The sequence below is a fragment of the Bos javanicus genome, chromosome 7 (genome assembly GCF_032452875.1).
Source record: "Bos javanicus breed banteng chromosome 7, ARS-OSU_banteng_1.0, whole genome shotgun sequence".
Classification (NCBI taxonomy): domain Eukaryota; kingdom Metazoa; phylum Chordata; class Mammalia; order Artiodactyla; family Bovidae; genus Bos; species Bos javanicus.
The window spans coordinates 10730288-10849472 of NC_083874.1; the positions used below are offsets into that span (position 1 = coordinate 10730288).

General features: G+C 43.9%; 2 protein-coding genes, 1 long non-coding RNA gene, 1 other non-coding gene and 1 pseudogene across 10 annotated transcripts; 4 read left to right on the plus strand and 1 right to left on the minus strand.

The window, feature by feature from the left end:
- The first annotated feature begins 5565 nt into the window (after window positions 1-5565).
- Window positions 5566-5638, plus strand: TRNAG-CCC (transfer RNA glycine (anticodon CCC)). The gene has a single exon. It is a non-coding gene; the product is annotated as a tRNA-Gly (tRNA).
- Window positions 5639-12646: 7008 nt separating this feature from the next.
- Window positions 12647-76833, plus strand: ADGRE3 (adhesion G protein-coupled receptor E3). Of its 4 annotated transcripts, XM_061421845.1 has the most exons (17): window positions 12647-12702; window positions 14830-14918; window positions 23839-23889; window positions 25918-26040; window positions 29284-29439; window positions 33494-33531; window positions 41902-42079; window positions 46979-47095; window positions 58308-58492; window positions 63230-63397; window positions 64809-65006; window positions 65276-65511; window positions 66223-66289; window positions 66705-66796; window positions 69411-69579; window positions 71614-71709; window positions 76632-76833. In XM_061421845.1, exons 1-17 carry the CDS (start codon window positions 12662-12664, stop codon window positions 76638-76640), a joined length of 2013 nt encoding a protein of 670 aa, XP_061277829.1. In that variant the 5' UTR covers window positions 12647-12661; the 3' UTR covers window positions 76641-76833. The 4 variants fall into 4 exon arrangements, with proteins under 4 accessions (XP_061277829.1, XP_061277828.1, XP_061277831.1 ...); XM_061421844.1 differs by lacking the exon at window positions 76632-76833 and having other exon boundaries at window positions 71614-74410; XM_061421847.1 differs by lacking the exons at window positions 29284-29439; window positions 76632-76833 and having other exon boundaries at window positions 71614-74417.
- On the plus strand, window positions 33538-41654 carry LOC133250522 (uncharacterized). The gene is made up of 2 exons (XR_009737339.1): window positions 33538-38731; window positions 38819-41654. It is a non-coding gene; the product is annotated as an uncharacterized LOC133250522 (long non-coding RNA).
- Window positions 76834-76929: 96 nt separating the features above from the next.
- Window positions 76930-84086, plus strand: LOC133250520 (thyroid receptor-interacting protein 6-like; annotated as a pseudogene).
- A 5102-nt stretch (window positions 84087-89188) lies between these two features.
- On the minus strand, window positions 89189-111510 carry CLEC17A (C-type lectin domain containing 17A). Of its 4 annotated transcripts, none has more exons than XM_061421850.1 (12): window positions 111247-111506; window positions 111030-111104; window positions 108096-108128; window positions 107963-108013; window positions 107838-107879; window positions 107170-107211; window positions 105819-105956; window positions 105578-105640; window positions 103252-103347; window positions 102875-103026; window positions 96775-96884; window positions 89189-91524 (listed from the first exon to the last, which is right to left on the minus strand). In XM_061421850.1, exons 1-12 carry the CDS (start codon window positions 111287-111289, stop codon window positions 91389-91391), a joined length of 981 nt encoding a protein of 326 aa, XP_061277834.1. In that variant the 5' UTR covers window positions 111290-111506; the 3' UTR covers window positions 89189-91388. The 4 variants fall into 4 exon arrangements, 3 of the variants coding, with proteins under 3 accessions (XP_061277834.1, XP_061277835.1, XP_061277833.1); XM_061421851.1 differs by having other exon boundaries at window positions 89190-91524; window positions 107984-108013; window positions 111030-111107; window positions 111247-111504; XM_061421849.1 differs by having other exon boundaries at window positions 89192-91524; window positions 111030-111107; window positions 111247-111503.
- Between the last annotated feature and the right edge of the window lie 7675 nt (window positions 111511-119185).

The window sequence follows — 119185 nt, forward strand, 5'->3', positions numbered from 1 at the left end:
CCCTGGTGTTTATCTATTCCCAAATTTAATCTGCACCATCTGATTTTATTGCCTAGAATTATTTGCATGAAAAAAATATTTTTTAACAAAATCAAATTTTGTTAGTGCCATAAACATATTTCTTTCCCCTAAAGAGTAAATGATTTGGCAAGATTAACCTCACTTGAAATGTGAAAAAATTGAGAGTGAATAAAATCAACCACCTTGACATAAAATCACTGAGCACAGAGAAGGTATTTCTTAACCATTTGTTGGATGGATAAGAAGAAGATGGGTGAATGGATGGGCGGGTGGGTAAATGATGCATGGACAGATAGGTGGGTGGGTTATGGATGAGTGGATGATGCATGGATAGATGGATGGATGGATGGATGATGAGTGGATAGGTGGAGGGATAAATTAATGTGATGACCAGGTTCGTAAATCCCATTTTAATGCACTTGTTACAAAAATTAGCTTATTAATGAGTATCCTTAGACCTGGATTTTCAAGGGCAATAAGAATATATTCGCAGATTTTAAATGATGTGAAAGTCGCTCAGTCGTATCTGACTCTTTACAGCCCCAAGGACTGTAGCCCACCAGGCTCCTCTGTCCTTGGGATTCTCCAGGCCAAAATACTGGAGTTGGTAGCCATTTCCTTCGCCAAGGGATCTTCCCAATCCAAGGATTGAACCCAGGTCTCCCGCATTGCAGGAGCATTCTTTGCCATCTGAGCTACCAGGGAAACCCAAAGGAACCAGTTAATATATCTGTAGGATTTTCTTCAGTTCCTTATACCCCAAGATTTAGATCTTTCATACCTCAATCCTGCTTCATAAACCCAGCTGCTTTGAATTTCTTATTCCTTAGTTTCCCCAGAAGATGGCAGTAGGGTGTAAAGACTAAGTGGGCTTCTCTAGTGGCTCAGACTAAAGAATCTTAAGTATTAATGTCCAAATAGGATTCAACCATCATTCTTATCAATAAAATAATATTAATAACAAGGGAGGGTTTTCCCAGGTGGCTCAGTGGTAAATAATCTGTCTGCCAATGCAAGAGACATGGGTTCAACCCCTGGGTTGGGAAGATCCCTTAGAGGAGGAAATGGCAACCCACTCCAGTATTCTTGCCTGGAAAATCCCACAGACAGAGGAGCCTGGCAGACTCCATGGTGGTGGCAAAGAGTCTGATATGACTTAGCGACTGAGCACATACACAGATAACAAGGGATCTTATTTGCACCCTGCCGTAATCCAAGTACAGTATTTCTTTTTTCCAGGCATAACTGTATATTAAAATTTTTACAGTAAATAAACTGACTTCCTTTTTTGGAAGGCAGTCAAATTCTATTTTTGGAGTTCCCTGATAGCTCATTTGGTAAAGAATCCACCTGCAATGCAGGAGACTCCAGTTCGATTCCTGGGTCGGGAAGATCCCCTGGAGAAGCGATAGGCTACCCACTCCAGTATTCTTGGGCTTCCCTTGTGGCTCAGCTGATAAAGAATCCACCTGCGATGTGGGAGACCTGGGTTCAATCCCAGGGTTGGGAAGATTTCCTGGAGAAGGGAAAGACTACCCTCTCCAGTATTCTGGCCTGGAGAATTCCATGGATTGTATAGTCCATGGAAAGTTATGACCAACCTAGATAGCATTTTCAAAAGCAGAGACATTACTTTGCCAACAAAGGTCCGTCTAGTCAAGGCTATGGTTTTTCCTGTGGTCATGTATGAATGTGAGAGTTGGACTGTGAAGAAAGCTGAGAGCCAAAGAATTGATGCTTTTGAACAGTGGTGTTCCAACCAGTCCATTCTAAAGGAGATCAGTCCTGGGATTTCTTTGGAAGGAATGATGCTAAAGCTGAAACTCCAGTACTTTGGCCACCTCAAGCGAAGAGTTGACTCATTGGGAAAGACTCTGATGCTGGGAGGGATTGGGGGCAGGAGGAGAAGGGGACAACAGAGGATGAGATGGCTGGATGGCATCACCGACTCAATGGACATGAGTTTGGGTGAACTCCGGGAGTTGGTGATGGACAGGGAGGCCTGGTGTGCTGCGATTCATGGGGTCGCAAACAGTCAGACACTACTGAGCGACTGAACTGAACTGAACTGATAGTCCATGAGGTCACAAAGAGTGGGACACAACTGAGTGACTTTCACTAAATTCTATTTTATTTGATCTTTTTTTCTTTTTCTTTTTTTTTTTTTGGCCTTGCTACATGGCATGTGGGATCTCAGTTCCCCAACCAAGGATCAAACTCGCACCCCCTGCATTGGAAGCATGGAGTCTCCACTGGTCCACCAGGGAAGTCCCCTGTTGGGACTTCTAAGTGAAGTCACATACTTCTAAGTGAAGGTTCCCCCATACTTCCAAAATAAGATAATGTTGAAGATACCTTATAATGAATTTCACATTTGACCTTATTTTTTTTTGTAACAACAGTTGTGAAAATTGAGTTACAGTCTTAAAAAAAAAAAAAAATTCCTGCCTTAACATGCACCTTTTCTGAAGCTTGTCAAGACAATTAGACACATTACGACAGCAATATTCAGAAAGATAACCTTTTTTTTTCTTGAGTTTGAAATTTTAATGTCAAAATAAAGTCTTAAAATAACCCTTTCACAAAAAATAAGGTAGGTTTATGCTGTAAAAACATTAGTTCTTTGTCAAAGATTATGTTCATCTGTTTTCATGTATGTTCTGCTGTCACCACCTGTCAGCATCATCTTTAATTTTTATGTATTTATTTATTTATTTGACCACCCTGGTCTTAATTGCAGCACATAGGGTTTTGGGTTTTTTGGGGTTTTTTTTCCCCCACATGTGAACTCTTAGTTGCAGCATGTGGGATTGAGTTCCCCTACCAGGGATTAAAGCCAGGCCCCCAGCACCACTGAACCACCAGGGAAGTCCCTAGCATCTTCTTTAAAGATCTTTTTTTCTTTTGTATGGAGAGCTACATGGAGGCTCCTTGGCTATCCAGGTATGCTTTGCAGCCTAAATGTGTAACATTGACAGTGAAGAGGTCAACTGTGGTTTCATGCACATGCTGAGTTGGTCCCAGTGTTGTCTGCACATCTCAACAGATCTTGAAGGAACAATACTGGTACTCCTCATCACAGTCCTTTTTAATTTTGCCACAAATCCCATAGCACCTGCCACATTGGCTGCAGCACTTTGTTCGGGAAGGAAAGCTAATATTCAGATGGACACCAAACAGTGAAGAGCCATACCCATTTGGCGGGGAGGATTTATCATCAAAACATGGGAAAGGCTTAGATCCATCCCCTCATTTATACTTGGAAAGCTGGTGCTCACCTCCCAGGAAGTTCAAGATGGCGTTCAGGCGTTTGTCTGTCTTGTGAATTCCCTTCTAGTTAGTCTGCAAGGTAGCCCTCCAGTCAGTAGCCTGGGCCTGCTTCTGGCACCTGAAAGCTGTGGTCAGGAGAGGGATGAGGAGGGTGGGAGGCAAAGGCCATCGGTGGAGCATGGAATCCCACGGGTCCCCAGAGCCTGCAAGGTGGGTGCCCCTCCCCGGAGCCCCCAGGCCGCCCTCAGTAGCAGCCCCAAACCGCGTTCGATGACCTTGTGCATGCGTGCCAAGTCACTTCAGTCGTTTCTGACTGTTTGCAACCCTATGGATCATAGCCTGCCAGTTTCCTTTGTCCAGGAGATTCTCCAGGCATGAATGCTAGAGTGGGTTGCCATGCCCTTCTCCAGGAGATCTTCAGAACCAGGGATCGAACCCAGGTCTCTTATGTCTCCTGCAGTGGCATGCAGGATCTTTGATCCACATCCATGTGTCCTTCCTGGCTGGAGGCTGGTCCTCACCGCCTCCACTGGGCTTCCACCAGGGAGGCGATCTCACTGTACAGTATTTCTAAATCTTGTTTCAGAATAAAACCAGAAAGAGCTGGAAACTTTGAATTCTGTTTTCCTGCTTTGATGACATAACCAAATAAGGAAGAGATTGTATTAGGTCAGGTTCCTGTAGTGGGGGGCTGAGTGGTTGGGATTTGTTGGGAATGCTACCAGGAGACGGAGAGAAGGAAAACAGGATGAAGGAATGGAGCAAAGATGTAGGTTCAGCCAGAGTCAAAATCACCCTGTGGCTTCCCTGGTGGCTCGGTGATAAAGAATCCACCTGTCAACGCAGGAGACACAAATTTGATCCCTCTTCTTGGAAGATACCACATGCTGTGGAGCAACTAAGCCGGAGCACCCACAACTACTGAGCCTGTGCTCTGCACAAGAGAAGTCACTGCAGTGAGAAGCCTGCACACCACAATTAGAGAAAGCCCGTGCGCAGCAATGGAGACTGAGCACAGCTAAAAATAAATAAATGAATACACAGACCAATTTTTTCAAAAAAATTTTTTTAATTTAAATGTAATGAAAGGGGAAATGACATTCATATTCTGTGTAGCAACTTTTGAGGCAGTGGGCAAACATAACCAGACAAAGGTTTGATCAGAGTAGTGGACACCCTTGATGCTCTGCCCAGATCCCATCCATCACTTTCCCTGTCAGGTTATGTCCCCACCCCACCCCAGGGGCAGTCCACGGTCAATGACTGACACAGGGGGATAAAAAGTCCCCACCTCAAGACAGATCATCTCCATGGTATTCAGTACATACCCAGAGCTCCCCCACAGAATTAGCTGCGGTGACCTCTAGCCTCCCTAAAAAAAAAATGTACATCCCAACCCCTCCTCCCCCGAACAAACCATATATATCCCAAAATACCCTCAACAAATTATTTGCATGCTAACCATTACTCCCCTCAACACAGCATACGCATTCTAATCCTTACTCAAAAACAAAAAAAAAAGATCATTTGTATGCCAACACTTAACCGTCCAACAAATTATGTCGTCCTAACCCTTACTACCCCAACAAGTCATGTGATCACAACCCTAGCACCTCTGACAAATTATGTACATCCGAGCTCTTAACCTCCCTCCCCCAACAAAGCATGGGCCTCTTAATTCCTGTATCAAGATCTGCTGAAAGGCAACTGGCCTAAGATGACCACCTTATGAAAGGATTTCTACCAATTAGCAGAGGCTACTTTGGGAGCTATTACGAAGGCTTCCTGAGAGGAAATATCTTTCCTGGGTCTGAGAGTTGGAAGGGGAGTTGGAAGAGAGAGAAACGGAATTTCAGATAGTGGGAATATCATGTGCAAAAATACTCCATGAGAATGGGGGACTTTGTCTGTTCAGTTTTATCCCTTGGACCTGAGAATGGAGAGTGTCCTCTAGGGTGAGGCTGGAGGTTGAGCCTGGACTCTACGATATGTAGATGCCCAGAGATCCGCATTGTTGGGAGTTACTGGCCCCTACCACCAGGAGACCTCTCAGGAGCTAGACTTCTCTGAAGCAGCTGATAACTACTTTCTGCAAATCTTTATGTTCATGTATTCATTTAAATAAATATTTATTGAACACCTACTGTGTGCTAGACCCCATGGGAAGTGCAAAGATTATAGCAATGCATAAGCTAAACAAAAACCCTTGCACTGTGGAATTGGCATTCCAGTAGTGGAGAGAGACAATAAACAAAATAAATCAAGTAAGAAACTTCCCTGGTGGTCCAGTGGCTAAGATTCTTCATTCCCAATGAAGGGAGCCCAGGTTTGATTCCTGGTCAGGGAACTATATCCCACTTGCAGCAATTAAGAGTTTGCATGCTGCACCTGAATATCCCACATGCCACAACTTAAGACCTGGCACAGCCAAATAAATAAATATTTACTTATTCATTCATAAATAAATAAAGTAAATAAGCAGATTGCTCTGTATATTAGGCTTTCCTGATAGCTCAGTAGGTAAAGAATCCACTTGCAATGCAGGAGACCCCAGTTCAATTCCTGGGTCAGGAAGATCTGCTGGAGAAGGGATAGGCTACTCACTCCAGTATTGTTGGGCTTCCCTTGTGGCTCAGCTGGTAAAGAATCCACCTGTAAAGCGGGAGACTTGGGTTCCTTTTCATATATGCAAAAATGATATATTATAAAACCTTATTTCTGAATAAATCTATAATAGCTTGTTCAATAAGAATAAAATGAAAACTATAAAGAATGAGAAAGGCATCATGTCATAGTTTAAATATTACGTTTGGTGGTATGTAAAATAATGGTGGCTTCCCTGGTGGTTCAGATGGTAAAGAATACACCTGCAATGCTAGAAACCTGGGTTCAATCCCTGGGTCAGGAAGATCCCCTGGAGAAGGGAATGGCAACCCACTCCAGTATTCTTGCCTGGAGAATTCTATGAACAGAGGAGCCTGGTGGGCTACAGTCCATGGGGTCACAAAGAGTCTGACATGACTTAGTGACCGAATGACAAAATAATGGTGCCCCTTAAAGTTGATAATGCTTTGAGTTTGCTTACATATAGAATGCATAGAGAGGGGAAATGTTAACTCCACCTTAGCGTAGGGAAGAGGGCAGAGTAGAGCTCTGGGGGATCTACTTTGGGAGTCAAGGAAGGATGTATTAAAAAAAAATGCACACATGGAAGTTGTGTCCAAGGGCAGAGCAGTGGAGGAAAAAGGGAAATTCCAGATGGGGGTGACCACACGGAGGCTGGACCACGAACGTGTGTGCAGAGGGTGCCTAAGCAAAGTTGCTCAGGAAAGGTGGGCAGCCTGAGGGAGAAGACTGGGAAATGAGGCTGGAGAGGTGAACTGGGGCCAGACTGAGTGGGACTTATATGCCTATGATGCACATTTAGCCTGCAAAGTATCTGTGGGGCTGTGAGGCAGGGTTGTGATGGGCTCAGATTCATGTTTCTGAAAGCTCTCTCAGCTGCAGGACAAAGAATGGGATGAAAGAACAACCATTCTGAAGACTGTTAAAGTTATTCCAGATCAGAGATGTCTGAGGGACAGAAAAATGGAGTAATTTTTCCGAAGTCACATAGCTAGTAACTGGCCAAGCCAAGATTTGAAACTAGACAGTCTGACTCTAGAACTACCACTCTGCAACAACATTGGTCTGACCATTAGGTGGCGCTGTCTGTCCTTCTTGATCAACTCTTGCCTCCGACTCTCTCTCCACCTCCAGAGGGCCACGAGGAGAAAGATCAAAAAGGCCCACCTCATGGCTGCTGGGCCAGTGAGACATTGAGAACCCAACAGTCTTACTGTGCAAGATTCACGGCCTTGTCGACCCCAAGTGAAAAAGTGAAAGTGTTAGTCACTCAGTCATGTCCAACTCTTTATCACTCCAGGGACTGCCACCAGCCAGGCTCCTCCATCCATGGGATTCTTCAGGCAAGAATACTGGAGTCAGTAGCCCTTCCCTTCTCCAGGGGATCTTCCTGACCCAGGGATCGAACCCAGGTCTCCTGCATTGCAGGCAGATTCTTTATTATCCGAGCCACCAGGGAAGTCAACCCCAAGAGCTGGCTAATTCCACCAAGTTCCAACCACCCAAGGAAGTCCCTCTTCATCTTCTCTCATTCACACACTAGTCTCCAACTCTCTCTAGAGTTAATGTTGACTGTACTTGGTGTCTCCACTTCTTCACCTTCCATTTTTTCCTCAATCTACTCCATTCTGGCCTCCATCATCACCTCCATCACCATGATGTCTGCCACCAACCTCCACTGTTATCAGTACCATCACCATCACAACCACCACCTTTACTGAAATGAAGCAGGACCCCATGGTCCTTACCCTCCCCCCAACATGTCCTCTCCCTGCCTTTTGTCTGTGATAAACTTTAGTCAAAGAATATGTTTAATTAGAGAAGTGAGAAATGTGGAAACAAAGGAAAACAGTCAAAGGAGGCTAAATAATAATAATGTAGTCATTAAGTACAGTCAATGACCTTTTGTTCTTTCTCAAGGGCTGTAGATAATATTCTGAGCAATATCCTGTGAGCGATATCAGTGTCTTATAGATACTGAAACACGAGGTGGAGAAGTTAACTACATGATGACCAGACTGTACCCAGGACTTCAGCTGCCACAATTCTGAGAACTGACTGCAAAGTACCCTGGAACTGAAGATAACTATATCTAAAACAACCAAGATGATGCTGGTCAGACCAATTGATGACCAATTTAAAGATAACTGTTAGAGATTACTATGCTGTTTCTGCATGAAGCCCCCGCCACCACCCCCCACCACCCCTGGACACTATAATGCTCTCACTCCCTGCTTCTCAGCATGGGTGGGACAGGCCTTTGGAGAGATGTCGGCCATCCTCCCCCCAGCCCAAGTGGCCAGCATCTGAAATAAAGCAAACTTCCCTTTCCACCAACCTGGCCTGTTTATTGGCTTTTGAGCAGCGAGCAGCCGGACCCACACACTCCTTTCAGTAACATTATCACCACCAGCACCAACAATACAACTGTCCCCGCTGCCACCATCACCTCCGCCACCACCTGTACTATCTTTCTCCACCAGTATCCTCGTCACCACTATCATCCTCACCATCGGAGCTGCTCTTCCCAAGAATAGAACAGCCTCCTTACTGTTCTGTGCTGTGAATGCTTTCAGACAATTCACTTTGGTCTCTTTCTTTGGTCCTCCATGAAACTGTACTCTACTCATCTCTCCCCATCTATCTGGCCATTCTTGCCCTGTTTTCTCTATTAACAGCTCCTTCACTCCCTGATTTTTGGGGAGAGGGGGCTGTGGCTGAGCTGGATCTTCATCACTGCTTGCAGACTTTCTCTAGTTGCAGAGAGCAGTGGCTATTCTTCATTTCAGCACCCAGGGTTCTCACTGTGGTGGCTTTTCTTGTTATGGAGCACAGCCTCCAGAGCACAAGGGCTTCAGTACTTAAAACACATTGCCTTAGTTGCTCTACAGCATGTGGGATCCTCCCCGGCCAGAGATTGAACCTGGGTCCCCCGCTTTGGCAGGCAGATTCTTAACCACTGAACCACCTGAGAAGTCCCTTCACTCCTTGATTTTTAAAATGCTCAGGACTCTATTCTCAGTCTACAGTCACTCTCTCAATGATTTAATCTATTATCATGGCTATAATTGGGCTTCCCTGGTGGCTCAGTCAATAAAGAATCTACCTGCAATGTGGGAGACCTGGGTTCAATCCCTGGGTTGGGAAGATCCCCTGGAGGAGAGCCTGGCAAACCACTTCAATATTCTTGCCTGGAGAATCCATGGACAGAGGAGCCTGGAGGGCTACAGTCCATGAGGTGGCAAAGAGTCCGACACAACTGAGTGACTAACACTTTCACTTTCATGGTTATAATTACTATCTATTGGCCAGGAGTGGAAGGGGAAAACTCTCCATTTTGTGATCTAGATTACATATACAATGTATATTGAAATCACAACACCTCAAAATCAACTTATCCAAAGCTCAATTCTACCTTTCCCCCCAAACCTGCTTTTCCTCAAATGTATCCTTTCTCTATAGTTCTATATAGAAATTATTGTGCTAATTTTGTTCACTGCTATATCCCTAGAAAGTAGCACAGATCCTGACATTCAATAATATTCATCTTAGGCATTTCCTTGGTGGTCCAGTGGCTAAGACTCCACTCTCTCCCTGCAGGGAGCCAGGGTTCAATGCCTAATCAGGGAACTAGATTCTCCAGGCCCCAACTAAAGATCCAAGACCCGGCGCAGACAAACAAATAAAAAATAATAAAAATATTCATCTTAATAAACATTTGCTGAGAGAGGGAATGATTCCCAAATCCTACATTGGTCTAGACAGCCCCAAAAGACCAAATAATTCATCACCTTCTACTATACTTTGAGACTCCAGCCAGATCTGATGAGTGCTGTCATCTGAGGGAGAAGGGGAATCCTCAGATTTGTAAAGAAAAAAAAAAAAAGACTCTTCCACCAGATTTCCCTCTGGCACAATTTCACGTCTGTCTAAGAAACTTCCTTCTTTAATTTTTTTTCATGGATCTCTGTGATCAACTAATTTTAGTTTTTCTTTATAAGGATACATCTTTGTTTAACCTTCATTCCTCAATGATATTTTCACCAGATATAAAATTCTGAGTTGACAGTCTCTTATTTCATCATTTAAAAATACTGTTCTACTCTGTTGTGTGTTATGTTGCAGCCTGGATGGAAGGGGAGGCTGAGAGGAAATGGATACATGTATATGTATTGCTGAGTCCATTTGCTGTCCACATGAAAGTATCACAACACTGTTAATCAGCTATACTCCAATATAAAGTTTTTTTAAATAATTAAAAAATTTAAAAATGACTCTTCCAAATCAGTATTATGAAAATGACTATACTACCCAATCTACAGATTCAATCCGTTTCTATAAAATTACCGAAGACATTTTTCACAAAACTAGAACAAAAAATTTTACAATTTGTATTGAAACCCAAAAGATGCCAAATAGCTAAAGTAATCTTGAGAAAGAAGAATGTAGCTGGAAGAATCAACCTTCCTGACTTAAGACTATACTGCAAAGCTACAGTAATCAAGACAGTACAATACTGGCACAAAAATAGAAATATAGATCAGTGGAACAAGACAGAAAGCACAAAGATAAACCCACACACCTTTGGGCACCTTATCTTTGACAAAGGAGAAAAGAATATACAATGGAGAAAAGACAGCCTCTTCAGTAAGTGGTGCTGGGAAATCTGGACAGCTACATGTAAAAAAATGAAATTAGAACACTTCCTAACATCATGTTTATAGATAAGTTCAAATGGATTAAAGACCTAAATATAAGACCAGAAACTATAAAAATTCTTAGAGGAAAACAGGTAGAACATTTTGGACATAAATCACAGTAAGATCCTCTTTGACCTACTTCCTGGGTCATTTGTTTTAATGGAAGTAAAAACAAAAATAGACAAATGAGACCTAATTAAGCTTAAAAGCTTTCACGGTGCAAAAGGAAACTAAAACAAGACGAAAAGACAACCCTCAGAATGGAAGAAAACAACTGCAAACTAAGTAACTGACAAAGGATTCATCTCCAAAATATACAAGCAGTTCATGCAGCTCAGTATCAGAAAAACAAAGACCCAATCAAAAAATGGGCAGAACACCTAAACAGACATTTCTCCAAAGAAAACATACAGATGGCTAGTGAATATAAGAAGAGATGCTAAACATCAGTGATTGTTAGAGAAATGCAAATTAAAACTACAATGAAGTAACGTGACACAGCAGTCAGAACAGCCACCATCTGCAAACGGAACGGACAATGACTAGTGGTGTGTCTAGGCCTCCTGGGGCCAGGTTGACCACAGCAAGGAAAGCACCACAAGGCCCACCAGAAATCTACAGGGATACAGCGTTCCCATCCCTGCAGTCCACTGCCAGGCATGTAGAAAGCAGAAAATACCGAGACTTCGTAAGGGCTGACTACCTCAGATTTGCTGCACTCATGGGTTTCATGTGGATCACAACTTCTGGATAAAAAGATTGCAGATATTAAGTGTCAATGTGAAACTAGAAATCAGCTCTATTGAATTCCTATCAGAAATCTTGCAGAAAGTATGCCATTTGGGTTCTGATCTGCTATAAAAGATGAAGATTTAAGTGACCATAATTAACCTGTCCTGTGCCCCATCCATAAGAAATTCTCTGTAGTAGGTTGTGGCTGGATTAGGCTTCCTGGAACATTCCACTCTCAAAAGAACTGATGTGCTTGGATAATCTGTGGAGGGTTCCGACTTATAATTTAAACTTTGAGTTGTATCCTGAGGTAACCACAAATTGAATTCAACCAAACTGGGGTCATCAAGTGGCGAAAGGCATAGGAGGGAATAATCTTATTTCTTTTAGTAATATTTTATTTGGGTAGTGCTTCTTCTGTGTTCCATATTAAAGTGTTTTGTTTTTGTGTGGTTTTTTTTGTTTGTTTGTTTGTTTTGGCTGTCACTTGGAATAGTTCTTTGACAGAGCATATCGCTTAGCTAAATAACCTGAAGTATGCATTGGAATTATGAAATGTCTCATGAATTTGCAGATCCCTAGAGAGGAAGTGGCAGCCCACTCCAGTGTTCTCGCCTGGAGAACCCCAGGGACAGCAGAGCCTGGTGGGCTGCTGTCTATGGGGTTGCACAGAGTCGGACACGACTGAAACGACATAGCAGCAGCAGCAGCAGCAGAGAGGAACCAAATGGCTTTAACATAAAGGGCAGTAAATGAAGGGGGCTCTAGTTCAGGTGCTGCTAAAGCTCCCCTAATCAGGTCTAAACTGCATAGTAAACTGGTGCAAAGAGTTTGTATAGCTTCTGCTCAGGCCAAAGGAACACACTGACCTGTGTTCAAATTCAAAACAGTGAGAGCAGAACCTCAACTTAAAACACACTTAAGTTTCACAGATCTTGAATGATCTTTGACAAGAATTCCGGATGCATTTATACCCAAACATTTACGGTATTAGGTATTCTGTAGATGCAGTGGTTGTCCCAGACTAGCTTTGTTATCAACTTTCTGGGGTGTCTTTACATAGTTCATTTGGAGAATCAGGGGTGAAAGGCAGGTGATGTAGCACTTCTGTCTTTAATAATTACAGCTTCCACTATCCAGTAATTTTTAGTCCTGAAAAGGGACACCAGGACACCGCCCAGGATTACTGAAAAGTCTTTCTATCTGGTAATTTCCTGGTTTCGTATCTTCAGTTCAGTAGAAACATTTCAAACTGGCATGTGACCACTTGATGCAGAGTCTGGGTTTCTCTAAAGAAACCCTTTGCTAAATGTATGAGTTGCCAACTGGCTACTAGCAAGCATGAAGCAGAGGGGTGAGTAAAACTATCCTGATGTGGGAGTATCTCCCTCTAGGAGTTGAGTCTTGATAAAAGTGTCAATGCAGGAATCCTACTCCTGGGAGGCTTACGGAATCACCTGATGGGACCTGCCAACTGTATCTGAGCAACAATGTTGGGGTTATTTGAGGTGGCGGGCAGATGTCTACGTTCTGATGTGCTTGGGTGAGTAGAGCGTGTCAAGCCAAGGAGAAGTCAGATGATTGAGAAACAAAGGATTCTTGGTTAATCTAAAGACTTAATTTGGAAACCAGAACTCTTTTAACAAATAATCTCTTGGATCTTGAGCCACATATTTCCCCTGAAAAGTGCATTTCTTTTCCAGCAAAATTTTGTCAGGGGTTATTTCATTAAAGAACTGAGATGAATATGTTATTTAATGGCATAAAAATCTGAAGACCTGCAGGAGACTTAAAAATTCCAACCCTTGTTATAACTTTTTTAAAGAGTGTAGAATTATCAAAATGCATAAGAATCAAGTTTCAAGGTGCTGTATGATGGGTGGATGAGGCTGTCCATTGTACTATTTCTTTGAATTCTTAGGCATGGTTTGGCAGTGCAAATTCTGTTATTAACAAATTCAATAAAATAAATAAATGGAAACATCTGCAAACAATTAGTGCTGGAGAGGGTGTAGAAAAAAAAGAAAACCCTCTTGCACTATTGGTGGGATTGCATATTGATACAACCACTATCAAGAACATGGTGATGTTCTTGGAGATTCCTTAAAAATCTAGGAATAAAAATACCATATGACCCAGCAATCCCACTATTGGGTATATACCCTGAGTTAACCATAATTCAAAAAGACACATGTACCCCAATGCTCATCGCAGCACTACTTACAATGCAACCTAGTTGTCCATCAACAGATGAATGGACAAAGAATTTGTGATACATATATACAATGAAATATTACTCGACCATAAAAGGAACAAATCTGAGTCAGTTAAACTGAAGTAGATGAACCTACAGCCTATTATACAGAATGAAGTAAGTCAGAAATAGAACAACAAATATGGTATATTAATGTGCATACATATATATATATGAAATCTAGAAAAATGGTCCTGATGAACCTATTTGCAGGGCAGGAGTAAAGATACAGAGAGAGAACAGAGTTGTGGACACAACGGGGGAAGAAGAGGTGGGACAAACTGAGAGAGTAGCGTGCAAACATACACACTACCATATGTAAAATAGATAGCCAGTAGGGAGTTACTATATAACACAGGGACCTCAACCTGGCGCTTTGTGATGACCTAGAGGTGTGGGACCACTCCAGTACTCTTGCCTGGAAAATCCCATGGACGGAGGAGCCTGGTAGGCTGCAGTCCATGGGGTGACTAAGAGTAGGACACAACTGAGCAGCTTCACTTTCACTTTTCACCTTCATGCATTGGAGAAGGAAATGGCAACCCACTCCAGTGTTCTTGTCTGGAGAATCCCAGGGACGGGGAGCCTGGTGGGCTGCTGTCTATGAGGTCGCACAGAGTAGGACACAACTGAAGCAACTTAGCAGCAGCAGCAACAGAAGGGTGGGATCGGGGGATGGGAGGGAAGTTTAACAGGGAGGAGATATATGTATACTTATGGCTGATTTCACAGTGTTATACAGCAGAAACCAAGACAACACTGTAAAGCAATTCCTCCAACTTAAATTAAAAAAAAAAAAAAGAAATACACTTTAGCTGCATTAAGCTAGGAAAAAATGACTCAGAAACTTCAGATAACAATAGAGACACTCTAAATTCTGGTTTATCCAGCTCAAAACCACAGGGTTATTTAAAGTTTATTTTGACACCAAAGTCACTTCCTGCTCCTCAGATGATGCTCTGTAACTAAAGGGCATTCCTTTCCTAGGGTCAGTTGATTCTGTAATCCCAAAGATGATTAACAATAGCTAGGAAAATCTACTACACAGAGAGCATATGAAAATGTATATAAAGGTGAAGAAAAGGTATATAAAATAAACAGATGAAAAGCAGAACCATGAGTCTGATGGTGAAAGACAGAAGAAGTTCACTTTTCTGATAGTGGTTTGTTTCCTAAGTCAGCTGACATGAGATATGTGTCAAGACTCATGAAATTTCCTTGAAATAGGAAAAGTATCGAGAGCCCAGTAGGGAACTTCGAGAGCCGTGGTGAGGGTTACCTGCACACAGGAATGCGAGGGTCATCGCTTCTTCCAGGTATGTGTAACCTTGACAATGACCATACCTTAACCTGCCCCATATCAGGGGCTCTTTAGTAGAATAATTAGTTGTCTTTTCCTTCTTTATCTTCTGTTCTCTTTGAACACTCTTCTTTCCCCCTTAGATTATGGTTTTCTTCTTCACCACCCTATTCAAACTATACTCTCAAATATCCCTAAAATTTTCCTTATGGTCCAGTCCAGTGAATTGCTCATCTTCCTCTTCATGGGTCTTACTTTCTAACTGATATCCTCTCCTCCTTCATAAGTTAAATAAACAGGTGACAATATACAGCCTTGACATGCTGCTTTCCTAATTTGGAACCAGTCCCTTGTTCCATGTCCAGTTCTAACTGTTGCTTCCTGACCTGCATAGAGGTTTCTCAGGAGGCAGGTAAGGTGGTCTAGTATTTCCATCTCTTTAAGAATTTTCCACAGTTTTTTGTGATCCACACAGTCAAAGGCTTTAGTATAGTCAATGAAGCAGAAGTAGATGCTTTTCTGGAATTCTCTTGCTTTCTCTATGATCCAGTGAATTCTGACAATTTGATCCTTGGTTCCTCTGCTTTTTCTAAATCCAGCTTGTACATCTGGAAGTTCTCTGTTCCCATACTATTGAAATCTAGTTTGAAGGATTCAACGTGACCTTACTAGCATGTGAAATGAGTGCAATTGTGCAGTAGTTTGAACATTCTTTGGCATTGCCTTTCTTTGGGATTGAAAGAAAACTGACCTCTTCCAGTCCTGTGGCCACTGCTGAGTTTTCCAAATTTGCTGGCATATTGAGTGCAGCATTTTCACAGCATCATCTTTCAGGATTTGAAATAGCTCAACTGGAATTCCATCACCTCCACTAGCTTTGTTCGTAGTGATGCATTCTAAGGTCCACTTGACTTCACACTCTAGGATGTCTGGCTCTAGGTGAGTGATCACACCATTGTGGCTATCCTGGTCATTTAAAATCTTTTTGTGTGTAGTTCTTTTGTGTATTCTTGCCACCTCTTCTTAATATCTTCTGCTTCTGTTAGGTCCATACCATTTTTGTCCTTTATTGTGCCCATCTTTGTATGAAATGTTCCCTTGGTATCTCTAATTTTCTTGAAGAGATCTCTAGTCTTTCCCATTCTATTGTTTTCCTCTATTTCTTTGCACTGACCACTGAGGAAGGCTTTCTTATCTCTCCCTGCTATTCTTTGGAACTCTGCATTCAAATGGGTATATCTTTCCTTTTCTCCTTTGCCTTTTGCTTCTCTTCTTTTCTCAGCTATTTGTAATGCCTCTCCAGACAGCCATTTTGTCTTTTTGCATCTTTTTCTTGGAGATGGTTTTGATCACCACCCCCTGTACAATGTCACGAACCTCCATCCATAGTTCTTCAGGCACTCTATCAGATCTAATCCCGTGAATCTATTTGTCACTTGCACTGTATAATTGTAAGGGATTTGATTTAGGTCATATCTGAAAGGCCTAGTAGTTTTCCTTACTTTCTTCAATTTAAGTCTGAATTTGGCAACAAGAAGTTCATGATCTGAGCCACAGTCAGCTCCTGGTCTTGTTTTTGCTGACTGTATAGAGCTTCTCCACCTTTGGCTGCAAAGAAAATAATCAATTTGATTTCGGTATTGACCATCTGGTGATGTTCATGTATAGAGTTGTCTCTTGTATTGCTGGAAAATGGTGTTTCCTATGACCAGTGCGTTCTCTTGGCAAAACTCTGTTAGCCTTTGCCCTGCTTCATTTTGTACTCCAAGGTCAAACTTGCCTGTTACTCCAGGTATCTCTTGACTTCCTACTTTTGGAGAACTCTGGAGGATGGTGAAGGACAAGAAAGCCTGGCATGCTGCAGTCCATGGGGTCACAAAGAGTCGGACACAACTGAGCAACTGAACAACAATAGCCTCCTTGATAGGGCATTCCAGGTGGTTCATTGGAAAGAATCCTCCTGCCAATGCAGGAGACCCAAGTTCAATCCCTGGGTCGGGAAGATTCCCTGGAGCAGGAAATGACAACCCACTCCAGTATTCTTGTCTGGGAAATCCCATGGACAGAGGAGCCTGGCAGGCTATAGTCCATGAGGTTGCAAAAGAGTTGGACGTGACTTAGCAACTAAACAACAACAACCACCACCTCCGTGATAATTTCTGTGACCCAGCACTGCCCTGACATTTCCTCTGCCTCTCCTGGTATTCTTTTTCCCTCCTCCTTTTCCCTTTTCCTGAATATTAACAATAATAACCAACATTTTCAAGTACTCACTATGTACCCATTAACCCCCCTAATGGGCTTATTAGGTGAATACTAATATTATTTCCATCTTGTGGATAAGAAAACTGGAGCACAGAGAGGTTATGGTAATTGTCCAATGTCACACAGCTTGTAAATGACAGAACTAGGTTTTGAACCCAAGCCACCTCACTCCAGATTTTTGTTAATATGCCTTTGGTTGTTTTTTTTCTCTCTCTCTCGTTTTCTACTCTTTCTCTCTAGAGGTATCTCAATACTCCTTGACTTCACCTCTGCAGATGGTTCTCCAACTTCAAATAAAAATATCAATAGCTGCAATATCAGCCCAAACTAACATATATTTGAGCACCTACTTTAGGCTGGTATCAGGCTACCATTGTTCTATATTCATTATCAGACAGGACCTCCATATTATACATACAAAGTGGCACCACGGGGAGGTTGCTCAAAATCTCACAGTTATTTAGTTGCGGAGGCAGGTAACAGACCATAGAGTCTATCAAAATAGTATAATATTAATATAAGCCACTTGAAGGGAAATGTCAGGCCTCCTTACCTTTGCAGCCCCTTCTGCACCATCTTCCATGTAAGAGGTATCTGGTATATATCTGTGGAGTCAAATTTAAGTGAAAGAGTGTGCAGTTTTTTATATACCAATTATGCCTGCATGCATGCTTCCTAAGTTGTTTCAGTCACGTCCGACTCTTGGCGGCCCCATGGACTGTAGCCAGCGAACCTCCTCTGTTCATGGCATTCTCCAGACAAGAATACTAGAGTGGGTTGCCATTTCCTCCTCCAGGTGCTCATCCCAATCCACATATCAAACTCGAGTCTCCTAAGGCTCTTGTATTTCAGAAGGATCCTTTACCACTAGCACCACCTGGGAAGCCCATCAATTATGCCTAGAAAAGTTTAAAAGTTATTTTAATGAGAGAAGTTCAAACAAGGTGTTTCCTGCTTTGCAGCAACTGCAGGCAGAGTTCTGGAAACTCCTGAGATGGATCATTTGTGAATGTCAGTTATCCATGAACTCTCTGCCCTCATCCTTTGATGAAACAGGCAGGGTAATAGAATGAGCAGCAAGTGAAGAATTAAAATAGAATTCTGCATTTACAGTTACCAGGGGGAAGGATGGGGGGAATTGGGTAGTTGGGGAGTTTGGAATGGACATGTACACACTGTTATAACAGGGTCCTACTGTACAGCACAGGAAACTGGGCTCAGTGTTATGTGGCAGCCTGGATGGGAGCGGAGTTTGGGGGAGAATGGACACATGTATATGTTTGGCTGAGTCCCTTTGCTGTCCACCTGAAACTGTCACAATGTTGTTAATCAACTCTGCTCCTATATAAAATAAAAAGGTCAGAAATAGAAATATATTGCAAATAAAATGGCAATGGAGGCAGCTAGCCTTTATGGAGTGATTTCAGCCAAACATTGAGCTTTACACATTCCCTCATTTATGTCCTCACCCCAAGCCCAGGAGACAGGCAACACTGTCACCCTGTTCCATATATGGAATCTTAGAGAAGTTAAACAACTTGCTCAAATTTGCACAACTGGTGTCAGAAGTACTTGACCCCTAGGGGACCTGTTTCTTCATGAACAGAAAGAGTCAGCTGAAGATTTCTAAAGTCTCCTAGAATTCTGGGATTCTGACATGCTAACAGCTCTTTGAGAACTCTAAGTCTCATGGGCATATTATTGAGCATAGGATTGCGGGCGGGGCTGAAAGGAGACCCTTGAAGACTAGTCTTGAGGAAACTTGATGGTGCCCAGACTGCCTGCGTTTGCGGAACCAGGAAATACTGTCCAGCCACATGTTTGACTAGCTGCCTCTGCAAGCTATAGTCACCACCGGGGCAGATGTGACGTTAGTGTTGTTGTTGTGAATGGGAGCTACTCTCTAGTTACAGCGCACAGGCTTCTCACTGCTGGTGGCTTCTCTTGTGGCAGAGCACAGGCTCTAGGCACGCGAGCTTCAGTAGCTGCGGCTCACGGGCTCCAGAGCATGAGTTCCTAGTTGTGGTGCATGGGCTTCGTTGCTCTGCGGCATGTGGGATCTTCCCAGACCAGGGATCGAACCTGTGTCCCCAGCATTGGCAGGCAGATTCTTAACCACTGAACCACCAAGGAAGTCCTAAAACGTTCATTATGTTCTTTGGTGGAAATGTTTTTCTTTTCTTCTTTCTTTTTTTTAAGAATGATTAACATGAGATCTATCCTTTTAGCATATTTTAAATATGTTATTCTGTGTACCACACTGAATTTTAAAATGTACAAAACTGGGAATGTTATGTTTTACAGCATATCTCTAGAACGTGTTCATCTTGTATAGCAAAAGCAGTGTACCTATAGAAAAACAATTCCCTGATAACCACCTTTATATCATCTGCTTCTGTGAATTTGACTACTTCAGATACTTCATATAAGTGAAATCACACAGTATGTATTATGCTTAATTTCACTTAGCATGATATCCTCTAGGTTCATCTATGTTGTGGCAAATGGCAGGACTGCCTTATTTTTAAGGTTGAATAACATTCCAGTGTGTGCATATCATGTATGTGTATATATATGCGTGTTTGTGTGTGTGTTTACCATCTTTTATCCATTAATCTGCAGGACCCACTTTCTTAGGGGATAACTAAAGTTGCCAATAAAGTTACTAGTCACTGGACCTGAATTTTTTTATTATTATTATTTAAAAAATTTTTAAGTGAACCATTTTTAAAGTCTTTATTGAATTTGTTGCAATATTGCTGCTGCTTTATTTTTTTGTTTTCTTGGTCATGAGGCGTATGGGATCCTAGCTCCACAACCAAGGATCAAACCTACACCTCCTGCATCGGAAAGTGAAGTCTTAACTTTTAGACCACCAGGGAAGTCCTGGGACTTGAATTTTAGCAAGTGCACACTAGAAGAGCCACACTGGTTGTTCATATTGAAATGTCTCCACATCATTTATAAATAATCATGTCCCCAGACCAACTCCCAGGACACTCTTATCAGCCCAGAACATACCCTGCTGCTGCTGCTGCTAAGTCGCTTCAGTCGTGTTCGACTCTGTGCGACCCCATAGACGGTAGCCCACCAGGCTCCCCAGTCCCTGGGATTCTCCAGGCAAGAACACTGGAGTGGGTTGCCATTTCCTTCTCCAGTGCATGAAAGTGAAAGTGAAGTCGCTCAGTCGTGCCCGACTCCCAGCGACCCCATGGACTGCAGCCTACCAGGCTCCTCCATCCATGGGATTTTCCAGGCAAGAGTACTGGAGTGGGGTGCCATTGTCCTCTCCGAACATGCCCTGGGAACCCATCAAATGCCTCATAGTTCAGCAGCTGAAAGATTGACACCTGCTGTCTCAGAGAGAGTCTCCAATGTCCATTCTACTTGGTTGGTTTCTGAACCGTTGTTATTTTTGTTTAGTCACTAAGTCTTTGCAATCCCATGGACTGCAGCACATCAGGCTTCCCTGTCCATCACTATCTCCCAGAGTTTGCTCAAACTCATGTCCATTGTGTAGGTAATACCATCCAGCCATCTCATCCTCTGTCATCCCCTTCTCCTCCTGCCCTCAATCTTTTTCAACATGAGGGTCTTTTCCAATGAGTCACCTCTTCCCACCAGATAGCCAGACTATGGGAGCTTCAGCTTCAGCATCAGTCCTTCCAATTCAGGGTTGATTTCTTTTAGGATTGACTGGTTTGATCTCCTTGAAATTCAAGGGACTCTCAAGAGTTTTCTCCAACACCACAATTCAAAAGCATCAATTCTTCGGTGCTCAGCCTTCTTTATGATCCAATTCTCACATCCATACATGACTATGGGGAAAATCATAGCTTTGACTATATGGACCTTTGTCAGCAAAGTGATGTCTCTGCTTTTTAATATTCTGTCTAGGTTTGCCACAGCTTTTCTTCCAAGGAGCAAGCATTTTTTAATTTCATGGCTACAGTCACTGTCCACAGTGATTTTGGAGACTAAGAAAATAAAATCTGTCACTGTTTCTACTTTTCCCCCTTCTATTTGCCATGAAGTGATGGGACTGGATCCCATGATCTTAGTTTTTTGAATGTTGAGTTTTAAGCCAGTTTTTTCACTCTCCTCTTTTACCTTTATCAAAGGGGTTTTTAGTTCTTCTTTAATTTCTGCCATTAGAGTGGTATCATCTGCATATCTGAGGTTGATATTTCTCCTGGCAATCTTTATTCCAACTTGTGATTCATCCAGCCTGGCATTTTGCATGATGTACTCTGCATGTAAGTTAAATAAGCAGGTGACAATATAAAGCCTTGATGTATTCCCAGTTAAAAAAAAAAAAAACAGTAAGTTTTTTTTTTTCCATGTCCATTTCTAACTGCTGTTTCTTGACCTGCACACAGGTTTCTTAGGAGACAGGTAAGGTGGTCTGGTATTCCCATCCCTTTAAGAATTTTCCACAGTTCTTTGTGATCCACACAGTCCAGGGTTTTTGCATAGTCAATGAACCAGAAGTAGATGCTTTTCTAGAATTCCCTTGCTTTTTCTATGATCTAACAAATGTTGACAATTTGATCTCTGGTATCTCTACCTTTTCTATATCCAGCTTGTACATCTTGAAGTTCTTGGTTCACATACTACTGAAGCCCAGCTTGAAGGATTTTGAGTATTGCTTTGCTAGCATATGAAATGAGAGCAATTGAATGGTAGTTTGAACATTCTTTGGCATTGCCTTTGTTTGGTATTGAAATGAAAACTTACCTTTTCCAGTCATACCAGTTGTTAAATATATTGTACTTGCAAATGGAAAATTATTCTAGACATTAGTATATGATAAGAGAATGAAAAGGAGGTAACGGGAGAACTAATGACGAGAATGGTGTAAGATTTATTAAGAAAGGAAGAAAAAACCCGCCTAGCCATCCAGTTCCTTCAGGTCTTTGCAGAAGCAGGAACATGACTGATGACACCACCAGATGCTGGGAAGGTTTGGGGAAGAAAAAACTGCACTTTAGCAGCCACAGTAGAAGCAGACTTCACATAGAAGCAGCCTTTATTTTCCAAACAGGCAGAAACAACACTTCCCTTTCAAGACACAGTTCTGGAATCTTGCCAATCCTCCATCAAAAGGAAGACTCTGGTTCTGGTCCACAGGAATCTGGGTGGTCATATGGCTTGCTTGTAACCAAGAGAATATGGTGGAATGGAGCTGCATGACTTTCTGGACTGAATCTTGAGAGGATATGAGCTCTCATGCTTAGAGCGCTGAAGCACCATGGGAGCTGCCCGACCAACGCTGCCACAATGGGAGGAAGCCCAACTATCCCAGGCCCTGAGATTACAAGAAGGGACAGCAATCCTCTGCCAGTTCCCAGCTGCTTCAACCCATTCACAGTCTAGCAGCAACTGCCTAAAAAACCTCAAGCTACAAACGCTCAGCTGAGTCTTTCCCAGATTCCCAAATCACAGAAATCATGAGAGATAATAGAATAAATGTTGCCTTTTATATACATTCTTTGCTTAATATTCTTTGCCATTATGGTTTATCATAGGATATTTTTTTTAATTGGAGGACAGTTGCTTTACTGTCCTATTGTGTTAGTTTCTGCCATACAATAATGTGACTCAACTATGCAAGCATGCTAAGTTGCTTCAGTTATGTCCGACTCTTTGCAACCCTTGGACTATAGCCCTCCAGGTTCCTATGTCCATGAGATTCTCCAGGCAAGAATAATGGAGGGAATTTCAATGCCCTCATCCAGGGGATCTTCCTGACCCAAAGATGGAACGCATGGCCCCTGCATTGCAGGCAGATTCTTTACCACTAAGCCATTGGGGAAGACCTGAATCAGCTATATGTATACATATATCCCTTCCCTCTTGAGCCTCCCTCTCAGTCCTTGCATTTGACCCTTCTAGGTCATCACGGAGCACCAGCTGAGCTCTCTGCGTACACAGCATCTTCCCACACGCTATCTATTTTACACATGGTAGTGTATATATATCAATGCTACTTTCTCAGTTTATCCTCCCTTTTCTTTCCCCTGCTGTGTCCACAAGTCCATTCTGTCAGTCAGCACCTCTATTCCTGCCCTGCAAACAGGTTCATCAGTACCATTTTTTAAGATTCCATATATATGTGTTAATATACAATATTTTTCTCTTTTTGTCTTACTTCACTCTGTATAACAGACTCTAGGTTCATCCACATCACTACAAAAGACCCAATTTCATTCCTTTTTATGGATGAGTAATATTCCATTGAATATATGTACCACAACTTCTTTATCCATTCATTTGTTGATGGACTTCTAGGTTACTTCCATGCCCTGGCTTTTGTAAACACTACTGCAATGAACATTGATGTACATGTGACTTTTTGAATTATGGTTTTTCTCAGGGTGGGGTTTCTGGGTCATACAGAAAATTTATTCCTAGTTTTCTAAGGAATCTCCCTACTGTTCTCCATACTGACTATATCCATTTACATTCCCACCAACAGTGCAAAAGTGTTCCCTTTCTCCACATCCTCTCCATCATTTAATGTTCATAGTTTTTTGATGATGAGAATGTTGTTTTTTAAAGAAATAATTATCATTATTCAGCAATCGATAACTGATACCCAGCCCTTGGGGAATATCCTGGAATCTTTCCTCAACCATTTCACGTGTCTCCCTTCTGTTTCACTGTTCCAGGACTCTGCTTTCTGCTAAGCCTTTCAGGAGTCGTGGCTCAGAAAACCAAAGGTGAGTGCTCGAAGCCTTACTTTTCCATAGCCAGAGACCACTGAGTGTGCATACCAATGATGCACCCGAGGCCACTCACATCTTCCATCAGGATAAAGAAAGGGGGCTGCTTCTGGGAACAGAACTGGGAGGCTCACTCCTGTAACTCTTTTTAATTCAACATTTCATCAAACTTAGGTATCTTATTTGGCTGCACTGGGTCTTCATTGCTGCCCAAGAGCTTTCTCAAGTCGTGGTGAGCAGGAGCTGCTCTCTAGTTGTGATGCGTGGGCTTCTCATTGTAGTGCCTTCTCTTGTTGCAGAGCACGAGCTTCAGCAGATGTGGCTCCTGAGCTCTAGAGTAGTTGTAGTACGTGGGCTTCGTTGCTCTGTAGCATGTGGAAGCTTCCCAGACCAGGGATCAAACCCGGGTCCCCTGCGTTGACAAGTGGATTCTTAACCACTAAACCACCAAGGAAGTCCTCAGTTACCGTTTTTATTTTACTACTATGTGCCCAAGGTAGAAGTAGAACAGTGAATCAAACACACAAGTCTCATGAAGTGAACATTCTGGTGGGGAGAGACAGAGCATGATAATAATCATTTCATCCCATTCATAAGCAAGTCAACAAAAAATGAGCAAGGTCGTTTCGGGTTAACTTTAATCCCTAGGCCGACTCCCTAGATTCTGAGTCACCAAGTCTAGGGTGGGTCCTGAGATTCTGCATTTCTAGCCAAAAGACAGAGGATGCATTCTGAGCAAAGACTCTGCATGTTGTCCTCTGTCATATTCCCAGCCTCCACTCCCCATGAACCCTGGCAAGCTCCCAGATTTCTCCACTAGACCTACAGCTTCCTCAGCTCCATTATTCCCATTCATTTTCTTTTTTTAAGATCTTTTTCTTTTTTAAAAATAATTATTGTATTCATTTTTGGCTGTGCTGGGTCTTTGTTGCTGCACACACTTTTCTCTAGTTACGGCCAGTGGGGATTACTGTCAAGTTGTAGGTACGTGGGCTTCTCGTTGCAGTGGCTTCTCTTGTTGCAGAGCACGGGCTCTAAGTCCTTCAGTAGTTGTGGCTCACAGGCTCTAGGGCCCAGGCTCAGTAGTTGTGTCACAGGACTTAGTCGCTCCTCAGCATATGGGATCTTCCCAGACCAGGGATTGAACCCGTATCTCCTGCATTGACAGGTGGATTCTTTACCACTGAGCCACTAGGAAAGCCCCCTCCACTCATTTTCAATGGGCCACAAATAAGATCCTTAGCCATCTCCATCTAAATGAAGTTATACATAGCATTACAAATATAACTTTTCAGAATATACCTTCTGTGGTACCCTACAAATTCAAATTTTTGTAATCACAGCTGACACCGGTCATGTGCCAGGCACTGCCCAAAACATTTTATATGGATTAATCCCCACAATAACCCATTTTACAGATGAGGAAATTGAGGCACAGAGAGGTTAGGACACTTGTGCAAAGACACACAGGTAGGAAGAGGTGGAGCCAGAATCAAATCCATTGTCCAAGCTCTTAACCAGCTCATCTCCCTTTTCTATATTCTGCAATGATCTTGAGAATAGCATAGTCATATTGCACTGAAACGTTTGTGTCAAAAATTAACTGGTTTAATGCCAACCCCAGTCCTTTATCATGCACAAGAATCGCATGTGCATAGTTTGCGTTTGGTGTCTTTCATTCTTTAATGTACTAGCATTTCACAAAAGGAAAAGGGTGCAGCTTCCTCGCCCTTGAGAGGCCCTGGCTCAAATAAAAAACCAAATAATAACAGGAGGGGTTTTGACTCAAAACGTAGTTCAGTTGCTCAGTCATGTCTAACTCTTTTGCGACCCCATGGATTGTAGCACTCCAGGCCTCCCTGTCCATCACCAACTTCCAGAGCTTGCTCAAACTCATGTCCATCAAGTTGGTGATGCCATCCAACCATCTCATCCTCTGTTGTCTCCTTCTCCTCCTGCCTTCAATCTTTCCCAGCATCAGGTTTGACTCAAATGACATCTGACCTAACTCTCTTTTCCTTGCAGGGACCTGTACCCATTGCCCCCAGAATGCTTTCTGTGTCAATGCTACTCACTGTACCTGCAACCATGGATACCGTTCTGAATCCAAGGAGAAATACTTCAGCTACCGCTTTGAGAGATGTGAAGGTAAAGGAGTAATTTTCTTTTCTTTGTTGTTTTTTGTTTGTTTGTTTTTTGGCTGTGCTGGGCCTTAATTGCAACAGTCAGAACTTTTTAGTTGCAGAATGCAAACTCTTAGTTCCCTGACCAGGGGTCAAACCCAGACCTCCTGCACTGGGAGCTCAGAGTCTTAGTCACTGGACTACCAGGGAACCCCAAGGGTAATTTTCAAATCATCCAGAGGTGGATGTGGAAGCATAAAGGCTGTGAGAAAGTAACTATAATACGCAATGCTGAAAACTCTGCCAACTCAACCTTCACCAAGAAAAATGCTTTCATGGTGTCAAAAGTGGGCTTTTCCAGAACTTGCATGTGTCTGACTCTTTGTGACCTCAAGGACTATAGCCTGCCAGGCTCCTCTGTCCACGGGATTTTCCAGCAAGAATACTGGAGTGAGTTGCCATTTCTTCCTCCAGGGAATATTCTTGACCCAGGGATCAAACCTGCGTCTCCTGTAGCTCCTGCATTGCAGGCGGATTCTTTACTGCTGAGCCACCAGAGAAGCCCCCTTCCACAGTTTAACTAGGTCTCACTTTTTTCCTCCATATTGTGTGGATAATAATGCTGACCTCATGAGGGTGGAAGGGGAATTGAATAAGGTACTTAATGTGACCGTACTTCATGAATTACAAAGCACAGTTCAATTTTTTGTGCAATTTTTAAAATATTTTCTTGGCTGCCCAGCACAGCATGTGGGATATTAGTTCCCCAACCAGAGATCAAACCTGCACCCAGCTTTTTTACCACTGAGCCATCAGGAAAGCCCTTGTTTTCTATTTTATTGATTTCAGCTCTAGTATCTCCCTAATTTCTTTTTTCCAAGCTCTTAAAATAAATACCTAGGCACTTTATTTTTCATCTTTCTTCAAAATAAAGACATTTAAGACCATAACTTTTCCTGTGGTACAGGTTCAGATATATTCTACAGGAAGAAATATTATTTTTATTAATCTGTGAACAGTTTGTAATTTCCTTTTGATGTTTTGTCACTCCAAGAATTATATGGGAGGTGCTTCCTAATTTCCAAACAGTTAAGACTTTTCGTACATGTTTTAATTATGTATTCTTAATTTTAAAATTTTTATTTTTATTGACTTACAATGTTGTATCACAAAAAGATACAATGTTGTGTTACTTTCTGTTGTACAGCAAAGTGAATCAGTCTCACATATACATATAGCCACTCTTTTTTATATTCTTTTCCCATATAGGTCATTACAGAGTACTGAGTAGAGGTCCCTGTGCTACACAGCAGGTTTTTATTAGTTATCTACTTTATATCTAGTAATTAGATAACTAATAAAAACCTGCTGTGTATTAAAAGACGCTTACTCCTTGGAAGAAAAATTATGACCAACCTAGATAGCATATTGAAAAGCAGAGACATTACTTTGCCAACAAAGGTCCATCTGGTCAAGGCTATGGTTTTTCCAGTGGTTATGTATGGATGTGAGAGTTGGACTGTGAAGAAAGCTGAGCACCAAAGAATTGATGCTTTTGAACTGTGGTGTTGGAGAAGACTCTTGAGAGTCCCTTGGACTGCAAGAAGATCCAACCAGTCCATTCTGAAGGAGATCAGTCCTGGGATTTCTTGGGAAGGACTGATGCTAAAGCTGAAACTCCAATATTTTGGCCACCTCAGGCGAAGAGTTGACTCATTGGAAAAGACTCTAATGCTGGGAGGGATTGCGGGCAGGAGGAGAAGGGGATGACAGAGGATGAGATGGCTGGATGGCATCACTGACTCAATGGACGTGAGTCTGAGTGAACTCCGGGAGTTGGTGATGTACAGGGAGGCCTGGCGTGCTGCGATTCATGGGGTCGCAAAGAGTCGGACACGACTGAGTGACTGAACTGAACTGAACTGAATGCGTACATATCAATCCCAGTCTCCCAATTTACCCCTCCCCTCCCTATCCTCTGGTAACCATAAGCTTGTTTTCTACATTCATGACTCTACTTCTGTTTTCTAGATAAGAATACATTTTTTTTAGATTTTAAATACCATTTTTTAGATTCCACATATAAACAATATCATATGGTACTTGTCTTTCTGTGTCTGATTTACTTCAACTCAGTATGACAATCTCTAGGTCCATCCATGTTTCTGCAAGTGGCATTATTTTGTTCTTTTTTATGACTAATATTCCATTATATGTATGTACCACATTTTTTATCCATTCCTCTGTGTTTCCATGTCCTCCCAAGAGGCCCCATGTCCAAATACAGCCACAGTTGGAGTTAGAGCTTCAGCATATGAACTGGCCAGGGCAGGCTGCTGGGTGGTGCAAACACAGTCAGTATCCCATTTAATGTCCTTGGCATTTTCCATTCCTTTGTACACGAAGTCTGAGGCTTTCTCTGGCTCCTGGAGACCACTCAGTCCACACTCAGGACAAATAGAAGTAATGGGGAGTTTATACCACCTGTAAACATTCCTCCACCAACACGTGATAAAATTAAGTGGATAAATACCCCGGTTCCCTCACCTCTCTTTCATTCTGAAGGAGAGCAGCCCTGGGATTTCTTTGGAAGGAATGATGATAAAGTTGAAACTCCAGTACTTTGGCCACCTCATGTGAAGAGTTGACTCATTGGAAAAGACTCTGATGCTGGGAGGGATTGGGGGCAGGAGGAGAAGGGGACGACAGAGGATGAGATGGCTGAATGGCATCACTGACTCGATGGACGTGAGTCTGAGTGAACTCTGGGAGTTGGTGATGGAGAAGGAGGCCTGGTGTGCTGCGATTCATGGGGTCACAAAGAGTCAGACACAACTGAGCGACTGAACTGAACTGAACTAAACTCCCTCACCTCTCAGTGTCACTTGAAGTGCCTGCTCTACATTGCCTCCCAGAGGTTCCCAGAGGAATTGAGCCTCAGTTGTCCACAGTAGAAATTTGCTAGATAATACCCCCTTTATTTTCTGCCTTCCCCTCTCTGTTTCATTTCACCATTTCCCTTCCAGTGATTTCTAGGATCATTTCCTAAATAAAATACTTGCACTAGAATCCTTGTCTCAAAGTCCACTTCCTGGAGAACCCAACCAAAGTCAGCAAAGAAAGGAAAGAACAAAGACAAGCATTACCTTAACCAAGTTGTTTTGAAAAGCCAGGATAGACTGGTGGAAAGGATACAGCTTCTGACACATATTAGATGCTCAATAAATCTTTATCAAACAAATTACCAGCTTTCTCCTATGTGTTCCAGATGTTGATGAATGTAAACCACCCATTAGTGTATATTGTGGAGTGAATGCTGAGTGTCAGAACATCATTGGAAGTTTCTACTGTCACTGTATTGATGGATATAAACTCCTCTCTGGGAAAGCACAATTCAACAATTCCAATGAGAACACTTGTCAGAGTAAGAAAAATTTTTGTTTTCTTATCTCCCCTCCTAATTTTTAAGTGAGTCTAACACGAGCATGTGTGTGCTCAGTCATTTCTAATTTTTTGTGACCCCATGGATTATAGCCCACCAGGCTCCTCTGTCCATCGAATTTTCCAGGCAAGAATACTAGAGACAGTTGCCACTTCCTCCTCCAGGGGATCTTCCCAACCCAGAGATCGAACCCGAGTCTTTTGCATTTCCTGCATTGGCAGCCGGATTTTTTTTTTTACCAGTGTACCACCTGGGAAGTCCAAAAATATATATTTGTGGTGGGGCCAGTGAATACCTATTCTCTGGAAGGAAATGGATGATGTAAAGAGGAGGTAAAAAGAAAAGTAGGAAATTTAGATAAATGATGGGGTTAAGAATGCAAGTGAACTTTGGAGGTGATGTCACAGGTCACAGGATGATGGTTGAGAAAGGATTCTTTGAATTGCAAAATAGAGAAACCCACTCAGGTTAACTTAAGGGAAAATATGAGTTTATGATAAGATTCAGGGGCTTTCCTAATGGCTCAGTGGTAAAGAATCCATCTGCCAGTGCAGGAGACACGGGTTCAGTCCTTGGGTCGGGAAGATCGTCTGGAGGAGGAAATGGCAACCCACTCCAGTATTCTTGCCTGGAGAATTCCATGGACAGAGGAACCTGACAGACTACAGTCCATGGGTGTCACAAAAAGTTGGACGTGACAGACCACTGAGCACGCACACACACGTGTGATGAGATGCATGGATATGTCTTGGGTAAGAATACAGCTGGGTACTGGAATGAACTGAAGTTGGGGACCCAACACTGTCACGGCACCCCCGTCTCTCATACTCTGAATCCGCTTCTTCTCTTCCCCTTGCAAACTGGTTTCTCTGCTTCCTAGTCCACAGGATAGGAAATATGGCCACCAACAGATCCAAACCTTACCATTGCTACTGATCCAACCATCAAAAAAATGGTAACTGATTCTCTCTCTTAAATATAATTGCATATTCTTTGGAAATGTAAAAATTGACACAGTTTGAATCATATGCCCACCAAGATCTGTGATCTTGGATAAGCATGGTAACTGTCATAGAAATCATATAGGTAGAGAAAGTCTATACATAAGAAATACAGGACTTGGTAGAGTATCCATGAGGTACTGGCTACAGTTGAAGTCGTAAGAGAGAGAGTCTCTAAATCTGAATGCTAGGAAACTGATTCATGGAGAAACAATAATGCTGATTGACATGTATATATATATACACTCGTACATGGGTGCTTAGGCGTGTCTGACTCTTTGCAACCCCATAGACTATAGCCCACCATGCTCCTCTGTACCTGGAATTTTCTAGCCAATAATACTGGAGTGAGTTGCCATTTCCTACTCCAGGGGATCTTTCTGACCCAGGGATTGAACCCGCCTCTCTTGTGCCTCCTGCATTGCAGGCAAATTCTTTACCACTGATCCACCAAGCAATAATACTGATGCTGCTGCTAAGTCACTTCAGTCATGTCCGACTCTGTGCGACCCCATAGACGGCAGCCTACCAGGCTCCCCGTCCCTGGGATTCTCCAGACAAGAACAGTGGAGTGGGTTGCCATTTTCTTCTCTGAGGCATGAAAGTGAAAGGTGAAAGTGAAGTTGCTCAGTCGTGTCCAACTCTTAGCGACCCCATGGACTGCAGCCTACTAGCTAGGCTCCTCCGTCCATAGGATTCTCCAAGCACGAGTACTGGAGTGGGGTGCCATTGCCTTCTCCAAATAATACTGATAGACAATATTTATTTCAACTGTACGATGTGCCAGAACGGAAGAGCCTGACGGGCTACAGTCCATGGGGTCACAAAGGGTCAGACACAACTGAGCACAAACACACATGTACCAGGTACTGCACTAAGTACTTTACATTCTTTATTCCATTTACAATAATTGCATGAGGTAAGCACTGTTATTACAGATAAAGAAACCGAAGCACCCAAGATTTAAGTAACTTGTGCTCCTGCCCATCCAGCATTAAAGCCATGAGGTTGCAGACTCCACAGTAGAAAGAGCTTAGTGGAAGACTAACCAGGGTCATTGTATCCCACTCACCCCGCAAGATCCCCTAAGGAGCTCGGGGTCATGAGAAGCACAAGCCTTCAGCTTTGATATCAGGAAATCTCATATCAGAATTATCAGGTCATCTTTATACCAATAGGATTCATACCAGGTCAGTTCTGAGATTCCTTCCAATGGGAGAGTCCGGGACCCCACGATCCTTCCACAAAACTGAGTCTCAGAACAAAAAGGAACAATTATGCCAAAGGGAAGCAAGCTACAACTGCCGAAGCCCACTCGCCCTAGAGCCTGTGCTCCGCAACAAGAGAAGCACCACGAGAAGACTGCGCTCTGCCGTGACTAGAGAAAGCCCCCGTGCAACAACAAAGACCCGGCGCAGACAAACACTAATAAATAAATTAATTAATTCTTTAAAAAGGGGAGCAGGACTATTCAGGGACCTAAGACCCAAACTCCCTTTAAAAAGATTAAAACATGATTCCAAGATCAAACTGGAAAGGAACGGTGGTACAAAGGCCCCCACAGGTACAGAGATGACTTTTCCAGAGACCAGCACTGAATTACAGAGGCTTGGCTAGTCCACATCAGGGTTCTTAGGTAGCGAAGGGGCCACAGGCCGTCTTCATCAAGGGTGCCTGTGAATGACTGAACTTGCTTACACATCCTTCCGATTCTTGTGTGTGCAGTCTCTGCACATGTGAAGTGGTACAAGCTTTGCTTCCCCCTTGCCTCAGCATTAAAAATCCACCTGCAATGAAAGAAATGCAGATTTGATCCCTTGGGTCGGGAAGATCCCCTGGAGAAGGAAATGGCAACGCACTCCATATTCTTGCCTGGAGAATTCCATGGACTGAGGAACCTGGCGGACTATAGTCCATGGAACCACAAAGAGTCGGACACAACTTAGCAACTAAAAAACAGCCACCACAATGAGCCTTGCACTTAGACAAGTATGGATTTAAATCTGGGCTCTACTGCTTACCCCCTCATGACTACAGACATTTCCTTAACAACCTGTGCCTATTTCCTCATCTGCTTAAATAACAGAATCTGACTCATGGAATTATTTCAAGGATTAAATGAAATGATGCATATGAGGAGGCATTCAGCAAGTGGTAGCTGTGATTTTTGTGCATGGTGCCTTTTTCTGCCAGATGCAGCCACATCTTCAAGAGACAATAGAGCAGAATGGTTAAGAATACTTTCCAGGTGAACTTCCATGGTAGTCCAGTGGTTAAGAATCTTCCTGCCAATGCAGGGGACATGGGTTCAATCCCTGGTTGGAGAACTAAGATCCCACGTGCAACAACCACAAGTTCTCATGCTGCAACTAAAAAGATCCCACATGCTGCAAGGGATTTCGAAGATCCTGCATGCCACAACTAAGATCTAGTGCAGCCAAATACATAAATAAATACTTATTTTAAAAAACAGCTGATGGTTATAAACTGACATTCCTGTCTCAGTTATAATTCCCAGCCAGACTGAATTTTAAAACCTAAAGTATCTAGTCTTCTGTTTGCTCAGCCATTTCAGTTATAATGCCCAGCCAGAGCCAGATCTGAATGAAAGAGCTTGGAGCTTACAATTTTCTGCTTCTTCTATGCCATGGTATCTCTATCCCAGCAATATTGACACTTGGGGTCCCAAAATTATTTGTGGTCAGAAGCTGTCCTCTGCATTAAAGGCATTGAGCAGCATCCACCCACTAGATCCCAGTAGCATCCCCACTCAAGGCCATGAGTGACCTCCAGAAATGTCTCCAGCCATTGCCAATGTCCCCAGGAGGCAAAACCACCCTAAGTCGATAAACACTGCTCTCCATGACAACAAGGAATTTGAACTCTGATGCCCCTAAAGAGCAAATGAACTCATCAGAGAACATGAAGTGTATGATTTCAGACCTTCCAGATGCAAAGTTACCCACCTTACCTGCCGACTTCTCCACACTTTCATTCTTGGTTCCAACAATAACTTCTCTTTATGTCTTTTTCAGAAATCACCCCCTCAAAGACAACCAACAGCACAAAAGAGGTGAGTGAAAGCTGAGTCCTGGAACCTAGACAGGTAACAAATATTTACAAATCTCAAAGCTAGCAAATGGAGGTGAATACTATATATGTGTGCTATATGTCATATATCATATGCTTGATAATATAAAATACTTGATATGATTATGACAAATATTGTGAAGTGAAGTGAAGTGAAGTGAAGTCGCTCAGTCGTGTCCGACTCTTTGCGACCCCATGGACTGTAGCCTACCAGGCTCCATCCATGAGATTTTCCAGGCAAGAATACTGGAGTGGGTTGCCATTTCCTTCTCCAGAGGATCTTCACAACCCAGGGATCAAACCCGGGTCTCCCGCATTGCAGGCAGACAATTTACCGTCTGAGCCACCAGGTATTAAACTATTATATTTTGATATATAATATGTATTGTATAACTGTGATATATATATATATCATTATGTTTATCACTATATATCTCACTATAGAGATAAATGATAGATCAATACAGTGTGTATGTATATATGGGGGTGTGTGTATGATTGTGGGTGTGTGTGTGAGTGTGTGTGTGTGTGTGTGTGTACTACCCCCTGAAGACAGGATCTATCCCAGACCAAGAAAGAGACTAAGTAAGACTGTATTAGGATTCGCTGAGCTGCTGCAACAAAGAGACCCAAATATCCAATGGCTTTAAAAATATGGATGTTTATTACTGTCTGAGTTATTAGTCCAGAGGTGAGCAATCCAGGCTGGTGAAGGAATTCTGCTCCATAAGGTCATTCGGGTACCCACGTTCTTTCCATACTGCTGCTCCAGCATCCCCTGGCGTCTTGTCCTCAACTGCATAGTCAAAGCTGGGTTGCTGCATGCTGTATTCATACTGGTGGGTAGAAGGGAGGGGGAATCCAGGGCAAGCTATCTGTTGTACAAGGTGAAGGGGGAGAGTGGAGAGAGGGCCTCTCTCCTCATCTACTCACTATACAAAGTGCTAATAAGGTCAGGAGAACTTCTTTGGAAACATGTCTTACGGTGACAATCCAGAAGTTGCATATATCACAGTAAAATCTAGCTGCAAAGGAAGCTGGGACAATACTATCTATGATTGGGTGGCACAGCCCAGATAAAATTTGAGAAATTTATTCAATTATTAAAAATAGGAGGATAGAACTTCCCTGGTGGTCCAGTGGTTAAGAGTCTACCTGCCAATGTAGGAAACATGGCTTCTATCCCTGGTCTGGGGAGATTCCACATGCTGTGGGACAACTAAGCTTGCATGCCTTAGAGCCCGTTCTCAGCAGCAAGAGAAGTGACCCCCAATGAGAAGCCCGCACACTGAAACTAGAGTGTAGCCCCCCACTTGCTACAACTAGAGAAAACCCAGGTCAGCAATGAAGACCTAGTGCAGCAAAAAAAAAAAAAAGCACAGGAAGGGAAAATGGATATTGTAGGATAATTAAGAGAGACCAAGAAAATGATTATAGGTAGTAATCATTAGTGTCTGTAAATTGACTCTGAACTTTAGCAAAGAGAATGATACATGTCTCTCAGGATCTATTGTCTAACAGAATGAGCTCATCCCTCCCTCTGGCCACTCCCCAACTTCACCCTTCTCTACTCCCAAGGGACTCTTCATGCCTTGCCCTCCCAAGCTCCACGTCTCAGATACACACCATTCTCTCTACCTAAAACTCCTCTTTCCAGTTCCTCACCTGGCTGCCTCCTTCCACTCTTCTTTACTCAAGACCCAGTTCAGGTGTCACCTCCTTCTGGATGGCCTCCATCACTCCCTCCATCTGAGTTAATATTCCCCCAATATGTTCTTATTTATTTATTTATTTGGCTGCACTGGCAAGAAATGGCAACCCACTCCAGTATTCTTGCCTGGAAAATTCCATGGACAGAGGAGGCTAATGGGCCAGTTCATGGGGTCACAAAGGGTCAGACACAACTGAGCAGCTGAGCACACACACACCGGGTCTTAGTTGAGGCCGCTGGGATCTTTAGTGGTGGTGTGTGAAGTCTTAGTTGAGAGAACTCTTGGTTGCAGCGTGTGTGATCTAGTTCCCTAATCAAGGATCAAACCCAGACCCCCTGCACTGGGTGAGCAGAGTCTTAGCCACTGTACCACCAGGGAAGTCCCCACCAGACTATGCTCTTATGGTAGGGATTTCAAATCCTAATACCGCAGTGGCAAGTGACTTGGGCAAGATGATGACCTCACAGCATTAGGGTTCTCCAGAGAAACAGAACCAATAGGAGATAAGCTATAAAGAGAGCTGTTATAAAGAATTGGCTGACAGGTCCCAAAATCTGCAGTCAACAGGCTGGAGACCCAGAACAGTTGACGATATAGTTCCAATTTGAATCCAGAGATCTGAGACCAACCCAGGAAGAGCTGATGTTTCAGTGTGAGTTTGAAGGAAAACAAGAATGTCCCAAAATTGGGTCGTTTGTAGAGATGCAGATGGACTTAAAGAGTCATACAGAGTGAAGTAAGTCAGAAAGAGCAAAACAAATATTCATGTATTATATGTGGAATCTTAAAAAAAAAAATGATACCGATGAATCTATTTGCAGGGCAGGAATAGAGACATAAATGTAGAGAACAGACGTTCAGACATAGTGGGGTAAGGGGTGGGTGGGATGAATTGGGAGATTAGGTTTGACATAAATACACTACCATGTGTAAAATAGATAGCTAGTGGGAAGTTGCTATACAGCACAGGGAGCTCAGCTTGGTGCTCTGTGATAACCTACAGGTAGGCTGGATGGGCAGAGGGAGGTTCAAGAGGGAAAGGATATATGTTAGAAATAGCTGATTCACTTCATTGCACAGCAGCAACTAACAACAATGTAAAGCAATCACACTCCGATAAAATTTAAAAACAATGTCCAATTAAAATAAATAATTTTTTTTAAAATAAAGCTAAAAAGCAGTGTCCCAGCTCAAGGCTGGCACAGGCAGTCAGGCAGGAGGAAATTCCCCCTTACTCAGACTTCTTGTTCTAATCAGACCCCCAAACTGACGGGATAAGCCCCAACCACATCAGGAAGGGCAAGCCGCTTTACTTCCTCCATCCATTCAGATGTTAATTTTATGTCAGACCCAGAATGACGCTTGGCCAAACATCTAGGTAACCCATGACTCAGTCTAGCTGACACATAAAATTAACCATCACACTTTTTAAGAACAATTTACTCATCTTTAAGATGAGGGTGGTGATGACACCCTTGGATAATGAGCAGGTTAAATGAGATAATACATGTATATATTCAGCACAGTGCTGAGTCCAGAGTACACATTCCATCCATGTTATCTATTGTTATCTCCCCCAGACTGATGACATTTAAGTGGTGTGCTGTCACTCACTAGACAGGGAGCTTCTTGAGGAGGGGAATCAGACCAAGCCAGCCTTGGGAGTTCAACATCTGTTCATTGCAGTAATGAACAAATAATCGTGCTATCAAAAGGAACATTTATTTCATTATAAAAGTCACTGTCAGGTTTCTCAAAAAATTAAACATAAAATTATCAGGTGACTCTACAATTATCTGAGCTTCCCTGGTGGCTCAGACGGTAAAGCGTCTATCTGCAATACAGGAGACCCGGCTTCCATCCCTGGGTTATGAAGATCCCCTGGAGAAGGAAACGGCAGCCCACTCCAGTAGTCTTACCTGAAAAACCCCATGGACGGAGGAACCTGGTGGGCTACAGTCCATGGGGTCGCATAGAGTCGGACACGACTGAGTGACTTCACTTTCTTTCACTTTCTACAATTCTACTTCTAGGAATAAACCCAAGTGAATTGAAAGCAGGGACCCAAACATATACCTGGAAAAAAGTAGAATTCAAAAAGATGCATGCATCCCTATATTCATAGCAGAACTGTTCACAATAGCCAAGACATGGTAACAACCTAAATGTCCATTGACAGATGAATAGATAAAGAAGATGTGGTACGTGTATATGATGGACTATTACTAAGTCACTTTAGTTGTGTCCGACTCTGTGTGACTCAGTGGATTGTAGCCTGCCAGGCTCCTCTGTCCATGGGATTCTCCAGGCAAGAATACTGGAGTTGGTTGCCATGCCTTCCTCCAGGGGATCTTCCCAACCCAGGGACTGAACCCTCGTTTTTCATGTCTCCTGCATTAGTAAGCAGGTTCTTTACCACTAGCACCACCTGGGAAGCCCAATGAGATATTATTCAGGCATAAAAAATGTTGAAATAATGTCATTTGCAGCAACATGGATGAAGCTCGAGATTATCATACTAAGTGAAGTAAGTCAGAAAGTGAAAGACACGTGCCATATGATGTTGTGTATGTGAAATCTAAAATATGACACAAGTGAACTTAGTTACAAAACAGAAACAGGCTCACAGACGTAGAGAACAGACTTGTAATTGCCAAGGGGTCAGGGGTCAGGGAGGATTGGATTGGGAGTTTGGGATTAGCAGATGTGAACTATTATATGTAGACTAGATAAACAACAAGGTCCTACTTATAGCACAGGAAGTTACATTCAATATCCTGTGATGATGAAAAAAATATGAAAATGTGTATATAAAACTGAATCACTTTGCTGTACAGCAGAAATTAATACAACACTGTAACTCAACTCTACTTCAATAAAATAAATTTTTAAAAAAAGAGAGAGAGAGCAGGGACCCAAATATATACTTGTACAACTGTGCTCTTGGCAGCCCTGTTCACAATAGCCAAAAGACAGAAACAGCCCAAATGTCCACTAATTGATGACAGGATGAATAAAATGTGGTATACCTATACAGTGGAATATTATTCAGCCATAAAAAATGAAGTTCTGATTTCCAGTACAATATGGATGAACCTCAAAAACATTATGCTCGGTGAAAGAAGTCAGACACAAAAGATTACACTGTATATGATTCCACTTACATAAAATGTCCAAAACAGGCAAATCCAGGGAAACAGAAAGCAGATTTGTGCTTTCCAGAGGCTGGGGGAGTGGAGAATGGGAAGTAACTGTTTAATGGGTTTTATTTGGAAATGATGGAAATGTTATACAACATTATGGACATTCTAAATTATTACTGACTTGTATACTTTAAAAGGATGAGGAACTTCCCTGAGGTTAGGACTCCATGCTTCCAACTGCAGGGGGTGTGGGTTTGATCCCTGGTTGGAGAACTAAGATCCCACATCCTATGTGGCCAAAAAAAAAAAAAAACTACTTTACCCCAATGTGTGGCAGTGACAAAGGAAACCCATCAAATGTTTGACAGGGGCCCAAAATAAAAATAAAAAAAAAAAAAAACTACTTTAAAAAAAGGATGTATTTTATTTTACCTGAATTTCACTTCAAAAAAACAAAATGCATTGCCAAAGAAAGACAGGTACAAAGTCATCACGTTAGATCAGACACTAAAACAGCAATTCTGACGACCCAATACTCTGGCACCTACTCTGTACAAATGAGTTTAAACCAAGAAGACTTCTGCTGCCATTTAGAAGAGAGAGAGGCGTTTTACATCAGGTGTGGCTGAGGAGGGAGCTGCCCTTTCACTAGAAAACTCAGCTCAGAATTTCCACTAACACTGGTTAGACTGAAAGAGTAGACCATTAAAAAGGCTTATTTGAACCTGATTCTGAAAGTCCCTCCAATCCTTCTTTGCATATTACTCTGCTTATAACTCTTTAGCATGATATTTTCCTATTAAAAACATCCATTTAACCCATGAACACTTACTGAGCCCCTGCTATTCACCAAAGGGGCTTCCCAGGTGGCACAGTGGTAAAGAATCCGCCTGCAATGCAGGAGAGACAGGAGATGCTGGTTCAATCCCTGGGTCAGGAAAATCCCCTGGAGGAGGGCATGGCAACCCACTGTAATATTCTTGCCTGGAGAATCCCACGGACAGAGGAGCCTGGTGGACTGTAGTCCATAGAGTCGCAAAGAGTCAGAAACGACTGAAGCCACATAGCACTATTCATCAAGGACTGTTCTAGGTGCTAGGAAATAGCCGTGAAGACAAAACTCCTATCCCAATGGGACTTACAGTCTAGTACTTTGTGTGCTGTGCTTAGTCATTCAGTCGTGTCTGACTCTTTGCAACCCCATGGACTGTAGCCTGCCAGGCTCCTCAGTCCATGGGGATTCTCCAGGCAAGAATACTGGAGTGGGTTGCCATGCCCTCCTCCAGGGGATCTTCCCAACCCAGGGATCAAACCCAGGTCTCCCACATTACAGGCAGATTGTTTACCGTCTGAACCACTAGGGAAGCCTATGAATACAGGAAAGGGTAGTCAATCTTCTCAAGGGGATCTTCCCCACCCAGGAATCAAATTGGGGTCTCCTGCATTGCAGGCAGATTCTTTACCACCTGAGCTACCAGGAAAGCCCCCTAGTATTTTGCTGCTGCTGCTGCTAAGTCGCTTCAGTCGTGTCCGACTCTGTGCGACCCCATAGATGGCAGCCCACCAGGCTCCCCCATCCCTGGGATTCTCAAGGCAAGAACACTGGAGTGGGTTGCCATTTCCTTCTCTAATGCATGAAAGGGAAAATTGAAAGTGAAGTCGCTCAGTCATGTCCGACTCCTAGCGACCCCATGGACTGCAGCCCTCCAGGCTCCTCCATCCATGGGATTTTCCAGGCAAGAGTACTGGAGTGGGTGCCATTGCCTTCTCCACCCTAGTACTTTAACATACCACAAATCCCTTAGAAGCTTGTTAAAGTGCAGGTTTGGATTCAGAATATGTGGACCGGGACCTAAGAGTCTAAATTCCTAATAAGCTCCCATGTGATGCTGATACTGCTTGTCTGAGGACTATACTTTGAGTAAAAGCATGTAGAGATCAAAATAATAATTTTTCAAATCACATATACTACAATTTTTATTGAAGCATAGTTTTTTTTAATTAGAGTGTAATTGCTTTACAATGTTGTGTTAGTTTCTGCTGTACAACAGCGTGAATCAGCTATGAGTATACGTATACCCCCTCCCTCTTACCACTTCTTCCCTCATACCGCCCCCATCCAACCCCTCTAGGTCATCACGGGGCACCAAGCTGAGCTCCCTGTGCTACACAGCAGCTTCCCACTAGCCATCTATTTTACACGGGGTAGTGTATATATGTCAGTGATACTCTCACAATTTGATGTACAGTTATTTTACTGTTTCGGTGTACAGCAAAGTGATTCAGCTATATATAATCTTTTTCAGATTTTTTCCATTATAATTTATTACAAGATATGGGAATATACATTCCTGTGCTATACCGTAGGTCTCTGTTGTTTACCTATTTTATATATAGTAATGTGCATCTGTTAATCCCATATTTATAATTAATCCCTCCTTGCCCTTTCTCTCTATGGTAACCATGAATTTGTTTTCTATAACAACAGTTTTAAAACTTCACCTTGACCCTTCAGTCTTCTTCAGCCACTGGCCCATCTTTTTTGCTATTTTTCATAGAACCACTATATTGTATGGCTATAAACCACTATATTGTATAGTATTGTAAATCAACTATACTTCAGTAAATCGGTAAGATGGATAGATAGATAAAATGAGTTTAATATAGCTTTTAAAAAACAATACATTTCTTGATACGAAAAGGCCAGTTAGAGTTCCTTCTGAGCTATGATACTACTAAATGATTTCTCAACTTTGGCCCTATTGACATTTGAGACTGTGTCATTCTCTGCTGTGGGGGCTGTCACATGCATTATACGATGTTGAGTAACATATCTGGCCTAATTATCAGTAGAAATAGCAATCCACAGTGGTGACAATCCAAATGTCTTCCCATCTGGGGAACGAAAATTGCCCCCAGCTGAGAACCACTGGTCTATTTCTAGAAATCTTACTACTTTCCTGTTGGTAAAAGATGCTCACAGTAACTAACACTTATATGATGTTTGAGCTTCCCTGGTGGCTCAGTGGTAAAGAATCTGCCTGCAATGCAAGAGACCCAGGTTCAATCCCTGGGTCAGGAAGATCCCCTGAAGAAGGAAATGGCAACCCACTCCAGTATTCTTGCTTGGAGAATCCCATGGACAGAGGATCCTTGTGGGCTACAGTTCATGGGTCGCAAAGAGTCAGACACAACTGAGCGACTAACGTTTCTGTGGTGTTTACCAGGCTAACACTGTTCTAAAAATAAAATGTCTCTTCATTCATTTAATCTTCCCCCAAACTTTATGGGGTCTTAGTACCATCCTCATCCTAAATGGAGAACCTGAAGCACAGAGTGACTGAGTGACTTTCCCAAGGTTGCTCAGCCAGTGAGAGGTGGAGTCAGTATTTGAACCAGTCGTCTGACCCCACCGCCTTCTTTCTTGGGTTTTCTTCTGACCCTTGGGATGTGGGACTTATTGATTGGATTTTTTCTTAATTCTTTCTCTCTTCAAAGATGCAACGGGTTGTTGAGAAAATCGAATCTCATCTCACCGGTAAGACTGTATTGGGAGTGGAGAGAAACTTCACATCCTCGGTCACAGCCTTTCTCCAGAAAGTGGAATCAGATGTTCTAAAAACTGCCTTGGAAGCCCCAGACCAGAAAATCCAGAAAGTCCAATACAGCACCGTGGGTAAGAAGACAGTAAAACCTGAGACACACAGTGGGGTGGTTACTAACTGGGGTCCACGTGAAGCAATGAGAGGAGTAAATAAGGACTGTGTTTGTCCCATTTATAGGGCTTCCCAGGTGGCACTAGTGGTAAAGAACCCGCCTGCCAATGCAGGAGACATAAGAGACGTGGGTTCAATCCCTGAGTCGAGAAGACCCCCTGGAGGCGGGTATGGCAACCCACTCCAATATTCTTGCCTGGAGAATCCCCATGGATAGAGGAGCCTGGGGGGCTACAGTCCTTAGGATCACCAAGAGTCGGACATGACCGAAATGACTGAACGCACATGAACACATCCATTTATATAAAATTCTAGAAAATGCAAACTAATTTCTAGTAACACAGAGGGTAGAGTCAGTGAAGGGATGGAAAAGGGATGTAAGAAAATCTGGATAAATTGTTGGTGGTGACAGAAATGTTGTCTACCTTGACTGTGATGGTGGTTTTACAGAGGTACACACGCGATGAAACCCATCCAGTTGTACACTTTAATATGTGAGATTTGCTGTACCTCAATTACACCTGCATAGAGCTATTTTTAAAAATTGCCAATGGGGGAATTTCCTAGTGGTCCAGTGGTTACGACTTGGCATTTTCACTGCTGAGGTCTGATCGTGTCCGGGAACTAATAATATTCCACAAGCCTCCTGGTGTGACCAAAAATTTTTTTTAATAAAAATGATGTTTTGTTGTTGTTCAGTCACTCAGTCATGTCCCACTCTTTGCAACCCCATGGACAGCAGCATGCCAGGCTTCCCTGTCCTTCACCATCTCCCAGAGCTTGCTCAAACTCATGTCCATTGAGTCAGAAATGAAATCCATTGAACCATCTCATCCTCTGTCATCCCCTTCTCCTCCTGCCTTCAAATCTTTCCCAGTCTCTGGGTCTTTTCTTATGAGTCAGCTTTTTTAATCAGGTGACCAAAATATTTGAGCTTCAGCTTCAGCATCAGTCCTTCCAATGAATATTCAGGATTGATTTCCTTTAGGACTTATTGGTTTGATCTTCTTGCAGTCTAAGGGACTCTCGAGAGTCTTCTCCAACACCACAGTTCAAAAGCATCAGTTCTTCGGCAATCAACTTTCTTTAAGGTCCACACTCACATCTATACATGACTACTGGAAAAGCCATAGCTTTGACTAGGTGGACCTTTGTTGGCAAAATAATGTCTCTGCTTTTTAATATGCTGTCTAGATTTGTCATAGCTTTTCTTCCAAGGAGCAAGCGTCTTCTAATTTCATGGGTGAAGTCACCATCTGCAGTGATTTTGGAGCCCAAGAAAATTAGTCTGTCACTGTTTCTATTGTTTCCCCATCTATTTACCATGAGGGGATGGAACTGGCATGCTGCAATCCATGGGGTCGCAAAGAGTCAGACACAATTGAGCAACTGAACTGAACTGAACTGATGGGACTGGATGCCATGATCTTAGTTTTTTGAATGCTGAGTTTTAAGCCAGTGTTTTCACTCTCCTCTTTCACTTTCATCAAGAGGCTCTTTAGTTCCTCTTCACTTTTTGCCATAAGGGTGGTGTCATCTGCATATCTGAGGTTATTGATATTTCTCCTGGCAATCATGATTCCAGTTTGTGCTTCACCCAGCCCAGCATTTCTCATGAGGTACTCTGCATAAAAGTTATATAAGCAGGGTGACAATATACAGCCTTGTCATACTCCTTTCCCAATTTGGAACCAGTCAGTTGTTCCATGTCGAGTTCTAACCGTTGCTTCTTGACCTGCATACAGGTTTCTCAGGGGGCAGGTCAGGTGGTCTGGTATTCCCAACTCTTGGAGAGTTTTCCACAGTTTGTTGTGATAATATTTAGAATTAAATAAATACCTGCATGCTAAGTCACTTCAGTCATGTCTGACTCTTTGTCACCCTATGGACTGTAGCCCTCCAGGCTTCTCTGTCCATGGGATTCTCCAGGCAAGAATACTGGAGTGGGTTGCCATGCCCTCCTCCGGGGGAATTTCCCAACCCAGGGATCAAATCCACATCTCTCATGGCAGGTGGGTTCTTTACCACCAGTGCCACCTGGAAAGCCCAAATAAATACATGAATAAACAAAAATTGTCAATGGTTTCTAATCCTGAGTCTAGGATTCTGGCTTAAAGGTAGTTTTATTTTTTTCTTTTTTTTTAAATGATTCAGTGCTCACGGAACCTAACAGCACATGTCATGGTGATGTGACTTAAACCACCCCAGAAGGAACATCTTACTACATATTTTTTAAGTAGAAATACTTTTTTTTAAGGAACTGAAAGCAAACTTTTATTTAAAGACTTCTTCGGGTCATGGTCATTTGGACTCATGGCCTCAATTTGCTGCTCAACTCTCTGGTGATTCAGATAGTAAAGAATCTGCCCGAGACTCAGGTTCAATTCCGAGGTCCAGAAGACCCCATGGAGAAGGGAATGGCAACCCATTTCAGCATTCTTGCGTGGAGAATTCCATGGACAGAGGACCCTGGGGAACTATAGGCTGTGGGGTCACAAATAGTTGGACATGACTGAGTGACTTTCACTTTTGCTAGCAGAGCTCTGGCAACAGTGAAACAAACGTGCTGAATTCTTTCTAAAACAGAAATAATTTTATTAAGGAATCCCCTAGCTGTCCAGTGGTTGATGCTCAGCACTTTCACTGCCTTGGGTCTGGGTTCAGTTCCTGGTTGGGGAACTAAGATCTCACAAGCCACGTGGCATAGCCATCCCCCCAAAAAAATTTTATTATACCTGTCATATATAGTCATTATATATCCGTGTGCTGCAGATATGTCAGTTAGCTTGACTGCAGTAATCATTTAACTATGTATATGTGTGTCAGACACAACTGAGCAACTGAGCACACACACACATGCACACATGTGTCAAGTCTTCATATTGGACACCTTAAATATATTTACTTTTTGTTTTTGAAAATAAAAAATAAAATGCCATAGCAAAGCCAAGTATTAAATTTTTAATTAGGAAAAAACACATACACAAAACTAAACTGAGTCCAGCAAAATCTGCCCACAATTCAGTGCTCCAATCCCATACCCATGTAGGTACATGTCTGATGAAGAAACACATATTTGTTATGTATGTTACACTTATATATGCATGCCAAATTGCTTTCTCACTCATTACGTGACTAACATCTTTCATGTACGTCATATATATCATCAGCTATGTTATTGTCTTCAAAGGTTTATATAGTTGCCTTGTACATATAATTTATTTACACGATAATTTATTTCCCTATTCTGAGAAATGTGGGTAGTTACAAAACAACCCTGTGACAAAGACCATTAAAGTTTTATCTGTATCTATTCATTAAATGTTTTCTTAGGATAAATTCATAGAAGAGGAATTGTTAGATCAAAAGGAAGAAAGCATTCTATGAACTTTTGATACATATCACTATTTTGGCCTCCAGAAACGCTGTTTACTGTGCTTTTTATTAGTATTCAGCTCAGAGATGCTAATGTATTTGTGTGTGCCTAACTAATCATTTCATTTTACCAACTTTCATGATAAAATACTTCATAAAAACAATCATTTTTTATAGTCTTTAATAAGATAAAATCCAGTGCCTAAACTTCTCAGGAAACCAGAATCTGCACACTTTTATTTAAAATTAAACCACATTACAAGTAATTCTTATATTTTCTGATTTGGCCAATTCCTAATTGATTTTTTGGTTTGGTTTGGTTTGGTTTTTGGCCAAGCCAGGAGTCATGTGGGATGTTAGTTCCCTGACCAGGGGTCAAACCTGCAGCCCCTGCATTGGAAGGGCACAGTCTTAACCACTGGACTACCAGGGAAGTCCCCCTCATTGTTTAATCAATGATATAAAGTACCCTTTCCTCAGTGAGCTTTCATCACCTCACCTGTAAAACGAGATCGTAATGCTGCACTCAACGCACTTAGAACCAAGGCTGGTAATTGTCATAACTTTCTGCTCTTTATAACTGCTTTCTTTAATTTTTTTAACACACTCTAAAGGAGACATAATAAGACTACTGCACCCCTCACCTACCTTCAATAATTTCCAACTCATGACCAGTCTCATATCTTCTGATTTTTAAGATAAATATTTTCATGAACTTATTGTTTATTATTCTGTGACTTCATTTTTACTGGAAGCACGGTTCCCCATTATAGAGATAAACCATAAGTCATTTAACCAATTTCTTCTTAAACTTTAGGTCACTTCACCTTTATCATCTTTACTGCCATGGACTTTCTCGTAGCCAATTCTGCCCTCTTAGTCATTATTGTTTTCCAAGAATAAATTCCTAGAAACAGAATCGTGGCTTCAAAGACAATGTGCTAAAGAATGTTAGTTAAGAATACGGTTTCAGGGGATGTTCTTGGCAGTCCAGTGGTTAAGACTTCACCTTCCAATGCAGGGGCTGTGGGTTCAATCCCTGGTCAGGAAACTAAGATATCACATGCCTCTCAGCCAAAAAACAAAAACATAAAAAACAGAATCAATATTGTAATAAATTCAATAAAGAATTTTAAAATGGTCCACAGTAAAAAAGAAGTCTTTAAAAAAAGAACACAGAGTTCAGTAAGTTCCTACTCTTTGCCACCCCCATGGAGCCTGCCAGGCTCCTCTGTCATGAGATTTTCTCAGCAAGTATACAGGAGTTAGAGTCCTACTTAAATTCTGAATTTCAGTTTGCTTTTCTGACAGGTCCTTCATTGTGTTACATGAGGCTGCTATAAGATGGCAATGTATCAATGTAAGGCTCTTAGCCCAGTGCCTGGCACATTCTAGACCCTCAGTAAAGTTAAGCTGTTCATGTAACTACGCACATTTTTAAAACTTATAATAATGGCAAGTTTGCCCTTTGTTCTTCTTATCAGCTGTTGAAACTCAAGTTGTTACAGACAACTGCTCCAAGGAAGTCACCTTAAGCTTGAACGCCCAAGTGAACTCCATGGAAATCCATTGCAATGATGTCATCCAGAGAAACATAAAAGGTACGTGGGGTGGCTGCTTTCAGAATCCCTAAGACATGCAGAGCAGCATCACTGTGTGAGTAGTGAGGAAAATGTCCCCCAGTAGGCTTCTCTCTAATGGGTCTGTTACCCTAATGTTACTGAACCCAGGTCCAGCTACTCGCTGCTCAAAAGTCATTAAAGAGGCTAGGTTAGTGGAAAGGAAAGTTTGCTTTATTTTGGATGCTAGTGACCAGGGAGGAGGGTCACTAGCATCCAAACCTGTCCAAAGGCCAACAGCCCCCACCGCAACAACCCGGGGGCTAGAGCTTTTATAGACAGAGAGAGAGGGCTACATGCAGAAACAGCACAGTAGCTCAGACAGTCATCTTGAAATTGGTCACTGGTGGTCAGTTCTAAGCACAGTTAGTCTTGGTTCCAGGGTTGGTTTGTTCCCATTTCCTTGAGGCCAGTTCTTGGAACTACGACAGTTTACGTCATGGCTACAGTCTGGTAATCATGTAGTTAATTTTTCCACCTGGTGGGGGTCTCTATCTATAAGACAGCTCAAAGGATATGGCTCAGAATATTACCTACAGCCCTTGAGAAGGAACTAAAAGTCCTTGACTTTGCTTACTGACTAAACTATTATCATTTGATCTCCTTTAACTATATTCCTTTGTTTCTTTATGTTCTCACTTCTCTGATTGAACTAACTTTTGGCTAAAGTTTTCCCACAGACAAAAGGTGGGCTGAGGACTTGGGAAACAAGAACTATAGGGTTCTGCTCCATTTCACTAAGACTGTGCCATTTGAGTCTTTCCTTAAAAAAAAAAAAAAAAAAATTTTAATTACAAAAAAGACATATTCCTACCTAAAATGGAGGTTTTTTGTTCTTCAGCATGAAAGAGAGACTTCTTTGTAATTTAGGGGTTGTTCTATCTGGTTCTCAGTTTGGGTTCCCTTAGAAGTAGTGCATGGATAAGTGTAAGGGGAACAAGAGTGATGATTTTATATGGGAGATGATCCCAGAAAGAATCAGTAAGTGTATTAATCAGGATTCTCCAGAGAAACAGAACCAATAGGCTGTGTATATGTAGAGAAAGAGAAACAGAGATAGAGACAGATGGGCAGGGACAGAGAGAGATTTAAGAAGAATATTGCTCATGCGATTGTGGAGGGCAGCAAATCTAAAATCTAGCCAGCAAGCTGAAAGACCCAGGGAAAAGCTGTTGCTGCCTGAGTCCAAAGGCAGTCTCTTCCTCAGGGGGAGCTCAGTCTTTTTCTTAACACCTTCCACTCATTAGATGAGGCCCACCAACATTAGGAACTGTAATCTGCTTTATTCAAAATCTACTGATTTAAATTTAATCTCATCTAAAAATATCCTCACAGCAATATCCAGACTGGTCTTTGACCAAATATCTGGGTCCTAAAGCCTATCCAAGTTGACACATAAAATTAATCATCCCAACAGGGAAAACAGGAAGTGAGACAAGGAAGAGAAGGCAGCCCATACAGGGACTATTATGTTAGTGAGCAGGTTACTGCTGGTGGTGACTGGGGTTCAATCCCACTAAGTTACCCCATTCAAAGAGAAGTAGCCAGAGGACTTCCCTGGCGGTCCAGTGGTTAAGATTCTGCACTTCCAATGCAGGGGGCAGGGGTTCAGTCCCTGGTCAGGGAACTAAGATCCCACATGCCACTTGACATGGTCCAAAAAAAAATTTTTTTTATAATAAAGGGGGTTTCCCTTGTGGCCCAGTGGCTACGACTCTGCACTACTAATACAGGAGACCTGGGTTCGATACCTAGTCAGGGAACTAGATCTCACATGCTGCAGTGAAGATCCTGAATTCCAAAACTAAAATAATAATAACAGGGAGAGGGAGCTGAGCTGAGCTCTTTATCCACCTGCTCTGATCCATCACTGGTTAAGAGCCCTTCTGGGAGTTGCAGGCAGAAGTGAACGTCTAAGCTTTTACAGCCTGCCCTGTGTACAGATCAAACATGTTCACTCCAGGGAAAGCTCCCAGACAGAGAGTCGCAGCTGCTTGCAGTAGAATCCATCAGCATGTTAAAAAAAAAAAAAAAAAAAAAAAAACAGAAGTGCCAAAGGAATAAAGCTATGCTGCCTACAGCATCTGCTACAGCCTGTGTAGAAAGAGAAATTGTTACTATTAACTATCCCAGCATTGCCAGACTGTCTGATTTTTCAAGAGAAACCAAACTTTGGGTTGCCTGCATGAACACCTCCAATATTTTTTTTTCATTTGGCAGGAAGACTTCTGTTATAACTGCCATATGTTACAATTGCTGTAGCACAATAAATGAGGGCCTTAAAATCCAATTACATGAATGTGGGGTCTGTACAGACAGCTGGTCTGTGCTATCACCCAAAGTTCCAAAGAAAAGATGATAAAATGCAGGCAACTAAGCACATGCTGAACTGAGAAAGTCTCATGTGGCAATTAGTTTCTCACTTCCTCTCCTCCCCCAAGATGAGAACTTGAATCTGCCTTCACTGGAGGATGGGCCAGGAGGAGGATGGAAGCCAAATTCCAACCCTGTGATTTCATGCTTGCGTGCTCACCAGGTTCCCCCATTACTCACAGTGTGGAGAGGGAGCCTGCAAGCTTCCAAACATATCTGCAGTCCAGTTTGTTCCTTGGTCACATTCTGGGGTACTAGGGATTAGGAAGTCAACAATTTTTTTTTTTTTTAATCAGGATGTAATTGCTTTACAATGTTGTGTTAGTCTCTGCTGTACAACATCATGAACCAGCTGTATACATATGCCTCCTCCCTCTGAAGCCTCCCACCCACCACCCCGCATCCCACCCGTCTTGGTCATCACAGAGCACTGAGCTGAGCTCCCTGTGCTATACAGCAGCTTCCCACTAGTTACACATATGGTGATGTATATGCTTCAGTGTTATTCTCTCAATTTGTCCCATCCTCTCCTTCACTCTGTGTTCACACATCTATTCTCTATTTCTGTGCCTCTATTCCTGCCCTGCAAAACGGTTCATCTGTACCATTTTTCTAGACTTCATATATATGCTTTAATATGCAATATCTGTTTTTCTTTTTCTGACTTGCCTCACTCTGTATGACAGGCTCTAGTTTCATCTACAAAGAGGTATGACCTCATGCGGGCCAGAATGGCCATAACCAAAAAATCTGCAAACAACAGATGCTGGAGAGGGTGTGGAGAAAAGGGAACTCTCTTACACTGTTTGTGGTAATGTACATTGGTACAGACACTCTGGAGAACAGTACGGAGGTTCCTTAAAAAAACTAAACGTAGAACTGCCATCTGACCCAGCAATTCCATGACTGGACATACACACTGAGAAAACCGTAACTGAACATATGAATTTGAGGAGAACAGAACTCAGTCCATAACAACTGTCTAGGCTGAATTGTCTACAGGAACTGCACACCTCATAATGTAAATGCATGTGTCTCGGGGAGCACTTGGCATAGACATGCCCATGCATTCGTGCATGCTCAGTGGTGTCTGACTCTGTGACCCTATAGCCCACAAGCCTCCTCTGTCCATGGAATTTCCTAGGCAAGAATACTGGAGTGGGTTGCCATTTCCTCCTCCAGGGGATCTTCCAGGCCCAGGGTTAAAATCTGCTTCTCCTGCGTTGGCAGGCAGATTCTTTACCACTGAGCCACCAGGGAAGCACCATAGACATGCCCAGCAGCAGACTATTTATCTTTCCTAATGACCCTTGCGGTTTCATCTTGAAGCATTGCACTGGCTGTCCCTCTGCCAGTAATGTTAACCAACACTCCACAGGGTGGACTTTTATTCTTTCAACACAGCTCAACTTTTTCCTCCTCCATGAAGCCTCCCAGGACTGCCTATTTCCATCACAGCACTAGAGTCAGGCTTTCCCTCTCCTGTGCTCCTCCAGCACTTTGAACTTACCTTATCCTGACATCTAATGTGTTAACATCTGTTCATCGACATGTCCCCTCCCCCACCCCGCCTCCCCCCCAGGGAGGTAAATTAGTACTTTACCAGCAGAGAATTGGAGAACAGAAATGGTCATCAAATTAAATCCACATCTAGGTTGAGGACTGAACATTCCTAAAGAAAGAAAAGAACACATTGATGGATTCATGACGAACTCATAAAGGGACATTTTTGTGTCCCTCAGGTTCTGTCTTGGACTGGATCATTCTTCATTGTAGGGAGTCATCCTGTGCCCAGTAGGATGTTGAACAACATCCCTGGCCTTAGACTAGACGTCTATAGCAGTTCCCCAGTTGTGACAACCAAAACTTCCTCCGGACACCACCCAGTGTCAGCTGAGGTGAGAGAGCAGGATAGCCTGCAGTTGAGAACCTCTGGTCTAAAGCAACCTTATAATTTATCTCCAAAAGGTGGATAATTTTAATACCAGAAGGGATCCTATTAAGTTACACCATGACACCAGGTGTGAACTGGGACTGTCACAGGTAACCCAAGACATAGAATCACATGATTCCTCTCCCTATAAACTATCTCAGAGAGCAAACCCTGGCCACAGAGGTCAACCTTGGAAACCTCAATAACCATTCTTTTCTTTTCTACTTGTGATTTGCTCTTACACCAGAATATTTCAGCTCAAAAACAAGCAATTTCCAAGCATCAGATCAGGTAGGCTGATCACCTGCTGATGCCTTCCAACCACCCACCTTTGTTTCTTTCTGATGAACAGAAACTGCCATCAACTCAGAGAAGCAGAAGTGAATCTCCTACTTCTCATCCCTCGAGAGAAGCCAGAAAAACCTGGTTAGAGACACCTGCTAGGGGATTTATTCCAGTAGGATGAACCACACAGCTTGTTTCTTATTGTTGTTCAGTCGCTAAATTGTGCTCTTTGTGACCCCCATGGACTGTAGCCCTCCAGACTCCTCTGTCCATGGGAATACTCCAAGCAAGAATACTGGAGTGAGTTGCCATGCCCTCCTCCAGGGAATCTTCCCAACCCAGGGATCGAACCCAGGTCTCCTGCATTGCAGGTGGATTCTTTACCAGCTAAGCTACCAGGGAAGCCCATGTTATATGCTAGGCTGTCATAAAATACCAGACTGGTGGCTTAAACAATAGAAATTTATTTTCCCACAGTTATAGAGGCTAGAGATACAAGATGAAGATGTTGGCCAGATTGGTCTCTCCAGAGGCCTCTCTCCTTGGCTTGAACATGGCCATCTTCACACTATGTCCTCATACGGCCTTTCCTCTGTGTGCATGGGTCCCTAGTCTCTTTTCATGCGTCCAAATTTCCTCTTATATGGACACCAGGGAGGCTGGATAAGGCCCACCCTAACATTCTCATTTTAACTTCATCACCTCTTTGAAAGCCCTATCTTCGAATACAGTCACACTGGGAAGTACCATTAAGACTTCAACATACGAATTTTGGGGAGGAACACAATTCAGCCCATAACACTATTGATATAGAAAATGTCTGCTACATATAAATCTTCAAGGTGGGAACCTGCATTCCATCAGCATCAGGCAGGCGTGAAACTGCAGCTCGTTCTCCAGCTCCTATTGCTGAAGATCCTTCAGCTCCATCATCTCACTTCCTCTCCCTCCTCCAGTCAGTAACTCTTCTTGCCTGTTCACTCGATGCCAGCCCCTGCATGTCAGCTATTGTCTTGTGCTACTCTACTTTTCGAGGTACTATACTGTAAGATTTAAAATGTTTCTTTTATTTTCTGTTTGTTTTTTATGTATTATTCATGTGAAAAGTATTAGAAACTTATTACAGTATGATGCAGCTGATCGTGTTAGTTGGGTAGCTAGGCTAATCTTGTTGGACTTAGGAACAAATCGGACTTGCAAACATGCTCTCCGAACAGAACTTGTTTATATGTAGGGGACTTAGTGTAAGTTATGTGCATGCCTTAATATGTAATAAAATTATAAATGTATAATATAAACATATCATGTGCATATATATTTTTAGCCTATCAAACTGTTAAATTATGCCATTCCCTTGCTTAAAACCCTCCAACAGTTTTCCCACTGGCTTAAAATAAAAGCAAAATTCTCCCCCAGGCCCTACAAGGTCAACCCCCACCATGCCCTCACTTCCTCCCACTGCCCCCTCACTCACTCTGCTTCAGCCATACTGGCCTCCTTGCTGATGGGCACAGTCATGTTTCTGGGGGGGTTTTCTCTGCTATTTTCTCTTCCTAGAGCACTCTCCTCTCAGATATCCTCCTTCCTTTCACCCTGCTGCCAGAAAACTGTCTAAAATAGCATCCTCCACCTCTTGCTGTCCCCTAGCATGAGTGCTAAGTCACTTCAATCGTGTCTGACTCTTTGCAACCCCATAGACTGTAGCCCACCAGGCTCCTCTGTTCATGGGATTTTCCAGGCAAGAATAATGGAGCAAATTGCCATGTCCTCCTCCAGGGGATCTTCCTGACCCAGGGATCAAACCCACATCTCCTGCATTGGCAGGCAGCTTCTTTACCACTAGGGCCACCTGGGAAGCCCCACTGTCCCCTACTTTACTTAATTTTCTCCATAGAATTGAGCACTAATCCTATATCAGAGCAAGGTGTCTTTGATATATACCTTTGTTGAGTGGGCTCCCAACACTTGGAAATGAATTGTCCAAGGAGACCTGTGCTTGGACAGCAAGAGACTTTATTGGAAAGTTGTCCCCAGGCAGAGAGCAGCAGGAAAAGTGCTTTGCCACATGGCTCACTGTCTCAGGTTTTATGGTAATGCGATTAGTTTCTAGGTTGTCTCTGGTCAGTCATCACCCTTGGCCCACAGTCTGAGTCAGGGTCCTTCCTGGTGGCCCGAGCATCTCTCAGCCAAGACGGATTCCAGTGCAAAGGATTCTGGGAGGATGGTTGTCTCCTCCCTCTTTTGGCCCCTCCCAAATTCTCCCGGTTAGTTTTCAGGTGGTAGTACCAAGTTCCTCATTGGGACCTCCTGTTGTGAGACAACTCACCCAAGTGGTTATCATCATGCCTGGCCAAGGTGGGCGGCTTCAGTCGACGATTATCTAACACCTTTATTTGCTTATTTATGTTTGTTTCCTGCACCAGAAAGTAAGATCAATAAGAAGAGAAATTCAGGCTATTTTGTCCCCCACTGTATCCCCAGAATAATGTCTGGACACAGTAGGCACTAGAAAAAGAAAAAGACGGATAGGTAGATAAATAGATAGATAGAGGGCTTCCCTGATGGCTCAGCAGGTAAAGAATCTGCCTGCAATGCAGGGGACACAGGTTCAATCCCAGGGTGGGGAAGAGCCCCTGGAGGAGGAAATGGCAACCCACGCCAGTATTCTTGCCTAGGAAATCCCATGGACAGAGCAGCCTGGAGGGTTACAGTCCATAGGGTCGCCAAGAGTTGGACACAACAGAGCGAGTAAGCACATAGGTAATGATTTCCGTATATGTTATCTATATCTGGTTTATACTATATAATATATACCAGTTCAGTTCAGTCGCTCAGTCATGTCCAACTCTTTGAAACCCCCTGGACTGCAGAGCATGCCAGGCTTCCCCATCCATCACTAACTCCCAGAGCTTGCTCAAATTCATGTCCATTGAGTCAATGATGCCATCCAACCATCTCATTCTCTGCCGTCCCCTTCTCCTCTTATAACTTTACTATATATATATAATATATATGGAAAAGAAATAATTAGATTTATATCTAAAGAGATTGAAATACTTGTACCAACTACAAATGGATTTCCTTGGGTCCAGCCTCAACATTTTGTTTCATGCAAAAGAAACACAAAACCAGTTCTAAAGGCCTTATAAAACAAGTTAGTCATTACTGAAGTCTTCAAGAGACAGCAGAGGAAGTGGAATGATATCACACAAGACTTACCCAATTTCCTTTTATAGCTGTCCTTTAGTCTCCAAGAGGGATTGGTTCCTGGACCCTCCAGACATGAAAATCCATGAACGCTCAAGTCCCTATATAAAATGGTTTATCAATAGTATTTGACATAGATGTGCATATAACCTTATGCACATGCTCCCTTATATTTTAAATCATCTCTAGATTATTTATAATACCTAATACAATGCAAAAGCTAAGAAAATAGTTGCGGATGCAAAGCAAATTCAAGTTTTGCTTTCTGAGACTTTCTCGAATTTTTTATGTTTATTTATTTATTTGGCTGCACTGGGTCTTAGTTGCGGCACGTGGGATCTAGTTCCCTGACCAGGGATTGAACCTGGGCCCCCTGCCTTGAGAACGCAGAGTCTTAGCAACTGAAGCACCCTGGGATTCCCTGGGAAGTCCCTGGGATTTTTAAAAATATTTTCAATCCAAGGTTCATAGAATCTGTGGATACAGAACCTGCAGATATAGACGGTTAACTTTACTTTCCTTTTCCTCTTTATGGCTGACCCAGTCTCTTTCCTCTCCTTCCAAATTCCACCTGCCTCTTCTCTGCCCCTCCCTCCCAATTGTTACACTGTTCATGGAGTTCCCCGGGCAGGAATACTGGAGTGGATTGCCATTTCCTCCTCCAGATAGTGGAGATAGTGGAGGACAGAGGAGCCTGGAGTGCTGTAGTCCATGGGGTCGCAGAGAGTCAAACAGCACTTAGCGGCTGAAAAACAACAATAACACAATTTTTTTTTATTTAAGTATAATTGCTTTACAGTATTGCATTGGTTTCTACCAAATATCAACAGGAATCAGCCATAGACAGCCCAGCCTTTATATCTTTTTCTCCTAAGGGTAGATTTATATCCCTTCTTATGTAAATCAGTTTAGCCTCTCTTAGTTTTTCCAGTTTCTCTTGTCTCTCCAGTCTTACCCTATTCAATACAACAAAGGATTCAGGTCCAGAAATACTTTGTATGCCTCAGAATATGAGAGGAGACACTGAAATCTTTTATTTTGACCCTCATATATGTGAGTAAGTGTGCCTATGTGCGTGTATATACGTTTGTGTTTTTGTGTGTGTATGTGTATACATCTATATACCATTTTCAAAGAGATACATAATGAAAAGGTAAATACCATTTTCAAATATAAATGAAGGTACATCAAAGATCATATGAACTCCTAGGACATCCCTGGTGGTCCAGCGGTTAAGACTTCACCTTCCAATGCAGGGGCTGCAGATTCCATCCCTGGTCTGTGAGCTGAGATCCCACATGCCTTGGGATGGCCAAAAGACCAAAACATAAAAAACAGAAGCAATGTTGTAACAAATTCAATAAAGACTTTTTCAAAGTCATGAAAAAAATTCCATCAGCTCATTAATTGATGAGGGAATCTATGAAATGTTAAGACATGCTCAGAGGGAATTCAAAGAGCAGATACACATGTATACAAACATATTGCTATATAAATCAGTCACAAATTCTGAAATGATATGCTAACTCATGCAAAAGCTGGTTAATATTCTATAGGGCGATACTACAATGCAATGTTCAGAATTATATTTTCTATAACAGAAAACTACATGTCTACCAGACAAAATGCATCTTTGTCTAGGGAAAGAGCCATTTCCACTACTATCAAGTTTCTTCATGTTATCTTCTATGCCTACAGAGTTGTGAAATTGCTTGGCAATAGAAAGTCCATAAAAGGTGAATCGCAACGCCCCATAGAATCAGATAATCCTTGATACTCAGCTCTCCATAAAAGGAAACTCGGTCACATTGTCACTGAGTCCAGGCTCGCTCTGCTTACCACACAACCAGCCAATAAATTTGAGAGATGAGGTGTTGAGACAAGGAAAATCACTTTATTTGAAAGCTGGTTTATTGAGAAAATGGCACACTGATGTCTCAAAATAACTATCAGGGTCTAGATTCCAGGTTCCTTTATAGAATAGAGATGTCGGATGGGGGTAAGGAAGCAAAGAAGAAAGCCCATTGCGTGTGTGTCTGCTCAGTGCAGGCTCCTCTATCCATGGGATTTCCCAGGCAAGAACACCAGAGTGGGTTGCCATTTCCTCCTTCAGGGGATCTTCGCAACCCAGGCATCGAAGCAATGTCTCCTGCAATGCAGGCAGAGTCTTTTACCACTGAGCCATCAGGGAAGCCCTACAAAGTCCATTACTCTGGCAAATATCTCCTGGAGGATGTCTGTAGCCATCCACAGGTGGACAAGGTCTTGAACAAAGGACACTTTAGTTTAATATTCAGGCAGTAGGGCAGGGTTCCCTGTGGCAGGCCATTATGTACAAGCAGTGAACAAAAGCAACAGGAAGCAAAGGTTAAAGTAACAGATCCAACCTGGAGTCAGAATGGGCTTTTCCTTGCAACATTTTGTCCATTAACAAATCTTGGACATGAGGTGTATTTGGATGCAATATATATATACCTAGAAAAAAAATCCATAACTTAAACAGCAGTTACCTCTAGGTGTGTATTTTTATTAAAATTTCACTTTCTTTTTTGTCCTTTTCTCATCAAAATTGCATCGTTTATGTTTCCAAGAAATAAATTGTGGCACTGTTGCAGAAACCAGTACTCGAGAAACCAAGCACCACACTCGGAGAGTTGGAGAGCTCAGGTTTATTACGCTGGCGGGCCCAGAGGAGTTAACACTCCAAGCTCTGAGCCCCGAACAAAGGGATTACAGAGTTTTTATAGACAGACTATAGTGGGAAACACTAGCTGTTAATAGGCTGGTTTAAACCAAGGGGTTTTGTGTACTCAGGAACATTGGTCACGATGGGGAGGGGGATGCCTGACCTGGACAGGCATGATTAAGCAGGTTTGCAGGGGCTGGGCAACTGCAAAGAGCAGGACAAGGGTGAGTGAGACAAACTCCAGCTCCTACTATTGCCAGTCCCCACTTTCTGAGACTATGTGACCTACGTGACCTAGACTTTGCAAGGGGCAAGCTGAGTTACAGAGGCAGAAGGAGCAGGAGGTTACGTCAAAATTTAACTTTTCCTCTTCAGCATAACATATAATGTGATGCTCGACATCACATTAATTGAATTCAACAAACTAAATATATATGTATTAATATGACTAAGGGCTTCCCTGGTGGCTCAGTGGTAAAGAACCTGCCTATAATGCAGGAGACACAGGTTCAATCCCTAGGTCAGGAAGATCCCCTGGAGAAGGAAATGGCAACCCACTCCAGTATTCTTGCCTGGAAAATCCCATGGACAGAGGAGCCTGGTGGGCTACAGTCCATGGGGTCACAAAGAATCAGACACAGATGAGCGACTGAGCCTGCACCACGAGTGTGTATATGTCAATCCCAATCTCCATTATTCTGTTTCCTCAGGTACTAGTGCAGTTGCCTTCGTTTCATACTCTTCTCTTGGAAACATCATAAATGCAAGTTTTTTTGAAGAGATGAATGAGAAAGATCAAGTTTACCTGAACTCACAAGTAGTAAGTGCTGCTATTGAACCCAAAAAGAACACATCTCTCTCCCAGCCTGTGATTCTAAATTTTCAGCACATGAAGGTGAGTCAAAGCTGCAATTTGTACTTGCTTGGGTTTCATGGATGTTAGGCCAAACAATTGCATATACTCCCTGTCGATGGTTCTGGACCTGCACTGTCCAGTGTCATAACCAGGAGCCAACTAGATTTATTGAGCATTTGAAGTATGTGAGTCTGAATTGAGATTTTTGAAGGGTTAGCATTTCCAGATTTAGAATTAGTATTTCCAGACTTTGAAGACTTTGTAAGAAAAACAATGTGTTAAGCATCTCAATAATTTTATCGTGATTACATATATTGATTTATATTGACACATTCAGTTCAGTTCAGTCGCTCACTTGTGTCTGACTCTACGACCCCATTAACTGCAGCACTCGGGCCTCCCTGTCCATCACTAACTCCCGGAGTCCACCCAAACCCATGTCCATTGAGTCAGTGATGCCATCCAGCCATCTCATCCTCTGTTGTCCCCTTCTCCTCCTGCCCTCAATCTTTCCCAGCATCAGGGTCTTTTCAAATGAGTCAGCTCTTTGCATCAGGTGGCCGAAGTATTGGAGTATCAGCTTCAACATCAGTCCTTCCAATGAACACCCAGGACTGATCACCTTTAGGATGGACTGGTTGGATCTCCTTTCAGTCCAAGGGACTCTCAAGAGTCTTCTCCAACACCACAGTTCAAAAGCATCAATTTTTCGGCGCTCAGCTTTCTTTATAGTCCAACTCTCACATCCATACATGACCACTGGAAAAACCACTGACTAGACGGACCTTTGTTGGCAAAGTAATGTTTCTGCTTTTTAATATGCTGTCTAGGTTGGTCATAACTTTGCTTCCAAGGAGTAAGCATCTTTTAATTTCATGGCTGCAGTCACCATCTGCAGTGATTTTGGAGCCCCCAAAAATAAAGTCTGACACTGTTTCCACTGTTTCCCCATCTATTTGCCATGAATTGATGGGACCAGATGCCATGATCTTAGTTTTCTGAATGTTGAGCTTTAAGCCAACTTTTTCACTCTCCTCTTTCACTTTCATCAAGAGGCTCTTTAGTCTGACACATTCAGTTCAGTTCAGTTCAGTCGCTCAGTCATGTCCGACTCTTTGCGACCCCATGAATCGCAGCACACCAGGCCTCCCTGTCCATCACCAACTCCCGGAGTTCACTCAGACTCACGTCCATCGAGTCAGTGATGCCATCCAGCCATCTCATCCTCTGTTGTCCCCTTCTCCTCCTGCCCCCAATCCCTCCCAGCATCAGAGTCTTTTCCAGTGAGTCAACTCTTCACATGAGGTGGCCAAAGTACTGGAGTATCAGCTTTAACATCAGTCCCTCCAATGAACACCCAGTACTGATCACCTTTAGGATGGACTGATTGGGTCTCCTTTCAGTCCAAGGGGCTCTCAAGAGTCTTCTCCAGCACTGCAGTTCAAAAGCATCAATTCTTTGGCGCTCAGCCTTCTTCACAGTCCAACTCTCACATCCATACATGACCACAGGAAAAACCATAGCCTTGACTAGACGAACCTTTGTTGGCAAAGTAATGTCTCTGCTTTTCAATATGCTATCTAGGTTGGTCATAACTTTCCTTCCAAGGAGTAAGCGTCTTTTAATTTCATGGCTGCAGTCACCATCTGCAGTGATTTTAGAGCCCAAAAAAATAAAGTCTGACACTGTTTCCACTGTTTCCCCATCTATTTCCCATGAAGTGATAGGACCGGATGCCATGATCTTCGTTTTCTGAATGTTGAGCTTTAAGCCAACTTGTTCACTCTCCACTTTCACTTTCATCAAGAGGCTTTTTAGTTCCTCTTCACTTTCTGCCATAAGGGTGCTATCATCTGCATGTCTGAGGTTATTGATATTTCTCCCAGCAATCTTGATTCCAGCTTGTGTTTCTTCCAGTCCAGCGTTTCTCATGATGTACTCTGCATATAAGTTAAATAAGCAGGGTGACAATATACAGCTTTGACGTATTCCTTTTCCTATTTGGAACCAGTCTGTTGTTCCATGTCCAGTTCTAACTGTTGCTTCCTAAATGATATTATTTTGAATATGCATACATGCATGCTAAGTCACTTCAGTCATGTCTGACTGTTTGTGACACTATGGACTGTATCCCTCCAGGCTCCTCTGTCAATGGGATTCTCCAGGCAAGTATACTGGAGTGGGTTGCCATGCCCTCCTTCAGGGGATCTTCCCGACCCAGGGATCGAACCTATGTCTCTTTTGTCTCCTGCATTGGCAGGCAGGTTCTTTACCACTAGTGAAACCTGGAAAGCCCTATTTTGAATATGGGGGCTAAATAAAATAGGTTCCTAAAATTGATTTGATCTGTTTCTTTTCCTTTTTTAATGTGGTAGAAATTTTCAAGTTATTAATACATAAGTGATTTACATGATATTTGTCTTGTGCAGTGTCATTTTAGTACATGGAATTATTTTAGTTGCAGGTACCTCCTACATCTGTGAAATCTGAATTGAGACATAGTGTTTATTCTTGCATAGACACATGGAATTAATTACTAAGACTACATAATTCAATTAGAAGGAAAATTTTTATATAATCCGTTGCCTTCTTGCATTCCCTGCCCAAACTCTTAAAGGCAGGAGGGTTAATAGCCAGACATAGCCACCTCCATTTAGAAAGTAAGAGTTGCAAGAAATCCTGCCATTGTTTCACAACATAGATGAACCTTGAGGGCATTATGGCTAAGTGAAGTAAGTCAGACACAGAAAGAAATATCAAATGATCTCATCTATACGTGGAATCTGAGAAAACCAAGCTCACAGAAACAAAGGACAGATTGGTGGTTGCCAGGGATGGCAGGTGGGAGAAACAGGTAAAAATGATCAAAGGTTACAGCTTCCAGTTATAGATGAATGAGTTCTGGGGATGTGATGGAGAGAAGGATGACTCCAATTTAACAATACTGTATTGTATATTTGAAAGTTGCTGACAGAGTAGCTTTTAAAAGTTCTCACCACAAAATGCAAATTGTAATTATGTGAAGTGATGGACATTAACTACCTTATTGCAATAATTATTTTGCAGTAGATACATATATCAATCATTACACTGTATACCTTAAACTTATACAATGCTATATACCAAATCTCAATAAAACTAGAAAAAATAATATTTTTTACATTTTAAGAAAACAAGAATGAAGTGAGGGAAGATGAAGAAACATAGGTTTTCTCCATCTGATGCATGAAATCTAGGTATGAAATTTTTGATGTAGGGCATGGGACAGCAGGCATGGAGTGAGATATCTAGGGATGGTCTGGCGGATTATCAAAGGAGATATGGCCCCCAAACAGGAGAACATCTAGCTCATCTCCTTGGCCCAATTAAATGATGCTCTGGACATCCTTGAGACCAAAAAAAGAGAGAGAGAAACTTAAGGCTGACTTTCTTCTCTCTCCTGGTGATGTCTCTTCCCTACACTAGCCCTGTCATCGCAAGAGCAATTACTGTGTTGTAAGAGGTCAAGGCAGAATTGATATAGAAATCAAGGAAATTTGACTTAGAGAGTACTTGGAAGAAAACTTTCAGTTCAGTTCAGTTCAGCCGCTCAGTCATGTCCGACTCTTTGCAACCCTATGAATCGCAGTACGCCAGGCCTCCCTGTCCATCACCAACTCCTGGAGTTCACTCAGACTCACGTCCATTGAGTCAGTGATGCCATCCAGCCATCTCATCCTCTGTCATCCCCTTCTCCTCCTGCCCCCAATCCCTCCCAGCATCAGAGTCTTTTCCAATGAGTCAACTCTTCACATGAGGTGGCCAAAGTACTGGAGTTTCAGCTTTAGCATCATTCCTTCCAAAGAAATCCCAGGGCTGATCTCCTTAAGAATGGATTGGTTGGGTCTCTTTGCAGTCCAAGGGACTCTCAAGAGTCTTCTCCAACACCACAGTTCAAAAGCATCAATTCTTTGGCGCTCAGCCTTCTTCACAGTCCAACTCTCACATCCATACATGACCACAGGAAAAACCATAGCCTTGACTAGACGAACCTTTGTTGGCAAAGTAATGTCTCTGCTTTTCAATATGCTATCTAGGTTGGTCATAACTTTCCTTCCAAGGAGTAAGCGTCTTTTAATTTCATGGCTGCAGTCACCATCTGCAGTGATTTTAGAGCCCAAAAAAATAAAGTCTGACACTGTTTCCACTGTTTCCCCATCTATTTCCCATGAAGTGATGGGACCGGATGCCATGATCTTCGTTTTCTGAATGTTGAGCTTTAAGCCAACTTGTTCACTCTCCACTTTCACTTTCATCAAGAGGCTTTTTAGTTCCTCTTCACTTTCTGCCATAAGGGTGGTGTCATCTGCATATCTGAGGTTATTGATATTTCTCCTGGCAATCTTGATTCCAGCTTGTGCTTCTTCCAGCCCAGCATTTCTCATGATGTACTCTGCATATAAGTTAAATAAGCAGGGTGACAATATACAGCCTTGATGAACTCCTTTTCCTATTTGTGTGGGTCTTATACTCTTTTTTCTATTTGACCCCCATGGTGGAGGACAAAGTCCTGAAACCAGTAACATCTTGCAAAATTCTGACTCCCAGAGAGAGAGATGAGCTTGTTTTCTGTTATGTGGAATCCCTGGGATTCTGGGGGCAGGTATATGGTGGTCATCTTCTTCACTTAAAATAGAAATCAGCTGATCCTCTTTAACCCATGGTGTCACCAGCCAAGGCTGACATGTAGAGTTGTCCCTCCCAAGGAACGACATGAGGAGCCTGTTCTATTTTCAGGTGAAGCCCGGGGTCAAGAAGACCTTCTGCGTCTACTGGAAAGACACAAAGGAGGGCGGCCGCTGGTCCAAGGATGGCTGTGCTCTGAAACAAGCGAACAAGACTCACACGATATGCAGCTCCACTCACCTGTCCAGTTTTGCTGTTCTCATGGCCTTGCATGGCCAGGTAGGATGTAACTATTGAATTCCTCTAGCTAACCCCTTTTGAGGCCCTGCTAGCTGGCCCTATGGTAAAGAACCTGCCTGCCAGTGCAGGAGATGTAACAGACGTGGGTTTGATCCCTGGGTTGGGAAGATCCCCTAGAGAAGGAAATGGCAACCCACTCCAATTCTTGCCTGGAAAACCCTATGGACAGAGGAGCCTGGCGGGCTACAGTCCACAGGATCACAAAGAGTCAGACACAGCTGAGCAACTCACACTACTACACTACTGGGTGGCCATCACTGCTATAAAGAAAAGTTTAACAGATCAAGTCTGGAGTGATAGGAGAAGCATACTGCTTTAGATAGAGTGATCGGAGGAGAATGAGCTATTCAAGCTGAAATCTGAATATTAAGTCAGCAGTGTTACAACGTGGATGAATCTCAAAAATACCATGCTGAGTGAAAGATGTTAGACACAAAGGACCATATACTGTAGGGTTCCACTTACATGAAATGTCTAGGATAGGCAAATCTGGCCTTCCCTGGTGGTCAGTGGTTAAGGATCTGCCTTATACAAGGGACACCCTTGGGTATAAGACATTCTTATACAGGGTTTGATCCCTGGTCTGGGAGGATCCCACATGCTGAGGAGCAACTGAGCTTGTGCTCTGGAGCCTACTAGCCGCAACTACTGAGCCCACGTGCCACGAGTACTAAAGCCGACTCGCTCTAGAGCCTGTGCTCTGCAATAAGGGAAGCCGCCACAGTAAGAAGCCCTCACACAGCAACAAGAGAGTCGCCCCCACCCGCCACAACTAGAGAAAGCCCACAAGCAGCAATGAAGACCCAGCACAGCCAAATATAAAATAAACTTTAAAAATAAATATTTGGAATAGGCAAATCCATGAGACAGAGCACACAAACCCAGTGGGTTCTAGAAAGAATAGAGTGAATGAGAGGGAAGTGGGAAAAGTCAGGTTTGGAGAGAAGGGAGCAGAGGAAAAGTGTCAGACCACAAATGCCATAGTCAGGAGTTTAGATTTCATTCAAATTGCAGTGGAGAGACCATAGAGGACGTGCATCAGGGATGCTACAGATTTATGTTATTAGAAAGTATCTCTGGCTCCTGAGTCAAGAATGGTCAGCAGTGCAGCAGAAGTAGCCCGGCAGAGAGATGATGGTGCTCAGGATTTGGATGGCAGCTGCAGAGTTGGTGGGAAAAGGTCACCTATATATATATATCCTAAAGGTGGGTTCAGAGGACTTATTGATGACATCGGCTGGGTGACAGCACACAGGAAGTCTGCACCCCTCCCCTCATTGCAGAGATACAGGTGGTCTGCCTATTTTGGGATGCCAAATTCCAAGGGGTGGGAGAATATAATCCCAGGGCAGGAAAGCATGACTGTGGTCCCCTCTCTGCTGGGTCCCAGGAGGAGGATCCCGCACTGACTGTGATCACCTACGTGGGGCTGAGCCTCTCCCTGCTCTGCCTCCTCCTGGCGGCCCTCACCTTCCTGCTGTGCAAAGCCATCCAGAACACCAGCACCTCGCTCCACCTGCAGCTCTCGCTCTGCCTCTTCCTGGCCCACCTGCTCTTCCTCACAGCCATCGACAGAACTGAGAACAAGGTACTTATACTGTCCCAGAATGTGCCTGCCTCAGGGGATCCTGAATTCATGGGGCCATGCTGCCTCGGACCCCTCAATAAAATAACCTAGGGTCCTAGATGGAGGATGCATGGCGAGGTGAGCAGTGCTGGCATTATCAACCATCTTTACTTTCAACAACCATGATCTAATAGCAGTGCTTCTGAACTCAATGCCAGTATTAAGGAGAGGTCCTAGGGCCATGCTCCACCCTAACAGACCCTCCTGGTGACACCTTCCTCCTCCCCCAGGTGCTGTGCGCCATCATCGCAGGTGCCTTACACTATCTCTACCTGGCCTCCTTCACCTGGATGCTGCTGGAGGGTCTGCACCTCTTCCTCACTGCACGCAACCTGACGGTGGTCAACTACTCCAGTATCAACAGACTCATGAAGTGGCTTATGTTCCCAGTGGGCTATGGAGTCCCAGCTGTGATTGTGGCCATTTCTGCAGCCTCCAGGCCTCATCTTTATGGAACACCTGATCGGTAAGATTGACTCTCACCCTGTGCCATGGACAGATTTGAGGGCAGTGTTATTGGCAATGATTCGGATAAACACAACAAATGCACTCTACTTTCCCTTTGAGTGTAAGGGCTCTAACTTCTTTCCCAGTGAGGCAGGGAAAGATGATGTGGAAAATATTGCAGTTAGGTCCCAGCTTTATCCTTCCCATAATTTGTGACCTCAAGTCCTCAAGTCTCATGCTCAGTTGCTAAGTCATGTCCAACTCTGTGATCCCATGAACTGTAGCCTGCCAGGCTCCTCTGTCCATGGCATTTCCCAAGCAGCAATACTGGAGTGGGTTGGCATTTTCTCCTTCAGGGGATCTTCCCAACCCAGGGATCAAACCCATGGCTTCTGCCGTGTATCCTGCATTGCAGGCGGATTCTTTACCCCTGGGCCACCTGGAAAGCCCCCTCGAGTCTCAGTGCCCTCGTTACTGAAACGGGGATAATAGTCATCTCCATGGTTCACCACCCTCGAAATACTGGTATTAAAATTCAACAGGTCTGTGCTTGTAAACTGTTTCATGTAGCAGTAACACATGGAAGCAAACAATCAAAGCCTGCATTGTCATCAGCTGACATTTTCAAGAAACATTGGGAAAGTTCTCTGTTATAAAAAGATGTCATTTCGTGTCCATTTCATGTGCTTTCTTTGATCTCCCTTCGTGTTCCTTTTCCCATTGTTCCCAGATGCTGGCTTCACCTGGACCAGAAATTCATCTGGGCTTTCCTTGGACCTGTCTGTGCCATTATCTGTGTGAGTGAATACGTGGCTCCAGTGTTCCTGACCTAAGCAGAAGCACCAGACATGCTGGGTGCAGAATAGAACAGGGACACGCATTTTCTCAATTATATGGTTTGATTTTTCCACCTGCTACCAATTCAAATCTATGTGCTGGGAGGTAGGGGTCATGTGCAATCTACAGCAGACATGGTACATTTTGTTTAATGGCTTTTCAATTTTTTTTCAGTATAGTTGTTTTACAATGTTTTGTTAACTTCTACTGCACAGCAAAAGGAATCAGCAATACATATATGTATATATGTCCCTTCCATTTTGGGTTTCCCTCCTATTTAGAAGACCACATTGTGCTCTACAGTATGTTACCACAAATTGAATAGACACAGTACATTTTAACTTGTATTCTCCATGGTCTGTGTCACTCTTGCAGGTGAATTTTGTATTTTTTGTCATGGTTTTTTGGATTTTGAAAAGAAAACTTTCCTCTCTCAACAGTGAAGTGTCAACCATCCGGAACATAAAGTAAGTTAAGGTATTTTCTAAATAAAATGGTATTTTCTAACCCCCTTTTCTTCTACTCACTTCTTACTGGTCCCTCCTACATATCCACAGAGACATAGATGCACAGTCAGCCTCTAGGAACTAGCAAGATCACTGCCGCCTTCCACTGCCACAATGAGAAGCTATATTCAATTACCGGGACTCAAAAAAAGAAAGTGAGATAGATATTATACATGTTATAAAATTTAAAAAAAATTAATTAAAAAAAAAAGTGAGATAGAAGTTTATATTACTCTCATGCCACAGAACAGAGCTCCACAGAGCGATCCAGGACTCAAGCTCTTTCTATTTTTGTTGCTCCGCCAGCCCGTAGGATGTTATATCCCATCCATGGGAAGGAAGTGACATGCAATTTGCCAAGTTCCATATTTACTCATACCCCATTGGTTAGACTTTGGTCATGTGGTGACACCTAGCTGCAAAGGAGGCTGGGAAATGTAGTTTCTAACTGGGCATGCATGTGTCCTTGATGAATCTCAGAAAGGAAAGAGATCTAACACTAAAAACAAGAGGAGGGACTTCCCTGCTGCAAAACACAAGAGGCAATAGTTCAGGAAAGATTTAGGTTAAAATATATTTTGTATAATACTGTTTCCAAAAATTGGGGACTATGAGTATTTTTTTTTATTTTGCAGCATCCATCTTTTTTTTAATTTATTTTTAAGTGGAGACAATTGCTCTTCAGTGTTGTGTTGCTTTCTTCCATACAACAATGTGAATCAGCCATGAATATACATATATCCCTCCCTCTTGAACCTCCCTCAACCCCCCGCATCCCACCTCTCTAGGTCATCACATTGAGCTGATGTCCCTGTGCTATACAACAGCTTCCCATTAACTATCTTACCCATGGTAATGTATATGTTTCAATGCTACTCTCTCATTTGTCCCACCCTCTCCTTCCCCTGCTGTGTCCACAGATCTATTCTCTATGTCTCTATCTCTATTCCTGCCTAGCAAATAGGTTCATCAGCACCATTTTTCTAGATTCTATATATATGCCTTAATATATGATATTTATTTATTTATTTGTTTTTCCCTTTCCGACTTACTTCACTCTGTATAACAGGCTCTAGGTTCATCCACTTCAGTTCAGCTGACTCTCATTTGTTCCTTTTTCTTGCTGAGTAATATTTCATTGTACTTTTGTTATGTATGTACCACAAATTGTTTATCTATCCATCTGTCAACAGGTTGCTTCCATGTCCTGGCTATTGTAAATAGTGTGCACCATCCGTCTTAATTTGAACTTGTAGTTTGCTGAGGTTTTCATTGTAATCACAAAAACAGCACATTTGTTACTTGTTTATTATTTGTCAAAAGTTTTCAAAATATATAAAGTTAAAAGTGATAGCCCCTTGCTCCCAGTTTTCCTACTACTTTACCTACCAGGAAATCCAGAGGTAAGAAACTGTATGGTATGATGTATCTGATATTTTCCCAGGCCTTTTTCTGTGCATTTTCTATAGAACAGAGCATACATACAATAGCATCACACTACACAAATTGTTCCTCAACTAGCTTTTCTCAGTTACATACTATATTTTAAAATTAGAGATATATAGATATATAAATAAGGTGACCTTGCATCTCAGTTTTCCTGGAATGGTCCCAGTTTATGTTTGCTGATGCATTATGTTTTAATAACATCCCTTTTTTATTGAAGCATAGTTAATTTAAAATGTTATGTTAGTTTCATGTGTACCACAAAATGATTTGGTTACACACACACACGTATATATTATATATTCTTTTTCAGATTCTTTTCTATTATAGCTTGTTACAAGATAATGAATATAGTTCCCCTGAATTGCACCCCTTTTGATCTCAAAAGCCTTCCTGCTTGAATAACAAACTATAAGACCTCCCCATCTATAAGTGATATAGACAGAATGAGACAAAGAACTTTATAGTTTTAGAATGTTCTGCATGTGTATGGTACTAATTTGGGTGGCGCTAGTGGTAAAGAACCCACCTGCCAATGCAGGAGACACAGGTGATGCGGATTCGATCCCTGTGTCAGGAAGATCCCCTGGAATAGGAAATGGTAACCCACTCCAATATTCTTGCCTAGAGAATCCCATGGACAGAGGAGCCTGATGGGCTACAGTCCATGGGGTTACAAAGAGTCGGACATGACTGAAGCAACTTTGCATGCACAATTTTGTTCTACGTGCTGTCCTAAATATGTCCCATATGTTAAGTCTCAATATTTTCAGCAACCCTATGAAATAGGACTATTACAAATATTAGAGAACTGAGTTACAGGAAAGTAGGAAAATTCCCCCGCAGTGCAGGGATTAGGATTCATCGCTTTCACTGCGATGGCCCAGCTTTGACCCCTGATCAGGGAACTAAGATCTCCCAAGCTGCATGATATGGCCCAAAAAAAGGTGGGAGGGGTGGAAAGAAAGCCAGAAAGTAACTTTCCCAAGGTCACAAAGTTAGTTAGTGCTGGCTTGGATTTAAAACATAGGCATTTTAGCTCCAGAGTTGCTCACCATTAACAACTATGCTGTAGGAATGGTCACAATCATTATCAGGTTTCTTTACATTATCAATTATTCGTACCCAGGATGCTGACACTCAAAGCCACAGCTCAGCTCTTCATCTTGGGATGCACGTGGTTTCTGGGACTCCTGCAGGTGGGACCGGCTGCCCGCGTCATGGCTTACCTCTTCACCATCATCAACAGCCTGCAGGGCGTCTTCATCTTCCTGGTGTACTGCCTCCTCAGCCAGCAGGTAAACAGTGGCCTCTTTCTTTGTATATATATAAATTAGTTCTGTCTGTTCATTTTTCTAAGTCTATTTATTTTTGGCTGCATTGGGTCTTCACTGCTTTGTGTGTATGGGTGTGTGCGGGCTTTCTCTAGTTGCAGAGAGCTGGGCACACTCTACACTGGAGGAGTTCCTCATCACGGTGGTGTCTCTCATTGTGGAGCACAGGCTCTAGGGTGCTCGGGCTTCAGTAGTTGCAGTACGTCGGCTCAGTCGCTCCATGGCACGTGGAATCTTCCCAGACCAGGAATTGAACTGATGTCCCCTGTATGGGCAGGTGGATTCCCATCCACTGTACCACCAGGGAAGTCCAGCAGATGCTGCTGATGGCCCCCTCATAGCCCTTTGGCATTCTATTCTACATGCCCATGATTGTTTATTATAAATACCTGTGCCAGTGCCAGCGGGCTTCTTACTGCCCACAAGACATGCCTGGTTCATGTGCAGGGAAAACTGGTATTTTCAGAGAATAGTGACCCTTGAAAGCAGCCTCAACCAATGACTGATGGGTGCTAGTAGATGGATGCCCCAGCTCCCTTGTCTCTGAGGTGAATAACCCTGAAGTATGTCCTATGCTCTCTCCAGAACCCCACCCCCCCCCCCGTGACACTGAACCCCAGCTGTCCACAGTGGAAACACAGAATGAAGGGTTATACATCTTTTATTAGCTGTCTTTCTTTCCCTGTCTCACTTTTGCACAGATCTACTGGTGTTTCTTGGGTGTACCTGTGTGCTCAGTTGTTCAGTTGTGTCTGACTCTTTGCAACCCCATGGACAGTAGCCCACCAAGTTCCTCTGTCCATGGGATTATCCCAGCAAGAATACTGGAGTGGGTTGCTATCTACTCCTCCAGCAGATCTCCCAACCCAGGTATCAAACCTGCATTGACAGGTGGATTCTTTACCACTTAGCCACCTGGGAAGCTCCTCTGGGTGTTCGTGTTCATGTTCAGTTGTTCAGCTGTGTCTGACTCTTTGGAACCCTATGGACTGTAGCCTACCAGGCTCTTCTGTCCATAGGATTTTCCAGGCAAGAATACTAGAGCATGTTGCCATTTCCTACTCCAGGGGATCTTCCCAATCCAGGAATCAAACCCGTGACTCTAGTGTCTCCTGCATCGGCAGGTAGATTCTTTACCACTAGTGCCATCTGAGAAGCCCTGAGAGCTAGACTGAGGAATTTTCTTCCTCAATTTTCTTCTATCTTATTCCTTTGCATATGCACATTTTGTTAATTTTCTATGACAAATGTGTATCCTGTAATATGAAAAAAATTATTGTGGTAAATTATACATAACAAAATTTGTCATTTTAACCTTGTTAATTGTACAGATCAGTAGCATTAGGTACATTGACATTGTCATGCAACCATCACCACCATCCATTCTAGAACTTTTTGATCATCCCAAACTGAAACCTCATATCCCTTAAACAATAATGCTGTATTCTCCCCTGCCAAGCTCCTGGTAACCACTACTCTACTTTCTGTCCCAGTTAATTTGACTATTACAGGTTCTCAACATGTGGAATCATACAGTAGTTGTCCTTTGGTGTCTGGCTTATATATTTCCTGATGGCTCAAATGATAAAGAATCTGCCCTCAGTGCAAAAGACCTGGGTTCAACCCGTGAGTTGGGAAGATCCCCTGGAGAAGGAAATGGCTACCTACTCCAGTATTCTTGCCTGGAAAATCCCATGGACAGAGGAGACTGGCGAGCTACAGTCCATGCGGTCTCAAAGAGTCAGACACAACTGAGTGACTAACAGTTTTTTTAACACATATATTTCACTCAGTGTAATGTCTCCAAGGTTTATCCATGTTGTAGCCTGTTTCAGAATTTTATTCCTTTTTAAGGCTAAATTACATTCCATTGTATGCATATATCACATTTTGTAGGAAAAGGTTTTTCATAATGTTCCCATCCTCTTCCTAACTCACTGACTTTTCACTTCTCCAACATTAACAAAAATAATCCTGGTATTTTCTTCGATGTTCCAGGTCCAAAAGTGGTTTGGTGAGATCATCAAATCTAAATCTGAGTCTGAGGCTTACACACTTTCCAGCAGGTTTGGTGCTGACTCAAAACCCAGTGAGGTAAGACTTGGGGTTTATTCTAATGTGCCACGCCTTGACACACCAAACTTCCTTTCCCTTGTCTTAGAACAAGCTCCCTTTCATGCCGAGTGTGGGGAGGAGTCCTTTTCCTGATGACTTGGTTTGCATTCCTCATTCCCATCATATTGTTTCTCACTGTTTCTTTCTTGCTCACTAATAGTGCCTAACCTGGCTGTTGTATTAATATATATTCTCATCATTCCAAGTAGGGGATAGTTAGGGAATTTGAGACTGACATGTACACACTGCTGTATTTAAAATGGATAACTAACAAGGATCTACTTATTATACAGGGAACTCTGATCGATGTTATGTAATAACCTAAATGGGAAAATGATTTGAAAAAGAATAGATACATTCATATATGTAACTGAATCACTTTGCTGTGCCCCCGAAACTAACACAGCATTGCCAATCAACTATGGTAGTGGTGGTGGGTTAGGGGCTAAGTCATGTCCGACCCTTTGTGGCCCCTTGAACTCTAGACTGCCAGGCTCCCCTGTCCATGGGATTTCCTAGGCAAGAATACTGGAGTGGATTGCCCTTTCCTTCTCCAGTTGATCTTCCCAACCCAAGGATTGAACCTGTGTCTCCTGCTTGGCAGGTGAATTCTTTACCACTGAGCTGCCTGGGAAGCCCCAATATAAAAATAAAAGCTTTTTAAAAAATAAATAAAATAGATAACTAATAAGAACCTGCTGTATAGCACAAGGAACTCTACCCAATACTCTGTAATGATTTATGGGAATAGAATCTAAAATAGTGGATACAGGGACTTCCCTGGCGGTCCAGTGGTTAAGACTCCATGTTTCCAATGCAGGGGCCATAGATTCGATCCCTGGTCAAAGAACTAAGATTCTGCATGCCGCATGGCATGGCCAAATTTTTTTTTTTAAGTGGATATGCTGAACAGGAGAAATAAACACAACATTGTAAATGAACTATAGTCCAATAAAAATTAATTTTTTTTAAAGTATGGGTAAAACATATCACCAGCACCACTACCATCTAAAGTAGACTCCTTTAGGGGGAGACTTACAATCACAGACATAGCAGAGTGGTCATCATCCCTCGAAATATGGCTGTTTCAAAAAGAGGTGGACTTGAGCCCCATGGAGGTAGTGGATACTACAGAAAGGGATCCAGAAGAGGAAGCCCACCCCAAATGTTCTACATAATTATAGAGGAGGAGTGCATGTAATAATGGGACCTTCCTGGGAGAGGAAATGGTCCTGTTAGAAAGAGAACCTCTCTGGAACTTGGTTGTTGGTTTTGTTTGTTCTTTCATTGAGCTAACTCAGGATTGATGGCATCAAGGAATGCGCTCCAAGTACTACCTGAGACTTCTCTCCACAGTTGTCCCCTAACTGATCTTTTATAGAAATGAGAGGACATACTTGTAAGAAGGTATGTCACTAGACAGGCTCCAAAGATTCTAATCCATAAAAATTCTCCCAATCTCATTTGGCTTTATGTCTTCCATGTACATGCCTACCACATCTGCTAACCAAAAAGCCTTAGAATGTGTTACTTTTAAGCGAACCAAAATTGAGAAATTTCTGAAACACTGTTTCTACATTTCTTGAGAAAATATGGAATTTTCTTCAGCAGTGGAAATATTGAGGTCACTGAAGAAACAGTGACCTCCAAATTCTTTCTTGGGGGAAGGGAAGGGGAATTCATTCTAAACCTTTCCAAAAGGACCAAGAAGAAAATGGAACCAGGAAAAAGTGTTAGGGCAGGCATGTCAAATGATCAGAACATTTCTTTTTGGAAAAATTTTTTATAAATATTAAGCTTACAGAGAATAGAGCCAATCAAGTCATAAGAAAAAATATTAAGTTTAATATTCTCAATAAGAGTAAAATTGTTATAGCTGCTAACCACTGGCTGTGACCTTTGAAATGTTTCCCAGATAACCCAAAAGAATTCCCAAAGCTGCCAGCACTCCAACTTCTAGTTTCCCACAATGAATAAGGATACATTGTTATTATTATTATTATTGCTTAACACTATGGAAATTGAATGAGTGTATCTTTAAAAAAGAAAGGATACATGATATATTTACATATTATATATTTATGATATATTTTATATGTAGCTACATTTAAGAAATATAATTGCTTTAATTAGAAGAATTTCTGAAGTTTTTCCTTTTTTTATGCAGAGAGTATGAGTAAAAAGCTAACAAAACCCTTTGTCCTTTAGAGACAAACTTGATCTTGGGTTAACTTTCTAGCTCTGCTCCCCACAAACTTGATAACATTGGAAGGTCGGTTGTATAACCAGGGAATACTGCTTATGGGAAAGTCTTGCTCAGGCACAAGAAATTCTGCAAATGAACAATAAATACCAGGAGGGAAGGCATAGCTTTGGACTTCCTGTAATAACAATCAGGAATCCTATCTTCGTGGGCAGCTGTAGGGAGATACTTGTTCCTCTGTGGAGCCTGAAACTTCTAAACCAAGCAACAACTTGTAGGCGGCAAAGAGAATATTTATTGAGTTCTAGAATATGTCCAACAGTAAAGGAGAAAAGGAAAGATATAAGCATCTGAATGCAGAGTTCCAAAGAACAGCAAGAAGAGATAAGAAAGCCTTCTTCAGCGATCAATGCAAAGAAATAGAGGAAAACAACAGAATGGGAAAGACTAGAGATCTCTTCAAGAAAATCAGATATACCAAAGGAACATTTCATGCAAAGATGGGCTCGATAAAGGACAGAAATGGTATGGACCTGACAGAAGCAGAAGATATTAAGAAGAGATGGCAAGAATACACAGAAGAACTGTACAAAAAAGATCTTCACGACCCAGATAATCACGATGGTGTGATCACTGACCTAAAGCCAGACATCCTGGAATGTGAAGTCAAGTGGGCCTTAGAAAGCATCACTATGAACAAAGCTAGTGGAGATGACAGAAGTCCAGTTGAGCTATTCCAAATCCTGAAAGATGATGCTGTGAATATGCCAGCAAATTTGGAAAACTCAGCAGTAGCCACAGGACTGGAAAAGGTCAGTTTTCATTCCAATCCCAAAGAAAGGCAATGCCAAAGAATGCTCAAACTACCGTACAATTGCACTCATCTCACACGCTAGTAAAGTAATGCTTAAAATTCTCCAAGCCAGGCTTCAGCAATATGTGAACTGTGAACTACCTGATGTTCAAGTTGGTTTTAGAAAAGGCAGAGGAACCAGAGATCAAATTGCCAACATCCGCTGAATCATCGAAAAAGCAAGAGAGTTCCAGAAAAACATCTATTTCTGCTTTATTAACTAAGCCAAAGCCTTTGACTATGTGGATCACAATAAACTGTGGAAAATTCTGAAAGAGATGGGAATACCAGACCACCTGATCTGCCTCTTGAGAAATTTGTATGCAGGTCAGGAAGCAACAGTTAGAACTGGACATGGAGCAACAGACTGGTTCCAAATAGGAAAAGGAGTTCGTCAAGGATGTATATTGTCACCCTGTTTATTTAACTTATATGCAGAGTACATCATGAGAAACGCTGGACTGGAAGAAACATAAGCTGGAATCAAGATTGCCAGGAGAAATATCAATAACCTCAGATATGCAGATGACACCACCCTTATGGCAGAAAGTGAAGAGGAACTAAAAAGCCTCTTGATGAAAGTGAAAGTGGAGAGTGAACAAGTTGGCTTAAAGCTCAACATTCAGAAAATGAAGATCATGGCATCCGGTCCCACCACTTCATGGGAAATAGATGGGGAAACAGTGTCAGACTTTATTTTGGGGGGCTCCAAAATCACTGCAGATAGTGACTGCAGCCATGAAATTAAAAGACGCTTACTCCTTGGAAGGAAAGTTATAACCAACCTAGATAGCATATTGAAAAGCAGAGACATTACTTTGCCAACAAAGGTTCATCTAGTCAAGGCTATGGTTTTTCCTGTGGTCATGTATGGATGTGAGAGTTGGACTGTGAAGAAGGCTGAGCACCGAAGAATTGATGCTTTTGAACTGTGGTGTTGGAGAAGACTCTTGAGAGTCCCTTGGACTGCAAGGAGATCCAACCAGTCCATTCTGAAGGAGATCAGCCCTGGGATTTCTTTGGAAGGAATGATGCTAAAGCTGAAACTCCAGTACTCTGGCCACATCATGCGAAGAGTTGACTCATTGGAAAAGACTCTGATGCTGGGAGGGATTGGGGGCAAGAGGAGAAGAGGATGACAGAGGATGAGACGGCTGGATGGCATCATTGACTCGATGGACGTGAGTCTGAGTGAACTCCGGGAGTTGGTGATGGACAGGGAGGCCTGGCGTGCTGTGATTCATGGGGTCGCAAAGAGTCGGACACGACTGAGCGACTGATCTGATCTGATGGTAAGCCAGGAACATACAAAATTCAACAATACCAACACAGTAGCTGCCTTCAAGGAACTTAGAGTCTAGCCCTTCTTTATGGACAAAAAAACCAACATCCCAGGGGTTGAAATTCTAGAGTGGGATACTATAGCCACACTTTTTTTTCCAAAAAAAGAATTCTTCATCCTGTAGAAGGGGAATCTAGGGGAGAATGGATACATGTATATGTGTGGCTGAATCTCTTCACTGTTCTCTGTAAACTATCACAACATTTTTAATCAGCTATACCCCAATACAAAATGAAAAGTTAAAATTAAAAAAAAAATAGTAAGTGACTCTGGGTAAAAGATTTTAAAAAAGAATTCTTCACCCTGGATTTTTGAGAAGTCCTCCCACTATAATCTAAAGACGTGCAAAATGCTAGGATTTCAAGCCATCCTTGCCTGCTGAATGGAGCTTTCTGGCTTTAACCCACTCCAACTGTTCCTGTCTGTTTTGTTGTTCATTTCTTTGTTTTTTATCCTGACACCTAGCTTTAATCTAAACATCTTTGGGGTGGGATGTTTTCTAGGCCAAGTGAAGAGAAAATACTATAAGTAGAACATTCAGCTCTACACGTCATGCATGTGGATCTGGTTGGTATCATGAAGAATGAAGGTGCAGACAAGGAGAATCATTATACATGTCATTCCTGGAGAGGAAAAGTTTGACCTTTACTTCCTGAAGTGTTTGTTCTGCATAATGGAATCTCAATAAATGTGCATTCAATTGGATTTCTCTTCACTACTATGTTTTCAATCAATGCTTATTCCTGGATACCCAAATCATGACCATTGCAAATACTCCATGGACTTTTTGTGAATGAGGGAGCCCTTGTCAAGGCCTTTTTCTCAAGTTCTTTCTCTTACCCTAAACGTGCTTTTTAAACTCAAACCATCAGCTTCTTCCGAACCATCACCTTTACCTCCTTTCTTATCCAGGCTAAATCTCACGATCACCCAAGTCGAATGATTCTCCCTCATACTTTCAACACCTTTGCTTCCTCATTCTGATTCCTTACTTAGTTTTGCTATTCAGTCCCCAAGTGGTGTCTGACTTTTTGCAACCCCATGACTGCAGCACTCCAGGCTCCTCTGTCCTCCACTGTCTCCTGGAGTTTGCTCAAATTCATGTCCATTGAGTTGGTGATGCTATTGAACCATCTCATTCTCTGTCACCCCCTTCTCCATTTGTCTTCAATCTTTCCCAGCACCAGGGTCTTTTCCAATGAGTCAGCTCTTCACATCAAGTGGCCAAAGTATTGGAGCTTCATCATCAGTCCTTACAATGAATATCCAGGGTTTGTTTCTTTTAGGATTGACTGGTTCGATATCCATGTAGTTGAAGAGACTCTCATGAGTCTTCTCTAGCACCATAGTTCGAAAGCACCAATTTTTCAGCACTCAGCTTTCTTTATGGTCCAACTCTCATATCCATACATGACTACTGGAAAAACCATAGCTTTGACTATATGTACCTTTGTCAGTAATGTGATGTCTCTGCTTTTTAACACACTGTCTAAAGAATGTTCAAACTACCAGACAATTGCACTCACTTCCCATGATGGTAAAGTTATGGTCAAAATCCTTCTAGCTAGGTCTCAGCAGTAGATGAACCAAGAACTTTCAGATATACAAGCTGGGTTTAGAAAAGGCAGAATAACCAAATTACCAATATTCACTGAATCATAGAGAAAGCAAGGGAATTCCAGAAAAACATCTACCTCTGTGCAAAAGCCTTTGACTGTGTGGCTCATAATAAACTGTGGAAAACTGTTAAAGAGATGGGAATATCAGACCATCTTACCTGTCTCCTGAGAAACCTGTATGCTAGTCAAGAAGCAACAGTTAGAATCTTATATGGGACAACTGACTGGTTCAAAATTGAGAAAGGAGTATGACAAGGCTGTATGCTGTCATTTTGTTTATTTAAACTTATACAAGGAACACATCATGCAAAATGCTAGGCTGGATGAGCTACAAGCTGGAATCAAGATTGCCAGGATAAATATCAACAACCTTAGATATGCAGATGATACCACACTAACGGTGGAAAGCAAAGAGGAACTAAAAAGCCTCTTGATGAGGATGAAAAAGGAGAGTGAGAAAGCTGACTTAAAACTCAATATTAAAAACTTAGATCATGGCATCCTGTCCCATAACTTCATGGCAAATAGAAGGGGGAAAGGTGGAAGTGACAGATTTCCTCTTCTGGGGCTCTAAAATCACTGCAGATAGTGACTGCAGCCTTGAAATTAGAAGACAATTGCTTCTTGGAAGGAAAGCTATGACAAACCTAGACTGTGCTAAAAAGCAAAGACTTCACCTTACCGACAAAGGTCCACATAGTCAAGTCTATGGTCTTTCCAGTAGTCATGTACGGATGTGAGAGTTGGACCATAAAGGAGGCCGAGTACTGAAGAATTGATGTTTTCAAACTGTGGTGCTGGAGAAAACTATTGAGAGCTCCTTGGACAGCAAGATCAAACCTGTCCATCTAAAAGGAAATCAACCCTGAATACTTTTTCAAAGGACTGTCGCTGAAGCTGAAACCCTAATACTTTGGCTACCCGATGCGAACAGTCAACTCATTATAAAAGACCCTGAAGCTGGGAAAGGTTGAAGGCAGAAGGAGAAGAGAGCAACAGAGGGTGAGATGGTTGGAGGGCATCACCGATTCAATGGACATGAACTTGGGCAAACTCTGGGAGATAGTGAGGGACAGGGAGGCCTGGTGTGCTGCAGTCCGTGGGGTCACAAAGAGTTGGATACGCCTTGGCAACTAAACAACAACTAGTTTTGTCATAGCTTTCCTTCCAAGGAGCAAACATCTTTTAATTTCGTGGGTGCAGTCACCATCTGCAGTGATTTTGGAGCACAAGAAAATAAAATCTGTCACTACTGCCACTTTTTTCCCTTCTATTTGCCATGAAGTAATGGGACCAGATGCTATGATCTTAGTTTTTTAGTGTTGAGTTTCAAGTCAGCTTTTTCACTCTCCTCTTTCACCCTCATCAAGAGACAATTTTCTCTTCACTTTCTGCCATAAGGATGCTGTCATCTGCACCCAGGACTGATCCAATCATAGGAGGCACTGTGGATTATTGCCATCATTACATGTTCCTTTTTAATAGAACCTTGATTATTTTAATATTTAGGACAGCAACATACCTGGTCCCAAGGGTCAGTAGAGATTGATTTCAGCCCAGTGATTCTGAACTGGAGATGATTTATCCCCACCATTAGCGACATATGGCAATGTCTGGAGACATTTTTGATTGCAGTAACTTGGGCAAGGGGGGATGATACCGGCATCTAAGCAATAGATGTCAGGGATGCTGCTAAACAGCTGCTAGACAGCACTCACATACACAGCAGAGTTATCCATCCCTAAATATCAGTAGTGATGAGGTTGAGAAACCCTAGTATAAACTAGCCATAGTGATGTCCTTCCCATTTGCTAGAAATTGGTTTAGGACCATTTGGACCAGTTCTAGCCACTGAAATGTAAGAGACACCTACTGGAACATACTTTTTCTCCTTGATAAAAAACAGACACTTTCCTGGAGTCCCAAGCAAGGTGTGGGAACGAAGAAGGGATCCAAGTCAGAGCCCCGGGGCTCCGTGGGGCCCGACCCGCTGTCTGGAGTCCCCCTTTCCAGACCATGTCCGGGCCCACCTGGCTCCCCCCGAAGCAGCCGGAGCCAGCTCGAGCCCCTCTGGGAGAGCGCTCCCTCAAGGGGCGAGGGGCCTCCCCCGCCCACCGAGCAGCGCTCCAGCCCCACCTCGGGTCAGTTTTTGCCCCCTCCCATCTGAGCAGTGTTACCAGACCCCCGGGGGACCGGAGGACCGGGGGCTGGCCTGGCTGGGGTGCCACGGAGCACCCCAGCACTCGCAGGGCCTCCTCCCAGACAGGGGAGGCTTGCGCCCGGGAAGTCTGGATGCTGAGATAGACTTCCTGACCAGCATGCTGGCTGAGTTGGACGGGGGTCGAGGTCACGCCCGCGGCAGCCTGAACGGCAGGCTTACGAGCCCCCTGAGCCCCCTGCCTACCGCTCAGGGTCAGGCCCCTTGAGGCCGAATGGAGGGGCGCTTCCTCCCCCGCCGCTCCCAGGGTCCCCCTATGGGGGCCCCACTCCGGCCTCCTATGCTACGGCCAGCACCCCCGCCGGCCCTGCCTTCCCTGTGCAAGTCAAAGTGGCACAACCCCTGAGAGGCTGCGGCCCTCCCAGGCGGGGGGCCTCTCAGGCCTCCGGGCCCTCCCTGGGCCCCCATTTTCCTCTCCCAGGCCGAGGTGAAGTCTGGGGGGCTGGCTACAGGAGCCACCGCGAGCCAGGGCGGGGGGTTAAGGAGGAGGCCCCGGGGGTCTCCGGCCCTGCAGGCGAAAGAGGAGGCGGGTATGGGTCCCAGGTCCCTCTGAGCCAGCCTCCCGAGAAGGAGCTTGAGAGGCTGACCAAGAAGCTGGTGCACGACATGAACCACCCGCCCAGCTGGGAGTACTTCGGCCGCTGTGGTGGCTGCGGAGAAGACGTGGTCGGGGACGGGGCCGGGGCCGTGGCCCTGGATCGCGTCTTCCACGTGGGCTGCTTTGTGTGTTCTGCGTGCGGGGCCCAGCTCCGGGGCCAGCATTTCTACGCCGTGGAGAGGAGGGCGTATTGTGAGAGCTGCTATGTGGCCACCCTGGAGAAGTGCTCCACGTGCTCCCAGCCCATCCTGGACCAGATTACGCGGGCTATGGGGAAGGCCTACCACCCGGGCTGCTTCACCTGTGTGGTGTGACACCGCGGCTTGGACGGCATTCCTTTCACTGTGGATGCCACGAGCCAGATCCACTGCATCGAGGACTTCCACAGGAAGTTTGCCCCAAGATGCTCAGTATGTGGTGGGGCCATCATGCCTGAGCCAGGTCAGGAGGAGACCCTGCGAATCGTAGCTCTGGATCTCAGTTTTCACATTGGCTGTTACAAGTGTGAGGAGGGTGGGCTGCTGCTGTCCTCTGAGGGTGAGTGTCAGGGCTTCTACCCACTGGATGGGCACATCTTGTGCAAGACCTGCACTGCCTGGCAGATCCAGGAGCTCTCGGCCACCGTCACCACCGACTGCTGAGTCTCCCCAGGAGCACCTGCTGTGCCCTCCCTTCCCATCCACCACCTTCCCCAACAACTACCTTTATAACTTTGTCACCAAATGTTGTCTCCTCGTCCTCCAGTCATGAAATAACAACCCTGCCAGAGTTTACAAAAAAAAAGACAAATTCAAGGAGAGCTTGCCAATTACTACCTAGTTTTAGCTGCTATCATATAATAATATGATGCTTACAAAGGAGATAGCATGAAAATACTAAGGATGGAAGAGTGGAAAGTCAGAATTAAGTTGGGCCTTATGATGTTGTTAGGTTATGACTGTAACCAACCCTTGAACTTTTCAATATGTAAGACAAATGAACTCCTTTTGTTAAGTCACTTTGGGTCAGGTAATCTGTTACTTGTAGCCTAAAGCATTTTTCCTTATGAACCAACCATTTTTCTTCTCCACTCTCCATCAAAGCAGTGAGATCCCAGAATCATTCATCTAGGAGCCATTACAAATGTGTGCTTTCTGGGCTAAACGAGACCTCTCAGGCTACCTGGAACTCACTCTTCCTATCCCTAGTCAACTTCCCCATGTGTGGAGTTCCAGTTTTTCAGTTCTTTCTTCAATCTGCATCCCCTTTCTCTATATAAGGTTAGAGACCTCATTTCCTACTTCTCAGAGAAAATAAACAACAGCTGATGGAAATTCCCTCAGCCTTCTGACATCTCTTACAGATATACCTACATCCATACTCATCTTTGATTCCTTCCCCCATTGATGCTCATCATCTCCTCTCTTCTTCCACAATGGCAGAGGGGTCCCTCCTCTTGTTTAAAACTAACCTCCCCCTCTGTGCTTTGGATCTTGTTCCCCTGATGCCTCTTTGGGAACCTCTCTCCACTGATTATCTCCCCTCTGTCCTGAGTCTTTCACCTTTCTCACATCCTCACCTTCCTCGGGTGTGGAAAGATGCTCTTTGCTCATGCTAAAGATGGATGAGCAAACTTTTTCTAGATTTTTCAGGCTAAATCCAGTGATAGATAGATGATATACTTGTGCTCTGTTGCTTCAGTCTTGTCTGACTCTTTGCAACCCTATGGACTGTAGCCTGCCAGGCTCCTCTGTCCATGGGATTTTCTAGACAAGAATACTGGAGAGGGTTGCCATGCCCTCCTCCAGGAGATCTTCTCGACCCAGGGAAGAGACCTGTGTCTCTTGCATCTCCTGCATTGCAGGCGGGTTCTTTACCACTGAGCCACTGGGGAAGCCCAGATGATAGCATAGACAGTCACAGATCCATTTGTGTGATGTATGTATAAAGGGTTATATGTGTACATCTCTTTAGAAATGCAAAGACTTTCTCTAGCTCAACGACCATATAAAAACAGGTTGCGGGAAGGATTTGACAGCCCCATCCCAAGCTATGGGCTTCCCTGGTGGCTCAGACAGTAAAGAATCTGCCTGAAATGCAGGAGACCTGGGTTCAATCCCTGAGTCGGAAAGATCCCTGAAGAAGGGCTGCTGCTGCTAAGTCACTTCAGTCGTGCCTGACTCTTAGTGACCCCATGGATCCCAGCCTACCAGGCTTCTCCATCCATGGGATTTTCCAGGCAAGAGTACTGGAGTGGGGTGCCATCGCCTTCTCTGCTGGAGAAGGGAATGGCAACCAATTTCAGTACTCTTGCCTGGAGAATCCCATGGACAGAGGCTACAGTCCATGGGGTCACAAAGAATCAGACATGACTGAGTGATTAATGTTTTCACTTTCACACTTTCCCAGGCTATAGCTTGCTGGACCCCATGATAAAGAGAGAAAGATGGCAAATTATAGGAAAATGGCCACCTGCACCTGTCTCAGTTCCCCTTCACTCTCTACCTTAATATATCTGCCTCTTTGAACCCAAAATCTGCTGGGACCCATAGCGGATGGGTGGGCATGAGAGAGATATCTCGGGGGGAAGCCCCAAAGGGAAATCTGGGGTTGAAATGTCTTCCCCATGCACCAGGTGGAAAGTTTCAAGATAAACTGAAGAGAACTCTGGGTGAAAATTAGACATAGTTCATCCTATGAAGAGTTTGACTCCTCAGGGTCCATGAACCTCCTGGATAAGGTCAGCATCATTCGTGTGTGTGTGTGTGTGTGTGTGTATCTCTGATCCATCTGGATCCCAAGAACTTCAAGAGGAGCTCTGCTCCTGAATCTAGAAGCAAGCAAGGAGATTGGGGAGCATGGAGGCGCCTCTGCACACCTGCCTAGTATACATATGGACCCCCTTGGGTGAAGAATCCATCTTCTTTCATCACTTGGGAAACTGTCACCACTCAGAGTTCTCAATTCCCAAGTCTGAGTCCCTAAGAAAAATGACAGCCCTTGAAAAGACTCAACAGGTGGAAAGAGTATGGTCAACATAATTGTCACCCAGCAAAGTTGAGCTGCTGGAGTAGACAGACAACAACTTTAAAAAATAATAATAGGGCTTCCCTAGTAGTTCAGTGGAGAAGGCAACGGCACCCCACTCCAGTACTCTTGCCTGGAAAATCCCATGGATGGAGGAGCCTGGAAGGCTGCAGTCCATGGGGTCGCTGAGGGTCAGACACGACTGAGCGACTTCACTTTGACTTTTCACTTTCATGCATTGGAGAAGGAAATGGCAACCCACTCCAGTGTTCTTGCCTGGAGAATCCCAGGAATGGGGGAGCCTGGTGGGCTGCCGTCTATGGGTCACACAGAGTCGGACACGACTGAAGTGACTTAGCAGCAGCAGTAGTTCAGTGGTAAAGAATCCACCTGCCAATTAGGGAGACACAGGTTTGATACCTGACCCGGGAGGCCCATGTGCCACAGAGCAACTAAGCTGGAGCACCACAACTCCTGAGCCTGTGCCCTAGAGCCTAGGCCCATACTCCACAGAGGAGAAGCCCCCACTCCCCACAACTAGAGAAAAGTCTGAGCAGCAACAAAGACCCAGCACAGGCAAAAATAAAATATATAAGTGAATCAAATTATTTTTTTTTAAAAGAATGATAAAAAAGAAGGATGCAAAGAGATTCAAGTTCAGCACCAAATGTTCTATGGAAATAAATAGAATAAATAAAAAGAGTCATTTTACTGGATGAATCAAAGAAGATGATCACTGTTAAGAGACAAATTAATGAGTTAAAAGACCATGTGGAAGAAGCATTTCAAAAAAAAAAAAAAACAGAGCACAATTCCAAAAGATGAAAACCATGAAGGGAAAAAATCAGCCTTGAAGACCCAGGAGATCTGCTACGGGAATAAGTGGGGGTAGGGGCTGGAAGAGTATGGAGCACCCATGTTCAGGTCTCTTCTACCCCAGAAGTTCTCTCTGCTACAATAACATTCTAGTTCTTTTCATAGCCAAAATTGTAGAAAAACTGTTTACACACTGCTGTCCCCACTTCCTCCTACCCCCTCACTGCTCAGCCCACTGTAGTCGGATTTCTGTCCCCAATACATCCAAGAATGGCTCAGTGTCCCGAATGCTCCCTCAGTACCAAGTCCACTGACTGCTTCTCAATTTTTCTAACTTGACCTTTGGGTCACATCTCACTCTGTTCACCCTCATTTCTACTTTCTTTTTTGACAACCAAATATTTTAGGGGTTTTTTCCAGCTTTATTGAGATTTAATTAACAAATAAAATTTGTATATATTTAAGATGTACAATATGATGTTTTATCTATATATGCATTATCCCCTTTCTTTTTTTCTTGTTTTTTGTTTTTGCTTTTGTTTGTGGCTGTGCCGGATCGTTGTTGCTGCCCACAGGCTTTCTCTAGTTGCAACGAGTATGGGCTACTCTCTCGTTGCGGTGCATGAGCTTCTCATTTCAGTGGCTTCCCTTGGTACAGGTCACAGGCTCTAGGTGCACAGGCTTCAGTAATTAATTGTGCCTCTTGAGCTGTAGAGCTTGGGCTCAATAGTTGTGACACACCGATTTAGTTGCCCCACAGCTTGTGGGATCCTACTTCCCAGACCAGGGATCAAACCCATGTCCCCTGCATTGGCAGGCAGATTCCTGACCACTGGACCACCAGGGAAGTCCCCCCTTTCCTTCTGGAAGCACTCTCTTCTCTTGGCTTCCCGAACACGATGGTGGTCAACCTATCCCAGCTTGCCCAGGACTTCGCCACCTCTGGCACAGAAAGTCCTGCATCCCACGAAGCACTCAGTTCCAGGAAAACCGGAAACATGTTGCAAACTCATCTTTCTCCTTTCCCATGGTGTCTTAGTTTGGGCTCTCCCAAGAGAAAACTCTGAGACGAGGATTCGAGTGCAAGTAATTTATTTTGGAGGTGATCCTGGGAAATACCAGCAGGGGTGCAAAGAAGTGGATCAGGGGAAAAAAGACAGCAGGTACAAGGTGGGGGCTTAATCCCAGCAGGGACCGCTGGGCAATAACTGGGACAAGGATCTCCGAGTCATCTCACCTGAGAGGTGAGGGAGCTGGGACATGTGTACACCAAAACCAAGTTCAAGGTTTTGGTTGAGGGTTGTTCCAGGAAGCATTTTCCCCCAACACTTCTCACCTGCCATCTGCCAAATAAGGAGGACTCCAGTGGCAGCTGCTGGCCATCGGAAGTCACTGAAAATGTGAGGACCAAGGATGTAAGTTGGATGTGACCACATCTGCTACACACAGGATTGTATCCTTGGGGTTTCCCTGGTGTCTCAGTGGTAGAGAATCCCCCAACTGATGCAGGAGATGTAGGCTCCATCCCTGGTCCCCGAAGGTCCCACAAGCCCTGGAGCAGCTCAGCCTGTGCTCTAGATCCAGGGAGCTGAAACTGCTGAGCCCATGTGCCACAACTACTGAAGCCTGAGCCCCCTAAAGTCCATGCTCCACAACAAGAAAAACCACCATGAGAAAAGCACACGACAGTTAGAGAGTAACCCCTGCTCTCTGCAACTAGAGAAGAGCCCTCACAGCAACAAAGATCCAGCACAGCCACATAAATAAATATCTAAATAAAAAAAAATTTTTTTAAGATTCTACCCTTGACCCAAGAGAGGTTCTTAGAATCTGGCAGAAGTTCACAAACCACCTAAATGTAAATGTGTTGTTTGCATGAGCATTTTTTCTTCCCCATCTCTAGTAACAATAACTCCTTCTTTTCCATGATTTGAGCGGAAAACCTTGGAGTCATTCTTCACCCTGCTCTTTCTCTCACACCGAGCATACAGTTCATCAGCAATCCCACTAGCAGATGTAGAGTTCTTCCTGCCTTTGCCATTAGCTCCCGGGTCCCCATCACCCCTCACCCGCATTATTATAACAGCCCCAGGAGGGCCACAGAGGACCATCAACAGAGCCAGAGCCCAGTTCCTTTTCTCCTACCCCAATCCAGGATGTCTGTTCTACCACATCACATTGTTCCTTTCCTAGAACTGCAGTCTGAGGCAAGAGCTACAAGGTTAGAGTTTTCAGGGATAATTCAGGTTTGTAGATAGCCCTTTGAAAGGCAGAAAGTGATATAGAAAAAAATCAACCATGCAAGGCACATTGCTTTGCCAACAAAGGTCCGTCTAGTCAAAGCTATAGTTTTTCCAGTAGTCATGTATGGATATGAGAGTTGGACCATAAAGAAAGCTAAGCACTGAAAAATTGATGCTTTCGAACTGTGGTGCTAGAGAAGACTCATGAGAGTCTCTTTGACTACACGGAGATCAAACCAGTCAATCCTAAAAGAAATCAACACTGGATATTCATTGGAAGGACTGACGCTGAAGCTGAAGCTCCAATACTTTGGCCACCTGATTCGAAGATCTGACTCACTGGAAAAGACCCTGATGCTGGGAAAGATTGAAGGCGGGAGGAGAAGGAGACAACAGAGGATGAGACGGTTAGATGGCATCACAGACTCAATGAACATGAATTTGATCAAACTCTGGGAGATAGTTGAAGGACAGAAAGCCTGGCATGCTGCAGTATATGGGGTTGTAAAGAGTCGGACATGACTGAGTGACTGAACAACAACAAGAAATGCAGAATCCAAATCCCAGCTCTGCTCCTTATCCACTAAATGACGATTGACAAGCCATGAGCCCCCTCTGAGCCTCAGTTTTCCCAGCTATAAAATAGGGCTGGTGATTATTCCAAACTCAAAGAACCATCATGAAGATTAAATGAAAGCTACTCCATCTATCTAGTGCACAATATATGCTTGATAAATCATGGCTTTTTTATGGCTGGTTTGCTTTTTTATGGCTGGTTTGTATTTTTGTGTGGCAGAAACCAACACAATACTATGAAGCAATTTGCCTCCAATTAAAACCTATGGCTTGTTCATGTTGATGTTTGGCAGAAAACAACAAAATTCTGTAAAGCAATTATCCTTCAATTTTAAAATAAATAATTTTATTTTAATTGTGGCTTTTTTTTAACCACCAAGAATGCCCAACCTTTGGTCCCCTGGACCCAAAGTGTTAAAGAAGACCTCCTTCATGTTGTCCTCACTACCTGAAATTGGACAATGGTGAGAGATGCAGAAGGGAGATAGTTCCACTGTGAACCACTCCCCAACAGTGTGACTCAGAAAAGTGACCACAGCCCCCTTGTTTCCCCATTTCTCAACACACGTTTTGGAAGAAACTGGACCTTCCTCTTCTGAGATGGGCGAACTTTCCCTGACCCCAGGTAAACAGTTGCTTGGGCCAATGGTCCCCTGGGTGGAGAGCTTAGAACAGGATGCCCACCCACTCTGAAGTCTCTGGGCTGTTGTTGTTCCGTCGCTAAGGTGTGTCCGACTCTTTACAACCCCATGGACTACAGCACGCCAGCCTTCCCTGTCCTCCACTGTCTCCTGGAGTTCAAGTTCATGTCCACTGAGTTGGTGATGCTATCTAACCATCTCATCCTCTCCCGCCCTCTTTTCCTTTTGTCTTCAGTCTTTCCCTACATCGGGGTCTTTTCCAATAAGTCACTTTTCGTATCAGGTGGCCAACGTATTGGAGCTTCAGCTTCAGCAACAGTCCTTCCAATGAATATTCAGGGTTGATTTCATTTAGGATTGACTGGTTTGATCTCCTTGCAGTCCAAGGGACTCTCAAGAGTCTTCTCCAGCATCAGAGTTCGAAAGTATCAATTCTTTGGCGCTCAGCCTTTTTAATGGTCCAACTCTAAGGGCTGTGTAGAGCACTAATTTTGATACTGATGAGCTAGGGGCAGGTGTGGAAATGGGAGGAGACAAGTACAGAGGGAATAGGAAGTGAAGTGAATGCCAGTCCCCTACCCACTACTTCCCCTGCTCAGAATCTGCTTGCCTTAATCACTTGCTCTGAGTCATAACAGGAATGATTGTGCTAACTCAGGGCACTTGTTGATCAATACATTGATTGGTTTATACCCACCCCATACAGGGACTATCTGAAGAGATTGATGTATTGAGCTGTGCTCAGCTAGGGGTTGTACCAGCTCTCTGGGGGAGGGGGGCTGATTGCCACAGTGACTAGGAGGGGCACCTCTGGAATTTAATGGGTGTCACAGGCTGAATTGGGTCACCCCGAATTCACTTGTTAAAGTCCCAACCCCCGACATCTCAGAATGTTAAGACATTGGAGATAGTGTTCAAAGAGATAATTAAATTAAAAGAAGTCATCAGGGTGTGTTCTAATCCAGTATGACTGGGGTCCTTAAAGGAAGAAGAGATTATGACACAGAATTTATAAAGGGAAGACCTCCTGAAGACATAAAAGACAGCCACAGACCAGCCATGGAGAGAGGGCTCACCAGAAATCAACCATGCCAACACCTTGATCTCAGACTTCCAGCCTCCACAACCGTGGAACTTCCCTGGTGGTCCAGTGGTTAAGAATCCACCTTCCAATGCAGGAGACTCGGGTTCAATCCCTGGTCAGGGAACTAAGATCCCACGTGCCTCTGGGCTACTAAGTCTGACTGCAGCTACAGAGCCTGCACACTCTAGAGCTGGTACATTGCAACAAGAGAGATGCCCACGTTCAGCAACGAAGACCCAGTGCAGCCAAAGATTTTTAAAAATAAAAATACATTTCTGTTGTTTAAGTCAGTTTATGACACTTTATTATGACAGTCCCAGCAAACTGACACAGTAGGCAAGGACCTCACAATGAACTGATAGTTTGAAAAGATCTAACACTGCAAGAGGGCTTCCCTGGTGACTCAGTGGGAAAGAGTCCACCTGCCAATGCAGAAGATTCGGGTTCAATCCCTGGATAGGGAAGATTCCCTGGAGAAGGAAATGGCAACCCACTCCAGTATTCTTGCCTGGGAAATCCCACGGACAGAGGAGCCTGGCGGCCTACAATCCATAGGGTCACAAAGAGTCAGAGATGACTTAGCAACTAAACAAAAACATTGCAAGAGCTATTGGAGACAGTAGCATGGAAACATATATATTCCCATATGTAAAATATGTCAGTGGAAATTTGCTGTATGATGCTGGTGCTCTGTGACAACAGAGGGGTGGGATGAGGTAGGAGGTGGGAGGGAGGGCCATGAAGGAGGGGAAATATATATGCCTATGGCTGATTCATGTTGATATATGGCAGAAACCAATACAATATTATAAAGCAATTATCCTTCAATTAAAAATAAATAATTTTTTTAAAGAGATAATAGTCCAAGAAGATCCATCCACAGTAAAATGAATTACTTCATCAAAGAGCTTCACAAACCACCTAAAGGCACAAGAGGGTAGGAAGATGTCTCCATTACTGTCCTGAGGATCTCACAAAGTCATGGCCTGGCCTGGGTGAGGAATTTTGACTTTCAGCTGGTCTGCCTTTCTAGAAGTTCCACAGCTCAAGTCTTGGCAGAGGTCTGATTCCACCAACTAGGTTGGGCAAACCTCACTCAGGACATGGAAACAGCTGCATGTCAGGAATTATTGCCCTTATGCTTCCTAGAGGGAAATGGTAAACCAGTCCAGTACTCTTGCCTGGAGAATCCCATGGACAGGGGATTCTGCAGAGTCAGACACGACTGAGCATTGAGCATGGCACAGCTTCCCAGAAGTTGGTTCACATCAGGTAGACAGCAAAGGGTCCGAGTCCCATCACATTATGATCATGGTCCAAAGGAGCCATAGTGCTTTCAGTCCCAGCTCAAATAATGTCAGACCTGGAGCTCCTGAAGTCCATACGGTTTCCTAAGAGCCATGATCAGGGACCCAGTGAGTTCCCTCCAGACCCCAGAACTGAGAGACCATTACTAAGACCTGGTGTCGCTCCTGCTCATCTACTCTGGACTGAGTTGTGTCCCACCAACCCCGCCCCCCCCAAAAAAAAAAACTTCCATGTTAAATCCCAAACCCCAATGTGATGCTATTAGGAGGTAGGGCCTTAGGGGTGATTAGGTCTTGGGGTGGGTGGAGCCTTCATGAAAGGGATTAGTGTCTTTATAAAAGGGACCTCAATATGATTATGACAGCCCTTGTATGCAGAATCTAATAAGAAATGATGCAAATGAACTTACAGAACAGGAAGAGACTCACAGACTTAGAGAATGACCTTAAGGCTGCCCGGGAGAAGGATGCAGGGGAGGGAGAGTTAGGGAGTTTGGGATGGACGTGTACACTCTGCTCTATTTAAAATGGATAACCAACAAGGACCTACTGTAGAGCACAGGGAACTCTGCTCAATGTTATGTGGCAGCCTGGATGGGAGGGGAGTTTGGGGGAGAATGGATACAAGTGTATGTATGGCTGAGTCCCTTCGCTGTTCACCTGAAACTATCACAGCATTGTTAATCGGCTATACCCCAATACAAAGTAAAAAGTCTTTAAAAAATAAAAATGGACCCCAGAGAGTTCTCACCCCTCCCAGCATGTGAGGACACAGTGAGAAGATGACATCCATGAGCCAGGAAGCAGGTCATCACTAAACACTGTATCTCCCTGAGCCTTGATCCTGGGCTTGTCAGCTTCCAAAACTTTGAGAAAAAAAAAATGTCTGTTATGTATAAGCCCTCCAGTGTACAATATTTTGTAACAGCAGCCTGAACAGACTAACACAATGCAACTGAACACGCCCCCAAGTCCTCACCCCAGAAATGATCTGACTTGCACCCCAGAGACCTTGCTGTATCCAGGCTGCTGGTTCCACCTTTGGTGCTGTCAGTTCCCACTGTTCGCATCAGAAGGGCAGGAGGTTCTCACCTCCAAGAGCCGAGGGGCATGGGGTACGGATGGACCTCCACCCAGCCTCAACTCTGGGGTTCAACAGGAACATTTCCGCTCACAAATCCAATACGTAGTTTTGTCACAGGAGAGGTCATTCCAGGTGCCACCTTTGTTCATGCTGGCACAGTTCTCATTATTATAGAGGTTGTTGGGTTCCTGTGGGTCCCAAAAGCTGGATAAAGGAGAAAGTGGATATAGGGTGAGGTGAATAAATGGAGCACAGCGGATTTTTCAAGGCAGTGAAACTACAGTTCTATATAATACTGTGATGGTAGATACATGACATCATGAGTTTGTCAAAACCCATAGAATTTTGGGAAGGTCCGATGGCTCAGCAGGTAAAGAATCCACCGGCAGTGCAGGAGCTGCAGGAGACATGGGTTCGATCCCTGAGTCAGGAAAATTCCTTGGAGGGGTATGGGCAACCCACTCCAGTATTCTTGCCTGAAAAATGCCATGGACAGAGGAGACTGGTGGGCTACAGTCCAGAGGGTTCCAAAGAGTCGGACACTACTAAGCAAGCATAGCATTTTACAGCACTAAGTGTGAACCTTAATCTGACCTATGGACTTAGGTTCATAATAATGTGTCTATATTGGTTCATCAATTGTAACAAAACTATGCTAATGCAAGATGTTAATAATGGGGGGAAAATGTGTGCAGGAGAAAAGGGATGTGGGAAACAGCGCTCTGCACCTTCTGCTCAATTTTTCTAAAAAATAACGCACTACTCAGCCATAAAAAGAATGAAATTTTGCCATTTGCAACCACACAGGTGGACTTGGAGGATATTATGCTAAGTGAAGCAAGTCAGAGAAAGACAAAGACTATACAATATCACTTAATGTGGAATCTGAAAAATACAACAAAATAGTGACTACAGCAACAAAGAGGCAGACTCACAGCTGTAGAGCACAAACTAGCGGTTACCAGTGGGGAGAGGAAGGGAGAGAGGGGCGATATAGGATTAGGCGAGAAAGTGGTGGAAAGTATTAAGTATAAAATAAGGTACAAGGTCCTTGTTGGTAGCACAGGGACCTCTCCTCAATATTCTGTCATAATCTAAATGAGAAAAGAATTTAAAAAAGAATAGGTATACTTATATGTATAACTGAACCACTTTGTGATACACCTGGAAAGCAAATGTAAAGCAACTATACTCCAATATAAAATAAAAGTTATTGGGGACTTCCCTGGCAGTCCAGTGGTTAAGACTTCACCTTCCAATTCAGGGAGTGTGGGTTCGATCCCTGGTCAGGAAGCTAAGACACCACATGCCTCAGTGGCCAAAACACAAATCAGAAGCAATATTGTAACAAGTTCAATAAAGACTTCAAAAATGATCCACACCAAAAAAAAAAAAAAATCTTTAAAATTAAATAAAAATTACTTTTTAAAAGTAAACAATTTTTAAAATAATAAAATTTAAAAATAGCTTTAAGGATATATTGTACAACATAGGGAATATATCCAATATTTTATAACTTTAAATGGAGTATAACTTTAATAATTGCAAATCACTATGTTGTACGCCTGTGACATATAATACTGTTTATCAACTACAACTTAAAAATAACGATAAAAGGAAAAATAAAGTCTATTAATTTAAAAAAATATATCAGAAAAAAGAACAAGAAAAGCCTTAATGGCTCAGGGCTCTTTCTTCCACCGAATCATTCCTTCAGCCTTTCAGAATTACATGAAAATGCTGTGTTGTCCCCGTCACCCCAGCAGCTTGTCTGTGCTAACTCAGCCCCATCTCCCTGTTCACCAGGAATTCTCCAGGTTCCTGAATCAGTTTCCTGCATCTGGTCAGTTTCTGTTCTCTTCCAAAAAACATTTTTGTTAAACCACGTGCCTCTTAACCTTCCAAGTAATGTAGTGTTTTAGGTCATGTTCCCTTTTTTTTTTTAATTGGAGTATGATTGCTTTACAGTGCTGTGTTGCTTCTGCTGTACAGTGAAGTCAATCAGTTATATGTACACATATATCCCCTCCCTCTTGGACCTTCCTCCCACGCTATCCCCCGTCCCACTCGTTCAGGTCATCAGAGGGCACACAGCAGAGCTTCCTGCGCTTTATAGCAAGTTCCCACTAGCTATCTGTTTTACACGTGCCAGTGTATACATGTCATTTGTTTGGTTTGTTTTGTTCTGCTTTTATCTCACAATTTGTTCCACCCTCCCCTTCCCCTCAACCACCACTGTGTCCACAGAGCCAAATTTGGCAATTCAGGTGCATGGGATTTATTAAAGGGTGTTCTCAGGAGAGGGGGATGGAAAGAAGAAGGATGAGGCAGGGGATAGAAGTGAGCAAGGGTATGGGTTTAGCCTGGTCTAGACTCCGCCTGAACCCACAGGGAGCTCTGGAATTTAAATAGCACAACAGAGGTTTTCCAACTTGAAACAAGGGGTCCAGGCAGCTCTTAGCCTGTCATTGTCTGTGGCATGACTTCAGTGGGAGTGGAGTAACCTTCTAGCTGAACAGGCTTCCATTCAGCTGAGGTCACCTCTCTGGAGAAAGTGTAACTGTGAGCCTTTAGCAGCCAATGCCCCCTGCTGGGGGGTGCCTGCACCAGCCCCCAAAAGGGATCTGAGCTGAGGACCTGCAGTGACACACCATCCCATGCCATCTCTATTTACAGAATTCTACCCCCTTCCAGGAATCTTCAATAAAAAAATAAAACCCGCAGACAAAACACTAATATCTCCAATATATAAAGAGTTCCCCGAAATCAATAAGAAAAAGACCAAAACTCCAATATAAAAAACACACAAAAATCTTTCCATGTGCTGCAAGGAAAGATCCCATGTGCCACAACTAAGACTCAACAAAGACCAATAAATAAATATTTATTTAAAATACACAAAAGATATGAATAGATAATTCACAGAAAAGTTAATACATATGGCTATCAAACATATGAAAAGACACTCAACCTCAAGCATAACAGAAATGCAAATTAATACTACATTGGCCTCTCAGTACCCTGTAATGACCAATATGGGAAAAGAATCTTAAAAAGAGTTAATATACATAAATGTATAACTGATTCACTTGCTGTACAGCAGAAACTAACACAACATTGTAAATCAACTATACTCCAATAAAAATTAATTTTAAAAAATACTGCATTAGTATTCCATTTTTCACCTATGATTAAAACAACAAAATTCCAAAAGTTTGATGAGCGTGTGGGGAAAAAAAAAAAATGTAAGTCAAGCTGGTGAGAGAATAAATTGGTATAATCATATGGGGGACAATTTGTTAATATTTACTTAAAATACAAATACAGACATGGCTGTGTTTATATTTTAAATAAATACAAATTTAATACATACAGTATAAATAAATACAAATTTTCCCTGGTGGCTCAGTGGTAAAGAATCTGCTTGCCAGTGAAGGACACATGGGTTCGGTCCCTGGTCTAGAAAGATCCCATATGTTGGGGAGCAGCTAAGCCCGTGCACCACGCCTACTGAGCCTGTGTTCTAGAGCCCAGGAGCCAGAACTACTGAAGCCCTCACCCCCAGAGCCTGTGCTCCGAAACGAAAGAAGCCAGCACAATAAGAAGCAGGCGGACTGCAACTAGAGAATAGCCCCCACTTGCCACAACTAGAGAAATCCCGCAGGCAGCAACAAAGACCCAGCACAGCCAAAAATTAATTTGTTAATCAATTAAATTATTTTAATAAATAAAATTAAGTACAAATACATATTCTCCTTAAGAAGATAAAGCATGATGGCTGACAGCATGGACTCTGAAGCCCGGGTGTGTGGCACTACCACCTGCCAGGTGTCTGACCTTGGGACGATCACGTAACCTGTCTGTGCCTCTGTTTCCATGTCTTTAAATGGAGAGGATAACAGTACTTTCCTTATAGAATTACTAAGAAAATTAAATAAATCAGTTAATATAAAGAATGCTTCCACAAATGAGATCCTGCTCATTCTTTTGGCAAATCAAAAATCTTCCTCTTGGGACTTCTCCAGTGGTCAAGACTCTGAGCTTCCACTGCAGGGAGCACGGGTTTGGTCCTTGGCCAGGGAACTAAGACTCCAAATGCCATGTGGCATAGCCAAAAATAAATAAATGAAAGATCTTTAAAATAAAATTAAAAAGCATGCATCTTTAAAAAAAATAATCTTCCTCTTCCTCTTGTCCTATAGCCATGGCATCTTTTCTCTCTTTTTTTCCCCTCAACCATTGGTCTGGGGACTCGATATGTTTGAGCAGTTGTGCTAAAAGGCTGAGATGTTTTAAGGAGGAAAAAAATGTTCAGGCACCAGAAACCCTATCAGAAAAAAAGCACCCTTGTGCTTCCCTTGTCCAGCTGTGCCTGGGATTTGTATGTGTGTGTGTGTGTGTGTGATTGCTTTTGTTTACTGTTTTAATTTTTAAATTTATTTTTAATTGGAGGATAAGTGCTTTACAATATTGTGTTGGTCTCTGCCATATATCAGCATGAATAAGCCACAGGCATACATATGTCCCCTCCCTCTTGAACCTCCCTCCCACCTCCCGCCCCATCCCACTCCTCTAGGTTGTCACAGGGCACCAGGTCTGAGTTCCCTGAGTCACAGAGCAAATTCCCACTGGCTAGCTATCTTACATACGGTAATGTATATGTTTCTACGCTGCTCTCTCAGTTCATCCCACCCTCTCCATCCCCCACTGCCTCCTCAAGTCTGTTCCCTATGTCTGCATCTCCATTGCCGCCCTGCAGATAGGTTCATCAGTTCCATCTCTCTAGATTCCATATATATGCATTGATACATGAAATTTGGTTTTCTCTTTCTGACTTACTTCACTAGGTATAACAGACTCTAGGTTCATCCACCTCATTAGGACTGGCTCAGATGTGTCCTTTCTTATGGCTGAGTAATATTCCACTGTGTATATGTACCACAATTTTTATTGAGTGTAGTTACTTTACAATGTGTTAATTTCTACTGTACAGCAAAATAAATCAGCTATACATATACATATATCCCCACTTTTTTGGATTTCTTTCCCATGAGGTCACCACAGAGCAGAGTTCCCTGTACTATGAAGTAGGTTCTCATTAGTTATCGATGTTATACATAATATCAATCCCAATCTCCCAGTTCATCCCACGACCCCTTTCCCCCTTGGTATCTGTACATTTGTTCTCTACATTTGTGTCTCTATTTATGCCCTGTAAAATAAGATCATCTATATTAAGTTTTTCAGATTCCACATAAATGCGTTAACATATGAATTTGTTTTTCTCTTTCTGATTTACTTCACTCTGTATGACAGTCTCTAGGTCCATCCACATCTCTACAAATGACCCAATTTCGTTCCTTTTTATTCAACCTGGGATTCTAAAGAATCTGCTGGTTTAGACTTCACAAAGACCTACAAGGAAGAGAGACCCAATAAGCCCTGGATACTTGCCTCAGTGTGACAGGTGACCCATCCAGCCACCTCCAGTCCCCTTCGACATTTCTGTCATTCAGCCCCAGCCAGTACACCCGTGGAGATCCGTGAGCCTTGGCCACAAAGTCCTGCAAGTACAAATAGCATTCAGCTGTCAGTTCTTCTACGTATACCCTGCTTGTCTCACATATATTCAGGGCTTGTGAATGCCACCCCAGTACCCATCCCAAATCCCCATGGCATACAGAACAAGATCAAAACCTTCCTCCCACTTGAGCACCTGCAGTGGGAATAGTCATGCTGCTTTTTTGAAAAACCTATGAGCCACTCTGTGCCTCAGTTTCCGCCTCGGTAAAATGGGATAATAGTAGCTACCTCCTTATAGAGTTATTGAGAGGATTGAATGGATTAATATGCATAAAGAATTCAAAACAGTGTCTGACATGCTGCAAGTCCTGTGACATCTTATTTCATGGGAGTATAGTAGATTTTCAACGTTGTGTTAGTTTCTCCTGTACAACAGTGAATCAGCTATATGTATACATATATCCCTTCCCTCTTGAGCCTCCCTCCCACCACCTCCATCCCACCCTTCACAGAGCAGTGAGCTGAGCCCCCTGGGCTCCCTGTGCTGTACAGCAGCTTCCCACTAGCTAGCTGTTTTACACACGGGGGTGTATATATGTCAATGCTACGTTCTCAGTTCATTGCACCCTCTCCTCCCCACCCTGTGACCCCAAGTCCGTTCTCTATGTCTGCATCTCTATTCTTGCCCTGCAAATAGGTTTGTCACTACTATTTTTCTGTATTCCATACAGTACTGCAACATCTTAACATTTAACATATATTTAAGGAACAATTCTAATAATAATAACTGATATCTTGGATTTCCTGGTACTTTCACACTCCCAACCCCTGCAGTCCTAAGCGACATCCAGGCAGAAAAGGAATTCATTGCTTCAGAAAAAGAACGTGGAGGAGGGGAGAAATAGGAGATTCCCAGCTTTTGTATTTCATAAGCCCAGGCCTTTGGGAAGAAAGGACGGACTTGGATCAAAGACGAGAAGAAAACATCATGATTTAAAGCAACTCCTGGAGTTCCCTGATGGTACAGTGGGTAAGAACCCGCCTGCCAACATAAGGGACATAGTTCGATCCCCGGTCCAGGAAGACCCCCACCTGCCGCAGAGCAGCTAAAGTCCATGTGCCACAACTACTGAGCCTGCATACTGCAACTACAGAAACCCGCGCACACAGAGCCCGTGCTCCACAACAAGAGAAGCTCCCGCGATGAGAAGCCCCCGCGCACACAGAGCCCGTGCTCCACAACTAGACGCTCTCGCGATGAGAAGCCCAAACGTCACAACGAAGAGTGGCCCCTGCTCGCTGAAACCAGAGAAACCCCACATGCTGCCATTTGCTGGAACGTGAATGGACCTAGAGAGTGTCATACTGAGTGAAGTCAGACAGAAAAGGAGCAAGATCGTATGACATCTCTTATACATGGAATCCGTAAAGAAATGATACAAATGAACTTACAAAACTAGAGACTCACAGACTTAGAAAAGGAACTTATGGTTGCCAAAGGGAAGTGACAGTTCAGGAGTTTGGGAAGGTGATGTATACCCTGCTATATTTAAAGTGGTCATCAACAAGGACCTACTGTATAGCACAGGGAACTCTACTCGATGTCATGTGCCAGCCTGGATGGAAGAGGGGCTTGGGGGAGAATGGACACATGTATACGTATGGCTGAGTCCTCTCACTGTTCCTTGCACCTGAAATTATCGTGCCATTGCTAATCGGTTATACCCCAATACAAAATAAAAAATTAAAAGTTTGAAATAAATCCATAAATTTTTTTAAGAGAACCAACATAGCCAAAAATAAATAAATAAAAGTTGAAAAACAAAGCAACTCCTCTCCAGGCAAACTGATCTATGGTAAGGAAACCAGATGTGTCATTTCCTGGGATAGGCGGGGGTGACTGGAAGATGGCATGAGAGAACTCCCTGGGCTGTGGAAACATTCTAAATCTTGGCTGGGTTGACAGTTACACAGATGCCTACATATGCCAAAACTCAGTGAATGTACACTTAAGATCTGTGCATTTTACTCCATGCAAATCATATCTCACTCACTCAATCTTATTCAAGACCAAGATTTCCTAAAAGGTAAAGACAAAAGATGGCAATGGGAAAGAAGCTATGGAGATGTAGGCGTGGTGGGTGCCAGGAAGAGGGCTCTGCATTTCATTCTCTGGTAGAGCCCGAGGTGATGGCCCAAACCCCAGATGGATATGAAAACTCTAAAAATTAGAGGGACTCTGGACCTTGTTTCTTGGGTAAAACCCCAGAGAAGTATCAGGAAATCAGAAAGAGCAAAGTGCTGCTCAGCCCATCAAATCATCATAGTGCCCTGAAGCTGAAATTCCAATACTTTGGCCACCTGATGTGAAGAGCCAGCTCTTTGAAAAAGACCCTGATGCTGGGAAGGATTGAGGGCAAGGGGAGAAGCAGGCAGCAGGAGATGAGATGGTTGGATGGCATCACTGACTCAATGCACATGAGTTTGAGTAAACTCCGGGAGGTAGTGGAGGACAGAGGAGCCTGGCGTGCTGCAGTCCATGAGGTCACAAAGAGTCGGACGTGACTTAGTGACAAGATAACAACGACAACTAGCACATAGGAGGTGTTCAAGAAATGTTGATTGAAATAACAAGTTAATAAGTGACCTACACAGGCTCCCCAGGTGGCTCAGCAGTAAAGAATCCACCTGCAAATGCAGGAAACACAGATTCAATCCCTAAGTCAAGAAGATACCCTGGAAAAGGAAATGGCAACTCTCTCCAGTATTCTTGCCTGGAAAATCCCATAGACAAAGGAACCTGGTGGGCTACAATCCATGGGGTCACAAAAGAGTCGGACATGACTTAATGACTAAAAAATGAGCTACACACTTTGTACAGGTCATCTCATTTGATCTTCATGGTAACCCACTGAAGCAAGGATTGTTAACCCCATTTTACAGATGGGAAAATTGAGGCACAGAGCAGTTAAGTAATTTGTCCAGGATCATTCACCCAGTGGATGTCCCAGTGGATACCAGCTTGGAACAAAGATGTTGAGGACCAGATATGCACTCCCCTCCACCTTGACCCCATATAAGCCATCCCTACTCAGAAGAAAAACAGATAATCCCAACTGATTGAGATGAAATCTCCACCACCTTGGTATAATAGGAGCTCAAAGAGGAAGGAAATGAGTTATTTAAAGCAAAGTTATATTTCTTAACTACCTGAGTTTAGTTGTTGTTTAGTTGGAATATGACTTACACCTGCCCCATTCACATCATCTAATCTAATCTCCAAAAAAAAACCCTGTATTTATTCAATACAAATGATGCTATGAAACAGAAGGATTTTTTTAAAACAGAGAAGATACAGAGGGAAAAAATAAGATGGTAGCCTAAATCCAACCAAATCAATAATTACATTAAATGTAAATGATCTTTTGCTGGGTCATAGAGAGTTGGACTGTGAAGAAGGCTGAGTGCCGAAGAATTGATGCTTTTGAACTGTGGTGTTGGAGAAGACTCTTGAGAGTCCCTTGGACTGCAAGGAGATCCAACCAGTCCATTCTGAATATCAGCCCCGGGATTTCTTTGGAAGGAATGATGCTAAAGCTGAAGCTCCAGTACTTTGGCCACCTCATGCGAAGAGTTGACTCATTGGAAAAGACTCTGATACTGGGAGGGATTGGGGGTAGGAGGAGAAGGGGATGACAGAGGATGAGATGGCTGGATGGCATCAGTGACTCCATGGACGTGAGTCTGAGTGAACTCCAAGAGTTGGTGATGGACAGGTAGGCCTGGCATGCTGCGATTCATGGGGTCGCAAAGAGTCAGACACGACTGAGCGACTGAACTGAACTGACTGATGGCAGTTTTTCCTTTTTTTCTCTTTTTTTAATATTTAATATTTTTATTTATTTATTTGGCTGTGCCAGATCACAGTTGTGGCATGTGGGAATCTCCAGTTGCAGCATGTAGGATTCAGTTCCCAAACCAGGGCTTGAACCCAGGCCCGTTGCATTGATAGCATGGAGGTACCACCAGGAAAGTGAAAGTCACTCAGTCATGTCTGACTCTTTGCGACCCCATGGACTATACAGTCCATGGAATTCTCCAGGCCAGAATACTGGAGTGGTAGCCTTTCCCTTCTCCAGGGGATCTTCCCAACCCAGAGATCAAACCCAGGTCTCCCTCTTTGCAGTCAGATTCTTTACCAGCTGAGCCACCTGGGAAGCCCAAGAATACTGGAGTGGGTAGAAGTTCCCATATGGTAGTTTTAGTCCTAGTTTTTTAAGGACTTGCCACGTGTGTGAATGCTCAGGCATGTCCAACTCTTTGCAACCCCATGGACTATAGACTGCCAGGCTCCTCTGCCCATGGGATTTCCCACGCAAGAATATTGGAACAGGTTGCCGTTTCCTACTCCAGGGGATCTTCCCGACCCATGGATCAAACCTTCGTCTCCTATGCCTCCTGCATTGGCAGGCGGATTTTTTTTTTTTAATTTAAATTAAATTAAATGAATTTAAATTTAATTTAAATTTTAATTTAAAATTCCCACTGAGCCACCTGGGAATTGCCATACTATTCTCCATAGTGGTTGTATCAGTTTACACTCGCATCAATATTGTAGATAAATGGATAAAGACAATGTGGTACATATGTACAATAGAATATTACTCAGCCATAAAAAGAATGAATTTGAGTCAGTTGCAGTGAGGTGGATGAACAAAGAGTGAAGTAAGTCAGAAAGAGAAAAACAAATATCATATATTAATGCATATATATGGACTCTAGAAAAATGGTACTGATGAACGTATTTGCAAGGAAGGAATGGAGACATAAATGTAGAGAATGGACTGTGGACACAGCTGGGGAGCAGAGGGTAGGACAAACAGAGAAGGTAGCATTGACATATATACACTATCGCACGTAAGACAGTGAGAAGTTGCTGTGTAACACAGGGAGCCCAACCTAGAGCTCTGTGACAACCGAGAGGGGTAGGATGGGAAGGGAGAGCGAGGCCCAAGAGGGAGGGATATATTCATATAGTTATGACTGATCTGGGCTGCCCTGATAGCTCAGTCGGTAAAGAATACGCCTGCAATGAGGGAGACCTGGGTTCAATCCCTACAGAACCAACACAACATTGTAAGGCAATTATCTTCTAATTAACAAATTTTTTAATATCTGTAAATGATCTTATAATACCAATTAAAAGCCAGAGATTCAAAGATTGAATTAAAAAAAAAATAAGACCCCACTATATGCTGTCAACAAGAAATCTTAAAATAATGACATAGGTTGAAATTAAAAGGATAGGGGAAAATAAACCTGGCAAACACTAATAATCAAATAGTGCTGTGAGTTTTATGGTCAAGAACAAAACTAGCTTCCTGGGCTCCAACCCCAGCTCTGACATTTACTAGTTGTAACAAGCAAGCTGCTTGAGTGAAACAAGCCTCAGCTTTGTTCTCTGTGAAGTGCTGATAGGTAATGATATGCACAGCTTTGGTAGTATTAAGTCATTAAAGTTATCTACACTTATTTCAATTCTCCTCGTACATACACACAGATGAAACTGTCTCTTTCTATAACTTTAAAACATAACAGTGCCCATCTGACTTTCTTTGTGAGTGCATGTAGGTAGAAATTTTGCCTCATACACTTCCACCATTGAGCTATAGGGACTGGCTGTCATTTTAACGTAACATAGCCTCTCCTGACCCTCACCTAATTTATAGGTCTGTTGTTAGAATTATGTTAATGCGTGTAAAATATCTGGAATACAGCCTAGAGAATAGAAAGTGCTACCAAAGAGATAGCCATTATTATACCTGCATGTAAGAGAGGAAACTGAGGCTCAGATTGGATAAGTCAACACAATCGGGATTTGAACTCAAGCAGTAACCTCAATACTAAAAGTTCTAGTGATTCAAAAGCAATTCCAGTTTCTTTACATTCAGGCCAGGGAAGGATGTGTAAATCCTAGGAGAGAGGCAGGCTGGCCCTGCTGGTTCTCAAGGGTGTGGAGGGGACAGCTCACCTGTTCATCAGAGTTACTGATGATGACCAAGTGAGAGTAATTCTCCTGGCAGAACTTCCGGGCTTCATCCCATGACTTGGTGCTTGGAGAGAAGTAGTAACACTTACCCTGAAAAGGGAGCCAGCCTTCAGGACAGGTGACCCTGGTACAGTCTGGGGACAGGATAGGATTCTGTCAGAGTGGCCCCAGAACCAGAGTAATGTACATAGTATGCCATGTACAGGTGTTCAGGCTGGGCACTGCTCAACTCTAGCGGGGGGTTGGGAAGGAACCATTCACATAGATTGCACTGAGAATCACTCCCAAGGATTTGTGCTCTGTACCGGCTCCACCATGCTCCCCCCCCAACTCAGGGAAGTTCCCCAAGTCCCACTTACCTAATAAGCCCCGAAGTTCTAGCAGGGACTGGTTGGTGTCAGCTCTTATGCGCTCAATGTCCTTCTTCAGGCCAGCTAACCCCATCATGCCAGTCACTGTTAGCAGGAACGGGCTGAACGGTTAGAGACCCAAACCCCCATCTACCCACCTACCAATCACTGACTGCAGACACACCAGACAGAGGCAAGAGTTGTGCTCCCCACCACACCCATGTTCTAGTGGGTGAAACTCAAAAACAACATGGTCAGTGCCCAAGAGGAGTCCTAGAGTTACTCAGAGGAGAGATTAATTCCTGAGGCTTGAGGGAGAGTAGAGATGGTGGACTTCCTGGAGCAGATGGGTTTTAAAGGGAAATGGTGGTTCTGTATTAGTGAGGAGGCTCAATAGTCAGGGGTCACCTTGCCACCTTGGAAGCAAAGATCCAGAGGCAAGCATGTTGAGAAAGGCTTGTACAGTAAAAGTCAAGGAGAATCTCACAGGAGCTTGAGCTCCAAGTGCAACGAGGTCTGGCATCTGGGTCCTTGAATGCCAAGCCAAAAGTTTTGCATTGGACTCTGGGCAGTGAGAAGCTGATGGTTTCTGAGTGTAAGAGTGGCTTGGTCTGAAGTGTGGGGTTAGGGAGTGTGGAATGGAGCAATTTTCAGACATCACCAATCATAGTGAAGGCCTCTTCTACAACTACTGTGTTCCCACTACTCTCAACAAATTGGCCCTCCGCCAATACTCCCCAGGGCCATCAACAGATGATGCTTCAATTAGACAAAATAGAAATATTAGATAGATAACTCAATAGGTAGGTAGATAGATGATCTATAGATGATTGATAGATAGGTAATAGATAGATGCTGCTGCTGCTAAGTCGCTTCAGTCGTGTCCGACTCTGTGCGACCCAATAAACGGCAGCCCACCAGGCTTCCCCGTCCCTGGGATTCTCCAGGCAGGAACACTGGAGTGGGGTGCCATTTCCTTCTCCAATAATCTATCTGTCAATCATCTATCTATTATCTATTTATCAATTGTCTATCATCTACTTATCTAGTTTTCTATTGTCAATTATCTATTTCTTCATCAATCATCTATCTATTGATGATGAAGAAATAGATAATTGATGATAGAAAACTAGATAGGTAGATGATAGACAATTGATAAATAGATAATAGATAGATGATTGACAGATAGATAATAGTAGACAGACAGACAGATAACATATATGTTATCCTTGACACTCTTTCCTCGCACCCACCACCATTCCCACTCACCCATCCCCAGGGTCAGTCAATTTTACCTCCTAAACCTTTCTACTCTACCTACTTCTCTTCAACCCCACAACCACAATCCTCAGCTAAGCAACCATTCTCTCTCAACTACCCAACCTCCTCCCTGTACTTAAATGTTGCCTCCTACTACAGGACCTCTGCATATGCCTGAGATTCTCAACTCCTTACCTAGTTAATTCCGTATTTTCTGAGTCTAACGGATTCACTGCATTCCCTGCCCTCATTGGCCATAAGGTTCCTGATGAAGCAGACAGTTCATCACATAACTGACTTATGATAAATGTCATGAAACAGAAATTCAAGAGGAAGGAGAGACCATAACAGGGTCTGAGCCTCAACTGGAGGTGTGGAAAGGCTGCCCTCGCTATGGTAGGTTAAAGACGGCTGCAAATTCTTTGCCCTTCCCCCAAGGAGTGACAGGATTACCTACCCTCCTTCTGAATCTAGGCTGGTCCTGTGACTAATTCTGACCAACAGAGTGCAGTGGACCTGTGGCTGTGTAATTTCTGAAGCTGAGCCCTAACACCACCATGCTATGAGGAAGCTCAAGTTACACATGTGGGTAGAGGCGCAGCCAGGCACCAGCCACATGAGTTAAGCTTTCTGGGACCTTCCAGCCCAGCCCAGCTACCCAGTGACCCCAGCTCACCCCACAAAGAGTGGATGTACCATGCTGAGCTGTTCTGAATTCCTTCCTTGTAGATTTGCTGGGACTATAAGTGACAACGCTGGGAGGAAATAAAATCCAAGTTTCTTTGCAACCACCCCCCAGAAAAATGACCACATTTCCAGCACTTGACAACCAGTGACTCTTGGCCACCATATTGGAAAACAGTGGAGGTCTAGATACACGCATGTACGCGCACACACACACACTCCACAGGGACAGGGACTCTGTCTGTTGTGTTCACCCCCCTATGTACCCATCCCCCACCCTGGGACCTAGCACAGTGCCTGGCAAACATGGGGTTGGGGTTGGTGATGAAGCTGGATTTGACAGTCATGTTGGTGCTCAATGTGGCTTGAAGGGATGATTGACACCACTCACCATTCGCTCGCCATGCCATCTGCTGAAACGTCAACATCCTCAGCTCTTCCACCACCTCCTGGTCTATGAGAAGGAGTCCAGCTTGAGCCCAAGTTGGACTACATATCCTCCCATTTGTTGTTGTTCTTGTTTAGTCACTAAATCATGTCCGACTCTTTTGCGACCCCATGGACTGTGGTCCCCAGGTCCTCCCATACCCCTTTCCCGGTTTCTCTGCAAGCCCCTTTCTCGCCTTACTCACACTTGATCAGGGTCACAACCAGACCGGTGCAGCCCATGAGCAGTGACACCACCACCAGCAGACATAGGCACACCATCAGTCTCTCCTGGTAACACCTAAGACCTCCGAACTTCTGACTGATCCAGGGCACTGGAGTTGCTGTGGGGTGGAGACGGGGACAGGGACACTGACGCTGATACTTCAGTGAGGAAAGGACCCTTGAACTTTTCTCCAAGAGTGGGGATGGGGTGGAAGGGGGCAAAAGATTAGGGTCGTGACTATATCATCAGGTGGGGTCAGCAAGAGAATGTCAAACACAGCAAACCCTGAAGAAGCCCGGAACGTTTGTGGAATACATTCTATGGGCCCAGCATTCTGTCACACCCTTACTATCTTCTTGAATCCTCACCCTTATGACAGAGCTTTAATTGCTCCCAGTAAACTGAAGGCTTAGAGAGGTTGTGCATAACCTGGACCCAGTTCTCTTTTTCATCCTTTTTTTAAATTGGGGTATAACTGCTTTACAATGTTGTGTTAGTTTTCTGCTGTACAGTGAAGTGAATCAGCTATACACACAGATCAGTATATGTACAGTATATACATCTCCCTTCTCTTGAGCACCCCCCACCCCCAATCCCCACCCCTCTAGGTCATCACAGAGCACCGGGCCGAGATCCCAGTGCTATACAGCAGCTTCCCACTAGCTGTCTATTTACACAGGGTAGTGTATACACGGCAGTGCTATCGCTCAATTCATCCCACCCTCTCCTTCCTCCACTGTGTCCACGTGTCCATCTTCTACGCCTGCGTCTTTATTCCTGCCCTGCATATATCTGTACCATTTTTCTAGATTCCATGTATATGTGTTAATATGCAGTATTTGTCCTTCTCTTTCTGATTTACTTCACTCTGTATGACAGACCCTAGCTCCACCCACATCACTACAGATGACCCAGTTTCATTCCTTTTTATGGCTAAGTAATATTCCAGGATATATATGTACCACACCTGCATTATCCATTCATCTGTTGATGGACATTTAGGTTGCTTCCATGTCCTGGCTATTGTAAATAGTACCCAGCTCTTCTCTTTAACATTTAGGATGTATCGTCTTTTATGCTCCAGCAGCCCCCCACCCAAGTTGCTCTGCAGGGGCCCAAACTATGGACACTTGCATCCCCTAACTTACATGCAAACAGGAGGTAGGGCTTGAGAAGTAACTGGTAGCCATCCTGGGTCCCTACGGGTCTGGTCTAGACTTAAAAAGGCGGAGCTTCAGAGAGGAAATGTTTCTCTCCCAGGGTCTAACTCCAGAGCTCACACACACTGGCCACCGTGGGAGGGGAGACAGAGGCACACCCAAAGGACTTACTGGCTACGGGCGGCTGGGATGCAGGATGCATCAGATCAGTGCCTAGGAGAAAGGCAAGAGACGTTTATTCAGAAGTTACTGAAAGACTTTGTCTTCCAAGATTAACAACCTCCCCCAAGCCCTCTGATTTGCTCTTTGGTTAGAATTGGGGAATGGAGGGGACTTCCCTGGTGGCACAGTGGTTGAGAATCCGGCTGCCAAAGCAGGGGACATCGGCTCTATCCCTGGTCTGGGAAGATCCCCACAGTGGTTGAGAATCTGGCTGCCAACGCAGGGGACATCGGTTCTATCCCTGGTCTGGGAAGATCCCACATGCCTCGGAACAACTAAGCCCGTGCACCACAACTACTGAGCCCATCTCTAGAGCCCAGGAGCCACAACTATTGAGTCCGAGTGTGCCAGCTCCTGAAGCCCACGCACCCTGGAGCCCATGCTCCAGGGCAACAAGGGAAGCCCACCCATCTCAACTAGAGAGTAGCGCCCGCTCGCCACAACTAGAGAAAAGCCTGGGCAGCAAAGAAGACCCAGCTGAAAGACTTTGTCTTCCAAGATCAACAGCCTCCCCCCCCCCAAGCCCTCTGATCTGTTCTCTGGTCAGAATTGGGGGCTGGAGTAAGGACTTCCAAGTGCCCCTCTAGGACATCGTAATGGGTATTCCTATGGCTTACCCAGATGAGGAGTCAAGCTGGTGACAGGGGTGACGTTCAGGCCTGGAAGGGATCAGAAAGACAGCAGTCAGGCATATCAGGACCTCAGCCAAGGGAACAGGATGCTCCCGGCCCTGGATCCTCACCCGTGTTCTTCGGGAGCTTACAGGGAAGTGGGGGTCTCTCCAATTTCTTTCCTGAGGAGGGAGGAACGGTTGCTCAGGCTCAGAGCAGGACCAAGCCAGCACTGGGTCTCTGATACCCCCAGCCCCAGCTCACCTGCCCTGGGAGGTCTTGGTGGAGCCATCCAACCTGGAGAAGAGAAGCTCAGAGTCAGGGCTGGTCCAAGGATGGGAATGGGGTGGAAGTCAGTGACGCAAACAGGAGTGAGATTGCAGTGGAGGGTTAGGGATGGGGTTGTGCATGAGAATGGCTCTGGACTTAGGGATGGGGACAGGGTTAAGATGCAGTGACCAGGGACTTCCTTTGTGGTTCTCCCAATGCAGGGGGCCCGGGTTCGATTCCTGGTCAGGAAACTAGATCCCATAAAAGAAAGAAAAAGGTGAAAGTGTTAGTTGATCAGTCATGTCTGACTCTTGAGACCCCATGGACTGTAGCCCACCAGGCTCTTCTGTCCATGGAATTCTCCAGGCAAGAATACTGGAGTGGGTAGCCATCCCCTTCCCCAGGGGATCTTCCTGACCAAGGGATTGAACTCGAGTCTCCTACATTGAAGGCGAATTCTTTACTGTCTGAGGCACCAGGGGAACCCACAAAGATTTGGCTTGATGAAACTAAAGGAAGATCCCCTGTGCCACAACTAACACCTGGTGGAGCCAAAAAAAAAAGAAAAAGATACAATGACCAGCCATTCTGAATTACTAGGATGTTCCTAATTTTAAAGCTGGAAGTCCCAGATTCCAGGAAATCTTTCATCCCTGGATAAACTGGGACAGTTGATTACTCTAAGTTAAAGACACAGGTGAGGTTGAATATGGGAATAAGTAAGGTTAAGGTTGGGGGTCTTCCTTGGTGGTCCAACAGCTAAGACTCCATGCTGCCAATGCAGGGGGCCAAGGTTCAATCCCTGGTCCGGGAACTAGATCCTGCATGCCACAGCTAACTGTCACATGCCGGAACTAAAGATCCCATGTGCTGCAACTAAGACCTACTGCAGCCAAATAGATAAATAATTTTTTTTTTAAGGTTAGGGGACTTCCCTGGAGGTCCAGTGGTTGAGAATCTGCCTCCCAATGCAGGGGATACAGGTTAGATCCCTGGTCAGGGAACTGAGATCCCACATGGGGCAGATAAGCCCACAGACTCTAGAGCCTGAGCACCACAAGGAAGAGACCCGCATGCCTCAACTAAGACCCAACTTGACCAAATAAATTAATTTTTTAAAAAAAAGGTTAGGATTGAGATGAGGGTTTGGATTGAAATGAGGATGGGGCTGAAAGAAGGCTCATGGGAGTAGGGTGATGATGATTCAGGTTGTGGTTGGGGGGAAGAATACAGTTGTAGCTGCATTTGGGTAGGGGAGAAGCTGAAGCTGGTTTGTAGTTGTGTGGGGCCTGGTGACAGCTTTGGATCTGGACATAGAGATGGGACGGAGCCAGGCCTGATTTTGGAGATGATGGGGTCTAAATCTGGGGAAGAGGTGACCCTGAAGACAAGGATGGGGGACTTCCCTGGCAGTCCATTGACTGTGATTCTGCACTTCCACTGCAGGGGGTGAGGGTTCAATCCCTGGTCAGGGAACTAAGACCCCCCTATGCCACATGGCACAGCCAAAACAAATAAATGCATTTTTTAATTAAAAAAAAGACAGGTATGGGTTGGGGGGCATGGAGTTGGGCTTGGAGATCATCTTGGGACCAGGCTGGAGTTGAAGACGGACAGTAAAGAGCCAAGCCCAGGGCACCTCCCAACTCCTACTGAGCCCATGGTGCTCTGGGACCTCCCAGGCTGACTGCCCTCTGGACTCATAAGTGGGGGACGTGGATCCACCTGGAATGCCAGCCGACCCCCACCCCATCCAAGGACATTCAGGGGCCCTGGTGGGAGTTGCTTCAGGGAAACCTCAAAGCCTCCACTTCATTTTTTTTTTTTTTTTGACTGCACCACGTAGCCTTCAGGGCTTCCCTGGTGGCTCATCAGTAAAGAATTCATCTGCCAATGCAGGAGATGCAGGTTCAATCCCTGAGTTGAGAAGATACCTTAGAGAAGGAAATGGCAACCCTCCTCAGTATTCTTGCCTGGGAAAATACATGGACAGAGGAGCCTGGCAGGCTACAGTCTGTGGGGTCACACAGAGTCAGACACAACTAAGCGACTGAGCACACGTACGCGTAGCTTTCAGGATCTTAGTTTCCCAACCAGGAATTGAACCCAGGCCAAAGCACCAAGTCCTTACCACCACACTGCCAGGGCCTAAAGCCTCCACTTTTATATACACTTATCAGACTCTTGTTGAATCCCCAGCCGGGTGTGGATCACTCAAGTCTAATTTGGGTCCTGGGTGTGAATGCAAAGAGATTGGAAAAATACTGGTCCCTGCACAGCTTCTAAAACCCTGGCACTCATGTCTCAGGGCTTTGCATCCACCAGTTCTTTTGGGAGCTTCTTTCCTTAACAAACTCCTATTCACTCCTCAAGTCTCACTCCAATGACCCTCGTCTGACCCCCAATCCTCCCACTAATGCAGGCAGAGCCCTCAGTTACCCTCAGGATTTCCCCAATTTCCTACTCCCTCCCCTCTCTGACTTGCTCACCGAAGACTGTACACAGAACTGAGGGTGTGTGTGTTAGTTGCTCAGTCGTGTCTGACTCTCAGCGACCCCATGGACTGTAGCCCACCAGGCTCCTCTGTCCATGGAATTCTCCAGGCAAGAATACTGGAGAGGGTTGCCATTCCCTTCTTCAGGGGATCTTCCTCGCCCAGGGATAGAACCCAGGTCTCCCGCACTGCAGGCAGATTCTTTACCATCTGAGCCACCAGGGAGACCCCTGTGCACAGAACTGCCTCCCCTGTCAGACTGAGAGACCCTCAAGATGGAGGCATGGACGCTCCCACCATTGCGGTGCCCAGCGTGAACAGGCTGACTGTGTGTGTCTGCTATGCCCAGCTAACTTCCCCTGGGGAGTCTGCTCCCCGCGCTTCATCCCTCAGGCTGCACATCTCTTCAGCCGGCCTCAGAGAGGTCCTCTTACCTGGCTTGGGAGGAAGGTCCTTGTAGGGTGGCGTCATGTTCTCATAGTCATCGTCATCATCTTCTTCCCTGGACCCTTCTAGAGGAAAGGCACGTGAGAGCCCAGCCCACCCTCTCCTCTGTCCCTCACACCCTGGTCTCCAGCCCCAAGGTGGGGACACTGCAACCTGGGTCCTGACCACCCCCGGCCCCCACTCCACGCCTGGCCAGGGCCCTACCCGGCAGGTCCCGGCACCCGGCGTTAGTATACAGGGCGCACATGGCTGCAGCTAGCGCCAGGAGCCTGACGGAGCAGGCAAAGCCTGACAGCTTCTGCTCCTTGTGTCCCCAGATCAGGTGTCTGGGGCTTTTCTCAGTTCCTTTTTTCTTTTTCTTTAATAGTCAAGAACATGCAAATCCATCTGGAGGGAAACACCCCAGACCACACACACACACACACACACATACACACACACACTTGTATTTCCCCCCAGTTTGAATTCATGCATAGAAGTAACAATGACAACAGCCCCTGCATTTGAGTTCCCACAGAGCACCAAGCCCTGGGTGAAAAAGATGGAGAAGCTCCTTTCTACATGGAACCATCAGTTGAGACAGGAAAGACGATACACCTGTAAAGAAATACAGAAATAAGCGATACAGTTTGTTTTTTCATTTTATTTCCAGTAGTAATAAAGTATTATTTTAACATAAGATAAAATAGGGTCAAGGGATGGGATGGGGGCTAAAGTAGAGAGGTGATCAGGGAAGGCCTCCCGGAAGCAGTGACATTTGCAACAAGATGTTAAAGTGATCGGTGCTAAGTACTCCCACATTCCACAGTGAAGTTCTAGGCTCCCTATTGCTACAAAAGACATAACCCCAAAACTTCATGACTGGGCTTCCCTGGTGACTCAGTGGAATCCACCTGCCAATGCAGGAGACACAGGTTCGATCCCTGGTCTGAGAAGATCCTACATGATGGGGAGCAACTAAGCCCGTGTACCACAGCTACTGAGCCCGCATGCCCTAGAGCCCATGCTCCGCAACAAGAGAAACCCTTAAACAGCAACTAGGGTACCCCCCATTTGCCACAACTAGAGAAAGCCCAGCTCAGCAATGAAGACCCAACACAGCCAAAAATAAATAATTTTTTTTGAAAAGCAAAAAAAAAAAAAAAGAAAAAGATGTCCCCACTGAAGCCTCAGACAGACAGTGGTCCTGCTGACCCCTTGGTCTCAGCCACATGAACCAATTTTGAACTTCTGACCTCCAGGACTATAAAAGAATTCATTTTCATTGTTTTAAACCACTACATTTGTGATGATTTGTTTCAGTAGGCATAGCATATTACATACCCCAGAGGGCAAGACCCCAATTCCTCTTTTGAGGGGCTTTCCACTAAAAGTTAAAGGAAATGCAACTCAGATTGGCTTAAACAATAAGGAAACCCCGTCGGTCACATCCTTGTACATGTTAGGATATTGGGCTGGGTGGTCATAACAGAGATTCAGAACAAAAAGGTGACTTAAATGAGGTGGAATTTACTTCTCACCTCACGGTCTCAGAATAAGCAATTCACAGTCTCCGCCAGCGGAAACTCTTCACCGGCACATGCCCAGGGGGATGGCCCCAGCCCTACTTGAGGTGGGAAGGCGGCAGCCGACCGGACCCCCTCTCCAAAGAAAGCTCACCCCAGGGGCTGGACTTTCCCCTGTTTCCATGATGTCACACACAGAACCTCTCCCATCTACCTGAGGTGTAGGTGGGCTGTTCCCATTCTACGGATGGGGAAATGGAGGTTCACCTGAGAAGGAAGACCCTGTCTGCCCAGCAAATACCCACTGAGCAATGAGTATCAGATTCCAGATGGATATGGGGGGTCAGGGTGGAGGGGTAAGGAAGGGATGGGCTGGAGGCACCAGCCAAGAGGACAGCGAGGATCTCTGGCCATCAAGAGCATCCTTTAAGGAGTGTGAGCCTGGGGAAGGTAAATAAGGTGAAGGCCAGATGGTCTCACTATGTGAGGGTGATGTCCACACAGCCAAGGTCCTACCTTGAGACTTGACACACAGCAGATATGCAGGAACTGGTAGTGAAATCCAGTCCTATCAACTGGGTATAATGTAAAGCCATGGGCTCAGGCTGACCCAGCTCTGTCCCTCTTGCTGTGTGACTTCAGGGGAGTAGAACATCTCTGAGCAAAGGTCTCCTGATATGTCCAATGGAAATTGGGAACATTTATCCATTCAACGTTTATCCATTCATTTATCCGTTCAACAGATGTGTATTGACCACCGACTACATGTTAGGCTCTGTTCTAGGAACTAGGGAGACATTGGTGAACAACAATAACAACAAAAATCCCTACCCTTGGGAGTAGTTGTTGTTGTTCTGACTCTTTGTGACCCCATGGACTGTGGGACGCCAGGCTTCCCTGTCCTTCTCTATCTCCCAGAGTTTGCTCAAACTCATGTCCATTGAGTTGGTAAATGTAGGGTAAGGGAGTTAGAGAAGACAAGGTTCGGAAAAAGAACGAGACCGGCACTTTACAGGAACAGATCACCTTTAATGAGGCGAGAAGGGGCAGCAGTCAGATTAGTGAGCTGTTGCACTAACCCAAGAAAAGAGTAAGTATATATAGGCATATACGTGGAAAGCTACTGTCTTAAGGGAGCCTGTTCTTCTCCAAGGTTGTTCCGAGTAGTTATCTCTTAAAGGGCTGGGGCAAGGAATTCTGGACATCGGCCAGAGGCTGGACTGGCTGGGAGCTGGGTGTAATCAATCTTAAAGTCCTTTTTTTTTTTCTTCCTTCGGGTGAGAGAGGTCTTTGTTTTGCTTAGAATGGTGGGGAGGACCTGGAGGGGAGTTTCAGCTCCAGGCTATTTCGAGCCATGTAACTTCCCTTCAGTGATGCCATCCAACCATCTCATCCTCTGCCACCCCCTTCTCTTCCTGCCTTCAACCTTTCCCAGCATGTCAGTGAGTCAGCTCACTGACTTAAGCTGGGAGTCATAAATCAGTGAGTCATCTCTTCGAATCATGTGGCCAAAGTATTGGAGTTTCAGCTTCAGCATCAGTCCTTCCAATGAATATTCAGGGTTGATTTCTTAGGGGACTGATTGGTTTGATCTCCTTGCAGTCCAAGGGACTCTCAAGAGTCTTGGGAGTAGAGATAATGAATAAAATAAATTAATAAGATATCTTGTATCAAGAACAAACTAGTGGTCACCAGCAGGGAGAAGGAAGAGAAGAGGGTCAAGATAGGGATAGGCGATTAAGAAATAGAAACTACTATGAATAAAATAAATAAGCAACAAGTATATATTGTACAGCAACAGGAAATACAGCCAGTATTTTGTCTTTTTTTTTTTTTTTTTTTGGCTGCACTGAATCTTTGTTGTTGCTTGAACTTTTCTCTAATGACAGCGAGCAGGGGCTACTCTTCCTTGTGGTTCGCAGGCTTCTCATTGCGGTGACTTCTCTTGTGACGCACAGGCTCTAGGCGCACGGACTTCAGTAGTTGCGGAGCCTGGGCTCAGGAGCGGCAGCTCAAGGGCTCTAGAGCTCAGGCTCAGTAGTGTGGCACACGGGCTTAGTGGCCCTGAGGCATGTGGGATCTTACCAGACCAGGGATCGAACCTATGTCCCCGGCATTGGTAGGTGAATTCTTGGCCACTGGACCACCAGGGAAGTTCTGTTATAAGTTTAAATGGAGTATAATCTATAAAAATGTTGAGTCACTATGTTGCACACTTGAAGTTAGTGTAATATTGTGAACCATCTATACTTCAATAAAAAATATATCTTAGAAATGTTGTTAGATAGGCATAAGCAGAAAAAAGAAGAAAAATAAAGCAGGCAAGAGGAATCGAGTGTGCATAGTGGTGGGGTGCGTGGCAATAGTAAGGAAGATCACAGAATATAGATCACACAAAACATGGTCTTGGACCACAACCAAACTACACTAGAAATCACAGAACAAGAACTGGAAAATCCACAAGTAGGTGGAAATTAAATCACACCCACAGAGTCAAACAGAAAGTCAAAACTTGAAAATATCTTTAATTAAATAAAAGTGAAAACATACCATACAAAAATATGTGGGGTGTAACTAAAGCAGTGCTAAGGGAAAGGTAGGGAATTATACACGTTTAAGGTGTTCCTTCTTAATCAGGGGCGTTCCCTGGCAGTCCAGTGGTTAGGACTCCAACTGCCATGGCACAGGTGCATGGCACAGAAAAAAGGAGAAGAAGAAAGAAGTAGAAGGTGGTGACTTGGTATATCTGAAAGTTGGTAAAAGAGTAGATGTTTTTTCTTTTCTTTTTTTCCTCAAGTAACACTCATAGGAACATCTTTTTTTTTCACCTGCGTTTCTAGACATTTCTCTACATGCGTTACAGAATTATCTACATATCCATTCACTAAAGTAAAACTGTTCACAACTGGATGAGCAAGGAACACTCAAAAAAACATGGTTTTTGATTCTTTGTTTTTGGACACACCATATGGCATGTGGGATCTTAGTTCCCTCACCAGGGATCGAACTTGTGCCTCCCGCATTGGAAGTTTGCAGTCTTAACCACTGGTCCACCAGGAAAGTCCCCCCCAAATACATTTTTATACATGAGTTTTTAAATATACTTCTACAAGCAATGGGCTTCCCTGGTGGCTCAGAAGATAAAGAATCCATCTGCAATGCAGGAGACCTGGGTTTGATTCCTGTGACAGGAAGATTCACTGCAGAAGGGAATGGCTACCCACTCCAGTATTCTTGCCTGGAAAATTCCACGGACAGAGGAGCCTGGTGGGCTACAGTCCATGGGGTCTCAAAGAGTCAAGCATGATGAGTGACTTTTTTTTTTCACTGTATTTCTCCATGCAATAAAAAATGGTCAGCCCATCATTTACTGATGTAACGCCCTTCTAATCTTGCTGAACAATTAGCACTCTAAGAACCACATTTTTTACGTGTCTATATGTGTATTACAGTATAGCACATCCGTGCCTTGAAATAATATCACTTTCATTGAGTAAGCAGTTCTTATTACAAGAAATGTACAAGTATTGAGAACAAGAAAGGTCTCATTACAAGAAAATAAGAAGTGTAGCTATGTGCTGTTATGGATGGATGTTAATTAGACTTTATGCAGTGATCATTTCACAGTGTATACATATATCACATCATTATGTTTATACAAAAAACTAATATACTATCATATGTCAATTACATGTGCATGCTCAATCGCTCATTTGTGTTGGACTCTTTAAGACCCTACGGACTATAGCCCACCAGGCTCCTCTGTCCATGGGATTATCCCAGGCAAGAATACTGGAGTGGGTTGCCATTTCCTTCTATAGGTGAGCTTCCCAAGCCAGGGATCGAATCCCTGTCTCCTGTGTCTCCAGCAATGGCGGGCAGATTCTTCACCACTTCACCACCTGGGAAGCCCATGTCAATTATATCTCAGTTTATAAAGAAGAAGAAGGGAGGAGGGGGAAGAGAAAGAGGAGGAGGAAGTGGTGAGAAGGAGGGGAAGAGAAGCTGATCAGGAAACACCTGACAACTGAAATCCACAGAAGGAGGTGGGGGGAAGGCCCTGTAAATATGTGGAGAAAAAGCATTCAAGTCTGTGCAAAGGCCCTGAGGACAGCAAGCTTCTGGTGTCCTGCAGAAACTGGAAGTCTGAGATCCAATGTCTCCCTCTCAGTGAGACTTTATAAAGCTCAAGTTGCAAGACTGCCCTTTTCCATACACTCCACTCATTATGTTTTTCCTCAACAGGTATCACCATCTTGTCACACATTAGGTGTCCAATAAGATGACTGTTGAATGAGTGAGTGACCGTCCAGCCTACCAAACCCTGACTAAAGTCAGGCCCCTCCGGGCTCACTGATTCCTCCACTACCAGCCAGCCTCCTTCCACGTAGGCAACAGAATTCCAGGGCAGCTCATGCTACAACTGTTGTTGATGTTCAGTCCCTAAGTCGGGTCTGACTCTTTGCAACCCCATGCACTGTAGCACGCCAGGCTCCTCTGTCCCTCCACTGTCTTCCGGAGTTTGCTCAAACCCATGCTCATTGAGTCAGTGATGCCATCCAACCATCTCATCCTCCATCGCCCTCTTCTCCTCCTTCCCTCAATCTTTCCCAGCATCAGGGTCTTTTCCACTGAGTTGGCTCTTCTAATCAGGTGGCCTAAATATTGGAGTTTCACCTTCAGCATGAGTCTTTCCAATGAATATTCAGGGTTAATTTCCTTTAGGACTGGCTGGTTGGATTTCCTTGCTGTCCAAGTTACCCTCAAGAGTCTTCTCCAGCACCACAGTTCGAAAGCATCAATTTTTCAGCATTCAGCCTTCTTTATTGTCCAATTCTCACATCCATACATGACTACTGGAAAAACAATAGCTTTGACTACACGGATTTTTGTCAACAAAGTGATGTCTCTGCATTAAATACGCTGTCTAGGTTTGTCATAGCTTTTCTTCCAAGGAGCAAGTGTCTTTTAATTTTGTGGTTGCAGTCACCATCCACAGTGATTTTGGAGCCCAAGAAAGTAAAATCTGTCACTGTTTCCACTTTTCCCCCGTCTATTTGCCATGAAGTGATGGGGAGCGATGGGACCGGATGCTCTGCCCTTATTTGGCTACAATTACAGGCGCCCATCTGGTCGGTCTTGGGCGTCTCCTCGGTGCCTGGCAGGAAGCGCTTTTCACGCACCCATCAAACTGAGGCGAGGTCTTCCCCAGGGACTGTCTGGGACACGCTGACTTATTTCGCCTCCTCCTCCGGAACTGAATTACCCAGAGCTTCCGAACTCCCATCCAGCGGACCGAGGCGAGGCTCAGACTCCACCCAGAATTTTCTCCCCATCCTTGGCCCCACCTGGGGCCTCTGAGGCCGACCTGCTCACAGTTCTAATACAGCCCTGCCTGGTGCCGAGTGGGCGGGGTGGCTAGCGCCGCCGGGGAGGAGGCAGGAGGGGCGGGGAAGCTGTGCGCTCTGATGCAGGGAACACGGGCGAGGAACACCGGAAACTCTCCTCGTCAGATGGCTGGTAGAGAAAAAATAACAGGAAGGCTGTGGGGCACGGGTGACTGAGGCCCGGCCCCTCCCTCACCCCTTAATACCGCAGTCACTCTAATATGATCCCCCCCAGGTCTCCAACTCTGCGTATAGACAGACCGGGCTGAAACATTTGAGTCCTGGGCCTGCAGGACAGAATGGTCCAGAGTCACCGCCCCCCCACCTCCCCCACCGCCTCACTAGGACCTCCTCATTCTCTAGTGAGACGACTGGTCGTGTGAAGTGAAGTCTCTCAGTCGTGTCCGACTCTTTGCGACTCCGTGGACTGTAGCCTACCAGGCTCCTCCGTCCATGGGGTTCTCCAGGCAAGAGTACTGGAATGGGTTGCCATTTCCTTCTCCAGGGGATCGTCCCGATTCAGGGATCAAACCCGGGTCTCCCGCGTTGCAGGCAGACGCTTTAACCTCTGAGCCACCAGGGAAGCCTAGTGGCTTAGTTAGAGAGTGAGCGCCAAATTAAAATAATAAGAATGATAGAACTTCCCTGGAGGTCCAGTGTTTAAGACTCCGCACTTCCAACGCGGGGAGGCGGGGAGTGCGCTTAGAACAACCAAAAAAAAAAAAAAAATGTTTTAAATAGAAAAAGTTAATAAACACTTTGATAGATAATAGTAGTGAGCGTGTTTGGGGCACATCCTAGATGCCTGACAGGAAACTTTCCACACGGCCATCAAACTGACTCCTCCATACGACCCTGTTCATGTATTCCTGTGTTGGTTTTGACAACTACTTACTAAGCACCTACTGTGTGTCTGTTCCATTCCTGTGTTCCAGGAATATAGCAGTGAACAAATCAGATGAAATTCCCTGCTCCTCAGAGCCGATATTCAAGAGAAGAGAACAACAGGAAACGAGATAAATAAGTCAAATGGATCTCAGGTTAGAGGGTGCTAAGTGCTAACAAGGAAAATAATCATGAAGTGGGGAGGAACTGTTTAGTAGGGACCCATTTTTCAGGAGAGTAAACTGCATCTTTGAAAGGGAAGTCACTTCCCAAGATCACACAGGGAGAGTGAGCTGGGCATGTGATTTGCCCCTCTGGGTCTCCTTCCTGCTCTGGCCGCTGAATGAGCAGAGAAAGGGAGTCAGA

Excerpts from the sequence above, each read along its gene's own strand:
- ADGRE3 (XM_061421844.1), top strand. The coding sequence starts at position 12,662 with ATGAGTTGCCAACTGGCTACTAGCAAGCATGAAGCAGAGGG. Across the intron at positions 42,080-46,978 it reads AGTCCAATACAGCACCGTGG|CTGTTGAAACTCAAGTTGTT; the intron begins GTAAGAAGACAG and ends TCTTCTTATCAG. Across the intron at positions 47,096-58,307 it reads CATCCAGAGAAACATAAAAG|GTACTAGTGCAGTTGCCTTC; the intron begins GTACGTGGGGTG and ends CTGTTTCCTCAG.
- CLEC17A (XM_061421849.1), bottom strand. The coding sequence starts at position 111,289 with ATGTGCGCCCTGTATACTAACGCCGGGTGCCGGGACCTGCCGG. Across the intron at positions 108,129-111,029 it reads GGACCTTCCTCCCAAGCCAG|GTTGGATGGCTCCACCAAGA; the intron begins GTAAGAGGACCT and ends TCTCTTCTCCAG. Across the intron at positions 103,027-103,251 it reads AGAACTTCGGGGCTTATTAG|ACTGTACCAGGGTCACCTGT; the intron begins GTAAGTGGGACT and ends TCCTGTCCCCAG.